General features: G+C 39.9%; 2 protein-coding genes across 9 annotated transcripts in view; one reads left to right on the top strand and one right to left on the bottom strand.

Moving 5' to 3' along the window:
* The window catches only part of CD247 (CD247 molecule), a 59,033-nt gene extending 53,440 nt beyond the window's left edge, over positions 1-5,593 (top strand). For 3 of the 4 annotated variants that reach the window (XM_044442528.1, XM_044442529.1, XM_044442526.1), the window contains 2 exons: positions 315-371; positions 730-5,593. In XM_044442528.1, the coding sequence (XP_044298463.1) occupies positions 315-371; positions 730-867 (195 nt within the window). In that variant the 3' untranslated portion in view covers positions 868-5,593. The remainder of the gene's footprint in view (positions 1-314; positions 372-729) is intronic. The other variant, XM_044442530.1, reaches the window with a different exon arrangement.
* A 15,588-nt stretch (positions 5,594-21,181) lies between these two features.
* Positions 21,182-135,420, bottom strand: POU2F1 (POU class 2 homeobox 1). Of its 5 annotated transcripts, none has more exons than XM_044442355.1 (16): positions 135,345-135,420; positions 76,325-76,393; positions 57,008-57,102; positions 53,365-53,418; positions 51,712-51,831; positions 49,185-49,364; positions 47,399-47,525; positions 46,594-46,688; positions 44,950-45,126; positions 38,531-38,672; positions 37,523-37,668; positions 36,845-37,024; positions 35,466-35,571; positions 33,958-34,303; positions 33,391-33,479; positions 21,182-21,727 (listed from the first exon to the last, which is right to left on the bottom strand). In XM_044442355.1, exons 1-16 carry the CDS (start codon positions 135,400-135,402, stop codon positions 21,414-21,416), a joined length of 2,298 nt encoding a protein of 765 aa, XP_044298290.1. In that variant the 5' UTR covers positions 135,403-135,420; the 3' UTR covers positions 21,182-21,413. The 5 variants fall into 5 exon arrangements, with proteins under 5 accessions (XP_044298290.1, XP_044298291.1, XP_044298293.1 ...); XM_044442356.1 differs by having other exon boundaries at positions 44,950-45,123; XM_044442358.1 differs by lacking the exon at positions 135,345-135,420 and adding an exon at positions 102,716-102,841.
* Positions 135,421-141,702: the final 6,282 nt, after the last annotated feature.

Here is a 141,702-nt window from a genome sequence, read left to right as displayed (position 1 = left end):
GAGAGAGAGAGAGAGAGAGAGAGAGAGAGAGAGAGAGAGAGAGAGAAATCATTTTCTCATGCATAGTGTCATTTAATGTCATCTCAAGTTGGACTGTTATTTTGTTGAAGGGGCTGGGGCCGCTCCTGATGGTTGAAGTTACGTAGATGCTGAGGAAATGTCATGGCTGATAAATTGTGGTACCTCCAGGCACAAACTGGATGGACACAAAGATTCACCAAGGAAATGAGTGAGCATGAAGGAAAGGCTATATATAAAACAGCACATAGTATCTTTCCTTACACTAACACTGTTTTCTGATTTTCCATGGCCAGTCTCTACAGAGGGATAAAATGAGTGAAGCATACAGTGAAATCGGAAATAAAGGAGAGGTGAGCAATAATTATTCCCATTTTGGATACATAGAGATGCCATGGGGCTGCATGTAACCCTTGGTCTGTGCTGCTTCCCTACACTATGATAAACCTAAAGCAGTACTATCAAGTTACACATCAGAGAAGTCAAACTACCTGTTGCCCAATCAGTATTAATCGTTCTGTGAAACTTCAGTGGCTTGTCCTTGTAATTTATTGGCCCTTCAGGAGTAGCATCTGACCATACAGTATCTCCTTAAAAGAGCAAGGAGCCAGTCAAGGGAGGATGGTGCCATGAATGGGTCATAATTTGCACTAAAGAAATAGACCCTTGAAGGATTGAGCATCTGTTAATTCTGTGCTTCTCTTTTTGCAGAGGCGCCGTGGCAAAGGCAATGACGCTGTTTATCAGGTAAGGAACAGCAGTAGCAGCTTGCCTCCCTATACCTTACATGACTCTCACCCCATAAAAGTGACCTACCTGAAGAAGGCCCTTCTCCTGCCTTACCTCTGAGCCAATTCTGTGCATGCAGCAGACTGCTTGTCTCTGAGTGCATTCTGCCTCGTCTGATCACATTTGGATGAAAGGTGTGCAAATACCCATTTATTTAGCGAGTTTAACTGTTTTTAGGCCTCTATTTATTATAGAACAAAGCAGTATAAAATGAAAACAAAACCAAACTATGCCAGATCAGATAGAAAAGCCATAGTTATTCAATGGAAAATGCCAATAAAATCTGCTGCCCATAAATTATTGAAAGATCAAGGAAAATAGGGTCCTAGTCCTGAAATTTTTAGGTGCAAAGTTTGCCCTGCTCCTCTCCTGTGCATGCCTCCCACCTCTTCTGATGTGAGGGAGGAAGCAATTACTTGTGAGAAACTGAAGCAGGAAGAAGCAACAGAAGTTAATGCTATATGGGCATTGCACAATGGCAAAATTCCATTTGTCAGGCATGATGTGATCCACTTGATCAATCCGAAATGCATGCAGTTATGAAGATGGCTTGTCACAACCAGACTTTGTGGTAATGGAAGTTGCTGCCATATGTTGAAAAGAGAAAATGCATCCTTTGAGTTTGATACGATACAAAGTCTCCACTCATTTAGATGCTGAAAGGGTTGAAGTTTTTTTCTAAGAGTCCCAGACTGCCCTAAGAAAGGACAGGAAGACTGGTACAAGAACAGGAGTGGCAGCTTCAGCATGGACAGTATCTATCACAAGATAATAAGACATTTCAAAGCCTAGTGATTCAGTCACCCAGAATAATTGCTGTATGTACAGATATTTCTTCTCTATAGGAGATGGAGGAGATTGATTATCCATTCCTTGCTCCAGAGAAGAAGTAAAGGGTTGAACAGACTCCAGTTCAAAGGAATCCATAACCTTTGCATCGGACTGTGTGGGTGCTTCAAACAGTATCTTGTTTCTAGTCATAGTCCAAGGGACTAATGCCAAGGCAGACACTTCTGGGTCCTTTGGTTGTTCCAGTAGCTTCCTTTTCCAGGGTGTGGTTTGAGGGACTGCTGATGAGACAGATACTTGTGGTCAGAGGAAATACCATACGTAGTCCCTGTAGTGAGCTGGTAGAGAATCCCTTCTATGAGGAGATCTTCTGTCTCAGAAGTAAGGCGAGCCTGGGTTGCAGCATTCAAACACACAGACTTTCAAGGATGATTAAATATCTATTATTCCATTCTCTGAAGTCAACCTGGTAACATGAGCCTCCTTTGACACCATAGGGAATGCATACTGTACATCTGACTGAGCAAAGAGTAAAAGGCGGGTTACTAGGTATTGTGGTTAAACCTATTGGAGGGTAAGTCTTATCATGCAGTGTGGAAGGAATTGGCATCAGTTACTGGAATATGAACCTTCCTCCAGCAACTTGGACTTCTTGGGCTCTGTAGCCTGAACTGTAGAAGGATGCTTTATTTATTTATTTATTTATTTATTTATTTATTTATTTATTAAAACATTTTTATGCCGCCCCATTCGCCGAAGCCTCGGGGCGGCTTTGAAGAACATTTCATATTGGGTAGCCAGATGTTGGTGGAAAGTCAACCATTTGTGGATCTTGCTGACCTGATGGGTCTAACTGTGCTACATTTGTGATCGGGACCAGGGATGTGGTTGGATTTGGAACTGAAGGTTAGAATGGAACCAGTGAGGACAGTTCAGAAATAGGTGCTTGGGCCATTGTGAGGGCAGGTTTTGAGTACACGGAGAGCTGACAGTTTCATTGTTTCAGAGTTAGTCACCTGGAAGACTCATGCCCAAAGACTGTAAGAGACATGAGGAACAATTTTCTCATGCTTACTTGTGAAAAGTCTTGACAATATGAACACAACTTTATGACATGGCCACTACCCACACAAAAAGGCACAGATTGTGTCTGTCACTTGATGGTAGTTGCCTCTTGCAGTTGACACATTTAGATAAGGGCTCCTGCAGAGCCTTAGGCTGGCAATAGAAAAGATCACAAAGGCAGTAAACACAGTCATTAAATAAACAGAATAGTGATTTAGTACTAAAACAAACCTAGGGAGAGGGGTAGTTACTGGGTTTCAGTGCTAAAGAAGTAATTCAATACAGAAGACTCTCAACAATGCTGCTGCCATGGTAGTCAAAGAGAAGCTGAGGGGAAGGCTGTGTTCTGGCCATGCAGTGGGGTGGGCTTCCTGCCTAAAATGGGAGCCCTGGAAAATTCTGACTGAGGCTCTGCAGCTGCAGGATCTACATGTGTGATGCATGGAGATCATAAAGAACCAGTTTCCCCTACTTTGGGACAGGTAATAGATCTCCAGATGTTTTGGGCATCAGCTCCCCGCATTCCTATTGGTCAAACTTGCAGTGGTTTCCAGGCCCAAACATCTGGAAATCAAACTTTTGCCCTTAACATAAAAGAAGGCCAACTGTTAACCTGTTCTTTCCTGCATTTTGTAGACCAGAAGGTGGGCGACCTTTTTTTCTGTCAAGGGCTGTATTCCTTTGTAGGTGATTTTTGGGAGCCACGTATCCATCTGTTGTGAGCAGGGCTGAAGGTAGCTGTGGACAGGTCTACAGTAAAAAATGGATGAACCAGAACTTTTTCCTTTTTGCCACCCTTTTCTCATTCTCTTTCATCCCACTCAGTAGCTGCTAGGCGGATTAGTTTACTTCTGCCCAAAGTCTGAAGCAATTGCATTCAGGGGCTTCTGAATTAGGCTGAGGACCAATTGAAGGGCCACGTAGAGCTCCAGGACTAGAGCTTGCCCTCCTATTTTTATGGCCAAGACCTCAGACTGTAAATAGGAGGCAAAACATAACTTTACATGTAAGGTATTCATAACTGACCAGCAGCATTGTTCACAGAGGAGGACACTGGCTACATGCGTTACCCTTGCACACAGCATTCCGCTTTACATCCCCTTCTGACCCAATTAAGAGAAAAATAAAAGTCAGGGAGTATTCACATTCTCTTCTTCCTCCTCTTTCCGTTTTTGCTAATCATAACATATATTTTGCTCTGATTGTTAGTCACTCACCTGGTGCATTTTAGGCATGAACAAAGCCATCAAATATAGTGTTTGCGATTATTGACTGCCAGGTGCCTCAGTGGCAGAGCTACAGTGATGCATGTGGAATTGTTCTAGTCACAACACCTTTCTTTATCAGGGACTGAGTACAGCAACAAAGGACACATATGATGCCCTTCAAATGCAGCCAGTGCATACTCCTTACTAGCCATGGATGAAGACAGAAGCGGAACGATCCACAGGGAATGCTGGAAATATTGCCATTGTAGGTGATCCTTTAAGGAAGCCATTTCATTGCACAATTAATGCCATGGGCAGGAGCATAAAAACTAAGTTTCCTTTTTCCCACTAAATTCAAATTGTAGTTTAAAGTATATACATATCTGTAAAAAATTAGTCATTTGCTCAGATAAATTTGAAGAGCAGAAATTGTAATTGCCTTTTTTTTGGGGGGGGGGTGTTTGAGGAGTATTCAAAAATACGTAGAGTATGTTGCTCCTCTGTGGAAGGTGTCCCCTAATTGCAACTTTAGAGTCCCAGCAGGATAACTACCATCCTGAGTTAGATCCAGATATCATCCTACAGGAGCAGAAGCCACAATGCTCAGTTATCTTTTTTCTCATTATGTCGTTATGCCTCCAATGCTAGGATTCTGATCCAATATATTGAATTCTGAGAGTGTCAGGCTCTTCCATGACATATTGTTATTGTTTTTACTTGAAAGCCAGATTTCAATCCATCCGTGGTATGCTACTGCTTGCTCAAGTTTTTATAGAACTGCCCAAGCACTTCAACTGTTCTGCAAGCACATATGTGAATTCAACTCTTTGTTTTTACTGTGGATTTGGCAACATTACTGTAGAATATTTTTATTTGTAGGAGTTGTTGGGAAAATAATTATACTATCCTTGCATTTAAGAACATTCCACAGACAAGCCAGGAATAAATCCCCTGCAACGTAATTCAGCAACTGCTGTTCTCCAAATGTTTTGGGTTATAGCTCTCATCAGCACCAAACAGCACAGCCAGTTTATGTAGAGGCAACTCTTCCTGTACCTACTGCAAGTTACCCCTTAGTGTGTTTAGGAGAGCAGCCTGAAAGACTAGAAAATAAAATCTGCATCAGTTGTAAGAATGCTTCTGCCAGACAAACTCCTATGAGAATTATATTCCACTAATGCCTTCAATCTGTTTCCATCACCTATGAATACTTATGTGGGAGATCACTGGAAGATCTTTTATTCTTCTATGGAAGGCTGATAGACCCACAAGTGGTTCTTGTACAAGATGCAAGATTATTCTGACATGACTGTTGAGCTATTAATACAGTACAAAAGCAGAGATATTCTAGCCTTTGAGCTTCCGTAAGAATTCTCCTTACCGTGACTGTGTTTATTGTGTCAGCTTGTTGATGGACCATTTTCTTGTAAAGATAACTGACCGCTGTAGATATATTCTGAAAATAGTCATGCTTGGAAATACCACAGTGGAAATCAGGGGTTGCATGCCTGACTTGATGCTTAACCAAATCTATCTTTTCAAAATGCAACTCTGGATTTAAAACTGTGATACCCAGGATATTATGGAGAAATGTATTATTTGTATATTAAATGTATTATTTCTCCATCATAATGTATTATTGTTACCAAGAAATGTATTGTTGTTGTTTCTCTCTAAATGACTGAAACATGTTCTGTCTATTTTAAATAAAAGCTTCAAAAGTATACCTGACTTTCGGCCTCTTCTGCTCTTACACTAGATATGCGTTGTGCCTCCAAATCATGTACTGCAAAGTAAGATAGATAGATAATAAAAGGAGTTTGGTAGGAGCCCAGCCAGATGGCAGGATTTAACATTGAATATGGGGATACAGAACCCTCACCAGCTGGAACACTTGGTCCCATGACATCGTTATCCTTTATTCCCAAACCGGTTATTTAATAGTAACATTACATATGTGCCTGTGGGAGTAAATGCAATATTTTGACAAGGACCAAAAAAAAACAAACCAAAATGGGGAAACTGTTGAAGAAATAGATACTGTTATGCACATTTTTAAAGGGCCTGACCTGAAAATGTCAGTGTAAAAGTATTAATGTTATTATACTGCATCTTTCCTTCAGCCTGACTTCAAGAGTCCAAAAATGGGGAAAGCTGCAATGAGAAGCACTGAGATTTTCTTTACCAAGGTAACATAGAAGATGGTTGGCATATCAAGCTAAGTAGTTATGTGCTCGCTCACCCACTCACACCCACTCACACACACACACCACTAAACCATGCTACATGGAAACTACATGCTGTGGTAACTTACCTTGCGGTCTGGGTTCATACAGGCATGTGGTTTCCAGCCTCTGCTGTCTTCTGAATGATGGCATGTATGCCAACAGCCATCACAGCTGGATCAATCCCAAGGTACACTGCTCCTGCCTCTTTCTCATTGGCCCACATACTCCCATGGGCATGTCCTCAAGTCAGCTGCCTTTTTTTTTTTTTTTGGCTGCTCAGTGAAGCAACTGCTTATTCATCAGAGTAGCACTGTTGCTCAAGAGCAGCACTCCCCATTGCTGTGCTGCTTTGAGCCAACATACAAGCATACCCCTCGCCCACCTGTGCTGCACACATGTCCTTGTTCCTCCGTGCACAGTACTTGCACACATGGTTAGGGCACCTTCCTGCTCTGCAGCCAGGCACACAGAGGGCATCACCCCAGGGAGCCATGCCAGGGATGGAGGAAGTGTGTCTCAAACAATGAGGCGCCTGGGAACCAGAATTTTCAGACATTACAAAGGGAGACGTATAGGGGCTTATTTATTTCAAGGGCATTCTTCTCAGGTGTTCAGGCAAACAGCGAGATTAGTTCAGCTTTACAAGTGCAGGGAGGGGGTGGGGGAGAAGTCCTGCAGCCAGCTGTGATTTGGCATGGCTTTTGACTCTATGATGTGATGGCAGCAGAGATGGGCTGTTCAACTAGAGGGGTGATAGACAAAGAGACTTGTCCATCTCCAAGAAGTATAATTCAGAGGGAGGGCCCCAGGGGTACTCAAACGGAGAATGCTGAGAAGTAGTTGTTAGATTGGGTTCAACAAACCACTCTGTACATGCTCAGAGACTCTGTTGGCTGTGCTTACTGGAAGTGCATTGGAGAATAAAGAGCTTCTGCCAAAGAACAGTCTGTATCTTGAAAGTGCAGAGCGGATGGGCGGTGGGATGGGGGACCTGGCTTGTGACAGTGCAGCAACCAGGCAGGAGTGCCAGGCATGGCAATCCCACTGTTACTGCTGCTGGAGGTGGTGCAGTGTGATTTCCACTGCCAGTGCGAATCTGGTGGCAGCTGGGCATCTGAACAAAGCATGCAGACTGGGAAGAAAAAGAGCGTGCAGCAGCCGGAGTGTTGCTGCCTGCAAATAAGTAATGCAACAACTGTAGGCAGGGGCCTCTTGTAGCCATAGCCAGTCTTTCCATAAGCCTCTAGGACACAAATCGCAGGCAAGCATGCAAGCAAGCAAGCGATGGTGAAGCATGGAAACCATTCAGCAAGCCATTTTGTCTCTCCACACTTCCACAGAGGCCAAATGTACCACACTTCGCCATTGTTGCTGGCTCACACATAACAAGCCACATCCCCATGGCTTCCACCATGGCTTATCATTATGCATGAATCCACGTATGTGTATGAAAGAATTTCTGTACAAACATATGAAATGCATTTCCACATGTTTTAGACTTAAAGCAACTTCGGAGCTGGTGCTTTCAACATGTTTTGGTGTATAACTCTAAATATCTCCAAGCAGCATGGAATGATGGGAATTATATTCCAACATATTCAGAGGGCACCAGCTTGGGGAAGGCTGCTTTAAAGAAAGAAAATGTTCATGTGAAGATGGCGATAACGAAACTGAAAGGTTTTATATGTTTTGCTCAATGTGAAAATTGTATTCATGATCAACCAGGAAAAGGAAAGTATGATTTAAAAATAAGAAGAACCACCTTTCAGCCCTAAAGCGTTGACCTGAAGGTCATAAAAAGGCAAGGCATGCCATTTTCTTCTATCCATGGCTAGTTTTTGTTTAAAAACCACAAACAAGTGCCTACATGTTAAAACACTTGGAAAAATGGTTTAATGATGTTTACAACAGAAATGAACTGTACAATTACAGTAAGTTTTATATATATATATAAAAATTACAGCAGACAAATGCATCTACACAAAATCTACCATTTTCATCCTGATTCACTGTAATCTACACAGTCTCTCAATGCCCACAGCTACCTGCAGGTAGCCACCAGGAGGGGAAAAGTAGGTTTCTTTAAAGAGACAGCATCCCTTAGCGCTCCACTGTAGTGACACACCAAGTTCCAACTAGGGCCTTACAATTCTCAGATTCAAAGTTAGGCAAGAATGCTTCTTATGTGAATATATGTACCACAAGTACACATCAAAGTGCGCAAGGGACTTTTACCTGTACAAATGATTATGTAAGGAGAGTCTCAGCAAGAAAGATGCTAATTTGGAGACCAATGACAATAAAGCACAACAATCAATGCCCCAAGCACAGATTAATTTTTGGAAGAGAAAGGGCTTAAGGACTTTCTCCCACCACTCCAAATTGTTGCTTTGCTGGCAAGTTGCCTTTATTTTAAAAACAAAGAGCAGAAATTCATAGTTTAAGAACATACACAGCTTCTTTTAGTAAATAGCTATATTTTGCTTCTTGCCTCACCTTTGGATATGAATAGAAAATTGCTTCAGGAAAGGGCAAACTACAAGTTCACCCTTAGAAGCGTGCGGTCTCTTTAAAAAAAGAAAGAAAGAAAGAAAGAAAAGAATAAACATTTCCCTGTTGGGAATGGCAATCAGAGAAAATGCAATCTAAATTGACAATCTGGTGGAAATTACAGATTATGTACACTTTTTTCCCTCAATTATGAACACCTAGGCAGTGAAAACTGTTGTGTTAATACATACAGAGACACACCCAAAACATACAAAAATACTATTATTTCAAACTACTAAGAATAAGACAATTCAGTTATCTCCATGCTATGACTTTAAGAGCATTACACTGAAACAAACAAGAATTTAAACAACATTTTTAATATCCCAGAAATATACCAAAATATACATCTAAGCTTTGGAATTACTGAGGTTAGACTAATGCAAGTGCTGGGTAATTGTACTTAATACACAAGTCTAAGGTTCTGCAGGAAAGAAATTATCTTTGGTATCTGCATCAGGCTAATATTATTAACATTTGGATTTTGCTTTGGGATAGAGCTTGTATGACCCTAGAACCAAACACCCCCTAATCAACTGAGATTTAAAAGATCCATGTAAAAAGTTCCTTCATTGGCAACCCCCCTCCCCAAAGTTTAAAAAGTCATAGGCATCTACCTAGCACAAAAGGTTGAGAAATACAATGCATAGTTGCACAGTGGTGCTGCAAAAATAATGACCAAAAGAAAAGGAGAAAAGGAGAAACAAAACATTTTTTCAGAGATTTTTCACAACAGGACAGCCTCTTCCAAGCAGTGGCAGGGGGAAAAGCTAAGAAGTGCACCTCAGCATGTATTAATATCACCCAGCTCCCAAAGGGTTAAAAGCACCCATCAGAGCAGCCAATCATGCGCCAATGTCTTCAGCTTCACAATCAATCTGTGGAGTCCCATCATTTCTCCCATCCAACTCCCCTCCTCCCAATGGCAATGTGCCCTTTGGATTTATGGGGGTCAAAGAGATTTAGGTCCACAACAAATTAACACAGGATGAGATGAGATGTTGCTTGCTGGACAAATCCACATGGTCATGGTGCAGGACTGGGGAGGCAGAAACACAAGGGAGGCTTTTCTTCCACAACCTCAAGGGCTGGTTTCCCAGATATGATTGGTGCTGAAGACGCCCCTTTGTCTTTGGTTTGTTTGTTTGTTTTGAGTTTATACAATCATTAGGAAATCTTTGGTTTTGGCTGGAAAATTTTAAAAAGAACAAAACAAAACAAAGAAACCGCCCTCCTTAGCATATAGCAGTGCACTGTGACCTGGCAAAGCTTCTCTTTCCGAAAAAATGGGAGGAAACTACATTCAAAGAAAAACAGTGGAAGGAGTTGAACCGCAGATTCTGGTTAGCCTAAGAGGAGGAGTGGGAGGAATAAGATTGTCAAATAATAAAAGATGGACATTAAATAGAAGATGAGCAAGGCAAAAAGAAAAATAGCAGTGAGCAATATTTATGCATCACTTGGCTGAGATGAGCCTTTCTGGTCCTGCCTTGATCCTGGAATACATTGTAGCCGATATTTCAGCAGAGGGTTGAGGAAGGAGGAAGGCAGAGAATAGTTTCATGCACAGATGAGGGACCAGAGATGGAATTTGCAGACTACAAGAGGACCCCCGGTAACCAAAAGAAATAAAAGATTGCAATTTGCCCTCAGTTTGCAGTAGCCTTTAAGCAGCGACATTCAGAGGCTTTAGGGGGTCTCTCCCCAGGTTTCAGGTCACAGGATGCTATAGGCTAGAGTTCAACATTAACTAAGTGAGGGAGGGCAGACTTGACAACTCTGTAGGGTTTGGAAAAAGTTAAAGCAAGTTACTCAATTACGAGTTAGAAATGAGGTATACAACAGCTCCTGTACCTGTGGCGGATAAACATCCAACTCACACTACTCACACCTAGCCTTAGATTCTACCACAGAAGGAGGAAATGGAACAGCAAGATGGTAATCAGGAGAGCAGCAAAGTCCCATGATGCTCTTGGGTGCATTTGCACCTGACCTCTGTCCTCCTGGATCTTAGAGAAAGATCAAATCTTCCAATGAGTTTTGAATAATTGGAACTGACCTATGTATGAATCAGCATATAGGCATCTGCTCTGGTTTCTATTTTGAATTCAGATTCAAAAACTGGACTGTAAATGACAATATTCTAACATGGATTATGTGGGATGGCTGATAGCTCCTCCTGATCCAAAGTGCCTTTGGCAATGTCCATTGCCAAGTTTGCTTTATGTAGATCTTAATTTGATACAAGTGTGTACTCCTCAATTTCCTGTAATACTTAACACCAGCACCATTCATCATGCACCCTAAAAACTTTCTTGTTGTTTGGAGACATTTCTGCTGTAAAATATTCAGGAAATCTCTCATTTTAGAGAGTCTACATAGCGAAAGGTTTAGCAAATTTTTGGTGAGAATGAAGGACATGGTGGTGGATCAGAATTTATAAACATCTGGAGGAAGAACCACAAGAGACGGTTGTTTTTTGGCCTGAGCAAGGTGAAGAGGAGAAATAAGGCAGAACAGGGGAGGAATTTCAGCTCTCCTCACAGCACAATGAGCCTTTCTTTCACAATCCTACCTACCAGCTGGTTGTTTCATTTCCTTCTTCAGATTTGTTTTCTTTAAAAGCACACCTTGTTTTCCACATCTTTTGTTCCAAGTGCTCTTATCTTCGAGAAGTCATTTTCCATTTTCTCTATTACCTACTTATAAATCTACCTAGCTCTTAGAAAAGTCACACAATATTAATACCACTTTACATAATGTCAGAACAACAAGTCTATTAGTAAAGCTTTCAGTGAAGTTCTGCAATCCAGCAGATTTCAAGAAGAAGAGTAGCTGGACAACTAACATATATTTACCCTTGCCCTTTCTTCGCACATGAACATGCCAGACCTGACTGATGCAGTTCACCAAGCCAACAGCATGTTATGCAACAATACCCAAAGCTATTCTAGGGAGTAAAGAAAGATGTCTCTAAGATTTCTCACCATAAGAATTGAAAGACATCAGATAAGACATCTGAACTTATTTGAAACAGATGTCAATGCCCTTTTCGTATTAAGAGCAGAACCCCACTTCCAAGCAGTAGTCTGTGACCTTGGATGTAGTTCTGAACAGTACTTGGCTCTAATATGTCCTCAATAAAAAAGTATCCAAACCAACCCTGTGCATAAAGAAGGCAGGAAAACCAACATGAGACAAGATCCTCAAAATAAAGACTCACCAATCCAAAGCTCTAAGACCATCCAGCTTTTCCTCTTAAGACATGCTGAAAACAGCAGAGTTGATGAAGTCTTATCAATGCCTTTGGTTACGTATCAAAGCTATTGGAAATTCTCCCCTCTAGTTGAAGCTCTGATCCCAACACTCCCAGAAATGCAACCCCTACACAAACACACTCACTATAATGCTCGTATGTAAACTCAGAAGGGTTAATTTTTAGAGTCAGGATGGAAGCCAGTTAAGTCTCCTAAGAATTCCATCCCAAATCCAAAGCATGTGCCATGAGAAAATAATGACCCAACTTCCCACCAAAATGGAAACAACAAACCACCAAATAACATATTCTCTTTTCTCCAGAAGTCTTACAGGAGCTTCATGTCTTTTCAGGTATACTATATTCAGGTCCTAAGAGCGGGTTAGTGTTCAGTTTGGTTTCTGCAATTTTTGGTCTAGATAGGATTAGCATTGCTATTAGAAACATGAAGTATTTAAAAAAAGATTTCCCACCTATTATCAAGCATTACATTCAGCAACAAGACAAGTGGCAATAAAAGGAACCATTTCACTTTGTTCTCCCAGTTCATTTAAGATGCAAATATCCTCCTCTCTCCAAAATTAAATGCCTTGGCCCAACTGCAGCCTTAGTGCAACTACATCGACTGAAATGGGTTGCTAAGGTATCACCTTGTATGCATGCCTCCAAGCATACAACCATTGCTCAATATTTACAGTCCTACCAAGGTTCCCATTTGCAAAGGGAGACAGGAAGGCAGAGTTCATGCACACACAAAAAGACTTGGAAGCAATAAAGCAACTCAGATCTGCATGCTATTTTGTAGAATGGTGGCAAGGAATGACAACCAGATTTAGGAGTAACAGGTTGCTTCCTTTTGGCTAGACAGTGAAAAAAGGAAAATAAAAGAGATGTCATGAGCAACATCTGCCTTCTGGCACAGCCAACTCCCTCTGCTTCCCATCAACCCACCCCACCCCACCCCTATAAAGTTGTAATCTAAACAAAAACTTGCAAATATATATAATTGGGATTTCAAACAGTTCAACTAAATTCTACAGCTAGAATTACCTCCACTAATTATAAAGTTTCTCTCTCCTGATTTTCCATTCTGCAAACAATACTAAAGCTATGCTGAGGTATTTTTTTAAAAGGTGCCAGAAAGCCAGCTGCTACCCAAAGGCATTGTTCCTACAACTCTGTAGCATTGCCCACTTACAAGGGACAAATGATCAGAAGTGATGGATATGACTCCAAATTATTTCAGTTGAGAAACCTCCAATTTGCTTCTAAGGTTCCAAAAAGGTAGGGCACACTTCTTACCGACATTCAGCCTAACAATGTGTACTCCACAGGTTTGGACAAAGGTCAGAAAAACATGTCAGGAACAGAGATTTACCAGTAAAGCAATGCCTGGCAGCTTGAATATGGCCTTTCCTTCTCTCAAAGAATAAAGCTACTTCAGTTCCAGTGTGACTTAAGGGTCAGTTCACCCACTGCAATTTGCTTTCATAGAGAGTATCTATGCATGCAGCAAATATAAACTTGCACTGCACCTTATGATATCCTATCCAAAATAGGAGATTTTTCTATCTAGGAAAATTGTAATGTGTGAAGTGGCTGTCCTTTCTTCCTGTGTACTATTCTAGGGGCAATGAAAGCCTAGTCCATTGACAATGAAGGGAATTAAATTCTGTGCAACCTATTCAGTAATTGAGCTGCAACAGACAGAGACTGGGAAACCAATCAGTGTTAGGTCTGTCCAATATAAATCCCAAATTGTGTTTAGCAATTGATTTAGCTGTCTTCCTGTGATATAAACCAACATTGTTTAGCATTACATTGTGAACTTTTATATGACTCTAGGTAAGCAGATGTAGACTGCAGATTTAATTTCTTCATTGATCTTTAGACTCAAATGGATTTTAATTAAATTTGTGTAATCTGAAAATATTTTAGACATGTAACATACAGAATTATGTTTGTATTATCATGGAGGGAAGTGGTTTCCTTCCCTCACTGTGTATGCTAGCCACATGCCAGGAGGATTTGCACAGCTACCATTTCTAGGGCTGCTGGCCATATCATTCCAGCTTAATAAAGGTGGCTTGATGTTGTGGTTTCCAAGCCACCACAGAATCACAAGGACCCATGGATTCTTGCAACAGTTACTGTTGGGTTCCCACAACATAGCAAGCTGCTCCAAGCAAATCCCCTCAGGACGTGACTGGCATGTGTGGCAGAGGGACCAAGCTTATTTCTCACTCCATGTGATTGTATGAAAAGTCAGTAGGGTCAGTGTGGGAATTAAAAGGATGGACTGGCACTAGCTCCAAGTATATTATTTTTTCTAAACTCTAAATACTAGCACATAGTATGGACTTCATCATCAGGTCCATCCAAGGATCTGATCTGACTTTCACTATGTAAGTAATAGCTCTGTATTGACAAGTTAGATTTGGCCTAATCATTGCATGGAGCAAGAACAATGCAGGAAAATTTCTTCAAGAGTGCAGTGCTTTAAAAACAATAGAATGCTAACTTTGTAAAACTTGGCTAACAAATCCTGAGAAGTTTGGTTAGGGATGGATAACCATAATCAGCCAGCCAGATTTCTCCTTTGGTAGTGTTTCTATAACCACTTACATCTATATACAATTGTGAACCTTTAGAATGCCTTTAGAATTTATATTCTAAAAAGTGCATGTAGGCACATACAGAATAAGCATAAACATACTCTTATTGTCCAAGGTAAAAGGATTAACCATTCAAGGCAAAAAGAGTCTGTTAGTATTTCTATATGAGATGCTCTTTCATGGAAATTCTGTTTAGACCATCACTAGTATGAATCTGATTAAGCAACACATTTGCTCAAATTCTGCAAATCCAAACAACTATGATATTATGGAAAATAGTTACTAAAAGGAATTGTTAATGATTTTACACATCAAAATGCAGAGACATCTCTATGGTTAATAAAGAAATGTATAAGCTAAAAACAGCTGCTACATTTGTGTGGCTCTAAAAACAGAAGGTCCATATCAAATGTTTTCATTTTGCCAAATGCTAATGAAGTCAAGAAATAGTTTTACATCCTTGTGATGCTAAGTGCCTCCTCTGAGCCTCAAATTGTAAGAGTAATTGCATTGTTCCACAGCAGAACCATCACTATTTTACATTTAAACTAGAGAAACTGTTCATTAGCAAGACTTTCAGGATATTTCTCTATAGCTCACCATTCACCAGCAAAACCAAAACTACGCTTTCTGTTCAATGTTTGCACTAATGGCTCCTTTCTAATTGGTGTTAACAGGTTGGATTTTAATGTGGACGCAATGCATTCAAGTGAGAAACTTACTAAATTCCTCCTGTATCCTGCTAATCAATTCCTCTTAGAAAAATTTTGTGAACCCACACTCCCAACTACTTGATAATGCATCAGGGCAAGTCTTAGCTTAGGCTGGAATACAGCCCAACATTCACTTACATCAAATAAGACTTTAGTCTACAATTCTGTGTTGTACTAAAAATCACGAGAACATTTCTGAGAGCATTAAATATGTTTTTGAGACAAATACCTTATTGCCAATAAATCAACATGGTAGTGAGGGAAATACAGGCTGTTTTTTATAACAGGCAGTCTACATTCTTCTAGTTTTTTTAAATATAACTGAAAAAGGCATAATTTAGAAGAACCCAGTTAAAGAATGATACTACTATATCAACTAACCTTTCCTCATACAGTATATAAGGGAAATAGGGAATGTAAGGAGGATAAGGCAACAATGAGCTCTTAAGCCTGGATTTCACCATTGGAAATTCAGCAATATATTTTCCTCTGTTCTTCCTTATAATTTAAATCAACAGATGCCATCTTTGGTTGAACTGCTCAGTATCTTAGATGAATCTCAACCTAAAATTCAAACTTATTTTAAGAAACCTATCCAATCTGGGCACAAGTGTCTTTTCCTTGGCAACTGATGTGCAAACTTATTTATAAAAAAAGAAAGTAGATTCAACATTGAGGACTGCTTCCTATCTTACAACAGAGACATGGTCTCTTTCTTTTCACTCTAACTCATCTGAGCAACCCACATTAAAAACACCAAAATCTGTGTTTCTAGGCATTCTATCATATGCCTGTCACTGTAACAGGCTTATACATGAAGATTACAGTAATTATGCCATCATAGAACAGTCCTTGCTGTATTGCAGGATTGCTACTAATATGTTCCCAACCCCTTAACTTACTTATAGGATTGGGAACAGGCAGTGGGACTGTACACTCTAGCCTCCTGGTAGAAATTCTTCTTGTCAACCTTTAACATGTTTAATGTTTATGCTGGAATTCATCTTAATCATGGGTTATGTAATATAAACCTGGGGATCCCACAGCTCATATCCTTAATCTATGTTAACTAAGAATATTCTACTGGTTCCAGTCCTAAATGTGTGTCATGGAAATGACTATTGTCAAATATACCTGCCTATGTGCTAGGTGGAGAAATGGCAAACACTGCTGCAGACATGTGTAAATCTACCCATTTTTTTTAAAAAAGTGATATTCATCTCATTGCTATCATGTTAGAATCCACTGCAAAAGCACTCCTGCATGCCCTGAGATTAAGGACAGTACACATTTTAGCTCCATTCTTCCTCTTCTTCTTTTCTTTTTTTGGAACATGCCTAAATCTCTGCATCTCAAGTCTCTAATACTCAATCCTTGGTCTCAACATCCTTAAATCAAACTAATTCAGGGTCCAGCCATCATATCCTCTATGGCACTGCGGCAGTTTGCAGGCAGAGTGAACTGCTTACCTGAGCTCTGCTGTTCCACAGCATCACAACTACAAATGGACATCAACTTTCTGGCCCAGCTGCAGGTGACCCAAGGAGCCAATAAGGTAGAATTTGGTCTTATACCACTGCTACTTGAGGCCCAATTCTTCAATCTGAGCAACTGGCCATTCAGTGCAGGTTGAGCTACCATATGTTACTCGGAAGACCTGCTCAAACCTGCAGCACTTCTGACTGGTCTATCAGCACCAACAGATGTGGATGTGTATAATTAAGATGCTATACACATATAAAGCAGTTATTCATTTAGTAACACCACATAAACTGAAGCCTTGCAAAGAAAAGGGGTCAAATTATGTATGTGCACATTATCTGAAGATAATGTTAAATATTCTGCTCCACTAAATGAAGTGTAAACTAAGGGCACATTCCAATACTGTTTGTTGAACATGTGATGTGAAAAATGGCAAAAGATGGTCAGACTAAGAAAAGATTGTGAAATAGTAGGCCTGTTTTTGAAACACTGTCATCAGTATGTCCATGTGTATGTACTGAGTGTTACCAAATTCTGCACTAAAATTACCCATGTTTCTATTTGGAATATGGATTCCCTTACTAAAGAAAGTATGCATGGTATTGCTAAGTCTGTACATGTCACTCATTTCTACTTCTCCGAACAGTCCCAGTTCAGTTCCTTATGTGTCTTTCAAACTTCTGGCACTACACTTTATTAAAAGCAATAGAAACTTTCCCACCAATTTAAAAGGGATAAATGAAATGTATCCAGTGTGATTTTCTTAAGTAAGCTAAAACCATGTAGACTTCAGATATGGGGATAAATCTACTTATTTTCCTGTGGATCTGTAATAAATAAGATTTAACATAATGAACCTGTCTTGTCATGCAAGGAAATATTTCAGTCTTTTGCCCTATGAAGCCAGATCTAAGAAAGCATACAAAACAAATCTGTATGTATTCAAATCTGACAGTTGAATACCCATCCCTGAAAGATGGAAATAACATTAATTCAAAATTTTCTAGAATGTTGGGATACTGAACCACAAATTTGATCTAGTAATGGGAAAAGAGAGTGGCCAATTCTGGATATTAGGACACACACATCATACTGTGTTTTGGATTACAGAAATTGCACTTTATTGTGAGTACCAAAACATTGTAGCTACTGTGATAAAGTCCAGGAGTGCCACCTAAATTTATAATTTTGTGATAATAGCTATTTATTACAACTCTCACATTCTCCAATTGTCCAGATCTGATTTTCTACTCAAGTTATAATTTAATCTTAAATGCTATCACTATATTTTAGAAGCTGCACTATATCTCTAGAATGTGCAATAATATTTATATGTCTATTTGTGTGTGTGCCTATTAATGTATACAGCTAATTAAATGGGCGTGGTCAACAAGAAAAATTGATAGCCATTAAGATCCTGTTATCTCTGAGCTGCTGCATTTGATACCTATTTAGTCGCATGAATAGGCATCAGATGCATTAGATTTGAGCCACAGGTGGAATGAAACATGTAACACAGGAATACAATTCAACCAAGGCATTCTAGTTGCAGTTTCTTTGTGGCTTTTTTCGGCACCCAATTTCTTTCATAAAGAGCTTGCTATGGAATCTCCCATGATTCTGATAATATTTGTATGTGGCAGGGTGACAGAAGGATTAATAGGATCCACACCAACATTATGTGAATACTGCAATAGAAGAGAAAGCTTTTTACAGCCACCAACTGAGCTACATTAGTGTTCTAGATATCTATTATATCTTATTTTTATATTATTTCTATTTATTTTACCCTCTAACCACAGTGATATTGAGAAACTTTAGCCAGTCAAGAGAACACACAACATCTCTGGATCTTGGAGAGATGATTTATGATGGTTTAAAGGGTCATTTTTTATTTTTGTACATAAAGCATCTCTTCCTTGTAGTCCAAAATCGATAAGCAAACACCATGAAGTCACCACCATCCCCTCTGCCTGTCAAAGAGTGTGCTGCACCTCTGTATGTTGGTGCATATGTGCACTGAAGAACACAAACTAATGTCTTATATGACTGGACAAAATTTTTAAAAATCCATGGAACTGATATCTCCTTTGGTAGAAACTATTCAAGACTATGGCCCCTGCCTAGACCAATATAGTGGGTACTTGTCTCTCTTTTGCCATCCTTTTATAAAAGCAACTGCTCCAAACTGTTGCTATGGGCCACTTACATTGTTAACATACAGTATTATTCATAGCCCTATAATTTTACACTGAGACTGAAATCATGAAGCCAGTCATGACACAGTATTTTGATTGTGCCAAACTGCTAAGGAGAATGTGGGATCACTTGGATATGTAACCATCCGCCATTGCCATTCTATTATACACCAACCATGGAAATTAGATAATAATCAAGTTAAGAGTTGTCTGCCCCAAGGATATACAAAAGACCAACCCCTCCCCCCAAAAGATTAAAACAAGCAGCAATTTTATATAAAATAAAAAAATGAAAAGAAATTGTCAGTAGCATCTATCACCTCTCTGCATCTGAACTGCACTTATACAGACTAGTCCATTAGTACAGCAGCTTGCTAGAAATTGACTTTGGTTCAAGCTTAGTTTTAAAAAAATAAAACATTAAAAAAAATAAACACATGAAAGACGGTGGACGGACATTTGCTCATTTCCCTGCTTGCAGTTCACACATTTTTAAATTTTTAGGAAGAAGTCATTATTTTAAATAGCTGTTAAAACAAGAAGTTGGAGATTTAGAGATGAACAGAGAGCAAACAAAATACATTATGTAGCGAGGAGACAAAGATTTTTGCCAGTTGACGATTAATGTGAAGCCTTTGAATTGGAGTCACCATCCAGAGAAAGGCTGTGAGAAGAAAGTTTTTGCCTTTCGGATGTCAGGTGGTAAGGAGGATTACGTCAGGCAGGAAATTGATAGAGTTGCATTAGCTTTAGATTTCTTCCCATGAAACCCTGCCTTGGTGAAAAGTTAACTGTGGGCAGCTCTACCTCCGATTATTGTCTAATTCAGCTCAAAGGGACAGGAACGTTCCAAATATATTGCAATGATCAAATCTCTTCTTAGCTGAGGAGATTTAGGGTTCAAACTAGTATAATATTTAAATCAATCTCCATCTCCTCTGCCTCTCTCATGTCCATTGTCAGCAGCTGTTTGCACATACCACTTGTTATGTTGCTTGAAAACGTTTTTCCTCCTCCATAACAGAAGTGTTTTCTGACATTAATAATCTAGCTAGCAAGCAGCAGCAGCTGCCACCAGAAGAGCACAAAGTATTGCAAAATACATGCAACATGCCAGTGTTTACCATATCCTTCAGCAGGCTGGCCAGTTTTCTAATAATTCCTTATCACCTTTTTCCAGAGCAGTGAACAGTATCAAACAACACTACAAACTGTTTAGAATGGAGCAAGAACACAAGGCTACTTTTTCTTATGGCTGTGTTGGTATAAAACAGTACTTCCTGTTTAAATGACCCAGTTTTCTTCTGGAGCAAGTAATGTTTTAAGCTTAAAACATTTTCAATACAATCATACTGGAGACACCAGGAAAAAATGCTCTTAGAAATGAGCCAATGCAGCTTTTAGAAATCCTATGCCAAACAGCTGGTAGGAAGCGTCAATGGATACATATAAGTTTTCACCAACACAGGCAGCCTCCTGAGAACATAAATAAGAGAAATATTCCCAAAGTTGTAAAGTGGCAATTTCCATGCAATTATGAGTAAGAGAGCCACTAGCTCAGGTGCTGAAGACAGACTTTACAGGCTAAATCCTTACCCCCTTGGCATCAGCAGGAGCCAAAGACGTGCAAATGAGAGCTAGATTTAGCCTAGAGTACACTGAGCAAACTGCTGTCCAAACTAAACTCTCATCTCACAAGCATGGACTATCTTTGCACATTACCCTTTGCTTGTTCACTTAGCCATCAACACCTCTGAGAGAATAACAAAAAACATACCGCCAAGGAAAAGGAAACGGTAAAGAACATTCGCAATTCATGTGCTCCCCTCTCTCCTCTCTTCCCTCTGTGTGGCATGGAAACTCACTGAAACAGTTCCAGGAACAAAGACAAATGTGTCCGAACTATATATATATATATATATATATATATAAAAATAATAATAATAATCATAAAGAGATACATCAGTAATACAGGCCTGCCTAAATTGTACCAGTTAAGAAAGGAACCCCCAACACGATTGATAAGATTATAAACACCTTGTATGACATTATGGCCTGTACAACAGACCAATAAATGATAATTAAAAAAAAGATATTTAGATCAAAAAGAAAGAAGAAATCCCATTCCTATGTTTGAGTTGATAACCCACCTTAACTTGTCATTGAGACTGCTGGAAATGATAAGTAGTCCTTTTTTGTTTTTTGTTTTTTTTTGTTTTTTGTTTTTTTACATTTTTGGTTAGAAAGTTCTCCAATCAATGAAGCAATCCTGAAAAGACAGTGTTTATTATAAAATTAGGCAAATACTTGTCCCAGTTTTAAATCCTTCTTCTTGTAGTTTTTTACTTCTTTTCCCCCTTTTTGTATTTTTCCTTCTCTCCCTTGTCCCCAGCAACATGGCAAGAAGAAGCCAATCACATTTTGCAGTTTATAAACCCAGCTGGCGGCCAAAATCACCACAGAGTGAAATGGGCTAGGGGGAGCACAGCTCAGCTCAACTCATCACTGTGCCTTGGAGGCAGTAGTGGTGGTGGAGGTAGCCCCACTGGCTGAGGCCACTGTGAAGAGTGAGTTCTGGATAGACTCTGCTGAGGTGGAGGTGGCATGAAGGCTGGCGACTGTCGGTCCAGAGGCCCCTGCGGAAGCTGCAGCTGCAGAGACCAAGCTAACCGGGTTGCTGGTGAGCAGTGAAAGGTTCTGAGGGTTCAGGAACAGTGGGGCAGTTACGATGTTAGGCGTACCTCCAGCATTGGCAAATACCAAGTTCCCAGTTGCATCCAGTGATGTTATTGGAAGCGAGCCACCAGATGCAAGAGCTAAAATGGGGAAGGAGAAAATGTCAGTATTCGCATCTCAGAAGCAATCATACTGTGCTAGCTTTTTCTTTGTAAGAAATTGACATTGCCCTTCCTCCAGCTCAAGACCAAACCTCCAAAAGGTGCCCAGCAGAAGAAGTTGGATAGCCACTTAAGAGAGAAGATCAGGTCTCCTAAAAGATTTAATGGTTTATTTTGCACATAATGAAATGAAGTTTTACCAAATAGGAAAAAAGAGATTATGTGAAGACTCATGAAAGTATAACAACAGTTCAGGGATAAAATCCGTAAAGTTGTATTTTTTTAAACCGTGTTAAAATGAGGGAGTACGAGGAAAACCAGGAACTGCTCTTCTTCTTCTTGTTCACCTTTGAGCCTCTATGATATGATCATACAATCATGTAATACTTGTTTACTTTGAACAATCACTAGATACTGGGAACAGATGTGTTTGTCACTAGGCTTTTTTGTTTTGTTTTGCAAAACCTGGCTAGCAGCTGCTTAATTTGGCAGGGAAAGCATATACAAATAAATTAAATTCTCAGTTATGAACATTAATAAAAGGTTTTTCTGTGCACAAAAATACTTTGCATGTTCAGTAGATCAATTCCAGAATATCTACATTACCCCAAAATAGGCTGCGCCTAGTTGCTGGGAGAAGTCACTGAAATTATTTTGTAGTAGTAGAAGCTAGGAGATTTCATTATGACTTCTCAAATAAAACATTAGGACAAAAAGTGGGTTACTCCTTAGGCAAAATATTGGCGTACTGAGGGAAACCAATATCTCTCAAAAGACTTTCCATTTCTATTAGGAATCAGCTTTACTCAAATGAAAAATCTGGTTGCTTACCTGTATCCGTTTTCTTCAAGTGGTCATCTGTGCATTCACACATATAGGCTGTGTATCTGCATTGAGCCTATTGTTGGGAAGATTCTACAGCTAAGTGTTATTTTGGGTGGGAGATATTTCCTTCCTATTACCTACGTCTGTGGGAGGGTATCTCATCCATTCCCCTCAGTTAAGACCACCAATCAGTCACATGACTGAGGGAAGAATGTTATATCACCCCAGTCTGGCTCCTGTGTCCCGGCAGAGTGAGGGCAGCTGTCTTTGGTTCAACACCAAGTGGGGCTGGAGGGCAGGTTGTTGGAATGCACAGACAATCACTGGAAGAACGACGGTTACAGGTAAGCAACCTGACTTTCTATTTTGTGGTCCATGTGTATCACACATATGGGCAACAACAAGCTCACCCTGGAGAGGATGACAGGATGGTGTCATTGCTGGAGGATTATGAAGAGGACTCCTCTGCTGAAGGAACAGTCTGCCCTTGCATGGATGTCTAGCCTGTAGTACTTGACAAACACTGAAGGTGTGGACCATGTAGCTGCTCTGCAAAGGTATTCCTGTGAAGAAGCCTGTGGAGATTGCCACTGCTTGTTTGGAGTCAGCTCTTGAAAGTGCCAAGAGTTGTAGACCAGCCAGCTTGTAGGCCAGGAAGATGTTCGTGATATAGGCTGCTAGTCTTTGAGAGGAGGACTTTCGGAAGAGTGTCTGTAGAAATCAGAGAATGTGCTCAGTTGTGCTGGCCCATGGGTCAAGGACTTCTTGTCACATGAAGCTAGTACATGCCTGGAATTTGGATAGGTGAGACTTTCTCGTTGATGGTTTCAGGGCAGCACTGAGGATGGTACTGATGCCCTGGCAGAGTATCAGCTGTATGGTTTGTGGCGTAATGTGCAATGCCAGGATGCACAGAGTGTTGATGTTGTGGTGGAGGATTTTGCTCCAGTCTCATCATATCAGTTCTGGGCTGTGAGGGAAATGTAGCAATGTCCCATTACAGAGCCACAGAAGTCAAGTGAAGCATGTTGCCTCAGCCACCAGGAGGTGATAAGGATGCAGTCTATCTTGGCCCTCCTGCTCAGTGGGGGTGGGGGGAAAGAGGTAGAACAATGCCTCTGATCAGCGGAGGAGAAATGTATCTCCCAGACAGCAGACCCTTTATCCTGCCTGGAAGCAGAGGTTCAGGCAGACCATGTTGCGGGCTGTGGCAAACAAGTTGACTGTCAGCTTACCCTATGTGTCTTTGATCTCTTAGAGGGCTCTGGTGCTCAGTTGTCACTCATGCATAATGAGGCTCATGTGGCTGAGACTGTCTGCCAGCATGTTGCTTGTGCCTGCCATGTGGAAGGCCATGAGGGTTATGTCTCTGTTGATGCACCAGTCCCAGATCCTGATGGCTGGTTTTGTCAGTGGAATTGATTGTGTTTTGCCCTGTTGAAAGAGAAAACTTCTTTAGTGTTGTCCTTGACCATCTGGATTTGGCATCTGTGTGGGCATGTCCAGAGGCAGTGAAGGTTTTGTGTACAGCTAGCATCTTGAGGAAGTTGATGTGTCTGCTGACCTTTTGTCAATTCCAAGTCCCCTGCTTCTCAGGTCTCCATCCTGACAGTAATGCATCTGTGGTGATGATTAATGGATATGGGGGTAATAAGCTGACACCTGTTGTCTTGCATAGGATGTCAAATACGTGGACAAACTATAGTTATAAGGGTCTCATTCAGAGTCTTGTGAAAGGGATTACTACCATTGTTGCAGTCCTAAGTCCAAGCAGCTTTTTTTTAATTCTGTGGGCTGTAACAGTTGCTCTCCTACTGAGTTTGGTGGCCATCTTGATCAGTACAGATGCTCTGGATGATGCAAAGGCTTTCTTTGAAGATGAATTGAGGTAGGCCCCTACAAAGAAGATGGACTGGGAAGGGGAGGGAAAGAATTTCTCATGGTTAATGCAGAGTCCCAGAGTCTGTAGGAGAAAGCAGGTGGTGGAGATGGAGTGCAATAGCTTCACCTTAGATGGTGCAAGTAGGATCCAGTCATCAGGGTCCAGAACCATTTGTACTCCTTGGAGGTGCAAGTGTGAGCACACTATTCCTATTTGTTTGGTGAAGGCCTGGAGGCAGTTAAGAATCCAAAGGGGAGTGGGTGACCATCCTGAACTTCCTGTTTGATAAGCAATTGATGCCTCTGAGGTCTAGAATCAGTCTGAGTCCTCCATCTCATTTCAGTGCCGTGTAATAGTGAGAATCAAAACCTTGGGCAAAGTCTTTCCATGGTCATCTTGGAAATAGTGAATTGACCTCCAACATCAGCAGCTGGGAGGGAGCTGTGCTCCTTATGGGCCCAAGAGGTGGCAGGGTGTTAAACTCCATTTGAAAGCATCTCTCCACAATGGATAGGACTCAGGAGTCAGATGCTATCATTTCCCATGTGGGAAGGAATAGAGAGAGATGTCTGGCAGAGGGGAGGGGCTGGCTGGCGAAGGCAATCAGTGATGCCACTTGCCTCCTCTGGGTGCTTTCATGTTTGCTTGAAGCAGACTGTGGTGTCATGCCTTCTGGCCTGAGAGACTGCCAGGAACCAGGATGCACTCTTAGCATAGGCCAATTGGAGAACTAGAGGCCAAACAATGAGGCCAAACAGACCCACATAGCCAAACTGTCCAGCATCAGCCCTCTTGATCAACCAATGTTGTTCCCATTGTGATTGGCCCTGTGCAGACTCAGCAATGACTGAGTTGGGCTGTGGTTGCTGGAAGAGGAATGGGATGTCTCTTTCCAGGATGCAGTACTGGAATCAGTGGCACCAGAGAGTGCTGTTGGTGTTGTCCCATTGGTACTGAGTCCATGTAGAGGCACTGGTGGGATGGGTGTAACTGGTGGTTGCTGAATCTCTGTCATGTACACCTGGATGACCTCTCAAGATTGAGAGTCATGATTTAGGGTTGAGAGTCCAGAGGGCCCTGGAGCCCCTTCAGAATAGATGGAAGGGGTATTGGTGAGTTGTTTGGGAGTGCTGGTAACAAGTTGCAGCATGGTCCTATTCCAGCAGTGGGGAGTGGGAGCAGTCACAGTGCTCCTCTGGTTCCAGCAGTGGTGTCTGTCTGGGTAAGATTATTGGTGGAATGCCTGGGTACAGAAGCCTGTGCAGGTGGTGATGTGTATTGGCTCAATACTGAAGCTTCCTAGGGTGGTTGGGTTGGTGTCTTGGGCAGGGTGTCCTATAATTTCCTTTTTGATACTGATGCTGCTGAGCATAGATCTTCATTTGGTCCTAAATGCTCTGACTACTCTGGGGTTGGAACTGAGCATTATGTCAGAACCAACTGAGCCCTCAGTGCTAATGGTAGACAAGGGCTCCCTCTCAGGGTTGAACTGTCTTGTGCCTAATCAGTCCCAAGTGCTCTCTTGGGACTGACTAGGCACCATCAGTGCCTAGTCAGTCCCTAGTCAGTTGATAGTAGATAGACCATCAACACTGATTGTCTATTTACCATCAGTGTTGATGGTAGATAGACTAATAGAATCATAGAATAGTAGAACTGAAAGGGGGCAGAAAGGTCATCAGGTTCAACTGGAGAGCCAGTGCGGTGTAGTGGTTAAAAGCATGGGACTGGGACTCAGGTGATCTGGATTCTAGTCCCCGCTCAGCCATGAAGCCAAGTGGGTGACTTTGGGCCAGTCACAGACTCTCAGCCCAACCTACCTCACAGGGTTGTTGCTGTGGGGATAAGATGGAGATGGAGAATGATGTAAGCTGCCTTGAGCCCTTTGTAGGAAAAAGGCAGGGTATAAATCGAAAAATAAATTAAATAAATAAACCCCTTGCTGTTACAGGTCACCAGTTTACACCATCCCACTCAGGTGGCTGTAAAGTCTCTCTTTGAATGTCTCCAGTGTGGGAGAGCCCACAACTTCTCTGGGCAATGGGTTCCACTGTCGTATTGCTCTGACAGTGACAAAACATTTCTTGATATCAAGCCTGACTCTGGGTTTTCACTGCATGAATTGATTATTCCATGTCCTATACTCTGGTAAGAGCGATAAGAAATCTTGATCTCCCCTTTGTGATAGCCTTTGAGGTACTCATAGAGTGATATCATGACCCCCTCAATCTTTTCTTCTCAAGGCTGAACATGCCCAGTACTGTCAGTCTTTTGGGCAGCATACAAATGTTATAAATAAATAAATAAAAATTTGCTATAGAATGTTTTCAGGGACTAATGTCAGACTAACAGGTCTGTAGTTTCCAGGTTTGGGGTTTTTTTTGCCCTTTTTGAAGATGGGGACAATGCTAATTAGCTCTTCTTCAGTCATCTGGCACTTTTCCTGTTTTCCAGGATTTATTGAAGGTAATAGGCAGTGGTTCTTAGAATTCTTTCACTAACTCTTTTACGACTCTGGGATGGAGTTCACCAGGTCCCGGAGAACTGAATGTGTATATTCCATCTATATATCCCTTGACCATTTGTCTGTCAATCTTGGGTTGCCATCTCTCACTTTCAGCTTGTACTTCTTCTTTGTTGTAGATTTACTTGTGGGAGAAAACTGAGGCAAAAGTAGGAATTGAGCACTTCCACCTTTTCACTATCACTTTGTCATCTACTTTAAGTAGCTAGACACCTTTCTCTTTCACGTCTTTTGTTTTGGATGTATTTGAAGAAGACTTTCTAGTTGTTCTTAGCATCCTAGTCTTAGTTCATTTCATATTTTAGCCTTTCTGACATCATCCCTGCAATTCCTGGCTATTTGAATATATTCTCCCTTTGTGGCCTGCTTCCACCTCTTGTACATGCCCTTTTTCTTTCAGGTTGTCACTTAATTTCTTGTGGAGCCATATGGGCTTCCTTAGACTCCTTTTCCTTTAAGAGTGAGTTGCCATGGCACCTCACTTAGCTTTGTTCTAAGTTCCTTAAAGTTGGCTTTCTTCAAGTCCAAAGTATGTGTTTGGCTGCAGTTAATCTTTATCTCCTTTATAATCGAGAATTCAAGTATCACATGGCTGCCATTTTGTCTGCTAGGTCATTCTTGTTAGTATTAAATCGAGGACAGCTGTTCCTCTTGTTCCTTCCTTTACCTTCTGCTGGAGAAAGTTGTTGGCAATGCATGTCAGGAAATCTCTAGGAGGAGCCATGTTTGGCAGAAATTGTCTCTCAGCATGTATCAGGGAAACTGAAGTCCTCCATGACTACTACATCCTTCTTCTTGGAAATGCTAGCAAGTTGCTTTTTAAAGGTTGCATCTGTGTCCTGTTTTTGACTCAGAAGTTGGTAATAGACACCAGTAAGTATGTTTTCCTTTTTTCTTTTTTGTCCCCTTTACATTAAGCCAGATACTTTCAGTGGAGCTACTAAGTTCTTCTTGTATTTCTATGCAGATGCATGTGTCTCCTACATATAACTCCACCTCCCTTTCTATTTTAATTAAACAGGTTATAGTCATCAATTGCAAAGTTCCAGTCATGTGAGTTGTCCCAATAAGTTTCAGTGATTCCTATAAAGCTGTAACTGCTCTCAAGTACTACTGGAGCTCCATAGATGGGAGCTTCCTCTCAGGATTGAACCTTCTTGATTTGGCTAGTCAAGTAGGAGCAAAACTACTTCAATGCAGTGGCTCCTAGTCGTAGCCCAGCCAGCCCAGTCAGAAGAATGCCATGGTTGATGGTAAGGAAAGCTGCTGAGAGGTCTAGCAGAATCAACAAGGTTGTACTTCCTGTATCTTTCTCCTGGCAAAGGACATCCTACAGGGTGGCCAAAGCAGTTTCCATCCACAACCATGCCTAAAGTTATTAACATCCTCTGGGTCCATGTTCAGCCATTTCAGGAGTGGCACAATTACAGCCACTTTTAGAGTGTCTGGCACCACTCCCTCACTCAAAAGGGTGTTTACAGTCTCCTGGACCCATATAGAAATCCCTTCTCTAATTGCTGTAATAAGGCGGGGGACAGGGTCTATATTTTATTTCATTGCATTTCACTGCATTTCATTTCATAGAGTGAAAACCAAGTCTATGGAAAGATGGGGGAAAAGAAGGCTGAGTAGGGAGCCAAGGAGGAGAAAGTAGTAGAGAGAAAAAGGAAATAAACACTGAAAAACTGAAGTTGAAGAGAGAAGCACTTCCCAATCTAGGCATGGTGGTGGTAAATAGGAACTGAGGAAATGTGTAGGTGCCCCTCCCACAGATGCAGGGAACAGGAAGGGGAGGGGCTCCACCCAAACTAATACTCAACTGTATAATCTTCCAGACAACATCATCTATTCAGGAGCAAAGTCCATATGTTTGATGCACAGAGACCACAAGGAAGGACACTAATTTTACAAAGCTTACTTGTTCCACAATTATTCACAACCGTTTGCCTAGAAATAAGCATTTCCATTGTCTTTCTATGGAGACAGGCAACTTTACTCACTTATTGTGGATGTGCCTTAAAAATACTGAAAAGAGAACACTGCATTAATGAACAAACAGAAGGGTATGAGGCTGTTTTGTTTGTTGATTTTTACCAAAATCATCATCACACAGCAAAGAGAACTAATGGCCTAAATGATCAGCAGGTAAAATACTTTATGCTAAATACTGGAAATAAGATAATCTATCAACAATGAATTATTGATAAGATTGTAGAACAGCATCAAGCACAACATACCTCTGCAAAAATTAAGGCAAACCAATAGTTTTTAAAAATAAAAAAGTTATGTGCAGATTAATTATGTAAAATAACTACATGTTTTTGTATGGATAAAACAAATGTGAAAATGTGAAAATATCATTTATGTTTGCATTTTAGTCTTTGCAGAAATGTATGGCAATTTCTAAAAAATATTTCGTACAACTCATTTTGAAGTTTCTACATGTTGTCAAAGAACTCTAAGAGGTGGACACAGCCTTCTAGAATCATGTCAATATACTCTAACACAGAAGTCAATGAGATAATCTGGCCAACTATTCAAACAGTCCAAATGGCTTCTAAGGATTATTGGTCTCAGAAGAGTTTTGGATTTCCCCCATAATCTCCACATCACTGGATGTTATTAGAAATTCTGTTATAGACAGCCCAGAAATACAGATCTATCTCCCTAATGAAGCACTGGATTAATTACTCTCAGAGATTTGGAAAGGTAATGAAATTCCAGAATAAAATTCTCCAAGCTGAAAAACCTTCATTCTGGATCTGAAAGTCTCCTTTTGGGGAACAGTATCTCCTTGCCATGGAGATCATGGTGGCAGATTTCTCAACTAATTCCTCCTAGAAATGGACTGGAACAACAGTAATGATACCCTGGACGTACAGGTTTCTTACCAACTCATATGGAATTGTAAGCATTTGTGGATTGCCTTCAAATTTGTACACCCATCTGTAGAAGAAGGTCTTAGTGGCCAATGATAAAGTAGCACAGCATTTTCCTGGGGTCTTCCTTGTCATATCCTTGCAGGGTTATTTCATACAGCGGTTTTAGTCTGCTTAAATTTTAGTTTTGAAAAAGCGTATAGCCTTTGAGGTTGTTATTATAAAAAGAGCTGGGAATAAATAATGTAATCTTTCTTTTTCAGATGTCCTCTCCTGCTACCCCAGCTGTTCATTATGTATGGAGCTATAAAGCAAGACTGTATAGATCTATGCCATCAATACACCGGATACTGTAATTTAGTGATGTGTAATAATGGGTGACTTAACTCAGTACTGTAATAATGGCTAATTTTAACTACTCACACATGGACTGGATAAACTTATGTTCCAGTTCTGACAGAGAGGTTAAATTTCTTGATATCACAAATGAGTGTGCTGTAGAGCAAATGGTTATGCAACCAACCAGACAGGAGACAATCCTAGATTTAGTCCTAAGTGAGGTTGCCCAGGACACAGTAAAGCAATTAAATGTTGTTGAGCCAATAGGAAACAGTGAACACAGTGGTATCAAATTTAATATACAGTTAGTGGGAGACAACTAAAGAGATTGAACACAGTTACGTTTGACTTCAAAAGAGGTAACTTCTCAAAAATAAGGAAACTAGTAAAAAAGAAGCTGAAGAAGGGGATCAATAATTTTAAATAGCTTCAAATCATTTGGAGATTACTCAAAAACATTATAAAGATGCATACCACGAGTGAGGAAAGATAGCACAAAGTCCAGGAAATCACCAACATGGTTAACACATAGAATCAAGGAAGCTATTAGGGAGAAGAAAGCTTCCTTCAAAAAATGGAAATCTTGCCCAATGGGAAAAAAACAGAAGGGACCACAAGCTTGCACAAGGGGAATGCAAGCAGATAATCAGAGAAGCAGGGAAACAGTTTGAGGAACACATTGCTAACAACATCAAGGCCAACAATAATTATTTCAATATATCAAAAGAAAGCATGCAGCTAAAAAAGCAGTTAAACCATTGGATGATAATGGAATTAAAGCAGCACTGTGGGGGGGGTGGGAATGAGGAGTTTGCAGAGATGCTGAATATTCTTTATTTGTTTTCACAGCAGAAGGTGTAGAGCATACATACATAAACTTATGTATTCTGGAAGGCAGCCTGAAGATTAGGGCAGATAGTAGTGACAAAAGGAGAAAGTCTCAACCTTACTGACAAACTGAAAGTCAGCAAATCACCCAGTCTAGATGGTGTCAATCCTAGGGTTCTCAGAAATCCCTGACCTTCTTATCAAAATATTTAGTATGTCCCTAAAAACAGCCCTTGGGACAGAAGATTAGAGAATGGCCAATGTAACACAATGTTTAAAAAGGTATACAAGGTGGGGGGAAAACTGGGAAATTACAGGCCAGTTAGTTTAACATCTGTTAAACTCTTCTGGGTAAACTGAAAATAAGTAACTATGCAGTAAAAACACATAGAGGGATAGGCCCTGCTGGAAAAAAATCAGCACAGCTTCTGCACAGGAAGCCCCTTTTCACTAACCTATTGGAGTTCTTTGAGAGTGTCAATATGTCCAAAAAGCATTTGCCAAAGGCTCTTGAGTCTGAGTCGTCATGCAACAAAAGTTAAAAGGGGGTGGGTCCTCTTATGGATAACTAACTGGTTAAAGAACAGAAGACAAAGGGTGGGAATAAATGACAATTTCTCCCAATGGAGAGATGCAATCAGTGGAGTCACACACAGGATTCTGTATTAGGACTGATGCTTTTCAAGCTATTCATAAATGATCTGGAATTAGGAGTAAGTAGTAAAGTGGCCAAGTTTGCTGATGACTCCAAACTATTTATAATGGTTAAAATCAAAAGGAATCATGAGGTGTTCCAAAGGGACGTCAACAAGCTGGGAGAATGGGCATTAGAATAGCAAACACAGTTCAATATAACGCAAGCATAAAGCAATGTATGCTGGGTCAAAAAATCCCAACTTCAAGTACACACTGATGGGATTTGAGCAAGCAGTGACCAAGCAAGAAAGGGCTCTTGGAGTAGTAGTGAGCAGCTTGTTGAAAATGTTGGCCCAGTGCTGAGCTGCTGTGAAAAAGGCAATCACCATGCTAGGCATAATTAGGAATAGAATAGAAATCTTATCTCCCTTATACTAATCTTTGGTACAACTGCACTTAGAATATTGTGTTCAGTTCTGGTTGCCTTACCTGAAAAAAAAACACATTATTAAGTTGGGAAAAGTACAGAGAAAATGATCAGGGGGCTGGAACAGCTTCCTTCTCAGGAACATCTATAACAACCGGGACTGTTTAGCTTAGAAAAAAGGTGGGTAAGTGGGGACATGGAAGATGTGTTTAAAATAATCCATGGTGGAAAGAAAGTGGAGAGGGAGACATTTTTCTCCCTCTCCCCTAACATCAGAACCCAGGTCATTCCATGAAACTGTTTGGTGGGAGGTTCAGGTCAGATAAAAGGAAGTACTTTTTCATACACCATATAAAGCTATGGAATTCACTGCCATGGGAAGTAGTGATGGCCACCAATCCAGATGGACAGATTCATGGAAGAAGAGGCTATCAGTGGCTACTAGCATTGATGGCTATATGCTACCACCTTCACAGAGGTGGCATGCCTGCACATACAAATTACTGAGGAGTTTGGGCAGGCAAAGATCTTGCATCAATCCTGCTAGAGCAATCCAGTGGTGAGTTGGGTTGCCACCATGTGTACAGAGTGTTAGACTAGGTGGACTTTTGGTCTGATCTAGGATGGTTTTTCTTATTTTCCTATGATATCACACATCCAACTGAGATTTTGCAGTCCTGGTCCTTATTAAGATTCTGCCATTGGACACAGATAGCTGAAGCATAAAGTTGTTAGGTCAAGTAAACCAGCTGGGATGACTATAGTTGCTGGATTAAACTTCCCCTGGTCATATGACCCACAGCTCCAGAATGCTTTTAGCTTCACTAATTTGCCAGAATCCAAATTTTATGAGGGATCCTCCTTCTTCTATCAATGTACCATACTCAAACCAAGACGGGTATCCAGAAAGGAGTCTCTCAGTGACATTTCAATCTACAGGTATGTAACTGCCTCATAAATCACATCAAAGTCCAAATCTGAGAGCATAAAATCAATGTATTAGAACTAGCTTTTGGAAGACAAGCTAAAATGACAGATGGCTAAGACGTTTTCAATGCATTTTAGTATCTGAATTTTTGTTACAAAATATATTTTATTATTTGCCCTTCTTCTAAGGGATGGAGAGGGACTGAGATATATATACATGAAGTAAATGTTTACTTTGAAGTAAGTTCTATTCAATGATTTCAATGGAACTTTTCTCATCAAGTCTGTTAAGAATGTGCAGTTTTGGTGTCCTAGTGTTGAGAAAGAAACAACACAAATGTAACAGAGATGGGAAGTATGGTGCAGTGTACTGACCTTGAATAGTTGCTAGTGTACTGTTGCTCATCAGAGCTGGGCTGAGAGCACCGCCTAGTGTCCCTGGATTGAGACTGAGTAAGGCACCTCTGTAATTTCAAACAGGAAACAAAAACAAGTTAATGTTGGCTCAAGTGGCTTATTTTAGACATGAAGATGGAATGTATGGGCAAAAGGCATATTTTTCCTACAGCTTAATCACAAGGATTGAGGCAGCTTCTGTCAGCAGCCTATATAACTAGGACTGTAATATTCACTGACAATTTTTATATCATTGCACGGAACACAGAAACATTTTTAGAATAAAAAAGAAGTAGGAGAAAGGTCTACAAGAATTGTAAGAACCTGCTTTGAAACATTTTTATGGCTGAAAATTGCTGACATTCTCTTATTAGCATCAATACTGAAAAAAAGAAGAATTAACAAGATCTTTATTTTCTATCAACATCTGAGTTTAAGCTAATGAATGGAAAGTACCTTGCACTGGTATGTGATAGACGATTAGTGTATAAATTTTCACACTACTTTGATTATTTTATAAACAAGTTTAAAATGTAAGATGCTTACCCAGTTGCAAACTGAGAGGATGCCATCAAGCCTGGATTTAGTCCTGCTGCAGCTGCCATGGCAGCAAGACTTGCATTTGCAGGCAACTGGGCAGCTCCTTGTAGTGCAGCAGCTGCTGCTGTCTGTAACCCAGAAGCAGTTACCATCACCTGGCTGGTCCCAATTGCTGATGATAGAGGGGTGGAGGTTGTCTGTGTTGTGCTGGTCTCACTGGCACTTGATGCCTCAGAAATGGAAGCAGAGGCAGAAGGAGAGGGACTTAGAGATGGTGATGTCACTGCTGAGGAAGCTGGGGTTGCCGTAGAAATTACAGCTGCGGTATTGTTGGGGATGGTTTCCGTGGTGCCTGAAACAACCATTTCAATGAGACTAAAAATCTGACATGCCTCACAGGAGACGTATACCCATACAGAACAGAAAAATCAGAGCACAAGAGGAATGGGGAAGATTCTAATAGAACAAAAATGCAAAGTGCATGAATCCTAGTATGCTCTAGTAATTCACTTATTATTAATGCTAGATATGGATGCTGTCATAACACTACTTAAGCAAAGGAACCAGCATATAGTATTTGACATCTGCATCTTTTGTGTGTAGATCAACCCTTAGTTGAGGGGCTGAGTAACTCCTGTTTGGGCAAATGTGCTTCATATTTGTTTTAATTAATTAATTAATTAATTAATTAATATTTGAGGGCTTCAGTGGTCCCAAAATACAGAAAAAGCCCCTTTTATAGTACTGGAGGGTAAGTTTTTACATATCCCAATTTCCCATGTGCTGTTTTATTATAAAGGAGCAAGTGAATAATGGGTGTAGTCATGCATTATTTCCTGAATGCTCTGATGGATTTTTGCTTGTCTTCTGTTTGTAAGCTGTAATGCTGAGGAAAAATAGCCTCACTAAATTTTTGAGTGGCAACATAAGCTGTACTCACACTCTGAAAATGGCTCATGCAATTTTTTTTCCTATTGTGGATAGTTGACTATCTATCTATCTATTTATTAAAAGCATTTCTTAGTCCATCCTTCACCAGAGTCTCAGGACAGGATTTTTGATGAAGAATAGACCATTCCAGTGATTCCTTCAAACATTAGCCATCTATCTGCATTTTCTTACAAAGGCTGCCTGTCAATACTGTCCTGTGAAATGGAGGCCTGCTGCATATGCTAACTCTTATCCTAAATTTTGCAAGTGCATAAACCATTGGGTGAAAAGGAACACATTTGTTCAAGTCAGGGGACATCCCCTTTATTCACCAGTTATTTCAAAATATTCCCATAATCAGAATCAAATTTATACAGAGGAACAGTTTTCAACAGGATATCCTGTGTATACTACATATACTGAACAGAATGGAGAAATCACAATTTACCTTGAACCTTAATGTTTTAAAGCTTGGTGTCCTTTTAAAAAGCCAACCCTGGACACAAGTAACACTAGAAAATTAATAGTTAAGTGTTCTGTCTTAAAAATATTTCTGTGCTGCTACAACTTGAATAATTTCTTACCTGTGACTGCCAAACTCGTTACAGCCGCACTGCTTAGAGGGAGCACAGGGTTGACAGTCAGGGTAGTAGCTGCACTACTTGTCACAAGGCTTGGTGTGGTTGCCACCTATAGGTCAGAACAGCCAAATTCTGATCAGATGTCACTATTCCCCCAGCTCCACCATATTATCAACTGATATAGAAAGTGCCACATAAATTCTGTTGAATAACCTTAAATTTTCAAAAGATGCTTGGCTCCTGTCAATTATTATTTAATTAGCATTGGAACCTTTCCAAACAGGCATGCACACAGAGCCCGCATGTGTGATGCACAGAAACCACGAAGAAGAAATCATAAACCTTGTTTCTCACCTATAACTCATAACTAAAGCAAATATATTTCAGAGAAGAGATTTAAGTACTTAGTGAGATGTGAATTTTTGCTTGATCAAGCTGGATTCTTAAGAAAAGTAAGGACATAATACTATGCAAGTTTAGGCAGAGAAATGCCTACAGGTCCATCATGCCCCTGCCAAATGTAGGTTTTTTCTTGACTAAACTTTTATGGGATTGTGTTTTTTTACTATGTACAAATAGGAGCAATAAATACTGTACTTAATACCCCACTGACCAGTTCTGATAAATTTGACTTTGAAAACAGTTCAGAAACTTCAGCTGGAACAAAACAGGTTAGCAAGATTATTAATGGGGACTGGCCAATGTGATCATACTAGACCAGTGTTTTATCTTCTGCCCTGGCTACCAGTCTACTTCTGAGCTTGATTCAAAGTGCTGGCATTAACAGTAAAAGCTGTAAAAGGCTTGGAACAGGCTATCTGAAGGACTGCCTCCTTTCATGTATACCTTCCCGGACTCTAAGATCATCTTCAGTAGTCCTTCTGAGGGAGTCCCATAAAGGGAAATTAGGTGGGTGGTTATTAGGAAGAGGACATTTTCTGTCCCGGCAATCCAACTATGAATGAACACAGGGAGTACAGGGAGGTTCACTTTACACCTACATTCTACTCCTTTCTGTGCCAGGTGAAAAGCTTCTTATTCTCTTAGGAATTTGCTTCACGCTGTTTTAAATTCGGTACTGTATTTTAAATCTTTCTACTGCTGCAAACTTTTACTCTAGTTTTTACTTTTATATTATACTGTTAGAACTATTTAAGTTTTTATATTGTATTTTATCTTTTAAATTGTTTAAAATTGTTCTGAACTGCCCAGAGAGCTTTGGTAATTGGACAGTATAAAATGTAATAAACAAATTTTGAACTCTATACAGATAAAAATCAATATCAAGCTCATTGTCAAGAGGACATGAGTGATTATAATAATTATAATATAATTATAATCCATCCCAATCTGGTATAATTTATGTGGCTTTTAATTCTTACCAATGAAGTTGGACAAGGGAACATTGCTTTGATGGGTGAGCTGCTGGTTCCACCACTACTGGGTGGATTAATCCTTTTTTCCTTCTGGCGCCGGTTACAGAACCAAACGCGGATCACCTCTTTCTCCATTTTCAGCTGATCAGCTATCATGGTGATCTCTTCCGAGGTAGGCTTTTGGTTCTAAAAGAAAAATAAAGTGATTCACTCACTGTTATCAGGTGATAAAGCATTTCATGATAGTACTTCATGTTATATCCCATTTAATCAAATCAGATTATAGACTCAGTTTGCATGATCAAATAGCTAATGTACATGGACTGTAAATCTGAATATTCAGCACTCAGCAGTGGTTTGTCATGTCATGCAAATCAGGGGTACATGGTTATGCAAGGGTTGGTCAGCATAACAAATGACTGCTTACCATTGTTTTCGCCATAATGGGCTGTTTGTTCCTGTGAGCTGGCCCATACTGTTTTGTTATACCACAAGAGATATAACAGCAGCTTTACCTGACCTTGTGCCCCCCAAATGTTTCTGACTTCAGTTCTCATCAGTCCCAGCCTACATGGTCTGTGAGCAGAAATGCTGGGAGCTGTAGTTCAAAACATCTGGAGGACAGATTGAGGAACGCACGAAAAGCAATACGTTGTAGTAACACTGTGGAATAGATTTACAGACCTCCAGGAAACTCTTCTCTAAGGCCACACGTATGTTGGTCTCTATGCTGGTGCGTTTCTTCCTCCTGCGGTTCAAGCCCTCAATTCCCAGCCCTGGAGAATTCAGGGCACTTGGGCTGGAGAGAGCTGAATCAGATGAGAGGTTTTCTGGGAAGAAATAAATGCAAGTCATGGTAACTAAAAAATTTCAATTAGGTACCATTTACCACAGCAGCCTATGTTACTGCATATACAATCCAAAATTCTATGGCTTGAATCCTGAGTTCTAAAGATCAGAACTATGTTCCTAGGACACTGTCACTGATAGAATGAGGGAATTTGCTTATTGTGCCTCCCTCCTGTAGCCCACTGTGCCCCGCAAGCCTGCCAGAGAGGGCTGAAAAATCCTTTCCTGCCCTTTTATAAGGACCTCTGCTGGACTGAAAGAACTTCTGCAAATAGAATCAACTCTTAGGATCCATACTAGGGATCTATCTGGTAGGAGTATTGCTACTAATAGTGATTGCTGTTAAAAAGCAATGCTATACATCTCCCATTTCCTTTCCATGAAGCCTGCTGGGATATCAAGCTTGATGAAAGCCAACTGCACATACTCATATTAACAGCAAACTAACTTTTGATGTGTCAGCCAACATATTTTGCACATGTAATTTTCTGCACTGCACAGTCTCAAGAAAAAAAGAATATAAGCTTATGATTATGAAGCTGTGTCTCGAAAAAGAGAACTACTTTTAAATACACTATAGCTGTTCAATTGTTTTAATACCAGAGTCACCTTTTCACAAGATCTCTTTTGAAAATGTAACCTAACACCACATTACAGTCCATTAGTACTTACAAATGATGGCCTCATATATTCTTCCTGCATAATAGACTAAATAAATTAAAAATCTTTGTGATAAATACTGCAAGGGCTAATTCCATTTTCAAAGAGCATGTGACTAAAGCTTTTCCACAGAATATCAGACATTTGCTCTGATAGTTTGAGAAAATCTAGCTAATTATTCACCTGCATCATTGAGCCACTTTTCCAGAAGTGGTTTTAACTTGCACATATTCTTAAAGCTGAGGTTCAAGGCTTCGAAGCGAGAGATAGTAGTTTGACTGAAATCATTTCCATAGAGTTTACCCATAGCGAGCCCAACATCACCCTATGGATGGAACATAAATCGTTAAAATATACTTCAAGAGGACAGCTTCTCTTTATTTTATATATATAAAATGAAATTAATTATATTACAAAAGTATTGACAGATACAAATTAGACACATCTTCTATCTTGTATTCTTTAAACTGATTCCACACAGCAAGTTGAATTAATTTCCATTCCAACAGTTATACGTGTGAATAAATACTGTCTTGAAACACTAAATGATCTCCGCTGATTTTCTCACTGTCTGTGCAAGTATGAGTTTTAAAAGTTTCAAGATCTGGTACAAAAATCCATTTAGTTATTCTAGTACAACTCATAACAGATCAAACTGCAATAGCTACCTGATATTTTACAACATAAAAATAGGTATAGCATACCATCAAGTTACATATCAGAAATCCTAAAGCCCCCTTTGACCCCCCCAAAAAACCTTGTCAATTTAAATGCAATAGGTAATTAATCTTCAATATAAACTAGAACCTACCAATTTTCAAAAGACAAAACAACAGATCTATAAGAGTCTAAAAGTAACATACTACGCCACTGACAAATATTTCTCTTAGTTACATGAGTGTGTGTGTGTATGCGCACGCACGCACACACGCAATCTCATTATGAGTATTTAATTTTTATTACTTAGGTCTTCTAATTACTACCCTCTTATATAATTAAGCAATCATTATCATTAAAAACTAATTACGTATATACCTCAAAGAACGGAATGGTTAAGCAAATACTATGATGCCTGGTTTCCTATTACTCAATTTCCTCTTTCAGAAATGAGAAATGAAATATCCAGTATTTGGGGGTACCCCCGCAATGCTGTACTATCAGGTAGGAGAACTGTCCAGGAATATATTGCCTAAGACTGGTATTCTCAACTGTACCTATTTCTGGCACTGGCATGTCCAAATATGCCATAATTACAATTTACCACAACATATTCTATGGTTCCCCTTTGACTTTTCCACATTTTGTTATGTTACAACCTGGAATAGAAAATGATTTAATTGGCATTGTTACCATTTTCATAAAGTACTTCACTGTGAAGGTATAAAGTATTTTATTGCAGCATAAATGTTAAGTAAACAAATGACAAAATGGCATGTATTGGTTACATAAGCATTCACTCCCTGAGTCAAAACTCACTTGAAGCACCTTTAGCAGCAATTACAGCTGTAAGTCCTCTTGGGTAAGTCTCTGTTAGCTTTGTGCATCTGGATTCTGGAGCTGTTTTTCCATTCTTCCTGAAAAATTGCTCCAGCTCTGCCAGGTAGGATGGGGGCCATTAGTGAACAGCAACTTCTAAATCTTGCCACAAATTCTCAATGGGATTGAGCTCCGGACTTCAAGTAGGTTATTTTAAAACATTCAGGTTCTTGTTTTGAAACCACTCTAGAGTTACTGTGACTGTGTGGTTAGGGTCGCAGTCCTGCTGGAAGATGAACCTCATCCACAGTCCTTTGCAGACTGCAACAGATTTTCCTCTAGAACGGTCCTGTGTCTAGCTCCATTCATTTTGCTCTCCATCCTGACCAGTTTTCCAGTCCCTACCTAAGGAAAGCACCCCTACATGATGTTTTCAGGACAATGAGCACCGTTCACTTTATGCCATACTTAGCCTTTTTCAGGAAGCCCAAAAAGTTCAATGATGTTCTCATCAGACCAGATTACCCTTTTTCATAAGTTTGCTGTCTCTCCCAAAAGCCTTTTTGCAAACTCCAAGTGGGCTTTGATATAAGTTTATTTCAGCAGTGGCTTTCTTTTCACCACTCTTCCATAAAGCCCAGCTTTGTAGAGGGCCCAAGTGATAGTTGTCCCATGAACTGTTTCTCTACCAATATCTACAGATCTCTCCAGTTCCTTCATAACTAACAATAACCACTTCTTACCTGATCACTGAGGTTTGGCGGATGGCCTTCTGTAGCTGGAGTTGTGGTTGAGCCATATTCTTTCCATTTTGTAATAATGAATTTAATGATGCTTCAGGGAATCTTCATAGATTGGAATTTTTTAACAATATAAATCAACCCTGATTAGCACTACTTTATTCTAGACTTGCTTTTGATAGCACCTTAGTCTTCATAATGCTGTTTTATTTAGATATATTCTACAACAAAGTCTGGGAAATCCAGAAACAGATGCTTTGCATCTGATATCATATTATACAGAAATTGCACATAGATTCCATTCAACTATTCGTAGTATATGACTTCTGGAGTCAGTGGCTTGCACCTAGTGATGTGTGTGAAATCTAGTTTGGGAGTGGGAATCCACTAGAGTTCCTTGGCATAGCTCCCTGAACTTTGGCCCACTTTCTCTGTACTCTCAGTCTCAGTCACACTTTGTGAAAGTGTGTGTGTGTATGTTCTGTAGGAAATGTGTCCAAGCGAGTCTAAGAGGCTGGTGTGCACACATGCTTGCTACTCATGCCCACTGTGCAAGGGAGGTTCTTCTTTCACAAATGTGACAAAGAATGGGTTCATGAACATTCCCAAGCATTTTTGGATTTGATCTTGGCTTGGCTCACTCCCTAGCCTCGTGCAGGAAAGAAATCTAGCAAGTGCAGGAGAGCAAAATTCTAGTCAGATCTCGCATATATTTAGGCATGCTGCAGCAAAGGGGGTGAATACTTGTGCAACTGACAAATGCCAGCTTGTTTTTGATTTTTTACCATAATAAAATATATTATAAATAAATATATCAAGTAGTAACAATGCCAATGAAAGCTATTGCAGTTCCAGGTTGTACAATGTAAACTGCCCCTCAAGGCTGTTTAGAAACTTCTACTGGTACAAAACACAAGTAAGATTTATTTTATCAGAACCAGGTCTTCCCTCCCTCCCCTTCCTTTTTGCAGCACATTATGCCTGCTTTCTATCCACTTCACTGGCTGTTGTTCAGCACAGTAAAAGTGCTGTGTATTCCCTTTAAAACCCTAAAAAGCTTGTGACTAGGATTCTTAAACAATCATCACTTCCTGTACAATCCTGTCCTTCCGCTGAATTCAGAAAAGAGGCTCTTTTTATGCTTTGTTGTCACTTGCAGTAGGACACAAACTTTATAAGTATAAATAACATATGCAATCCCAGGTGTCCCTAGGTAGGGCTGGAAAAGTTCATGCCTGAAATGCTGAAGAGCTACTACCAATTAGAGCAGAATAAGGATGGGCTGTTTCCAGATGTATGGAGCCATTTTCAATCCCCAAGGGGGGGGGTCTCCATGGCTCTGCAGAGCACTACGCATTTTAACTCTGCAACAGCTATGAATACCATTTTCCTGGACATTGATTTTTTAAAATCTGGGGTGTAGTAGAGGACAGAGCTCAGGCCATAAGATAGCAAATGGGGGGCAACATGTGGCCTGTAGGCTGTGTGTTGCTCACCCCGATGTAGACAGTATTGAGCTAGATGGACAATGATCTGACTTGGAGGCACTAAAAGTAAGGGCATAATCCTGGCAAGATTTTCTTTATTGGCTCTTTACAGCCAGTTGAAAGTCTACCTGTTACAGCCAACCTTTCTGATTTTTTTTTTTTTTCATCTTCTTCTGCATCTTCCAGCATGGAAGGACTTAAACATACTGATTTTTCTTGTTCTGTATAATGCAATTCAAATTTCTTTCTCAATTGGTTGCTTTTTAAACAGTGGAATTAGCCACTGAACACATTGCAATACAGTGCAGTGAAAAGACAGGAAAGGTATCTTGAAAATATATGAAGATGATCTTCTGGGTCCCATGTTTCTTTAGGTGATCTCCACCTCTTAACAAACCATTAGTTATTTTATCTATCCACTTGGACACCCTGCTTTTTTAATAAAGCAGAACAAAGTTTGAGCAAACAATTGGTGAACTAGACCCTTCTTAGAATCTTGTCCAGATCCTCAGGCTATACTGGAATTCAACCATATCAAGAGGATGAAATGGTTCTATAGATACATTTTGCGACTGCACTATTGTTAACTCCTATGTCCAAGCTGAGGCAATTATGAACAAATGTTGTTCTTGAAGTACCTAGCAAAGAAATCACATGTGAATTCTAATGATCCTACAGAAAACCAACTTGAAGGCCACTAGATAATGACAGAAAAATAATCCCTCTTTGTCACCATCATGGACTCCACAATGGTTATTCATGACTTGATTACAGTTGTATTTTTTGTGGAATTTCCTACAAGTTTTCAAACCAAAACCTCAATTCAAGGCCTTGAGCTCCTGGACATACCAATGGGCCAAATGAGCTTTATGCAGTAGGTAAGGACACTTAGGATCTATAATGGACATTAGAGGAGACATTCTGAATCAGGTTAAAAGTTCATCCAGTCAAGCATTCCATTCACACAGTGACCAACCAGCTGCCTGTTAGAAACAAACATGACACATAATAGCACCCTCCCACTAATGCTACCAAGGAACTGATATACATTCACATACTTCTATGATAAACAATATCTACAGCAAAGGTTACGTTTGTTTTTCAAAGAATGATCAAGTGTTATATGGGTTTTCAAGCATTTACCGTATTTTTTGCTCTATAAGACACACTTTTTCCCCCCCTCAAAAGTAAGGGGAAATGTCTGTGCATCTTATAGAGTGAATATGTATGTGCAGTAAGTCTGTCAGATGTGCAGCCCAAGGGGAAGTGATGGGGAATGTGCCTATGATTATGTGCCCATTTGATTCAGAATATTTTTTTCTTGTTTTTCTCCTCTAAAAACTAGGTGCGTCTTATGGTCAGACGCGTCTTATTGAGTGAAAAATATGGTATTTCTTTATTTACATCCTACCTATTCTTTAGTGGAGACTAGACCTGTGCCAATCCAAGGCTCTTACTGCTATGCCACACTGACTTTTTTTAGAAATTGAGAGCTTGTAAAGGAAGGGACAGAGGAATGAAAGAGTGCAAGCATGAGAGAGATCTCAGTCCCTGAATTAAGCCTGAATGTGCCTAAGACACTGAAATCAATGGTTTAAGTGTACAGTCCTAAATATCCAGCTGTTTGAACTTTAGCCAAAGTCAACAAACCCACTTTTAAAAAGAAAAAAAACAAGTTTCATTCTTTGAAGTTAATTCCACAGAATCAAAATTAGGGATGAGCTAGGCTGGTGCCAGAGGTCAGACTAGATGGCCCGGGAGACCCTTTCTGACTCGCTCTGTTTCTGTTTCTATGAATGCATCTACCAGCTAGGGTTGTTTGCTGTGTGCTCTTTTTAATCAGCCCCATTTCAGAGTCCATGTGGAGGCTGAACACACACTGAAACGTGTCCAAAAAAGCTTTCATAGTCCCAACACTGCTTCTACTAAGGTCAGATATCTCTGGTAACACTCCTCACTCCCCTCCAGAAATAAGCTCAAAGAAGGGAAAGAGGAAAAAAGTTACCATGGATATGAAGCATTTGAAACATTATAATTTTATCACATATATTTTATTTATATTTTATATTTTTGTACAAATATTGACTCCAAAAGCAGTTCACATCAATAACCAGAATCATGCTCACAAACAAAAGACACAGTGAAATCGCAATGGAGATAGAAAGAGAGAAAGGAGTTGAGTTTGATAATGCCAGAACAGGTGTACAAAAAATAAACAGTTGGGGCTAGGTGGGCCTCTTCTCATTTGTGGCCTTCTTTGGACAGCAATGTAGCAGGATAAAATCCGCTAACCAGTGGCAGGGGTTAATGTGTACTTACCACTCCCTTTTGCTGTCTAAAAGAAACTGGCAATAAAATTTGAATGTTATTTCTGACTTGGAGTGGAAAAACATCTTCTCAGAATGGCTCTTTCTCTAGTGGGGCTAGGATGTTTTTTTCCTGGCTATGACATTCTTCCTGGAAGGCAACCTTCCAGTGGTCCTTGGTCCCTTGACCAATGGAAAAGGTCAGGATGCACTTTCCTTCTCATCTTCAGCTCCACAGCACATTTAGAGTACTTGGACATTCATCAAAGGAACTTCATCATTGGGAGTGTCCACAGCCCACCTGAGGACAATCCAGAATGGGTCCTCTTCAAAACATGATTAACTATGAAAATTAAGCAGCTATGCTTTGAATCCAGCAATTTCAGAGGAACGAAAGCAACTGGATTCTGCCAGTATATTTGTGTCTATGTGTTCATGTGCAGGCATCCATGCACATATGGATACTTGCAAATTCTTCTGCAGATATTAATAAAAACTAAACAAGGAGATTCTTTTTTGGGACCAAAGACAGAGCTCCTTTCAATTCTGGTGAGAGTAACCCTGCTAGAGAGATCCTAAGCCTTTAATCTTACCTGAGTGAATCCAAGTTTGATGCGTCTTTGTTTGAAAGTCTTGGCAAACTGCTCAAGCTCCTCAAGATCACTGGGCTCTTCCAAGCTGGGAGTATCAATTCGCTTTGGTGTTGACTGGCTCTGCGGAAGTGGCTGAATAGGGGTCGCTGCTATTGTGCGTGTTGGGGTTGCTGGCTGCTAAGAAATGTGAGAAAGCAAAGGAAGAATAGGAAGACAAATGTAAATCTAACTCATGGTTTTATTTCATGAAAATAATGATGCTTCTAAAACATTCATAGTTTATAACGTCTGCAATAGATGCTTAATATTAATAATGGCTATGTACTGTATTTTATTTATAAACATTTCCAAAATAACCACCTACAATATAGAATATTATCAAATGGAATTTGCTATAATGGGATTTTACTCAACAGGGCAATTCCTAAATAGCAGTTTCTTGACACTCTCACTTTTCTGTTCAGGAACAAAGTTTACTTTCTCCCTGCTTGCTCATTATGCTAAGAATGTAATGAATGAATCAAGAAATGTCATGTTTAAATAATCATAAGCTCTCCTAGTTTGGCTGACTTGCACCTAAATGGGTTGGGAGAGAAAGTCTGAAGAATGGCAAGAGGTGACACCAACCTAGTTCACAATCAAAACAGCTCAGTGGGACTTAATTAAACCTCAGTAGATTACAGCATACTTAGGATTACAAATTCAATACCCATCCACAACTTGCTGTGTTATGCAAACCCAGGACTCATGAGTTATGTGGGATTAAATAACCCAAAGCTGGGCAATGAATATTCAAAATGGCTGCCTGCATGTACCATATACCACAATCATTGCTTCATTATATGAACTGATCTATTATGAAGTGGAACATGATTCTAGAACATACAGATTTGGGACAACAGCTGTAACTAATCTCTCTGAATGTGAACAGCCTTCTATTGAAAAGCACTGTTTGAGATATTGATCTGGTTTGCACATAATGAGAAGCTACCATGGATGAATTTCCTTCAAGGGCTATTTGTTGCTGCACCAGTTTGAATATGTGAACCAAAGTGGTTTTTTTATTATGTGTGGATCTGAAAAGGGATGGTTGTTGGGAGGGTTAATCCCAACACAGCCTATGGGTTGGGTTCTGGGAAGCTTGTTAATCACTCTAACAATGCACCCACACCAAAATTGCACTTAATGACAAGCTCCAATATATCTCCGCTGTAGCTCCAATACTAAAAATGCCTGCTGTCACTGCAACAAGTAACCCCATGGAGAAATTCACCCATGATGGCCTCTTGTTACATGCAAACTTGGCCAATGCAAAAAACCTCTACTAATTATTTAACACATGCAAATCAGTATGTGTGAATGTATGATATGAATTCTAACAATATCTGGAACTTATTTTATCATAGCTTTTTAAATGTGAGTTAATACATTTTCCATTAGCTTCATAGTAATATAAAATGTAGTCTGTGAATAACCTGCAACAGAGAAACTGCACATTTATTTAGAAACTGCCACTGATCTCTCAAGAGAGAGGAATATCCACTTTTGCTCTAGAAGAACCAGATCCACAACTTTTGCCACACACCATAGCCTGAATCCTTCCAACCTACTTCTCCTAAGTAGCTAAAAAGAAATAAGACTGACCTGAGAGGTGAAAGTGATGCTTGGCTGAGACTGCAGGAGGTTGGCTTGGCTTTGCTGAGGTAGTTGTGTTAAGAGATTCTGCGCTTGCAAGAGACCTGAAAGAGAGAAAATAAGAAGGAAATTGACTTAAAGGTTATTGATTAGTATGATTTACTGCAATATAGCACCTTGTAGGCATACTGTGTACATTTCCTTAGATGTACTATACATACAACCTCTCCCAGCATGGATTAAAATTTATTTCAGGCATGTGATTTCCCCAAAAAGCAACTGAACTTGAGTAGGGAAAGGAATTTTAGCATAGTTATGGGAGATCATTAAGCCAAACTCAAATAGGCCAAAACTGAAATAGGTGATGCTCCTGTAAAGCTACTGACCAGTAGAAAGGAAATTAAGCTTTGTACTGCCCAGAAAAATGCAGCTGCCACAAGACTGCTTGGAAGTGCTTTCCTCATCCTCCAAATATGAACCTACCAATAATACCAACTGTATTATATCAATAATAATCAATAATTGATATAATTATATCAATAATAGCAATTGTGTTGTTACAACAACAACAAATTGATAATACCATTATTCTGTCCAGCCCCCTTCCTCAAACAGAAGGGTTTCTGGAATTGCACAGCAACATATTTATCATCTAATCCCAACAAAATTATCATACTTGTTTCCTCCTAAAATATGCATATCTGAGTACTGAAAACCTCTGACATGTGCATCCCTGCAATGATTTTTTTTTCTTGAAAAAAGAGAAGTTTGATATAAAAATCTTTCTAGGTCCTTTTAGAAATGTCTTGCTCACCCTGCTGCCCCTGCGGTGTCTGTGAGATGATGAACTGTGCTGGTTGCAAATTGGTTGTTGGATGCACCAACACAAACTGTTGCAGGTTGAGATTCTGTTGTTGGAGCTGCTGCAGGTGCTGCAAATCCTTCAAGAAGCAAAATGAATTAAGGCATGTCCAAGTAAACATTCACTTCCTCTCCTTCAAAAACAAAACACAACTTTTTGAAAAAGAAGGAAGATCCAAAATCCTTATTTCCTAAATACAGTACATCTCTATAAGACAATGAACAATAACTCAGTACATGGGGCAGAAAAATCTTAGTAACTCTGAATAAAAGGGAAAGTCTAGATAGGAGATTATGGGGTCTCACCATTTCTGTTGTAAAATCCTTGAGGCTTATAGCTATAGCATCATGCTCCTGATGCTACCTATAAGGGGGTATTTATAATGGGGGAGAGGAAGTAAATGCAAGCACATGGTGTTTGAGCAGTGGCCAAACTCTTACAATGGTCATATTTACCTACATATCACAGAATTAACCCTGGAAGTCATACTGATGGGCCATCTTGATGAACCATGTAGGCCTGGCAAGGGAACCTTAAGATGCAACAAAAGCAGCCCACTGGAGCTTCCCTCCCACAATCCATAATTCCATTATCCATAAAAATTCCCCTAATTCCTCACCATTAGCCACTGTGGCTGGAGCTGATAGAATTGGTAGTCCAAAACAGCTGGAGGGTTTTAGGTGGCCTACCCCCACATTGCTGTGTTCTGCAAACTATGTAAAACTCTTTGATATAACAGTTCAAAAACTAACAACTTTTCAATGGTCCCTATGATTCCCACACAAGTTTACTTGGGACAGCTACAGTTCAGGTAAATTGTGTACATAAAATCAGTTAATTAAAATATAGTAATGCCTCTTATGCAGAAAGCTGGTCAGTTCAATTACTCATGAACACCTCTACTAAAACAATCATTTATTTATTGCTTACATAAACAATTCAAATACGCAAAGTGGGACTCTGTTTAACAAACAAATGATTAAGAAAATACCTCAAGAAAACTAATTTATAGATTGCAGTTTTTAATAACACCCTTCTCCAAGGATGCCAGAGGAGCCTACATGGTTCTTCTTCATTTTTATCAGCAATCCCATGAAGTTGGGCCAGTTATCCATTGAGCAGGTCCTCCTAGATGAATTCCAATACTATACCAGTTCTTAATTTTCAACTGGCTTGAATCTAGAATCTCCCAGAAAAGCAAGCCTAATTCAGTCTCATTGTAAATCGCCGTTGATAATCGGCATCTTGCTTGTACTGTCCCTTTGCACACTCTGATTGCCTTTCTCACTCCTGGGTTTGCATTCACTACAGTTTTATACCACACCAAAATTAGAAACCACTTCAAACCATGGTTCCCAATTATGGTTTACAGGCACAAAATAGCATGTCTAAATCACTGTTTCCCCAGTTTGGATGTTGCAGCAGATTGCTCACTGCACAAGTTAAGAAGTAAGGAAACTAAGCAGTGTGTGTGAGCAGAAGTGGAGGAAGCATGTTCAAACACCAAATCCATTCATGAACTATTTGAACTAAGTGTGAATGTTATGTCTATATTTGATAAAAGGAAAGTTATCACTTTCCATAGGAAGGATGTGTAGCCTTTGAAAGTCAAACAATCAAACAGACTGTGTAGCGAAGGCACTTAAAACACAATGCTTAGTGGACCCTCATTCAGTTGTTCTGTGGGCAGACAGAAAGAAAATACATCAAAGCTATTAACAATTTGGATAATACTTACCTGTGCAATTTGTATCGGCTGAGATAGAGGGATTTGTGTCATGGGCGTTGCAGCAGAAGCTGAGATGGTGGCGCCTGCAGCATTGTGCTGCTGACTAGCTGAATGTTGCACTGCAGCTGCCAGCAACTGTGCCTGTGCCTGTTGTAGCAATAATTGCTGCTGGGCTGGTGTTAACGTGAGCTAGAAGCAAGTTTTAAGACAAACTTAATGGCATGAAGAATAAACCCTTTTTGCAAACATTACTTTTATTCCTGAGCAGCTTCTCTCAAACAAGCCTTCCTATATAAAAGGAGCAGCTCTATATACCAGGTAAGAAAGAAATCAACCTATACAGCTAATTTTACATAATCAAAACTATACTGACACAAGCATTGTGACCATCAGTACCACTGGGCTTACAGAAGCTTCTCTATGGTTCTGTTTCAAGACTAATGCAAAAAAAAATTAAGCAAGCAATGGAAAGCAGCAGCACTGACAGGAAAAAGCAAGCAAAAAGAACAAGCCATCACTGACAGGCTTTGAAAGGAAATTTACACCCACCAGAAGCACAAGCGATTAGCCAGATGAATGAGAAATAGCAATACTGGCTGTGGTTACCAAACAAACTGATAATACTCCAGCTGCATCACATTAGCATGAATCCCTGCCATGTTCCATCATCTCCATTATGCCTTAAGATATAGCTGAGGAACATGTGCACCATTTGTTCCCCTCCAAGTCACCCCCACTCTTTCCGTCTGCCTTTTTGTTTTGATAGGATTGAACTGGTAGGTGAACATCTCTGCCAGTTGCCAAACACACATTATCTCTGTGAAACAGGTGGTATCAGACTCTTTCTGATACATGAGTATTCTTCCCATTCTCTGTATTGAGAGAACCCCTAGCTTGGATATAGTCTTAATGAAGCAAGGAGCAGTTCAACAAAATGATACAGAATAAATTTGGATAGATTTTTAATAATTTCCCTGTATACCCACACTTATTTATTTGAAGTAAAATCCGTGGAGAATGATAGTAAGATTACAGTAAATTGCCAGTACATATGGAAATCAATAACTATTTTTTATATAAGGAATCTACCATTAGTACAGACACATGGCCATTGAACATAGCTGGTGCATGGAACTTGGATAAAACTTTGTACAGCAGCTTCCTCTGAATAGGACTAAATTCAAAATATGTCATTTAATTTACAGCTGACATCCTACTTAGATAGATCAAACTAAACAGAAAAGACTACAATTTCCCTCTTCGTGTCCCAAACCTTTAAAATGGCAGAAGTGACACATTAGTTTACTTTCCAAATAGTTCTAAACATATTTTTTTGCAACTGAACAAACACTGATAGATTACATAAAGAGTTCTCCATTGTGAATCTGAAACCACATTTTTTTGCATATGAAAAACACAATTTGGGCGAACCAAAGAGTCCAATCACATTAACAATTACACTTTGCTAAACTTGTTTAACTGTTTGGTCTGAGATTCATATATAAGATCAAGGTTTTATCTACACAAAGACACTACCTTCTCTTCAATGTAAGAAAAAAAGTTTCCATATCATTCACTTCAGCAAAAATGTATCAATACTGAAACTCTGACAGGTCACAGCAGAACACAACTATGAAGCAAGACAGACCTTATTTTCACAGCAAATAGCATGTAAGAAAAAAATTTGCTTTAATTTATCAACAGCTTCAATCAATATGCCGTATTAAAACTCCTGTTTCTATTGTCATCCTTCTACTCATTTGCAGGGAAGAGCCACTGTCTGACAGAATAGGACATACTTATTTATCACTATATTTATATGCCATCTTTCTTGAGGCAAGCCTCCACTCAAGACAAGTCACTCAATATTACCACATTGGAAAGAAAGACTAAAAGAACCCTGGCCTATAATTGAAACATATTAAATCCAGTGACAAGAAATATAAGGAAAGGTGTCCTAACCCATAAGATGTTTACCTTACTTCTAAAAGACAGCACTGTCAGGATTAACAGCACTTTCCCAGGCAGATTTCCATGAAGCTGCACTACAAAAGGAAAAGTGGCATCTTTGCCACAGATGAAACCTTTTCTCATAGTGTAGGGATAAGGCCCTCTGCTACAGTCTCAAGGTTTGTGGCAATTCATACAGGGAGAAGCATTCTTCCAAACAGGCTAGAATCAAGAAGTATAGGTTTTTAAGATACCACGGTCAGGACTCTGAATTAGGCCTAGAAGTAAATTGAACCAAACTACAGTATATCTAAATTTACATAACTGAATAAGAGAGCCTAGGAAAAGAAAAAGGAGACTTGCTCTGTTCTCTGTTCAAATACGAATTATCAGAGCACCCAAAGTGGTCTCTGCTCCACACCTTGGTTAGAGATTGACAAGAATAAATCAAAGATATAATAGTTCAATCCACATTTGCTTGAAAGTTATGTTGCAACAATCCACTTTATCACCGTTTAACTGGTTGACTGGCTAATACAACACCATGAGATGGTGACTCATTACAATTCACCTGGGCTCATCTTACCCCAGTGATCTGTCCTCCGGCCAGCATGAGCTGGGTCTGGGGTATGGCTGCCTGTATTGAAGGCTGCTGCGAAGGCTGAGTTGGCTGCTGACTGTCTCCCGATTCTTCATTAGATTTAGACTAGGAAAGGAATATATATATAGTTTTGAGGGGAAAAACAGATATTAATGAGATATAGCCATTGTGTATTTGTAAACAGCTTCCCTCCACTTTTTGAATAAGTTAAATCAGTAAAACAGGAAAGCCCCAGCATACCTTAAGACACTGTTTCCAAATGTAACTATAAGCTATGGAAAGGAGATTGATTTATTACCATCTCAATTAAAGCAATACTACGACATATCAAAATAAAAGGAAAAAAGCCACAATCACATTAAAAAGGCCACTCAATTGGCGAAACTTTCTGAACATACAGAACCTCTGGTTTCTCCTATCCCCCAGGCATATTAAGCAACTCCCAATTTAGTGTTAAAGAAGAATCCATTTCTACAATCTAAGGCTTCCTCACTTATCACAAGTGGCACTTCCCAATACTACTTTTAACAGGAAAGCCTATCATCCTCAGGTGCATGGAAACTGTGAATCAGGGAAGTTCATTTTCCCTGTATATATCTAGCCACCATAGAACTTTCAACTTAAACTACTTGCTAGGGAAAGCTTATATACTGAATTGCAACAGGGGCAAAAGAAACCCTCACTGTATTTGGTATCTTAACTAATACGAAGTTGATATTTATATAGGCAAGAACAGTTCATTTATTTAAAACTATTGTTTAAAAGGACAAATTGGTGTAGCCATGAGGGAGGAAATGCAAGCAAGAGAACACATGAAAAGGAAAAACAAGAAGAGGGGGTTTGTGCTAATTAAAACTGCTTATGCAGAACATTAAAATTCTGCATAGATTTGCATATTTTTCACCACCTGTTTTGGGGACTGCAGAGCTGGCTAATTAACATAGAGGCTCTGATTAATTCTGCCAGTCATTGAGAGATAATTACAGCACAGGACTGTAAACATTCTGCACTGGAGATATAGCCTGTTTGCCAACATCTCTCTCAGGGATTGAAAGTTTACCATGGCAACCAAAGCAATTTTCAGCCTCTCTCTTTTAGAGAGGAAGGTCACTATATCTCCTCCTTTCATAATTATCATATGTAACTAGGTGCATGTTCTAGGGGCCTCAAGAATGCTCTATTCTAGTTACTTAACACTCATACAGGATGAAGCCACTTCACAATAATACTATATTCTTTCCCTCTTAGATGCACTGCTTGAATGTTTTAATGAAGGGAAGTAATCAGGAGATTGTAATGCTACAGGGCATCATGTAACATACAAAGCTTAAACAGTCAGCTGTTTCTTAGAAAGAGCTACAACCAGTTTAGATTTTAACTATATTTGCTATTAAATGATTTAAAAACCATAAATAAGGAATGAATTATAACACTGTTGACAATTTTTAATTATCTCCTGCTCTAGGCAGCTTCCACAGTAGTGCTCTATAGGACTAGGCTGTGAAACACAACATGAGAACTACTGTAATAGATCAACAGTACTAATGTATAGAAAATATTAATAAATGACTGCTGAATCACCACTAGTATTGCAAATAATCAGTCTGATGCAGATGCAAAAAGCACAGAAACCCTTACCTGTACATTTAAGGACTGGGCAGCAGCCTGTAAACTTGATCCAGGGAGCTGAACCTATAAAAATGAAATAAAATGATTGTGTGTGTGTGTGTGTGTGTGTGTGTATAAATGGACTGTAAAGAAATAAAACAACTGCTAACAAAATGTTTCTAGCTTTCTAAATAAACAAGACATCTTAAAAGTAAGTTTTAAAAATAATTTAGGATATTTATTGGATTGATTCATACCAAATGCTCAAGTACGGTTTGTTCTGATCATAGCTTACACTCCAAGCCTTTCTTAGTATTCCAAAGACATAGGGAAATATTGGCTGTGGGACTTTCTTTTCCTGCTTTTCTGAGAATCACTGAATACTGATCCAGTGATCTCCAAGGACAGAGCAAGAACCCAAACCATTATTTGTCAGCTTACATACAATACTGAAATGTGCCTTGCAAACCAATTTCAAGCTGTGGCTTCAGATCCTGGTTCAAATCCCTTCAGATCCACTCATAAGTTTTTTCAAATGGGTATTGGTTAGTCATAAAGATTTGGTATTCTGAAATTTTTGCTCTGTATAAGACTTCCAGTTTATATTTTAACTTTGATTGAAGATGGAGTATTGTGGGGAGGGGGCATACAAACTTTTTAGTTTATAAGGAACAGTCTCAGCTTAGGCAGATTTTCACTTTTTATTTACTATACATAATAGAAATACCACAGAATACACACAAGTTAAAGTCAGTTCTTCCTCTCCACACAAGTTTAAGGCTACACAGAGGCTCTGCAAATTTAAACAATAGCAAGGTTGTCAATTATGTTTCTCATCGTTTTTGCAATACTTAATGGTGAAATCCTACTGCTTTTGCCCTTGATACATAGAACACTCCAAACTTGGAAGGTTTATGTGCATCTAAGGGTCAGTGTGAGGTGCTGCAGTAGGTCTCTCTATACCTCCCCTGAACATTTTATCTAGATTGCATTATTTGGCTGTCTAAAGCCCCTGAGAAGTGGAGGAATGAAGGCTAGGGTTCTGATAAGAATTGGCATTGGTAGACATCCCAGCTCTTCCTCTCCCTGACCTCCAGCATGCCCTTTCACCCTCTCTCTGAAGCACATTTCTGCTCTTGGAGAGGCAGCTGGCACAGTTCTTTTCACAATGGCTATAAGTACAGGCAGGGTAGAAGCTCAGCCATCAGAGTCCAAGAGAACATCAGTACTAGAACTCTGAAGAATCCTATATCCCACACAAAAATGTAGGGAGGCCAAAAGTTTGCACCCTAAATCTTGTATCTAAGCCACAACCTGATGTTGCTTTACATGCTTTTTCTTAACAGAAAGATTTTTTTAAATACAGCTGCTTCTCCACAACCTGGGGAGAGACAAATCCTCAACCACCTATATACGTATTATAAGGTACACATTTTTTATACCTTGTTGATTGTTGCATTGTTGATTATACAGACTTTTCTGCATGTCAAGAAAAGTAACTTCTGAAGTGGCCCTAACTGCCACGCTCCCACAAAACATGAAATAAAAAGCACCCTAGACCTTATTTCATATTGAAGGACCATTATCAGCCAGAAATGGCAGCAGCTCTTTATAACACTTAATGTAAAAAATCAACACTCAAACATGTACAAATAAAAACAACATGTAAAAGTAAACTCCTCCACAGCTTACAGTGATAACCTCTAACAGGAATTATGTAAGAGCCATGTCTGTTGCTCAAAATGAGATTAACAGATGAGAACCATGTCAAGTGTGACACGATTACCACACCTTTTATGAAAATATATTACAAAACAGATGCATCATATATTCTGTACCATGTGAGCTGCAACATAATGCTAAGAATAAAACAATATATCCCACACAGGAACACTAACTTAGAGGTACAAATCAAGGAAATATTTTGTTGCCTCTTCAAATGTTTCCTACATTTCTGGTTTGGATTCTATAAGATTATGAACATGCCATCTGTCACTAAGCAGGCAATTTGTCTCTAAAAGTGTTCGCATTTCCAGTGCCAAAATCCAGTTTAATCTGCCTGCCCAGTAGAATTCTGAGATAGCAACCATATTAATTAGAGAAAGGCTTCCAAGGCAGTACCATGCACAGCTGTCTTAGAGAATTGGATAGGTTAATAAAGTACATTTTTGGCTATTTCAGCTCTTTTTGTAGCATGAGCTTATGATCAAATGTCTCTTAGGTATAGGTTACAAATGCATAAAGCCCATTTAAATCAAGGCCTGAATTCAATGAACTCCAAAGCAAAAGCTTTCTGATTACAGAGTTAAAACAATGCCTTGTGAAATCAATCTGAAGTAAAAATGCCACACATGTATGGTAACGTAACATGTTCCTGTTACCATTCAGAACTGCAAATTCAAACAAAACTGGTAAAACAACAATAATCACTTCAAAAGTTCGTAATTCAACATTTTTTCACACTAGAGATTTCTCCCATTAACAAAACCTACACCCATACTGGAGCTGATATTCACAGCACCACTTGGCCTCCCTTTCCCAATCTATATACCTCTTTTAACTTTTGAAGGTATTTTCTATTATGGCAAAGATATTGGCCATAATAGAAGATATCTATTATGGCAAAGAACACTTAGTTTTGCAAAAAGAAAAGAAAAAAGAAAAGAACCGGCTTTGCCATTTCATCCTCCAGATCAAGAACTTGAGAGATTGAGCTAATTGTGGGCTGCTGTCTTTGAAAATTCTGTATCCTGAGGTTGTGAGCACATCTGGCTTCAGTTGATATGCAACCTCCATTCATTGCTTCAGCTACCGGGGTTTTATGTAACTCACATGAACATCTCTATACTAAATAAATATCCTAGCCAGTTGTTTCAGTGGCTAAGTGCAACCTCAGCATCATTGCTTACTAACCAGCTTACTACAGCCCTCTCTGTTTATCCACATAAACACACTCAATATTTCATTGCATTCTGGCATTACAGGACCAAAAGCAAATGTTGGCAGATGAGAGGATAAGACTATACAAATATTTTAATTATTAAAATATTTTTATCCTGCATATTTCATCAGGAATTTCCAAGGCTTCTAAAAGCAATATTAATAAAGCTATAAAACAATTGAGCTCCGAGCCTAATTTAGGATGTTAAGATCAGTGTTTGAAGCCCCAAACAGCTTGGGGCCAGAGTATCTAAAGCAGCACCTCCTATATGAACCTATCTGACTCCTTAAATCAGCTTCTGGGGTCCTTCTGAGGGATCCCCCTCCTCAGGAAATAAGGAGGTGGCAACAAGTAGGGACTTTTGGGGAATGGCAACTTGGCTTTGAATGAGCTCCTCATTAAGATGAGATTGGGTGCACTTTTATTTACCTTATGGCATCAGATGATAAGAGCAGCCATTAATGCCCAAACACATACTGTGCAATACAGGGTTAGAGACAAAGCCAGAAGACTCTAAATCTAGGGACAGAAGACTATTTTTTCATTGCTTTGACTGCTTCTATTTTCTTCTGCACCCTGATTTCAAGTACATGGCACATTTTATATGTGTTACTTGAATAACACATCAACCATACTGTGCCTGTTCATACTGTAGGCTTGCTTTTCCATTATACAGAGAAAGGATCCTTCCAGAGAGTTCCTTAAACAGGCAAGTTCAGAATGCATACTTACCTGATGAAGGTGTCCAAGAAAGGCCTGGGCTGTAGAGATTGCCCCTGTGGCAGGCACAGTCTGTTTTTGAAAGTCCAGGCCATTTGTCTGTGTGCCTGAAGAGGAAAGAAAAGTTGCAACCTATTAAAAATTCCTAACTTTGCTGCTGATTCGTTAATGTGATACATTCAGTTCAGAGTCTATAAACAAAACTGTGCCTTTTCACCCGATGCTGTGTTCCCCTCCACTGGCTTAGCAATACTCTTGAGAGAATCCTCGTAATACTATGCATGCATGGGTCAATATAGACAGGACACAAAAATACCTTCCTTCCTTGAGTAGTAACAAATTTAGGGTTGATATGGGATATTGAAAGGAAGCATGTGACACAGCCAAAGCAATGAGAGTAAAATGTAAGACATGCAGCTGTGTTTATTATTTAAATTTGTTAAATCACTATAAAACGATTTTCATAAGTGCCATACAACAGAAATTAAAAAGAATAATACAATTAAAACTGCAAAATGCCAACCCACCATAAAAAATCCAACCACACGCATAGCAATACAACACAATACAAATTACATTTGTATTAGAGATTAGAAACAACCAGGAAATACAGAAATTAATACCAACATCATTCTAAGAGACTAAAATATGTTTAATACCTAAAATGCCAAGTTCTTAAAAGGCCTGCTAATAATCCTATACCTATTTATTTTATTATTTATTTAGTTGAGAATAAGCCCTATTCAACTCAATAGGCTTACTTCTAAGCAGACAAATAAAGGATTGTGCTGTTAGCCTGGAACTGAAACGACAGTAGTATATAGGCTGGGCAGGCTTCCTTAGTTTACGCATCCCATAACTTGGCAGGGGAGGGGTGGCATTGAAAAGGTTCTTTCAAGGCCATCCATCAAAATTCAGACTGAGGGGCTCTCAGAAGAAGGTCTTAAGGAATAGACAAATATATTATTTTCTTAAGTACTGAGATCCATGTAGGACTTTATATCTCAAAACCAGCACATTAATAGCAGAACCAGATGATGAGAATGAAAGAAAGACATGCAGGGAAAATGTAACAATCAAGATGTGCTCTAATAGAGTCAAGAAAAATGAAAATAGCTGATTCAACAAAGTAAATTAAGGCAGAAGGATAAACCATGATTTAATACTACCTTATACATTGGTACCTTGGCTCACAAACTTAATCTGTTCCAGGACTCTGGTCATGACCCAAATTGGTCATGAGCCAAGTTAAATTTCCCCATAAGGTTCAATGTAAATAAGGTTAATCCGTTCTGTAACCAGTTTTTAAATCAGAAAAATGTGAAGCAAAGTGACAACAACAAAGATCCCAGCCATCTCCCCCCACGCACCCTGAGCACAAGTGCGGCCATCTCTCCGCCCCTCCCCAGCACGACCGAGATAGCGCCTGTCATCCCTGCAGGCACCCTTCATCCTGGCGTGCTGTGGGGTGGGGGGGAGAGATGGGCGTGATCACAGGAGAACTTGGGAAGTCAGAGACAAGCGCAAACAGCACGCTGGGGGAGGGAGAGATGGGCGTGATCTCGGCCATCTCCCCCCACCCCCAGCACGATCGCAACCATCTCCCCACTCAGGGGTGGGGTGGGAAGATGGCCGTGATCGTGCTGGTGGGGGGGGGGGATGGCCGAGATTGCGCCCGTCTTTCGTGCAGCAGTGTGCCTCTGATCATGCACACCTTCCCTGCATGAACGGAACTGCAATCGTGGCCATCTCCCCACTGGGGGGGGGGGGGGAGGGGGCTGCAATCTTGGTCGCCCCCCAATGAGGAATTCGTGACCCACGTCAAAATTTTAATGAAATTTTTGTTCATGACCCAATTTGTTCATGAACCAAGGCATTCGTGAGCTGAGGTACCAATGTTTATTTGATGTGGACACTGGATAAGATATGAATGAGGCACTAAAATTAAAGGAAAAAAGAACACAGGGATGTACAAGAACTATGAGTACAGTTAAGTTCTAGTTTGTGCTGGGTCATTCCACATATGACAGAGGACTAGGCTACCATCCTTGCAATTTTTCTAATGGCGTAAGTGGAAGATAGCATGACAGCAGACCAATGAAGTTGAAATGATAGGAAAGATCACAGGTGCAAGTGACCTAGTGTGGAAGTATGGAGGCCCCTCAACAGAAACCTGAGGAACAAAATAAAAATTCCTGCACTTCATTTCATTTAAAATATCTGATCGTGTTTTCATATTTTTCATCAAATAAATTTGTTCAATCATACAATAACTTTCATCTCCAAGAATTAGCCTGATTCAGTGGACAAGTTCCAAAACTTTTCTAAAATATTTGAACACTGAACAAGACTGAATATTACTAACTACTATACTTTGGAACCATGTTCCAGAAAAGAGGCCTGGGATATTTCTGCAACACTTCCTTGATATCATTATAAATTAATACTTTGCTAGGTAACAAGACACTGAATACTCAAATAGACTTGGATGTAATGTTAAATCACTATGTAAATGACCCTAACCCTCACCTCTTTTTTGCATGCAGAAGAGTACAATGAAAGTGCCTTCTTCCTGGTTTTAAATAACTCTGAATTATTGTCATGTTACCTAGCAAAGTAAGGTTATTTTAAATTATGGTTTAAAAAAACAAGTCAAGATTGAATGGTGGTTTCTGATCTTGACCTATTAAAACCATACTTTCCAGTTTGGCTGCAACAATAAACTATACTTAGTTTAAATCAGAAGTAGATGCTTTCACTGTCTTCCTGGTGGTAAGAGAAAAGCAGAGTACTCAAGCCTATTGCTAAAGCAGGCTCATTCATTTACTGCTAAATAATGTTTTAATGCTATGTTCAAACTACACCACTGGCTATTTCTGGTACTATCTATGCCCTTTGGCTGAAACATTCCGAAGAATTTAATACAATTCAATTGTGATTGTTTTGTTTACACATCAGTTGCTACCATGGAATATCAGTTTTCATCTAAATGGTAAATTATAATCAAATCTAAAACAAAACAATCCTTACTGGTCCTGTACAATTGCCTCAAAATGATACTTTTTATAAGCTGGGGAAATTCTGAGAATATCCGGGGTGTAGAGGGATGCATACATACATTCATACATACAAACATAATGTACTGTATTTTTTGCTCTATAAGATGCACTTTTTTCCCCCTCAAAAGTAAGGGGAAATGTCTGTGCGTCTTATAGAGCGAATGTGTGTGTGCCTGACACCCGGGTCTTATACTGTATTATTCAGCGTCATATTAGGTTTTAACAAATATTCCTCTTCCTGGATGTCATTATACCTTGAACATAGAGTGTTGATAACATACCTTTTAAGAAGATAATTACTTAATTAATTCTTAACATACAACTATCATTAGGGAATTTCTCAGTTGAACCATGTGCAGGGTATTTATCCATGAGCAACTGATCATAGTCTATAAAAGCTGTAATAAATGGAAGTATTAGTATAATCTAGCATTCTGTTTAGCAACTAAGAAATAAGGTATAGCCTGAAATACTTCTTACAGACAATGGATAGTGATACACCCTTAAAAAAATTAGGTGAGGGACACACACCAGATAAAATATAAGTGGAGCTATCATTTCCACACCATTTTTCTAAAATTTTGGCACTCCATAATGCATCCTAGCCCCAAACACCCACAAAGCAAAACATTACTTTTCCGATAGATTTAAGCAGTATACTTTAACTTGTTTTCTCTTTTCAAAGTTCTGAGTTAATGGATTTTTGTGGTACTAGAAATTTATACACTGGAACATATTATGTTTTATTTTCTGATTTACAACACTAAGTTCTATGTTCTGATTTAACAGGGGCAACTGTGTAAGTATTCCTTTCAAACAGAGAAGACTAGAAGTTGAAATCCGTCTTGCATTTGTACGGAGTATGGACAGTGCCATTTAACACATTAAAAGACCCTTCTTTCAGCAGAACGCTGACATCAGCATCTGAAAACATGAGACAAATCTATGGGCAGTGGATATTCTTAAATGGAACAAGTTAGGTATGCGTATATTGTATAAATGATCTCTGTTCCACTAAGAAGTAACAACACAATTTTCTATAAATTGGCCAACATTGGGAGGCAAAAGCAACAAGACAAATAGATTTTTTCTTCTGGAATCCTGCATGTCTTGACAAGTCAGGAACAATGTAGCCAGAGAAAGGAAACCTGATCCTATCCAAAACCTTTGGATTATGACATAAGAGATTGTAAGAGGTGCAGTCCATAACATCTGGAACACATCATGTTGCTCACCCGATGCAGGTGGTAGTGGTACAATTGTATGGAAACTTTTGTGCCATTGGTAGCATTTTCTATTAGAAGACGAAGAGAGTCAACTACAGAAGGCTCCTAGCTACTTTAGGAGTTGCTATGTTAATGCTCCTGTTCCCATTATGATTGCTATTTTAAATCAAAGTATTATGGCACAACTATATAACTTCCCACCCAGGGTCATGCTAACCAGGCTAGTAAAAGTTAAATTGGAAATGGAAAGGAAGAAGAGCCAGTGTGCGCTATTAAGGAAAAACATTATGGGATGCTTGCATGGTTTCACAGAAGCATTCTCCTTCCTTTCATTTTCAGCTGAAGTTTTACTAGCCCAGTCTCTATAAACCAGGTAAGAAAGTTATGGGGCTACTATCCCTTAAAACAGTGATCACAACAAGATGGAAACAACAGCATCAACCACAGCTTTTCTACCAACAGGTAACTATCATCATCTATTACACTTCTAATACCAACCATAGCCAAAGTTCTCTGGGTGGTTTACAACAAAGTAGTAAAAACAATAAAATACAATAGAAAAAAAATTAACATGAATTAAAGATGAATATAAAGTAACAAAAAAATTAAAAGACAATAAAATATAATTTAAAAACCAGGGCAGAAATAAAAGGCACCTGGCTAATTGTGTCAGACTCCTGAATGACCAGGGAGGTCTTTAAAGGCCTTTTCAAAGAGAGCTGTCTTAACCTGGCACCAAAAAGATGGCAAATTTGGTGTCAGGCATGCCTCAGCATGGAGGTTATCCCAAAGATGGGGGGCCAGCTAGAAAAGGATAGTCACATATATAGGATCTATATTTACACAGACCAACATTTCAGAAACTTCCAGAACTTAGAACTCTGTGGCCTCAGCCACTGACTAGAGAAACTCCATACTTCTTTATGGTGTTGGGCCAGGACCAGTGATGTGACCCCTCAGTTATGGAATACGCTCCCCAGGGAAGCTCATCTGGTGCCTACATTGAAGTCTCTTCTGTGCCAAGTAGCGATCTTATTCTCCTAGACATTTCATTTTTTCTTTTAAAATGCTATTGTATTTTTAATTTTTTACACCACTATTGCTTTTTAATTTGCTTTTATGCTGCAGTTTTAAACTTCTAAATGTTTAACCTTGAGCGCAATGGATAGGAAAGGAGATTGCCAGTACTTGGGCTTAGTCTATGTTCATACATATGCACTTTTCCTTGGTGATTTGGCTGCCATATGTGTTAATAATAGTCCATAATAAGTTGTTGCAGATATGGAGGGTCTTCGGACTAGTATAGCAGAATATAAGTTGAATGAATAAATAAAGAGCATACAGCAAAAAAGAGCATGAAAGATGGTCTATAGCTTGATTGAATAATAAATAAATAATACATCCACAGAAAAAATCAGTGGTAGGATAAAGGATTTTGGGTATGGATCAAATGAAGTCTCATGAAGAAACACATTTAGGAAAGGAAGTTACAAAAACAGAGAGTCCTAGACAATTCTCTGGAGAGGATTCTCCTAGAGTGCCCTTGGAGATTCAAGAAGAGCACCAAAAAATTATGGATTAAAATGGTTCAGAACACAGCAGGGAAATCTTAAAGACTAAAAAAGCAGACAACTGCTCCATAACAGAATTGATATAATGAAGAAGTAAAGCTGTCAGTCCTGTTTGTGTATAAGTGTAATGTTTGTCCCAGCCTACTAAAAGTAGGAGTAGGGATACTACTAAGATGAAAGAACCAATGTACCATCAGGGGCAAGTCTTGTTAATTTTGCCAGTCTTAACAACCACAGGTGGGGATGTTAATAAAAGCTGAATTTGAAACCCTAATTTAAAGAGAATTTGAATATGAACTTATTGAAAATTACTACCAAAATAAGATAGTGGAAGCCACAGTAACTGAGGCTATAGTTAAAACACTTTGTTTCCAGTTCCACTCTAGTGACTCAGCAAGACACACAATATGGAGTGGCACTAATAAGGCAATTACTGTTTTTCATCTATATAAGGAAAACAGCAAGGAACACACCAAGCAGATGCTTATCCTTGACCATTTGACATGCTGACTGGGGCTGATAAAGAGTTGTCTTGCAAATGTCTAGAGGGCACCATGTAGGAGAAGGCAGGCATACAGGATTGGCAAAAAAATGGCTCCAACCCATAGAGAATCAGGGATAGGATGTGAAGAAAAAAGCTATAGCCCTCAGATTATATGTGATGTATAAACATTCTTCTATCTCCTGAAGTACTGAGGAAATAGAAATACTAAACCTGTGCATCCTTATGAATTTGAAACCAAACTGGTAGAATTTAAAGCCTCTACTAAGATATGCTAGAGTACAAGATCATGAGAAAAATCATAGTCAGGTACAAAAAAATGCCCCAAACTAAACAATGCCTGGTATCTGCCTGATCCTGATCAAGATACAAAGTTTAGGAACAGAGACATAACATATACCAAGCAAATAACATGTTTGTATTGATTGTTTCACAGCCATATGTGCTAAGTAGCACGTTTTGCCAAAACTGTCAATGTTGACAATTTGGCTGAAACCATCTTTGCAAAGGGCACCAGGCACCAAGGTAAAGGCTGGGTTTAGGGAACTTCAGTATGGAGGACTAGGCTAGGCAATACAGTTGTCATTAGAAATAAAAAATTCTGGGTAATCAGCCTACATATAAGTACAGAAACAGTCAATACCATAAATGCTGAGGCTTCAACTACATACCATCACTGTAAATATAGAAACTGAGGCTGGAGCAGGATAATCTGGCTGTTAGTATTGAATAGTACTAGGTGCCAAGGCCAGTGTAGCGGAACTGTTAGCTTTAAGGGACATTAGGCAGTGGTGGTTGGTCTGGAGAATGTTAGTACAGAAAAATGCTAGATGCCAAGTATCACACCTGCTGGTACTAGGAAACACTAAACATTTGTCATTAACAAGAAACTGTAGGTACCTATTATCTGAGTTCTCCTTCATGGATCACTGCCTTGTCGTGGCGAAGGGGCTTGCGTAGCTCAATGAAGTTATGAGCTATGCCGTGCAGGGCCACCCAAGATGGATAGGTCATAGCAGAGAGCTCTGACAAAACGTGATCCACTGGAGAAGGAAATGGCTACCCACTCCAGTATCTTTGCCATGAAAACCCCATGGACAGTACCAAAAGGCAAAAAGATATGATGCCGGAAGATGAGCCCCTCAGGTCGGAAGGTGTCCAATATGCTTCTGGGGAAGAGCGGAGGGCTAGTACTAGTAGCGCTAGAAAGAATGAAGCGACTGGGTCAAAGCCAAAAGGACACTCAGTTGCAGATGTATCTGGTGGTGAAAGGACAGTCCGATGCTGTAAAGATCTATACTCCATAGGAACCTGGAATGTAAGGTCCATGAATCAAGGCAAGCTGGATGTGGTCAAACAAGAGATGACAAGACTGAACATCGACATCTTAGGAATCAGTGAACTAAAATGGACAGGAATGGGTGAATTTAATTCAGATGACCATCAGGTATACTACTGTGGGCAAGAAGCCCTCAGAAGAAATGGAGTAGCCTTCATAGTCAATAAAAGAATAGGAAAAACAGTACTGGGATACAATCTCCAAAATGACAGAATGATCTCAGTTCGAATCCAAGGAAAACCATTCAACATCACAATAGTCCAAGTCTATGCCCCAATCACTGGTGCTGAAGAGGCTGAAGTTGACCAGTGCTATGAAGGCCTACAACACCTTCTAGAATTAACACCAAAAAATGATGTCCTTATCATCATGGAGGATTGGAATGCTAAAGTAGGAAGCCAAAAGATAACTGGAATAACAGGCAAGTTTGGCCTTGGAGTACAAAATGAAGCAGGGCACAGGCTCGTAGAATTTTGTCAAGAGAATATGATGGTCATAGCAAACACTCTTTTCCAACAACCCAAGAGACAACTCTACACATGGACATCACCAGACGGTCAACACAGAAATCAGATTGACTATGTGCTCTGCAGCCAAAGATGGAGAAGCTCTATACAGTCAGTAAAAACTAGACCAGGAGCTGACTGTGGCTCAGATCATGAGCTTCTGGTGGCAAAATTTAGGCTTAAATTGAAGAAAGTAGGGAAAAGCACTAGGCCACTCAGGTATGACTTAAATCATATCCCTGATGAATATACAGTAGAGGTGACAAATAGATTTAAGGAATTAGATCTGAAGAACTATGGACGGAGGTTCGCAACATTGTACAAGAGGTAGCAACTAAAACCATCCCAAAGAAAAAGAAATGCAAGAAAGTAAAATGGCTGTCTGAGGAAACTTTACAAATAGCTGAGGAAAAAATGGAAGTGAAAGGCAAGGGAGAAGGAGAAAGATACACCCAATTGAATGCAGAATTCCAGAGAATAGCTAGAAGAGATAAGAATGCCTTCTTAAATGAACAGTGCAAAGAAATAGAAGAAAACAATAGAATAGGGAGGACCAGAGATCTCTTCAAGAAAATTGGAGATATGAAGGGAACGTTTCATGCAAATATGGGCATGAAAAAGGACCAAAATGGCAGGGACCTAATAGAGGCAGAAGAGATTAAGAAGAGGTGGCAAGATTACACAGACGAACTATACAAGAAAGAGCTTAATAACCACGATGGGGTGGTCACTGACCTCGAGCCAGGCATCCTGGAATGTGAAGTCAAATGGGCCTTAGGAAGTCGGAGCAACAACAAACCTAGTGGAGGTGACAGTATTCCAGCTGAACTATTCAAAATCCTAAAAGACGATGCAGTAAAAGTGCTACACTCAATATGCCAGCAAATTTGGAAAACTCAACAGTGGCCACAGGATTGGAAAAGGTCAGTTTACATTCCCATCCCAAAGAAGGGCAATGCCAAAGAATGTTCAAACTACCGCACCACTGCACTCATTTCACATGCTAGCAAAGTTATGCTCAAAATCCTACAAGCTAGGCTCCAGCAGTATGTGGCCCCAGAAGTACAGGCAGGATTTCGAAGAGGGAGAGGAACTAGAGATCAAATTGCCAACATATGCTGGATCATGGAGAAAGCAAGAGAGTTCCAGAAAAACATCTATTTCTGCTTCACTGACTATACTAAAGCTTTTGATTGTGTGGATCACAACAAATTGTGGCAAGTTCTTAAAGACATGGGAGTACCAGACCATCTTATTTGTCTCTTGAGAAACCTATACGCGGGTCAAGAAGCAACAGTGAGAACTGGACACAGAACCACTGATTGGTTCAAAATTGAGAAAGGAGTTCAGCAAGGCTGTATACTGTCGCCCTGCCTATTTAACTTATATGCAGAGCACATCATGAGAAAGGCAGGGCTAGATGAATCACCAGTTGGAATTAAGATTGCTGGGAGAAATATCAACAACCTCAGATATGCAGATGATACCACTCCCATGGTAGAAAGTGAAGAGGAACTAAAGAGCCTCTTGATGCGGGTGGAGGAGAGCACAAAAGTTGGCTTGAAACTCAACATTAAGAAAACTAAGATCAAGGCATCCGGTCCTCTCACTTCCTGGCAAATAGATGGGGAAGAAATGGAGGTAGTGACAGATTTTATTTTCCTGGGCTCCAAGATTACCGCAGATGGGGACTGCAGCCAAGAGATTAAAAGACGCTTGCTCCTGGGGAGGAAAGCTATGGCAAATCTAGACAGCATACTAAAAAGTAGAGACATCACCCTGCCAACAAAAGTGCGTATAGTCAAGGCTATGGTCTTCCCAGTTGCAAGGTATGGCTGTGAAAGCTGGACCATAAGGAAGGCTGAGCACCGAAGGATTAATGCCTTTGAATTGTGCTGCTGGAAGAGACTCCTGCGAGTCCCCTGGACCGCAAGGTGATCAAACCAGTCAGTCCTAGAGGAGATCAACCCTGACTGCTCTTCAGAAGGCCAGATAGTGAAGATGAAACTCAAATACTTTGGCCACCTAATGAGAAGGAAGGACTTCCTGGAGAAGAGCCTAATGCTGGGAACAATAGATGGCAAAAGAAGAAGGGGACGGCAGAGGATGAGGTGGCTGGATGGAGTCAGTGAAACAGTTGGTGTGAGCTTAGGTGGACTCCAGGGGATGGTGGAAGACAGGAAGGCCTGAAGGAATGTTGTCCATGGGGCCGCGATGGATCAGACACGACTTCACAACTAACAACAACAAATTATCTGAGTTAGGTACCACGACTGTTATTTCCAAGAAATGCTCTAGGAAGTAAGTGCCAAGACTAGGTAGGAATGTGTGAGGAATCTGCATTGGGGATGAGAGAATAGAGAATTCCTGCTTCGCCCCAGTCTTCTCCCACAAAAAAAATCTACAACCTAGAGGAATACAAGCTGAAAGTGAGAGATGGCAGTCCAAGATTGACAGACAAATGATCAAGGGATATCTAGATGGAATACACATGTTCAAATATCCAGGGCCCAAAGAACTCCATCCCAGAGTCATAAAAGGCTAATTTAGACTAATGTCAGACTAATTTAATCTCATTTTTTGACTGAGTAACCTCACAAATGGACAGAGGGAACACTGTGGACATAATCTACCTAGACTTTAGCAAAGCTTTTGACATAGTGCAACATTCACGCACAACATTCTGATAGGCAAAATGGGACTAAATAGAAAATGGGACTATTAGGCGGATTCAAAATTGGCTGCTAAATCAGACACAAAGAGTGCTCATATATGGCACCTTCTCAAATTGAATGGAGGTAACTAGTGGGGTGTCACAGGGTTCAGTTCTGGGCCCAATGCTCTTCAACATCTGTATTAATGATTTGGATGAAGAAGTACAAGGAAAGATAATAAAATCTGTAGACGATACAAAATTGGGTGGAATGGTGAATATCAACAGAATGAGATTCAATAAGGACAAGTGCCAAATCCTCCACCTAGGAAAAAGAAAGCAAATGCATCGATCCAAGATGGGGAGTACATGGTTCAACAGAACTGAAAAAGAAAAATATCTCCAAGCAATTGAGAACAATAGGCTAAATATGAGCCAACAATGTGATGCAGCTGACAAAAGGACATATGCTATTTCAGGATGCATTAACAGAAGTATTACTTCCAAATCACGAAAACTAGTAGTTCCCCTGTACTCCTCAATAGTCAGACCTCCTCTGTAATACTGCATCCAGTTCTGAACATCAACATTTAAGAAAGATGTAGAAAAATTAGACAGGATCCAGAGGAGGGCAACAAAAATGATCCAGAGTTTGGAAGCAGTGCACAAAGAGGACGGTCAAGATCTCTTCTTGCTGATACCAGAGTGTAGGACATGGAATAATGAGGCTGAGACAACCCAGATTGAGGCTAGATATCAGGAAAAGCTTCCTCATTGTCAGAGCTATACAGCAATGGAACCAGTTGCCTAGAGAGGTAGTGGCCTCTCTTACAGATGTTCAAAAAGAAACTGGACAGCCACCCAGATGGGATGGTGTAACTTGGTGTCCTGCAACAGCAGGAGGTTGGACCCAATGGCATTCATGGCCCCTTCCAACTCTACTATTCTATGAACACATCAGATCTCCATGGTTCGCCTCCCTGGATTCCAGCCTGTTTTCTTGTGGTCCTGAGTCTGACTTAGTACCAAATGTTCATGTGAATGCCCACAAAGAATCGCGCCCACATGACGCTGTGCAAGTGGTGCCCCTCTTTTGCGCACATGACATGTGGGCTTTATATGTGCTGCACACACTGCAGAAGAAGGCTTGACTCACTTCCTAAATAAGATCCAGCACAAGAGAGGACCAGGAGATGACCAGATTCCCAGAATCATTGCAACTCTAACTCCAGGTAGCAAGACCTGAATTAGGTAACCAGAAGTTCCATGTACTCAAGAATTTAACTAGGTACCAAGACCATCTGAGCCACAGAATTCTAGTTGTCTGTCAATGTATTTATTTACAGCTTTGGAGACACAACAGCTCTCAGTATCTGTCTCATCTCTCCCTGGATTCCAACAATGTCAACCTCAGCTGATTATCACTGATGGAACTGGTTGTTCATAAAGCTAGCAGCACTGGATTCTTAGGATCAGATGGTCTACAAAAAATAGATGAGACCTTTGGGTGAAAAGATCAATTGACTACAGTCAAGATTAATATGACAATCAAGGCAGGAGAAGCAAAGGCATGGCCAAAGCTGTTTTGTACTAGTACCTAAGTTGTAAGATGCTCTGAAACCATACCTTTACAGGCTATCACAATAACACTAGGGTCAAACTGGGCAAAGGCATGAGCTTGAAGGTAATTAACGTCCTTACTGAGGTAGGCACTTACTCTGAGATCTAGTCATCTACAAACCTGACTAAGAAGACAAGCACCATAGGCAGATTGGAATTGTAAAACCCCAATAGATTAGTGGAGGGTGGATACCAATGAAGAGAAGTAAAGGAAGGTAGAAGTCAGGGCAGAAATCTTGTGACAAATATTCACAAGGACAAAGGTCTGATTCAATCCATCTATTTTTCTCCTCTGTTCTGAAAAAAAGACAAAACTAGATGAATTCTGAGGTAAAATATTTGTTGCTTAAGAAAAAATATTTCTGAGACTTTAAAGAGTTCCCTATTGTGCAGTGCAGGTGACAGCTGAAAAGAACTGGAAAAGAAGCTTGGCCCTGACCATGTGCCATGCAAGGACACATGGTTTCTCAGGGCAGAGTCCAAGCACTCTTCTGAGAGCTACAAGTTTCCCGAATGCAGTTTTGAATGTGTGAAAATCTTGTATATGGGACTGCACAAAGTCCCTGAACAAAAACAACTTCAGAGTTGATTTGATCTATGTTCCATCTGGTTGCTACACATTTCAGAAGTACTGCATGCACCATAAGTAGGCTATTCAACAACAGAGGATTAAATGCCCTCAAAATAGGATTATTAACTTGAATGTATTTTTAATTTTTTTAAAAACCCAAGGAATCTGTTTAATTCCTGTGCTTCTACCTGCAAGTGGAGCAGACTGGCAACTATATGACTTCTAAAATACTAACAACACTTCTTATAGTACTTTAAGCACTGCACTTTTTACAATCAGCGTATTTGCATTATATTTGTAGGCAGTTATGCACACTTGCAACAGTACAGATAAACAGTATTGGGTATTCAGGGGTAGGCAACTTGATGCCTCCATTTGTGAGGCAAATAGCTGAAGAATTCCAAGCACTGCATTCCAAAATATTTGTAAGATATGATGCCATCCATCTCTTAGTTATATTAACTGATTAATGAGGAATGACAGCTCAACTTGGTATAGAAATGCAAAAAAGTAGCATGATAAATTGGAAAGTTAATCAGGAAAGCTCAAGAGTAACTGAAAGCAGGGTTATGATGGAAGTTTTTAAAAAGTCTGAAATCATATTGATAAACCAATTACATATACAATTTACAATGCAGGATGCCACTTGCAAAGATGACAAGAACAAAAAGAATATTGTTTTCCCTCAAAGGTATCTGCATAAACAGATAGCTGTGAAAGAAGTGGCAGCACTGAGGGTGCAGCTGAAAAAAATTATACAGAACACAGGGCTGCGGCCAAAGCTGCAGCCCTACATTGAACCATTTATCCTGATTTTTAGAATTTATACAACAATTTCTCTTGTTCTGACATCACTGCTATGTGAATTTTTGCATCCTTGTTCCACCTGGCAGGAGTAGGACATGCACAGTGTGATTACTCTAGGACAAGAAGAAAGCCACACTAAATCATAATAGGACAGGAATCACAACACCCCCATGAATATTCTGACATATAGTTCTACCTGAAAACAATTCACCACAATTTGTGGATTAGAATAGCAATAAACTGGATAGTGAATATTTGTACAGTTCCAAATCTAGTTAGGCAGCATTACCTCCATGCCTGTTTCAATAACTTTATAATAATTGCTTGAATTGTTTGTTCTATGTGGTATTCTTTTATTCAGATCTGGAAAGTATTCCTAGAAATTTACTGTATTATTTCATACATTTTTTACACTGCAGTATAAATATCTCGAAAAGGATGCAACTTTGAATTAAAGAGGGCAAATTTGGCCTCCCTGACTTTTCCATATAACCTCAGATCTATTGGGTCTCTTCCACTTAGATTAGATTCTTCTCCCTTGTCAGTTTTGGAATCTTCATTTTTGGATCCTCTGCCCAAGTGAATTGCACTGGGGTCTCATCATATCAAAATAGTGTGCTTCCTCTAATTGCAGCAGCTAGATAGCTCTGGTATACATTTTCACATCAAGTGCAGTTTGATGTATTTTCACAAGCAAAATTAACTTTATGGGGAAATCTGAATTTTAAAATTGGCAAGAAAAATGCTAGTTCGGCAGGCTTGAGCAAAGAGGCTGATTTTTACTTTGGATGAACTCGTCAGTCCTGATGATAATTTTGTTACCATTTTCCACCTATATAAACTGCCAGCTATGACTGCATGGCAACATATGCAACAGAAATATTTGTTAGAGTCCTGGGTTGGTCCTGCTGGTTTTATAGAGTCAGGGCTGACTGCGTTGTTGAAAGTACTGACTGAGGCTGAACAGCTACATGGATTTACAATTCACATATATCAATATTGTTTACTGTTGAATAAATAGGATATACAAGGTTTCAACGAAGAATGCAATAATAAACCAGAGCACTCCATTTTGCCCAATCAATGGAGAGATTTATTATTATCTATTTTGCAAGGGGTCGTGGATCTTAGGCTATGCTTATTTCAGCAAGAATTGATATTTTAAGTATACTGTATGCCACCGTTATCCCTGATAATGGCTTAATTAAACTGGCCAATTGTTGCAGGTGCAATGCTGCTTCTCGGCAGTACCAAACAGCACCTTCCTTTGCGAAGGGGGTAATAATTCAGATAAATCTTGTGGTGAACAATCCTTTAGTACTTAAGGATACACATGTTCTTTTGAATTACCTAGCCACCTGTAAGAATTTAACACAAGGTCAATGTAATGGATTCTTTTGACTGTTAGAAGACTAATATTGCTACTTCAGAATGATGACCATACAACAGGTGGAGGATTTAATGAAACTTCTGATCTTTGAGTGGGTGGCCTTTAGACAATCTACAAATGGTTAAATATATGGATATTTGGGGTGCTTTTGCTTAAGTATATGCATAATTATTTTAATAATAGTAGCATGTTCTGTTATATACTAATACATAATGATATATACTATGCATGTAACTCACATTTTCAAAAATTGTATTTTTGTTATCTTTTTTCCTTCTCTAATAGTGCAGTTTCAATTTGTTTTTGCACAATACAATTAAAAAAAATTAAATTAGTACAATAAATTGAAAAAAATCAAGTTTTAACCATAGTCCTGTTTTAATACCTAGCCAATATTTTTTTACCTCTTATTCTGTGTTCAAAAACAAAGGGAAATGTCCACTGCAACTTCTGATGGAGATAATATCCTAACATGATTCAAATGCTGCCCAAAATATGGACTGTGATTATTTGGAGCATCATAAAAGGTTTTCCTCCAGAACTTATATAATCTTTGTAAAAATGTCCAAGTTGGCTAATGGGAAAACTAGCCTCTTATGGCCAACCGGCAGTGTCAATTAACTTTAAAAAAACTCTAGATAATAGGGGGAAAATTTTAAAAAGCAATGTTAGGCTGCCTTAAAAAGAATGGGGAAGCCATGGCTCTCCAGATGTTCGTTCATTCTTTCTTTATTACATTTATATCTCACATTTCTTCCACAAGGTGGCTACATGTGATTCCCAGGCGGTCTCTCTTCCAAGTACTGACTGGACCAAATTTGCTTTTTTTCAGCATGATGGCTGCCTCAAGTGACTTCATACCATGTCCTGGGGTAAGAATTCCAGTAGTCTTTGACCATTCACCCTTCTGACTGGGACAGGTGGAAGTGAGAGTTCATCATCTTTTGGAGGGAAACAGTCCCCTCACCTCTGCCTTAATCATATATGTTAAAAAACAGCAGCGCATTAGAAGATAGATGGCCTATAGTTGCTTTACATTTAAAATAATTCCAGAGAGGTCTTTAAAGCACATTTATTCTTAACTTGGTAGAAATGAGTGGGAAGAACCAAGGAGAAGAAAGAAAACTTGAATGAATCCAACAATTAATGTTTTATGTCACTATCCAATAATGCAGTGCAGAGTATTTCTTCTGTATTAATCTTCACTACCCTATCCTAAATAAATCCAACCTGCAATCCTAAACAAGCCAACCAGCAAGTCTCAACTGTATACAGTGAAATGTACTTCACAGTAAACAAGTTTGAATGAGGTTGTGACCTTGTTCCACTGTTTCTTGTTAATTTTATTAATGTGAGCATAAAAATATTCATAAGAGATGAAAGACTAACACAGATATTAATTGCAGACAAAATCACTGAGAAATATTTGATACAAGGTATGTATTTTTCTCAGAAAGCAACCCACTTTAAATCTTGCTTCCCAGTGTATCATATTGAGATTACACAGTACATATATCCTTTCCAGCTAACCTTTATGGGTACAAAAAAGTAAGATACAAAAATATGAAGGAAACTACTTGAGAAATGTGTTATTGTCAAATGAGAAAATGGCTGAAGCCCAGAAAAAATTAAATGTTACATGCTTGGAGAGCTTTGGTTGTTGGGCACTATAGAAAATGCATGAATGAAACACCATTACAAAGTTGAAAAGAATTGAAAAACAACAGGGAAGACATACAGAACAGATGGCTGTGCAAAAATCAATGAAGGTAACAGATGTGCATGCAAAATCATGGTACCATCCAAATGCATGGAAGTCAAACAGCAGATCCATCCCTTTACTAACCCATATTGGAAACACCACAGCACCTTGTCACTTTCTGTAAAAGATTATCCTTACATTTCAAAGGGCAGTAATGTCTTTGAAAAAACATTCTGGAATGCTCTCATGCCACTGGTAAAAACACTCTACTGTCAAGCTCATAAATGGACAAGAAATTTTATACAGCCATATTGAAAGCACTTTGGGCAAAGATGAATGATACTTTTTCAACTTCAAGGAAGAAGAGAAAAGCACCCTATCCAGGGAAATGGCTGTGTCTACTTTAGTGGAGAGTGTAGTAGTTAGGCTACAAAAGAACAAACGGAGAGGATGTGGCCCTTAAAACTTTAGCATACCAATGGGAAAGTTTGCACAATATGACAATCCACCCCCTGAATAAGCTGAGTGGCACATGCTTTTCATTAAACAACCCACAAGGCATCCAACAAATAACTGGGCTTACTGTGAATTGTTTTCTCTCTCCTTCCCCATCTTAAGGGGCCTGAATGGCCGAATCCATATTGTCTTCCCATTTCTGTTCTCAATGAAACCCAATTTTTGTTGATTTTCTCCATTTGGAGCCCTGGGTGCTTTGGAACAACTGTCACTAGCTTGTTACCCACTTTTTGCAGGTGCAGTGGAAAGTGGGGGCACAACTGTGTGCAAAATTGCTTTTTTATTTGTTTTTCTCTATCTGTTAGAGCTATGCAAGCGTGCACTTATCAAAAATTTGTAGTCTTACCTGGTTTCTGGGTTTTAAGTGTTGCACTGCCACTTCTCAGTGCCCTCCACCTTTGGGACAATTCTCAATTCTCCACCTAATGTCAGTGAGAAGTGTTTGTGCAACAATTAAAACAAAGAAAATTATCTTATTATGGGGGAAATCTACAGCCCACCCCATTTTGGTGTATTTACCTTGGTGGTTTCTTCTTGTTTGCTCATGCATTCCAACTGACAGAGAGACAGCTGACAGTTGTCAAATAGTTGAACTTTAGCCTATGTGCAGACTTGACTCATTATTCTGCTACCATTTTACAGCTGTGACTAATATAGCAGATTAGACAAAAAAAATGACAGCTGTATTTGTGCACTTACACAACTCCAAAAAACTGCCCATTCTATTTTTAAAAAAAGAATTTTGTGCATATCTGTGCTACTTTTCCTCCTTTAAAAATGGCAAACCATCAATGGTTATTCCACAAGGGTATCAGCTAAGCCGTGTTGGTGTGGCATAGGCAAGCTTGCCAAGAGTGGCAAATGATTGATGCCACTCTTGCCAAGCAGCTCCCTGCTTCACAATGAGGTCATTCTCCTGGGTTCAGATGACACATCAATCCATTGTTGGTTCAGCAACTCCTTGAACAAGTCATGGGTTGTCAGGATGGTTTAATGCCCCAACAAGCCACACTGTGAGAAGCAATCTGGGTTCAGATGATATACCACAACCCACTGTGCTTAGTTAACAATGATGGATTGCCATGTTGTGCAAACCCAGTCACTGTCTCTATGTAGCCTGTTATTTCAAAGGAAAGGCTTCTGGTGGTGCTTTCACATATGCCAACAACATGAACATGTCAGAAACAGGCAAAGTAGTATTTCAGAGTATCAACTTCTTAGATATAACAACTTCCCTAGAACAAAAAGAAAACCTGAAGATATAGATTGAATAAGGAAGAATCTGAAAAGATGAGTTAACAAAAAGAACCCTGTTTAATGTCTGCAAGACAGAACTATGTTCATTACTAATACTTATTTATATATGAATATATATAAATATTCATTATTGTTAAGAGAACATGAAGAAAATGACTATATCATGCACTAAACCAGGTAAGCAACTTCATGCCCTCTAGATGTTTTGGACTACTTATTTATTTGGGATATTTCTAGCCCGTCCAATCACTTTAGTCTCTGGACAGTTCACAGCAAAATCTATAAATACAGTGATAAATATAAATAATATACATACCCCAAACAATAATAAACTAGATATCCCATGACTGAAATAAATAAAATTAATTATTAAAATAAGTTAAACAGAACAGACTACAGTTCCTACAATCCTTAAACATTGTTCATGCTGGCTGGTGGTTGTGGGAGTTACAATCTGAACAAATTGGACAGCACCTGCCTGAAACACACATTATTGAAAACCCATCCTTCCAGAGAAGAAAGGTCTTAAGTGAAATAGGAAAATGATCCTCCTGCATAAATCAACACAATCTCTTTAGGATATCTGATCAAAGCACCATCTTATTCTTACCTGTGTCCCCATCCCCACTCTCCATTTTTACAGGTTTACTAGTTTCTGACGGAGTGTTCATTCTTGAGTCTGCATTAGAAACAAAAGATGATAATTAGGGCAGAAAAATTCTACTGACACTATCATTTCTACAAGGGTAAATATGAAATTTCACATTGATTAATGCCAGTGTACCCTCATTTAGCCACCTAAGAAATATAAAAAAGGATCTAGAAAACTACGGTACAGAAATCTCCATGGCATTGTAAAACCCTGTGTAAAAGTTACATTCAAAGAGCTAATGGGAAAAGGGATTTCATGAAGATGCTACATAAAAATGTTTTACTTCTTGCAAGCAATCATGTAAAACTGTGCTGAAAGGATGATTATTGAATTTGGCATCTTTAATGTAAAATTTGTTTTGCTAGAAACTTACCGTATTTTTCGCTCTATAAGACGCACTTTTTCCCCCTCAAAAGTAAGGGGAAATGTCTGTGCGTCTTATAGAGTGAATGTGTGTGTGCCCGACGCTCGGGACACTGCCAGCCCACCTGCACCACGTGGCACCACCTGGCCAGCACGCATTCAGCGCGCACAGCTCCACACTCCCCGGCACAGGTGAGAGCTGTGCCGCCCAGTGGGAGCGGTGCGGAGGAGGAGGAGCCGCGGGCTTTAACCCACCGGCCGCACAGAGAGACGGACTGCTCACCCCCACTGCCTGGGAAGACCTCCCACGGAGGAGGAGGAGCCGCGGGCTTTAACCCGCCGACCGCACGGAGGAACGGACTGCTCACCCCCACCGCCCAGGAAGACCTGCCGCAGCCACGCCACCGGAAGACCACAGCTGGCACACTGCCGGCCCGGCTGCGCCACGTGACACCAGTTGGTCGGCACGCGCTCGGCGCGCCCTGCTCCGCGCTTCCCCCCCCAGCACAGGTGAGAGCTGTGCCGCTCAGGGGAAGCGGTGCGGAGGAGGAGGAGCCACGGGCTTTAACCCGCCGGCCGCATGGAGGAACGGACTGCTCACCCCCACCGCCCAGGAAGACCTGCCGCTGCTGCCGCACCGCCCAGAAGACCACCTCCGGCACGCTGCTGGGCCGGTTGTACCACACCTGGCCAGCTCGCACTCGGCACGCCCTGCTCCGCCCACCTCCTCCGGCGCAGGTGAGAGCTGTTAATCACAGGTCGGTGTGTGTTTTCAAATGGCAACCCGTCTTTGAATGAAGCCCATGGGGAAGTGATGGGGAATGTGCCTGTGATTATCAGGAAGCTTTCCATGGATCCCTCCTCTAAAAACTAGGTGCGTCTTATGGTCAGGTGCATTTTATAGAGCGAAAAATACGGTAGTTCAATTCTTCAAAGTTCTGTTTGGACTTCTCTGCTTCTCCCAATATGATTCACCCTTTTAGTGCTTGCACTAGTGATGCCTAGCCCTTTCAGAACAGGGCTATGACATCTACCTTCTGCCATAGCATGATTTCATCACTATGTCAAGTTGAATACACTGCTGCATGACACTGTTTAGGAAATAATTCTTTACAACACATTCAAAACAGTTTTTTTTTAATTTATTGAAAACTTTTCCATCCCATCCTATACATAAAAGTCTCAGGACGGTCCAACAACAAAACCACAGCAGCACATCCATAATAAAAGTCCGATTAAAAATGGAAATTAGGTCTTAAAATAATGGGAAAACAAAATGGCTTTGGCCGGGCACTGAAAAGAATAAAGTGTCGGTGCCAGGCGCACATCTCTGGGAAACATGTTCCACAACTGGAGTGCTACCGCAAAGAAGGTCCTTCTCCAGGAAGTCACTCTCCTAATCTCCTTCAAAGAGGGCTCCCAAAGAAGGACCTCCGACCCAGTATAGCTACATTATTGACCCAGTTTACACAACATTAATAATCCACTGTCTATGTCAAAAATGCAGTGGGTGCAAGCACATATGCTGCTTTCTATCCACTCCCACTGCACTAAATAACCCAAGGATGCCTGATTCCTGGGATGTTCATCATGATGTCTGAAGCCAGAATTTGGATTGGTGGGAGGACAAAACCTCTAGAGTTTGAATCTACTGCTTATTGTAGCAAGAGCAAGCAAGCTGCTAGGAAATCCATGCACATGGCTTCTAGTCATTCAATGCTACGCATGCTTTAAACAATGGGTAGTCATGTGAACCAGGCCATTTGGCAATGACAAATACAAGGAAATCACCAAGAAAGAGCAATGCACTATTTACAAGATGTAGTGCTGGTAAAAGGGGAGGTAGAACACATCTGCAAAGACTTCTGCAGTTTTGGAACAGACTGAAAAGGAGAAAAAATAATGACAAAAATGTTTCAAGCTGCTGAGAACAATTTTGTCAGAGCCCTACTATTATCATTTATCAAGTGGAACACTATTGTTAAACTGATTCAATCATTTTGGTCATATTAGTATCTAATTTCTTTCTGTAGTGGAAACAATACTTGTTAGTATAGTACTGAAGAATCCCATTGTTACAGCAGATTTATTCTCAAAGCCCTGCATCCTTGCACCTTGTTTCTGTACCTGTTCACAACTACTCCCCTGTATTACTTTTAGAGGATCAGGCGTAAGAAGGAAATCATCCTAATTGCAAAAACAATGGGGGAAACTCCCTCCCATTAAGATATACATACCATCCAAAGTAATGAAATGCGGAACAACATCTCACACACTTTCCCAACCTGTTGATGCCCAAATGTTTTGGTCTTAATTCCCATGATCCCCAGCCAGCAAGGCCAAGAGTCAGGAAAGCTGGAAGTAATTCAAAGCATCTGGAGAGCAGCTTGGAAAGTTACTGTTTAAGTAGATTTTCCCATCATGGATATTCATTAAGGTGATGGCTCCCAATTATGGCACTTTAGTTAACTATCTGCATGAAAGTGGTGGAAAATCTCACAACACACACCCCTCAGCTTATTTGAATATTTGTCTAGTCTTCTCTAAAAGTTACTAAAGGAAACAAGAAACAGCTTTAGAGAAGGTACAAAAAATGTTTCCATTCTAGGTGAACAGATATCCTCAGAAGTAAGGTGGCTGGACACCAATCAGTACTAGAACTACAGTCAATATTTACCAACAAAACATGCAGATCCAAGTATGAAAGATTGGTGAGGTAGCTATGTAGCAGATGAACAACACTTTCCATCCTCGGAGTACACAACGAAAAGGAAAAAAATGGGCAAAGACAGGCTCAAGAATACAGAAGAGCACAATCGGTAAAGAGGAGAAAAGCTGCAGAAGTGAAGTTATTCTTCAGAAAATTGAATAAATTAATTCAATATAGCCAAAATATTTTCTTCTCTATCACATTTATAATACAGCCAGTTCAAGCAACAATGTATTTCATATTCCTAAGAAAGTATTCATGCAGACAGTTATTAGGAAGCTATTAGTTGTTATACTTTGGGCACATCATGAGAAGGGGAAACTGCCTGGAGAAGACAATCATGCTAGGAAAAGTTGAAGGCAGAAGAAGAAAAGACCAAATATAAGATAAATTGAATCCTAAAGGAAGCCACAGCCTTGAATTTACAAGAAAATTGATATTGTGGAGGACTATCATTCATAGCACTACCAAAAGTTGGAGACTTTTTTTTTCCAGCTTTGTTCACAGTTAACCATAAGTTATCCTGGAAGTCATTTGCTTCATTATAGCATGACAAAACCTTTTGTCTAGGTACCCCCAGATTTACAGATCATACTTTTCCCTGTTAAAGCTAACTTATTAGCTTTCAGAAACAAAGCATTTGGAAATGCAAACTGAAAATGAAGAATACTGTTGTATTCTTTAAAATTAAGGTTGGAGTAGAGTTAAAGTATAAGGGGTGCATGTTTGTCAAAGGTAAGGATAACATGTGAGCTATTTAACAGGGAGTCTTAAGAAAGTAATGTATTTGTCACATCCTACTTCTGAAAGTCATTTGCGTCAGTCCAGCCTTTGGCAAGAAGGAGAGATGACTTCAGCAGCTACTGCTCTGCCGACAACACTGAATCTGTTCCTGTTGCATCATGAATGCCGTTATCTACACAATAGAAAGACATATGTCTATGTAACCTCCAGTATACAAAAAATTGTCCAAGGTATTCCCCAACTTTATGAAGCTAATAATTTTTTACACAAGACCACCTTCTTGATGGTTATCATCTTGAAGAGTAATGGAAAGATCAGTACTAGGTTTGTGGTTTTATTTCTTTCCCTAACATGAATACATACATGCTATCAACTCAAATGGAAAATACTTGTAGAATAAATGCTAAAGCTACAAAACAGCCAATGTCTAAGCACATTATTTTAATTTTCAGAAGTCCATCTGATACCTTTTCAAAAAGGTTACACTACAGCTCTTATTATTTAAAAAGTGTTGAATATGTGTGTGCAGTTCGGTCTTCAGAAGCAAGATTGGGGTGACACATCCTCCAATGTATCTTTAACGTTATAAGGAGCTATAGTTGGTGTGCTATCATCTCATAATGATTCTTTAAACTGAGAGGGCAATCTTATTTTCTCACATTATCTATGACTCAGTTGTCAGAAAAACAAATAATACTTAAAGCAGTATGACAGACTGCTGTAGTGATATGTACATCAATATATAATGATAGTCAGAAGCTTAAGGGGACTTTTTTTAAAGAATTGAACAAATTCATGGAAGACAGGTCAAATAATTCCTATGAGCCAAATGGAACTGCCATGTACAGAGGCAGTATACTTCTGAATACCAAGTGCAAGGGTCAAACAACAAGGCTCATGTTCCACTTATGAACACCCAAATATATCTGGCTAACCAATATTGTAAACTAAGTCGAAATCTGATCATGTTCAGCAAGAGAATTCCTGTGATACAGACCCCACTGAAAGGTGAATGCATAAGTACTTGATTTATAATGATAATACATAAGTACTAACAGGCAAAATTCACTTTGTAAAATGTAGGAAGTTATCTACACAGCATATAAGTAACTTGTTTGGCAGATAATAAGATAAATGTTCTCCTTTGCATTTTGTGCCAAAGAACATGTCCCCCACCTCCTTCCCGCTCCCTCTCAAGCAGTATAACACTTGATTTATAATGATAATGCTAAAACACTGCCATAACCTAAAGTACACATATTAAAATGAAGCAAGGGACCGAAAGCCCCAGGTGCAGCACTGAAGTCACATTCGGATGAGCTTCAAGATTCATTCTTATTAGTCTTGTAACAGATCTTCAATGACCCAAAGCCAGATAGTCACTGAACCATCAGCATTTCAAAATAGATAGTAATGGGACAGAGTAGGGGGAATGTATCTGCTGGACTGGACAAACTTATATATCCAACTACTGTTCCTCAAACTCTCAGTTGAAGGTGTGCCATTACAGTCATCAGAAGCATAAAGATGCATTACTATGGGTAAGGTGAAATTCCTCTATACAGCACTGTAACAAAACTGGCCGTTACAAAACTGAAATCAACTATGCAAGGAGAAACTACATATCTTGAAGTTAACCCTTCAGAAAGCATCCAGTTTGCATCCCCTTCATTTAAAATTGCATTATCTAAATCCTTTAATTATCTAAAAATTGAAGAACACAATTTGAACAATGTAAAAAACAACAACAGATTAACTTAAAGTGGATTTTAAAAGAGCAAAAAATATAAACAGAGCTTGCTGTTTGCAGGGGCTCAACTAGATGGACATACTAGTAGCCAGAACACACACTATTTGGACTGGTATCAGAAGTAGTGGTTGCTAGTAGGGCTTGCTTGCCCTTAAACATTGAACAGTGTGTCTTTTTATCAGCTACACCCACACAAACACGCTAAACATACTACACAGGATAAATTAAATCCGTCTCCCACCTCCCCAATGCTATATGATATAAAAACAGACAACAGTGCAAGCCTTCCCGTCTGTCAAAGTCAATGCTTTTAAGATTAAAATCCTAAAAGCTTCCACATCAAATATCATTGAAGCTGAAGAACAACTCCATTTTTTCCAAAGCTGAGCAGCAAGATTTCCTTCAACACAGAAAAAATGAAGAACAGAGGAGGCACTTGCTATTGAATTACTGATGCTCCTCAGCCTTTCAAATGCCTCCCTCAGTACTGCATATGGATCATGCGTCTATGCATAGTCAATTTCAACAACCACTATTTCCATATTAAACGCTTGTAAGAGTCAGTTGAACTGGTACCCACCTAGAACGTAGTCACTACAGTCCAGCATTGCTGTGCAATCCTCTGCAGATTCAGGTACTCCAAGGAAGTGGTGGGGAAGAAGGCTTTCTAAAATAAAAACCTACGCTACTATTCTTAACAGAACAAGAAAAGGAGGGGGCAGGGATAGGAGAGAAATGCAACTTCAGTTATACCATAGCAATCTTCAACTGAACAGAGAAACTTCAGTTGCTGTGTAGAGTTTTAGTCTCTCCTACTAGCTGTGTCTGACATTGTCAAGGCGACTGAAGCATGAAAAGTTCCCCTTTTTTTTAATAAAATAGAAACAAAGATTGCAGCTGGCAGTTTCCATAATGAAGCTTAATCAGTATGCGCCTGATTAGGGCCTTATGCAAATCTCCCCTCGTTAGCACAGCAGCCAGCACTTTGAAGTCCATGAACAATTCATTTGCAGAGTACACTGAAAGCGCTCCCTGCATAATTTAAATCATGATATAAATATTTATCAGCTCATTTGCATATTAATTGGCAGTGCATGAAGGGAAAAATTATCTCCCAAGTGCCAGCATAATAATTAGGGAACAAAATGAAATTTCTTCCAATAGCTTTGCTTCTCAGACCTAACTTGAGCACAGTACCATGGGGAAGCAGGGAGGGGAACAAGGCAAGACAAAATTCTGTTAAAATGCCACTGAAATGACACGTACAAATTAGAAACAACTCTACAGACTTAAGCACCTTTAATCTTATTCCTGCTGGCAACAATGACTTTAGTAATAAAGGAGATTTGGAAAAGCTTTCTACACAATCCAAATAATCCCAAGAAAACAATTAGCAAGGTAGGAGCTGAACACAGACCTGTCTAACTTCTACTTGTATATTACTGTGAATTTTTCCAAATGTGTTGTATCTGACAGTTTAGGATTCCACAAAAAGAAAATTTCATAGAGGGAGAAGTAAGAAAACATTTAGGTAGTGCAAAACAGGGATGCATGTTGGTTGGTACTCTAGTAAATAAAATATGAATAATTCTCGCTGCCCTAATGGTTTCAAATGAAGTTGCTTTTATGTAGAAATATTGACACCTTTTATAAGCATCTGCATAGGTAAACAATATTTATTTCTAAATGTTCTCAAGCAGACTAACTTTTCTTGGGTTATCAGGGCTCCTCAGAAGGCCTTGTGTGTGTGTGTGTACACACAATACACACACACACACAATACAATATATATATTGTATAACAGTGTAAATTGAGACCAATCAGTTAGAAGGCAACTACTATAAAGGAAAGTGATGACCATTTGAGGACCTCTTTCTCACAAAATGAATTTATACATTGCTGAAATATATGCATCTATAAATTAGCCTTTATAAAAACCCATTTAAAGTATGCATCCCCCCAAACAGATGAACAGAACAAGAAACTGGACTACATCCTGTGTTATATGAGAGGAATTCCCTTTCTGTTCCCCTTACACACACCCCATCTGCTTTGGATGTGATTTTGGGGGAATTCAGAGCACTGAAGTAGGAAGGAGAATCTATCCCTCCAGTGGATGATGGGTGACCATCATAGGGTAAAATTTATATTGTACATTCTAGTCACTCTTCAGAAACCAAGAGTGCTGTCAGCTGCTGGGCTCAGCACTCTCTGATGTGAAGGAGTATTATGAGAGCAATCCTATAGGCCTTAGGCAAGTGTCCAAGGTTCCATAGGATTGTTCAGTTTCCCCTTCCAAGGTCAGAAACAGCCCCCAAGCCCCAGAAAGCTGAATCAGAAACCCACCTGCCTCACCTACTCCCTCAATCCTGGAGAATAAGAAATGGAGGTTTTCTAGTGGAAGCGAGAAGAGATCAGAGGCCTAGTTATGAGTCATTCTGAGCTCTTCTTCCCTTCCCTCTGAAGTTTCCTTGGGCTAACAAGCTAACAACCTTACCAAGCGAAGTCTGCAGGGTGGGAGGACTTGGAAGCAAAGATCACCTCTGTTGCAGCCTTCATTGGGAGACTTAATACTTCAGAGTTAGGAAGTCAATGATCACAGAAGAATACAATCAGTAGGATCATGTCCACAACGCTAATAGGAGGTGCGGGGAGTTTCCTTAAACCACTGAAATCAGTTCTTTCATCAAAAAATGAAGTTGCTACAGTTGTGTTTTGCAGATTCCTAAATTTATTTTAACTGGAAGTCTGCAGCCAAATAATTGGCTGATTAATTCAAATTATTCTGAAAGTCAACACACACATACACACCAAGGTTGTTTTTAACCTTTATTGCTCCCTTACAATTGCCAGATCATAATACTAGAGTGATCACAAAAAGCATAGCTATAGCAAAATCCCACAAATCATAGGAAATACACCAGTCCTGTCAGGCACAGATGCTCCCTTGGCTCCATAGCGCACAATCCCCAAACTTCCCATATCTTGTTATCAGGCTGTTTTGCACAGTCAATTAAGTGGGACCACCTTTTGCATGAATTAAAACATTTTAATCAAAATAGACACCACACATATCAACACAAGCGCTTACAAATGCCATAGATGTCAGGCACCATCCAAGAAAAGCAGCAGCACTGCCTCTCTTCTCTCACCAGGAAAAAATGCACCATGAAGATAGTGCCTGATAAACAGATGTGTATCACCTGAAAATAAAGTATACTGTTTTCTTCAAAACATTTCACTTTTATGCAAATATATGCATATTTAATCTATTAAAACTCATATAATTGGACGGTATACAAATTTTATAAATAAATATAGTTAAGATTTATTTAATCAGGTAACAAAACTACTTTCTAGTACTCGTGTCCTACATTAGATTTTCACCCAGTTCTACTGCCTTGTCTTCTCTCTACTCTCACTTTTTCTTATTTTAGATCCCTATTTTTCAGCCTCTGCTCCATGTTTTTACTTGTCTAGCATTTTGGCCAATTTAGCTACCATGCCTGTCTTTCATTAGCATACGGCACTTTGTGCTGAGCTCCCAATCACCTGCATTTATTTATATTATTTATTAAAAGCTTTTCTATACTGTCCTTCACTGAGACCCAGGACAGTAAGACAATAAAAGCACAGCATCAACCATCAATTGACAACAAATAAAACCCATCTTTAAAACAACGTCAACACATTTGTGACTCACACCCCTCTCTGGCAGTTTCCCAGTTCACTACCTAATCTGCATCTTTCCTTCGGCCACCTCGCCTGAGTTCTGTTGTTCAGCTTTCCTTCCAAGCTGGCTCCTCTTCTCTCTACATGGAGCCTTATTTCTAGTCAACCCAATGATTTCTTCTTCCTTTGATAACTGCAAACTATGAATGAAATATTGGTAAATATATTGTGCCCTGACATCCATTCTGCCTAGTGAGTGAAAAAGTTTCATTCCCACACATGCAGTATTATGTATTCATTCTACTATTTGTTTTTAAAATGCAGGTTGTACTGTGGACAAAAAATAGAGACATTTTAGCACATATCTCTGGCCATCTTCCATCTTTAAAAAACCAAGCAAGAAGTGTAATGTCTGAAGTACTCCTATCTTCTTCAAGCGATTTTGGCAGAAATCTACTTTTGAGCTAATCACCTTATCAATTTCCAACAATTTTTTTCTGTCTTTGAAATCTGAATCTTCTTCACTCAAGAACCCTTGCTTTAAAATGTTAAGCAGCCTTTTTTCCCCATGCAAAATGCCTATTATAAATGAAGGGGAGCAATCATGCATCTCCATAATTCCCAAAATTGTGGCTACTTTGTCACTGTTGCAGTGCTGGGGACACTCTCCAAAAGCAACTAGGTGAGTCATTATATGTACTTTACACAGGTCTGCAAAGAATCAGTGCAGTATAAATGATTAGCAGTGGCAGCAAACATTGCCTATTGTTTTTCTCTCATTTAGAAAACTGGCTAACGTTTCGAAAAGGATACTGGCTGCCAAATGTTCCATTACATACATGCTTCCTCATCTTCAATTATTCTGTCTGTCTGTCTGTCTGTCTGTCTGTCTGTCTGCCTGCCTGCCTGCCTGCCTGCTTGCTTGCTTGCTTGCTTGCTTGCTTGCTTGCTTGCTTGCTTGCTTTAAGGACTTTCCCAGCAAGTTAGCTAAGGCAGATAAAGCTTTTTCTTCAGCCTCATGTACACTGTCTTCCAGATTCAGACTCCAGTGATTTACTTCTTTCTTTCCTGCCTCAGTTGTTTAGTGCCATCTTTCCAGCAGTATTTTATCTCATTCTCATTTCTTTCTACTTGCCATCACTTCATCAAACACAGCATTTCTTGGGATATGGAGCAGACTGACAACTTGAAGACATTTATCTCTATCAAAAACAGCTAAGGCCCTACCAAAATGGGTATCTTAACACAGAGACTGCTTTGGAATGTTGTGATTGAAATATTTCTTGTTCTTAGCTTTATCTTTTGTGTTGTGCCTTGATAATGTAGAATGTAATAATAATCCAAGCAAACATTAGGTTTAACCAGCTTAGAAATTTATCAAGCAATTACTGTTAAAGTCTGAAGCACACGGACCATGTGAGAAATCTTTTCCAGAACTTCCAACAAGCAGGAAGGTAAGTGGGGAAAGGCCAGAGGGGTAGGGAAAAGAATTGCAATCTTTAGCATACTCACTTGGGAACAGTTCCTATTAGCTTTCAAAATACTAGGCAGTGAACCCAAAAGGACATTACAGCACATTCCCTGAGAAAAGCAGCACCCCAGGCAGCCTTTATTAGATTTGTACACCAGCCACATGGGCATGAGAATGTATTAGGATCCCCAGTCTTCTATAGGTGCTACTTTTGGAAACTGGGCACTGCACAGTATCCCAAGACTTATATTTTTTTAAAAAGGGTTGAAGTTACATCTCACTTGGGATAGAACTGTTTGTTCTTGAACAATGTAACTGGCGGCCCAAAGGCAAATGGGGAGAAATGGTTTTTCATGTCCACAAATTCTGTTCTTGCTGGTGGTTGTAGAGCAACTAGCCCACTTTATGTGGTATGTCACTCTCTTTTGCCTGATTCATGGGTGAAATTAGACAAGTATATCAAGGGAAGTCCCTCTGTCCTGTTCTCTTAGTTGCTCGGTCTTTGGATACCTGGCTATATATTCATGTACTACTTATTTAACAGGGTTGCTGGAAGGATAAAATGGAGAGAAAACAGAAGAATCTGGTATGCTGCCCAGTGCTCCATAAAGAAAATACTAGATACAAATGAAATAAATAAATAGTAAAGAATCATGCAAGTTCACCTCTAGAAATAGGCAGCTGGAAAAAAGCCTAATTTTCAGATGTCATCACAGGTAGGAATGTTAACCTTCAAGGTTAATACTTAGAAATTATTTATTAAATTTCTGTCTTGCACTTGGGCTCACAATAAAAGTAAAATACAAAATATAATTTAACACAAAGCAATAAAAGCCAGCATTACAATTATAAGTTTAAAATCGCAGTATAGTGTTTTGATTATCATACTGCATAGCATGTAATAAAAATAATTTTATATAAAACCAGGTATTAAAGGTATAAAATCATTACATACCAGGTATGCTCTCTATCTTTTTTAAAATATTCAACTATGTGACATCAGATCCTAGACATTATACTTAATTGTGGATTACACAACAGTTAAGATAACTACTAATTTTAAGTTTACAGGGTTGTTTAACCCACGATTAATCAAGGTATCTAGAGCTGAATATATACTAACATGTTTAGAGTTGAATATATACTAACGCTGGATATCCAAAATGGCCACAGTTAATTAATCCACAATTTGTCAGTTAGTTAAACCACAATATCCTGCCTTTATGTGTTTACCAGGTAACATAAAATGTGTGAAATGTCCCTCAATAAAACCAAGTTCATCAACTCTCCCCTATCATCAGATTGTCATAGGGCTTAGTTTAACTACTACTCTTTAAGAACACAAGACTAGATAAGACTTTGGCCTGATATCTTATCTGTAGAAGCTACTAAGCCTCCTATACTCTTCATTTTTTCATAGTTTTAAACTATGTCCCCAACAACAACGGATGTTTTTAGGTAGTATAGAAACAAGTAATTTTCAGAGGTTCCCCCTCCCTCTGCAGCCCTCTACTTGCCCTATCTGTTCTGGAAGCTTTGGAAACCCTGGAACAGCATAAGAGGTCCATGGCAGATGAGGGAGATTTGCAGAAAAACCATTCCCCTGCCTGTCCCCTGTCTTCTGTCAGTGGGGGGACACTAGTTGGTTGTCAGTGCTCTTCTTATTACATGTTTTGAAAAGTCATAGAAAAGGGGGAAATTACTATTATTTAATGTTACTCACAGCTACTTAACTTTAAGCTGAATAGTCACTGGGAGTAAAACAAACATTCTCTGTGGTTTCCACATAAGCCTCATATTATACAGTATAACTTAACTGCATAGAACTATGTTTAGACCAAATCATAATCTCTGGTTAGACCAAATCATCTTTCCCTAGTTCCACAGAATCCAACATAGTTCTTTAATCAGAATTCTTTCCTTGCTCTTCTCCTCCCTTTCTTGCTGCTGTGAATATATGGCTATCACATCCCAACTCCCTCAAAGTCAGGCAAGGAATTTGCATATTATGCAAAACAGCTGTGCTAATCATGCAAATAAGGTATGCTAAATTAGCATGTCTAGTTTGCATAATTCCCATCTGGTATTTTATCTTTGCTTTCACCAAATTCTAGAGGCAGCGAGGGAAGCTGCAATATAGGTCTTACCTGACCATTTGCAGCTGTCAGGAGCAAGGGACATCATGCCTCTCCAAGGCACAGCAGTGGTAAAAAGTGAGACTGTTGCTTCATTGCTTAAACAATGCAAGGGCAGGGCTACATGATGTTTAAGATCCTCCTCTTATTAATATTAACATTCAGTATGAGATATCACCTAAAAAGGTTGTGTTTTTTTCACCCTCAGGAAAGAATTTTGCCCTCAGTCAGCAACCACTTTTAATAGGAAGCCTCCTTTGAGGGTGTAAGGGTTGGAGAACAATGAATCACAGTGTCACCAGCAATGCCCCAAGTGAACAGCTTGCAAACCCCACATCTGCATTCACCATGGTCTAATATACACTTCTTCTGTCTTTCAGTTGAAAGGCTGGTATGTGGCTCAGAAATTAATGCAGAATTAGATTGCAGTATCTGCTCAGCAGAGGCAGAAGAACACATACATCCTCTATATATTGTAACCTCTATATAGATTACAATAAAGAAAAAAGTAACCCAAAATAGTATTTAACTCAAGGATTCCTTTGAACTGAATGAACTTTTATTGCATAGCAGGTCACAAGATCCTATTATGACTGAACACCTGTGATACTGAGATGTACAAGGTTATTTTTAAAAGGAACATTTAGTACTCAATGATAGTCCTAAACTGGACCCTTGTTCTTCTTAAGCATCTTTCACAAAGTATTTGATTTGTTCTACAGAAGCAATTCCTTACAGTATCTCTTGGCTAATGGATTTCAGTAACTTTTTTAAAGAAGACAGACATGGTAGACAACAGCAGCACAGTTACTCAACAGTACAGCTATCATGTCAAATCATGTAACAGCCCTTTCAATGTCTTCCTGAGATTTGAATGGGGAAGTTAACAAAATAATGTGCAGAAAAAGTCTTAGCTTATTTAAACAGCTATCCTTCTTGCAAATATTGAAACTGAACTGATCTGAGAAATGCTTCACCTGAAAGAGGGAAATGGTCAGGTGAATGGACACAGCATTGTCCCTTTTTAGACTGTCATTGGTATGCTGGAAGAGATGAAGAACACCTGCTAGAAATTTTACAGATTAAATGCTTTCACAATAAATTACATTTGCATTGTCAGATCATGATATCGTAATATAAAATTGAACTACTGAGAATTCAGAGCCCTGCATGTGGCAACCCTAGCAATGTAGTTCTGATTATAGATTAAAAATATTTCCCATTTATATCTAACATTCTGAATAACTCAATATATGTGTAGCATGTGTAAAAATATCCCATAGCATTGCTGCTAAAAATGGAGAACCAGTGTAGTGGTTAGAGTGTTGGTCTAGAACTCAAAAAAACTGAGTCCTTGTTCCCATTCATCCATGAAACTCACTGGGTGACTTTGGGCCAGTCACCATAGAGTTGTTGTGAGGATAAAATGCAGTAGAAAAGGAAGTACTTTGAGTTCCTTGCAGGAAAAAAAAGGTGAGATGCAAATGTAATCATAGAATCATAGAAATTAGTATTGGAAGGGGCCACTGGCTCCAACCCTGCTCAGTGCAAGACTCCCTCTCAGATGGATGTCCAGTTGCCTTTTGAATGCCTCCAGTGTGAGAGCCCACAACCTCCCTAGGGAATTGGTTTCATTGTTGTTCTGCTCTAACAGTCAGGAAAAATTTCCTGATGTCTCTCCAGAATCTGGCTTCCTGTAACTTGAATCTATCATTCCTTGTCATTCAGTTTGGGATGATCAAGAAGAGCTCCTTGCCTCCTTCATTGCAACAGCCTTTCAAGTACTTGAAGAGTGCCATCATATTACCCCTTAGTCTTCTCTTCTCAAGGCTAAACATGCCCAGTTCTTTCAATCTCTCCTTACAGGGCTTTGTTTCCAGTCCCTGGATCATCCTTGTTGCCCTCCTCTGAAACATTTCCAGCTCATGCTTCTTAAACTGTGATGCCCAGAATTTCTTGCAGGGGCCATTAAAATTGAAGCCCCCCCCCCCCGCCCCATAATGACAATATTGTGGCTCCCTAAAGCACTGACAATTTGCTTTTCAAACATTTCATCCTTGTCTCCTCAACTGGGTGGTCAGTAACAGAGTCTGTAATAATAACACAGAACCACTGTGTTTCTTTTATTTCTTGCTCCATTTGGACTAATCTAGATGTTCTTGATGTGGCTACTAAATCCATTCCCCTGCATATCTGGGCAAAAATATGAATCTTTAACATATAGTGTGGCTCTACCTCCCTTTCTGTTCTTCTTGAACAGGTTATATCCTTCTATTGTTGATTTCCAGTCATGAGCATCATCCTACAAAGTTTCAATTATACTCAGGTTGTATTAGCACTCCTGATTTAAAAGTTCAAGTACATGTTTGTTTCCCATACTCCAGGCATTAGAATATAGACATCAAAGATCATATGCTTTATACTCTAGCTTGCTTCCTGCATTTTTGGAAGACCATTCTTGGGCACTGTTAAAACAGCTCCCATCTGTTGTGGTGCATAAAACCTTTGTCTGTTGTTATGCCCTGACATACTTCTCCCTCCCCTAATAGGATTCAGTTTAAACCCCTACTGACAAACTTCATGCTGTGGCCAAACATATTCTTTCCATTCCTGTTAGGTGCAAACCATCCCTTTGCCTAATAAATAAATAAATGACTATGTTCAAACAATTTCATCTCAGTTTATCAAATTTAGATATGCATGAGCATTCTGTTCATGGGTGCAGCTATTTTGTTCCTTCTTTCACATGAGCTGCAATTAAATCAGGAACCACATACTATGGTAAACTATGGTTACCAGTTTAGGGCAAGCTAGGATCTCAGATACAAGTGCTCAATACATGTTGAAGGTTGGTCCAGGTTACAGCATTGCTCAACTGGAGAATCAGCTAAAACTACATTTTGGGGAGCTTGGAGACATGGGAGCTGATAGGTGAACAGGAAGGCAGACAGCAAACTGATGTGAAATTATGGAGCATCCTTTCTTTAGACCTGGATAACAAGCAAATGAGGAGGCCAATCATGAGGCCGTATGCAGTAAGTAAAATGTGAGAACCCTTCCAACAACCAGGGAATGAAGCTTAACATGCAACAGGAAAGTAGGAAGGTAAAATGTAGGCGACACAAGGTACTGGAATAAATGGAATTCCAACTTTATCTTTGGGATAAAAGTGAAGTCCAATTATAAAACAACTCTGTGGAAAGTCAAATAAGGTAGGCTATAATGAGGACTGCAAAGCTCCTCTGCTGTACATGCTAAGGTGACAGCAGTAAGGAAAGCCCCTTTCATTGTGAAAAGAAAAAAGATCAGTTGCAGCCATGTGTTTGAATGTCCTGGTAGTTAACTTTACAGAACTACCAACAGGTCTCATGCCAGAAATGGGAAAATGGCTGGCATGTAGAGGCTGAGTGTAGTAGAGAGAAGAACTATTAATCTTGGTGTAGCTGGCTGAGATTGCTGTCAGATATACTACCAGGTATATTCAAAGGGGTAACAGTGCTGGCCCTTTGTCCCTGAGAGAGAACTGTTGGTGCAGTAGTCAAACAGAAAAGGAGAACCTTGAGCTGAAAAAAAATCTGTTGCTCAGGGCAAAGCAGAGGAAACAGCAAGAGGTTCAATAAATGGAAAAGTGAAAATAGGCACTGCAGAGGTCTATCGTTGTGAATCAGTCTCTTCAGCAAGGAATGAGAGAACAGTGAACAAAAATTTCCTGGGTTGAATACAGCAACTGATTTCTCAGAGGCTGAGCATGGGGCATAGGCCACTTCTTTTTGGGGATAGTTAAGTGTTGGAGAAAAAGCTGGTATGCTTGTGGCAAGAGACAATTGCTTTGATTGCATCTTTTACTAAACATGTGCTTTCTAGAGTGCTTAGTTCAGGCAGGTGCTATAAAGGGTTCACACTGGAGGAGTTTTCTCAAATTCAGTAGTATGCACATTTCTGATAACTGAATGTACTCATACATGCATTGCGATGGACTGATAAAATTGGGCCTTGTATGCTTAGATAAGATAGAGGCCAACTCACTCTGTGAGAATTAAGGTGATGTTTACAACTGTCAGGGTGTTTGCCCCAAGTTGACAGATAGCTTTTGTTTTTGAAAGGGTTCTCTACAGATACAGATAGTGTTACAAATGCTTCCAGTTGTTATGATGGACAAAAAGGAACTGAGTAGAATATGGGAGGTATGTCCTGGAATGTAAGCAAGGGACTCCTGTCTAAAACTCTGCCCAGCTACAGAATGCTCCAGAAGAGTGTTCTACAAAGGCATATAACCTATATGCATGAGGCACAGAGACCATGAAGAAGAAATTTATTTATTTCAAAGCTGATAACTAGTTTCCAAGTTCAGATGAAACAGGAAACTGTAGCTAAGTGAAGAGCTCCTAGCATAACTGTGGCTCACACAAAAGGAGGAGAAAACTGTCTCTGTGAACAAAACATTTGTTTTGGCTTAATAAGCAAAAATATGATTGTCCAAACTAGGTCATTCCCTCATAAACCTTCTATTATAGGATTTATATGAGGTTAAATAGGAAAGGTCTCATTATATTCTCAATCTTTAATGCAACACATACTTTCTCAGAAAAAAATATGTTCAGTCTGCTCACTTTGCAGCATCTCACTTTAATCAGCCAATGTATTATAGATGTAGTACTGTACAATGAAATATGTTGGACTTAAGCAATAAAAGGAAATGATGCAGGGAAATGTGAAGCAGCATCAAGACTGCACCAACACCCCCACATCCAAAATATCTACAAAATTCCAAACGAGGACGTGTGGGTCTGCCAAATAGTCTGATGAATAAGAAAACAGCTTTTGTCATCCAAACTGGCAGTCTCAAAATGACAAGCCTTTTCTGGCTGCCCACTGGCTAATCTAAGCTCCCCTTTTCTTCTTTTGAAATTTCCTCAACTTAAATTGAATGCAAATAAGCCAGGTGTGGTCCTTAGAACAGTAATCAGCAGCTAGTCCCTACTGAGTTCCCATAGCAACATACACAGCTGGCAATGAAGCAGAGGTTGTATTAGCCTCAGATTGGTTAGAAAGTTTAAACACTTAGTGAATGAAATGCCAATTATGGCATCTTGCAAGGAAAATTATTTCTTTATTTTTTTATTTTTTTAAAGAAATCTGTACCTCTTTGACTAACAGAAAATAAAACATGGGGCATGCCACTAGGCCCACTGCAGTTCAGAACCTTATGATGAAAGGCAATAATGTTATTTGGAGAAGAAACACTCCCCTAGCAAGACAGTTCATACTACCTTTTGCAGAAATACAGGGACAAAAGACACAGGTTATGTTTCACAATAACTATGTGAACAGGTCCAAAATAAGAAATCAATAAGTAGCCAAGTTTTTTAAAAAGTAATTTCTGCTTATTTTTAAATCCTTACTCAGTGCTTATTTTTTAGTTTCTGATTCTAATGATGTAAACCAAACTTCAGAGTAAAATGTGGTCTTCGAAATCAGAGAATGAGATTAAGAAATGAAGGCTGCTTAGCCCATTTTCATGAGTGATGTTCAAATTAGTTTTGGCCAGATATTACAGTGAAAGAGCTACATTAGCTGAAATGTACATTCAATTTTCAAATGAAAATTGGAAAATCTCTCCTGCTTTTATACTATAATAATATTCACAAGTGATGGTATTAAAGGTATTTGTGAAAATTCTTCAGACACACTTGTGTCTTATTATAGAGAACCGTACACAGATCACCAGCAATGTTTTAACTAGATTCAGAAATGCTTACTTTAAAAAGTGCCTTAATGTCACAGGCAGAACAAGACTTGCATATTCCTTAGGGACAACCCTCTTTTTTGTATAGACTGAAAAAACCCACAAAATTAAATCAATTGTTGGCATACACAAACCACCATGAACTTCTTGCAATCTGATCCTTACGTAGTTTCTCAGAAGTACATTCTATTTATTTCAGTAACATTTACTTTTAAAGTTAATTGTGTTTAAATTAATGCAATATAAATCAATAGTGAAAAAGAATAATTCAAATCATGCATTAAAGTTACATTCAGAATGTTAGAATTCATATGTCTCCCAAACTAACATTAATGTTAACTTTGACTACAGCAAATCATTAGCCTTATTTTAGCATCAAATAGCATAATCCAAAAACTTTGATCATACAACTCCCCTACCTTTTTCACTGCAGAATTATATCTTCTTTAAAGTTTTGAGGTGCAAGAGGATTTTTTAAAGCCTCACTATATGGAAAAGTATCTGAGCAAAACCACTGGATTTTATGGTGTTCTTGGCTGGCTCATATTCATCTCAGTAGGATTTGAACAGGAGAAAGTTATTGTGTTCAAAAGGGAAGTAGTGAAATTAATGTATTTCTGCTTGATTCTCGGTAAAGGATGCAAGTATATAAAAGAAGACAGTTAGGTAGTAGTTACTGCACAGAGAAGAGCTTCTTTATGTAAGAGAAAATAAATGTCCATGCTGGTTGGTTGACAGAATATATAAATGAAGAATTAACCACAATTTTATTTATATTTATTTATTATATTTTTTATCCCACATCATTACCCAGAAGGCTCCCTAGCTGGAGTCAGACTTTGTCTTTATGTGCTGTCAAGTTGTCCCTAACTTATGTCAATCCACTGAATAAAAACTCTCCAAAATGCCCTCTCCATGACAGCCTTATTCAGCTTTTGTAAATTCAAGGAAATCATTTCCATTATAGAGACAATTCATCTCCTATTTGGTCTTCTTTTTCTTTTTCTGCCTTCTACTTTCCCTAGCATGATTATCTCCTCCAGGGAGTTTTGCCATCTCATGTTTTGCCTAAAGTGTGACATACTCAGGTTTCTCATTTTTTGCTCCTATGGAAAGCCCTGACTTGATTTCATCTAGGACTCCTTGTTTGCCTTGCTGTCAGTCTAGGTTATTCACAAAGCTCTCCTCAGCAACCAATTTTGAATGCATCTATTTTCTTCCTATTAGCTTTCTTCACTGTCCAGCTTTCACACCTATACATGATGATCAGGAATTCAATAGTATGGATGATACATTCTTACTCTTTCCTAGTTCCTTCCTTCCTATCCTTCCAAATCTGTCTTTTCCATTTTTTATTTTTTATATTTTTTGGCTGCCTTCTCCATTTGAGTTGATGACTGAGCAGAGGTCTGTAAAATCTTTCAGTGTCTTCATTGTGAACAGTAGTCATGATTTTTGTTTGTTAAATATTCAGTTGCAGTCCTGCTGTTGGACTTTCTTCTTTTGACTTTAATCAGAAGTTGTTTCAATGAATTGCTGCTTTCTGCCAGTAACATGGTGTCATCTGCATATCTTAAATAGTGATGTTCCTTCGACCAATTTCACTCCTCCTTCTGATTCTAATCCAGCTTTTCTTATATGTTCAGTGCACAGACTTAACAGATAGGAAGATAAACTGCACCCTTATCTGACACCTTTGCCTATTGGAAACCATTCTGTTTCTCCATAGTCTGTCCTCACAGTAGCTTCCTGTCCATGATACAGTTTATGCATCAGGATGATCAAGTGCTGAGGCACCTGCATTTCTCTCAGGACCATCCACAGCTTCATGAGGTCCACACAAAGGCTGTGCTATAGTCTATAAAGCACAAACTGATCTTCTTCTGTGGTCCACTCCAGTAGCCAAAGAATATTTACAACATGATCTCTAGCACCTCTTCCTTTTTTAGAATTCACCTTGAACGCCAGGCATTTCTCACTCCATACAGAGTAATATTCTTTGTTGAAATACTCTAAGCATTGCTTTGTCTGCATGGAATATTATTGTAATAGTCTTATGGTTGCTTTACTCTTTTGCATCTCCTTCCCTGTGGATTGAAATGTATATTGAACATTTCCAGTCTGTGGGCCATTGTTTTGTTTTTCATATTTGTTGACATATTCTTGTTAGGATTTGGACTGCAGCTTTGAATAGCTCTATTAGTATCCTCTCTACTCCTGTTTTGTTACTTCCAAGTGCTTTCAGAGTACCTTTCATTTCACTTTACAATAGTGCAATACTCCTCTCCTTTGAAGGAGTCTGCCATCCTTGCATATCTTCTGCAAGGTTTTCTGTATATTCTTTCCACCTTCTCTTTATTTTCTGCTGGTCAGACATTGTAGCTCCCTATCTTTTAGCATGCCTAATTACGTTTGAATTTTCCTTTGATTTCTTGCATCTTCTGGAAGAGGTATTTTTTCCTCCTTTGTTGCTTTCTTCTATTTCTTTCCACTGTTTATTATAATAGTTATTTTTGTCTCCACATGATAGTTGCTGAAAAGTTGCTTTCAGGATTCTGATCTTATTTCTGTCACTTTTGCATTTGCTTCTCACCTGTCTTTGGCAACTGTATTTCCTCTGTCATCCATACAGGCTTTTTCTTTTTTCTTTTTTGCTAAAAGAATTGCTTGCAGCATTCTTCCCTAATGTTTCTAGTTTCAGTCCACTTCTATTCTGGATCATGGTCAATTAAGTTGAGTAATGCAAATCTGTTCTTAATGTGAAATTTACATTCCTCAGGGAAGTTATTTAAGCCGTAATTTGGTATTGTTTCTGTTAGTGATCTGTTTTAGCTTGACTCTGATTTTTCATATTAAGAGTTCGTGGTCACTACACTATCTACTCCTGCTCTAGGTCTGGCAATAAGAATACAGTCCCTCCATCTTCTGCTTCTAATGACATAGTCTAATTGATTTTTTTATTAGCCATATGGTCATGTCCATGCAATACACTAATCTGGTCCCCAAATATTTTTTCAGCTGCTGCCCCCTTTCCTCTTGGGTAACAAGCCTAGTGCCCCCACATAGCTTTCTTTGTATTAGGACTATTGCTCTACTGCAAATTTAGAACAACCAATCTGGCTCTATAAAGTTAAAGAAGAATATGTATTGCACAAAGCATAACTTTGTAAAACAAATTATTTAGTGTTTTTTCCATTAAAAAAATTGTTTCATCTGCACCAGCTATGAGGGTCCAGGAAAGGGAATGAAACTCCTATTCATTCATAATTGTTGGCCCTTCAGATGCTGTCAACAGTCACAGGACTGCTCCTCCAAGATTTACAATCTTTTTCCGGCAAAAAAATTTATGGAGGTTGTGCACTTCAGATGTATCAAGTGTTAACCAAAAAGTGGGAGATTTATATATACATGCTAAGGGAAGGGGCACAGAGGACAATATAAACTGTGTTGCCAGAGGAAAATGAAATGAAGAAAGTATAAACAGAGTTAACTATGTTAGCTGTAGGGTGATAACACAGACAGAATTGCAAGGATGATTAACAAAAGCAGCAGCAACAAAAAACTTTGGCTTTATTCAAACCACAGGAAATAGAACTGAATTTCTGGTGAACCGTACTCTAGCAATTTTGCTTTGATATCAGTCTTCGAAATTCCTTTTTTCAGGAACAGTCACATTAAAATTATTTACAAGACTGTTCTGCAAACTGAAAGTTTCTCCACTGCTTTCTGAACATTTCTTGTGTTAGATTTATGACCGTTTATTCTTTTGTGCTGAGATGGCCTGTTTGTTGTATGTAAATGACACATGATAGCGTATATCACTTTTTAAGATGAACTTAAAACTTTCAATCAAACTGTATTAATCCCTGATGTAGATGCCATTTTAGGTCATGCAATATTGTTGCCAAAGTAGATAAGACAAACATAGCTGGCAGCTGAGTCTGCTATAGGGTCTGGTTCCATCTTAATGTAAGAATAGGCAACCTGATGTCCTCCAGCTGCTCTGACCTACAACTCCCATAAACTCCAAGCATGGCAAATGGTCAGAGACTATAGTCCAAAGCATCTGGAAGACAGTGGTTGCATTAATTCTTATGCTTAGCACTGGCTGAGAAAGGACAGCTTCTGGTAAAGTGTGTGTGTGTAGTACGGGGAGGTGACAACATGAATAGCAACCACAACAGCAAATCCTTTCCTGGAATGGTATGCAGTGGCTGCTATACTGATCCTACCATGTATCTGTACAGGCATTCACAGTACTTTTGCCAATAAGCAACAAATATCAAGCCAGATCTACTTCTATACAATCTGCTGTAAACAGAATTTTCACTAATTATCTCAACTTTAATGTCAATGAATTAGTACAATTCCAAAGGAGGTGTTGTAAGTGTATTGTAGCACTTCATATAGCTATTCAGAAAAATTTCTTGCAAAGCAGGTGTTGCTGTTTGAGGTTACATCTAGTGATGTCTGGCATGAACAAATGCCTTCTACATTCATTAGCCAACACCCAAAATGTGACTGCAACTTTCAATCAAACTCTGGAACAGACCAGGTGTAACAAGAGAAAGCCAAATGGAACAAAGATCAGGTGGACCTAAAAGGACAATAAAGTACTGGGCCAGGGCCTCCAGGCATAATACAGGGTGGAAGTCAGCCAGCAGATAATTAAACAAGGAACTTGCTAACAGAGAACTGAACAGCAGATGGCTGGGGCCTTTAGGCTCAAAGCCAGAAGTGGTTGGTACACTCAAGAACAGACCTGTTATGGATGATAAGCGGCATATGACCAACTGGGGAAGGCTAGCCTAGCCAAGAATTCATTCTAATGGATGGTCTAGCCATCTAGCCATGGATACAATCCTTTTTAATTTTATTATTCTCTACTCTTCCTTCTTCACAGATGGGATATGTTTTCAAAAAGCCAAATATTGTCATAGGGCAAATACTGCTGTGCTTCATATTTATACTATTCATATCTTCAAAAATTCCTGGGATGATGCATGCAATGAGCAGATGTTAGGTGAAACATCTTAAATACTTGAGATGTTTTAGGATCACAGTCACTCACTCTTAAGATTACTGAACTTGGTTCTCTGATCTTGCTCAATCATGGACATTCAAGTTCATAATCTGGAAGTCTATATTACACTTGTTTTCTAACCCAAGTTTCCTTTAAATTCTTATTAGGTCCTTTCTTATTATGTTTCCATGAAAATTACTTTTTTACAGTATTCTGTTACTTGTAACTGTATTTCATTTAATAGAACTAGTTCCTTCTGGATGATGTGCATCCTCTTTAAAACATATTTACAGTTCTGTACAGATAATTGCACAAGTTTAATTAGAAGCTCTATACTTTTAACAGCCAGCATTTTTGAGAAGAACATACCTTCAACATTTCCAAACCACTCAGCTGCATCTATCAGAATATGCTAAATTATCTTAGTATAGCAGGACCCCTGTGCCCACTGGCTCAGTACTACCTTTTCAACTTAACCATGGTCAACCTCAGTCCAAAAGAGACGTTGTAAAGTACCATAAAATGCCAAAGAGAAGCCTTGAAGTGCCATAAAGTGCTTCCTCTAAATGAAAATTCTCAATTTAATAGGTAAAGAAAAAATCATATGCTGAGGTTGTATGGTAAGAACAAATCTATCCAAGAAATTGTGAAGTGTGTGTGTGTGTGTGTGTGTATTCACAGTTGTTCAAGTGCAGTTCTAAGGTATGCAGTCTTGCCTGATTAATGCCCTTGTCAGTTTCTGTCATCAAATACTAACAGATTAAGGAGGTGAGGGTGTATATAGTCTAAATTGCAAACAGTTGTCCAGCAGAGAGGGAACACTAGCAGAGAGGGAAAAGTGGTACAGCAGGTGCACCAAAAGGGGATGGGCTTATCATTGTATTCATGTAAGGGTAATCCTCTTGTTTTCTAGTGTTGAACTGATGCTTCTCAGTGCCCTCCACCTTTTTGATACTTCTCCCCAAGTATTCAACTAGTCCAGAAAGGTGAGATCTTAAGCCCATCCCCTTTCATGGTTCCTTTTCAAGCTGTTCCATGACAGCTGCCAAAAACACTGATAGGGTGGCTGAATGGGACAGCATGAATGGGGCCACATTGAGGGCGGCATCTCATTTGAACCGTTCTATTCTGCCCCCATAAAGTTTTTTAAAGCAATTCCCTAAGGAATTTGTACACTGTTTGATTTCAAGGCTTGGAAGTTGAAGGAAAAAGTAATGCAAATATCCTTTAAAATCAGTGCTTATTTCCCAGTCTGAAAGGGGGGAGGGGGTGGCCAATATGGCAACGCTCCATAGGTAGATACCTACAATGGGTTGCCATGTCATGGGAATCCACTCAGGTATGGTGATTACACTTCAAAAAAGATAATGTAGCACTAAGCAAGATGTAGAAAAAAGAAAACCAAATAATTGGGATTACAGCAACTTCCCTACAAGGAAACTTTACAGTGTTTAGGGTCTTTTAAAGAGAAAAGACAAGACCTGCATGACATTACGCACTCATTCATAAAGGATGAGGCAATGGCCACTAGTCATGGTGACAATATATTATCTCCAATATCAGAAGCAGTGTACTTGGGAATATCAGTGGGGTGGTACTGCTTGCTGACTAAGCAAATGGTTGGCCACTTAGTGCAGCACGCTGAACTAGATGGGCATTTGGTCTGAGGCAACAAGATTCCAATTCCCTTTATTTTCATGAAACTCTTCATGATGCTAAAAAGAAAGTATCAACATTTCAAGAATCTATAGCTGAATTTATAATGCTGATTTTACTGTTTGTTTTTGTTTTTACTGTTAAGTGCTTTGACACTTTTACTGGTTGATTTTACTCTTTGAGCCTCTGCTATTTGTTATTATAAAAGTAAGTGGGTAACCGGAAGGGGACAGAAAGGCAGGGAGAAAAATACTTTGATAAATTATATTATTATCAATTATAAATTATAAATCAACTGATACATTTACAATGGAATAAGCTACTTGTTAACCTCTTAACATGACACTTGCATTTTACCTAGCATTCACAAAACAGTATGACAGAGCAGTAATAACCTAGATAAACCTATTCCAAATTAGGAGTGGCGAGTGTGGTGCTCTCCTGATGTTTTGAACTAAGAATCCCATCAATCTCAGCCACCATGACCAACAGTCTTGAATTATTGAAAATGTTGTCCAAAATGTTTGAAAAGAACTGGTTTGCCTACCTCTGATCTAAAACATTGTCTAATAGAAGTTGTTTAATCTATCAATTAAATTTTAGACATTCACCTTTTTGTTTTTAACAAAAAAGTATTCTGTAGATTTCATTTCAATACAACAGCATATCAGAAAGAGAGTAGGCACACTAAGGAAAGCATTTATAAATGTGATTATCATTATAATCTAACATTCTGGCTGGTTTCAGTGACCACAGGAGTGAATATTTCTAACAGACAGATTAGGAATAAATGGGCAGCTTTAGGTGAGCTCAAGAGTTTAGGTATACACAGTGAGATGTAACTTCCTTATTTCCCTCCCCCCACCCCCACTTTTTAACAGCTAACTTACATGCCCTAGCAAACACTACTTTTCAAGATCCCTCAGGTTTAAAGGGTGTGTGTGTGCTCTAAACATTAACCATTAATTTCTTTTTGAACTTACACCTTGTCTGTTATGTGACATATAAGAAGATCTGCCCTCTCTCATATTTCTTTTCCATCCTATAATATATTGGGCATTTATTTCACAGCAGCTGACCTTCAACTTGAAGGGCAGGCCAATGTTTCTGAAATCCAGCTTATTAACTTCCACAAATGCAGTGTCAATCAAGGTCAGCACAATGAAAAAGAAGTTCTAGCGCTGCAAAGAAAGAACAAAGGGTAGAAAGACTTAACACACTGGCTCAAATAATATGCACTAGCAGGGTACACTTCAAAGAAACCTACTTATACAACAGAGAAGGAAAAGCAGAAGGAAAAGTACATTCAAAGTCTATTGGACATCATGATTGACTCTGTGGCCTTTCTGAACTGAAAAGCAATTTTATTGCTTTGAGAGGGAAAGCTTGGTTTTGAAATTCAACTTCCACAGAAAAGATTTTTTTCAGTGCACAGGAGAATAAAACTCAAGAAAAAAATTATCTCAAAGGAGCATTTTAAAAATCACTCTAAACAGGACTGTTCACTTGTCTTTTTAGAGAAAATAATCTGTAAACATTGTTGGTTTAAATCTTAATTTTCCTACACAAAAATATCCCTTCTTCAGTATTTCCCATTCACAAAGACACCATTTTCTATAGCTACAGAGGCTACCAGATGATTAACTAGAAAGTTGCAAGACTTAACACCAGTGATATTGTGTCCAAATTAGACAGATGCAGAAACCTAGGGTATCTGCTACTGCTGAAGTGAAGTTCTTTCCAAACCTAGGATAAGCTAATGCACTCCTAAAAGCAACCACTCTCACAGAAAAAAATAAGAGGAAGAGAAAAATATCCTAACTACAGAGGAATGATCTTGGTAGAAGCAGGATTTAGAAAAAACTAGCCAGATCACTGGTTGAATAAAGTGTATAAGATCTTATATATACATTTTAATGGCTTTTCATATAAACAATTTTTAAATATCTGAACACCAAAAGAAAAGTGAACACTTAAAACAAAAGATAATATAGCTCAAACCATGATGGAAAATAAATGAAAGTTATCTACCAGAATAGGAAACAATTTCAACTGATCTGAAGAAAAAGCTATTGAAAGCTAATTTAACTGGGGAAGACTCTTTTTGCCTGTTAAAACCAATTTTAAAAATTTCAGCATTCTCAAGCTATCATTTAAGGAATGGCACTTTATTCTTCTTTTGTAAATAATTTTTCATAGCAAACATCATAATTTTTGTTCATTTTGGAATACTGTCTCTAGCAGTGGTGCAAATTCATAAAAGTCAGACTACTGAGTTTCTTTCAAGCAGAGAGAGTTTATTTTGGTAGCAGCAAAGGGTTTATTGTTGAGATAGCATACCCTAACAGCAGGGTTGGAAACTTGTGGTTGTTTTGACCTATAACGTCCATTATTCTCCCCTCCCTCCATAAAATGTAGCAAAAGGATCCCAAGCAAACACTTTTTCAAATAATACAGAATTTCGAGTACTTTTAGCAGTGAAAAAAAGTCAAAAAGACACTAAAACAGAGTGTGAGGCATAATGCTATTACAAATCATACTTGTGTGTTAACTATGCAATTTGTTAGTTGAAACAGACCATTCAAGCAATAGAATAGCACTGGAGAACGCGGGTGAATAAGGAAGTTACCCCCCACACACATATACACACAGAGACTGCCAATATTAAAACATCTCATGGAGTTAATTCACAGCAGCCAGAGAAAAACATACACAGTTTACCAATCTGTCCTTTAGTGCAAGGATATTTTTTCCTGAAGACAGATGCCACCCAGAGGAACAAAAACATAAGAACACTCCTTCACCTGACTAGAAGCTGAAAACGAAAGATTAGAGGTGGCAAACTTTCTTGCTTCAATCCACTACCTTCCCATTTGCCAAGACTGCATTCCTCAACTCCTCAACAATCAATGTGTAATATAAAAGCAAGAAGCTGCTATTGGTGCTGCTCTTGTAGGACGAACAGCTCTTTAGCAATGAACCAAAAAGGGAAATAATGCTCCTTTTGAAGAAAGGGGCAGATTCAGACATGAAGGTCCTCAAATTACGGCCATGGGACGGATCCGGCCCACCATTGCCATCCATCCGGCCTGTGCCGCTGTTCACCGCCCGCATGAGGAGGTGGTGGCTTGCTCTCTCGGAGATGGTCTCCGAGCGAGCAAGCAAGCCGCCGCTGCCGCCTGCCTCCCATTCGCACGTGCTCGCAGCTGCCTCACTGGCCTGCATGTGTACCTGCCGCCTTTTAACTGGCCCCCTTTCGAAAAAGTTTGAGGACCCCTGTACTATAGCGTAGGCCTTGTGCAAAATCACAGGGTCAATACATCTCCAGAAGAATAACCAAGCTTACTTATTTGCTTAGAGTAGACCAAGAGAATTCTCATCTGGAAGGCCATCTTCTAAGGAAGGTCACAGGTGACCCAAATTCCAAATGTGGCCCCCAAGTCTTTCCCTCAGTCCCTAACAGAGCTGTTATTTATTTATCATAGGTGCTATTTGCAATAATCTATGTATGTTAATCATAAATACAGTGTTTTGTTATTACACTATAAACTAGTTTTAAGTGCTGATAAGATCTATCCATAAAGCTACTGTTCTCTCTCTTGGTCAGGTAAGTCACAGACACAAGCTGTCTGTGCTTAGAAACAAGCTTATGGGACAAAGCGCGAATGAGTCTCCCATCTCAGCCATATTAGGGCCATTGGTAGTGGGCGAGGTGGCAAATCAGTGACTGTCACTCCAAAGTGCAGTTTGGGCATTGGTGGACAGGCTGCTGACTGTCACTGGTAGAAACACAGGCAAAAGTGCCAGAAACAATGAGGAATTTTCTCCATACCACTTCTACAAGGCATGATGGAATCTGCCCCTCAAGTTTATTTATTGTATTTATATCCCACTTTTTTTTTCTTAAAACAAACTCAAAATGGCTTACATCATTCTCCTCCTGCTGCTTTCAATATTATCCCCACAATTCTGTGAGGCAGGTTAGGCTGAGAGCCATGACTGGCCTAAAGTCACTCAGTTGGTTCCATGGCCGAATGGAAAATAGAACCCAGATCACCTGAGTCCCAATCCCACGCTCTTAACCACTACACCACACTGGCTGGGTTCAACAACCCCTACAACAAATAATGGTTCAACAGGGTAGCCTGTTGCCCCCAAACAAGCCATCCTGCAAGAAACAGTTCAACGTACATCATGACACTCCACCATCCACATTGGGTTCTGGTGTTATGCAAACCTAGTTATTGGCTCAGATGCTAAGGTTCAGTGTTATGGGGAGGAGATGCTTAGAAGATGCTTAAGGGAAGAGATGCTGCCACATCCCTATTCCAAAGTCTCCCCAACCCTCAAGAGTGGATTTCAAAGGACATAAGTAACAGTTGAGAATGCAAGTTAGGATCCAAACCCATGCATGTATACATGGGGTGGGGGGAGGGGTTAGCACAAGGACCAATTCCATTTTCAAATAACCTCTTGGTGTTTACATTCCTGTGCTGTGCAGGACCAAAGGCAAACAGGATAGTGCCAATATAAAAGAAATACCCCAAATAAATAATTCCAAGCACGGGATTGGGACCTGGATCTTGGAAGTGGTTAACGCTTCTCTGAGGGAGGGTCGGGTGCCTGCCCCTTTAAAGGAGGTGGTAGTCTGACCGGTCCTGAAGAAAGCGTCACTGGATCCAGAGATGGCCACTAACTATAGACCTGTGGCCAACATCCCGTTTCTGGGCAAGGTGTTAGAGTGGGTGGTGGCGGGACAACTCCAAGCACTCTTGGATGAAACTGATTATCTGGACCCATTTCAGTCCAGCTTCAGACTCGGGTACGGTACTGAATCTGCCTTGGTCGCCCTGTATGATGACCTGTGCAGGGAGAAGGACAGGGGGAGTGCGTCCCTGTTGGTTCTTCTGGACCTCTCAGCGGCTTTCGATACCATCGACCATGGTATCCTTCTGGATAGGCTAGCGGGATTGGGGGTCGGAGGCACTGCTTTGCAGTGGTTCCGCTCCTATCTCAACGGCCGATTCCAGAAGGTAGTGCTGGGGGACTATGGCTCTGTGCCATGGCAGCTATGCCATGGAGTACCACAGGGCTCCATTTTGTCCCCTTTGCTGTTTAACATCTACATGAAACCGCTGGGAGAGGTCATCAGGAGGTGTGGGCTGCGGAATCATCAGTACGCTGATGATACCCAGCTCTACCTCTCGTTTTCCACTAATCCAGGTGAGGCAGTGGCTGTGCTGAACTGGTGCTTGGCCGAGCTAATGGGCTGGATGAGGGCCAATAAACTGAAGCTCAATCCAGACAAGACGGAGGTCCTGTTGGTTGACGGATCGGGCTTCGGAGAGGGTGGATTTGACCTGGTCCTGAATGGGGTTGCACTCCCTCTTAGGGACAAGGTCCGCAGCTTAGGAGTGCTCCTCGACCCGGAGCTTTCATTGGAAGCTCAGGTGACAGCGGTGGCGAGGAGCGCTTTCCTTCAGCTTCGGCTGATTAATCAGCTGCGCCCCTACCTGGAGTACAACTGCCTGGCGACGGTGACACACGTGCTGGTGACTTCCCGCCTTGACTTCTGTAACGCGCTTTACGTGGGGCTTCCCTTGAAGACGGTCTGGATACTTCAATTGGTTCAAAATATTGCTGCCAGGTTGCTGACATGGACGAGGCGTTATGTTCACATGACTCCAGTCCTCCGTCAGCTTCACTGGCTTCCCATTGAAGTCCGGGCCCAATTCAAGGTGTTGGTTATGACCTATAAAGCCCTAAACGGCTTGGGTCCTGGTTACCTGAAGGAGCGCTTACTTCCATATATGCCTGACCGCCCCTTGAGATCTGCAGGAGAGGCCCTTCTCCGGGAACCCTCCATGAAAGAAATTAGGAGGGTAGGTACTCGGAAGAGGGCTTTCTCTGCGGTGGCGCCCAATCTATGGAATGCACTCCCCAGAGAGGTCCGCCTGGCGCCATCGTTATTTGTTTTTCGGCGCCAGGTGAAGACCTTTTTATTTAAACGTCATTTTAATTGTTAACAATAGTTGCTTATTTATCTGGCCAGGGCGACTTCTTTTATATTTATTTATTTTATATTGTTAATTTTAATTTTATATTGTTATTTTTGTATTTTATTGTGTTGTAAGCCGCCCTGAGGCTTCGGCAAGGGGCGGCATAGAAATGTTTTAATAAATAAATAAAATAAATAAAATACCAGTATATTGTCAAAGAAAGCTTTTACAGCCCATAATGAAGCCCTAAAAGAGACATTTCAATGTTTTACAAAAGGGAAGAAATTGCACAGAAACTGGGAAACCATAAAAAATTGACATTAGGGAAAGAGAGTATAATTATCTGGAAAACCCCTGCAGGCCAGACTGTGATCCCAGTTTGGTTGGATTTGGTTCTTGGCTCTGAGGTTCCTCAATCCTAACAGTCACTAGGGCTGTCTATTTACAATTCATTCACTAAACCAAAGTGGGCAGAAAATAAATCTCTAGGTGCAGACTCTAAGTGTTCCACATCACTGGCCATGCTGGCAGGGTTTTGGGATATGGAGCCCAAAGCACTTAGAAAACTACCCTCTGCACAAGAAGGTTTAATGTTTTCATTCTAATATTGTAACACTTGAAGGCCCAGATCCTTTGCTCATCAGTTACCACAACCCAGTATCAGCACTGCTGAGGTACTTACAGAGTGATATCATGTCCCCTATCACTCTTCTCTTCTCAAGGGCAGTGTTTCCAAACCCTGGATTATTTTTGTTGCCCTCCTCTGGAAAATTTAGATTTTTTTTCCTTTAAATTATTATCTATTTAAATGGAGAAAGTGACCGTGCCATTCTTGAATACTAAATTATAAAGATGCCAAAAGTCAACTGTAGCCAAAGAGTACCCTTGAGTTCAAGAGGGCCAGCTTAAATCTTAAAAACAAATTCTCAAAGCACAACAACTAATTCCAACAAAAAGGGGGAAAACGACAACAGAGGAAGCCCTCTCCATAAAAACTTAAGTGACAACTTGAAAGGAAAAAAGGACATGTATAGAAAGTAGAACAGAGGTCAGGTCACAAAAATGAGTATAAACGAACAGCGAAGGAGAAGACTTGCAAGGACAATTCAGGAAGACTAAAGCAGTACAAACTGAGGCTAGCAAGGGTTGCTAAAAACAACAACAACAACAAAAACCTTCTTCAGTTACTTCCAAAACAAAAGACAAACAAAAGAGAGGGGTGTTAACAACTCAAAAAGATAACAGCAAAAAGATAACAGAGGACAAGGGAAAGTCAGAGGTGCTTCACTGGTACTTTGCTTCAGTCTTCTGCCACAAGAGAAAATAGGACCTTCCTACCCAAGAGGAAGCACAAGATGAAAGGGCAAGGATGGCAGCCTAAGATCAATGGACAAATGGCCAAGAAACAGCTTGATGAGTTCCATGTTTTCTGATCCCTAGGACCTGATGAACTCCAGTCTAGAGTCATAAAAGAGCTGGAGAAAGAACTCTCTGAACCACTATCCATTATCTCTGAGAAATCTTGGCAATCAGGGGTAGTGCCAGATGGCTGGAAGAGAGCTGATGTTGTCCCCCATCTTCAAGAGAGGTAAAATAGACAAACCAGGGAATTATAAACCTGTCAGTCTAACATCAATCCCTGGGAAAATACCAGAACAAACTATTTCAAAAAAATCAGTATGCAAGCACCTTGAAGAAAATGCAATGATGAACAGAAGCCAAAATGGATTTCTTAAATCATGCCAAACTAACCTCTATTTTTGACTGGGTAACCTCCCAAATGGACAGTGGAAATGCTGCAGGCATAATTTACGTAGACTTCAGCAAAGTATTTGACAGAGTGCCCCACAACATCCTGATAAACAAACTAGCAAAAAATGGGCTTGGCAGAACTACTATTAGGTGGACCCACAACTGGCTATAAAACCTTCTCAAGCTGAAGTGAGGTTTGCATCAATACAAAATGAGGAATACTTGGCTCAACTTTGGAGCCATTGTAAACAAGCTACATATGAACCAGCAATGTGATACAGCCACAAAAAGGACAAATGCAATTTTGGAATGCATAAACAGAAGTATCACTTCCAGAACCCTTTACTCTGTACTAGTCAGTACCCACCTAGAATATTGTATACAGTTCTGGGCACCCAAGATGCAGAAAAACTATAAAGGGTTCAGAGAAGAGTTACAAAGATGATCCAGGGTCTGGAAACCAAGCCCTACAATGAAAGACTGATACAGCTGGACATGTTCAGCCTTGAGAACACTGGGGGGGATATGATAGCACTCTAGAAGCACTTCAAAGGCTGTCACAAAGAGGAAGGAAAAGATCTCTGAGTGTAGGACATAGAGCAACGAACTTCAACCACAGCACACCAGATTCAGCTAGACATCAGGAAAAACTTCGTAATTGTCGGAGCAATGTGACAATTGAACCAGTTGCCTGAGAGGTTGTGGGCTTTCCCACACTGGGGACACTCAAGGCAAAACTGGACAGTTATCGAAGTCAAATGGTGCAAACTGGCATCCTGCACCAGCAGGGGGTTTGACACAATGGCCTACTTGGCCCTTTCCAACCCTACTATTCTATGAATTTATGAATATTAATGTTCTTTAAGTAAGCTGTACTCAATTACATCAGGCTAGAATTGATCTAACAAAATCTGGGATGTGAAGTCATTCTGTTCCAGTAATAAAATTCCTCCACCAAAAGGAGGGTGTCCGCTCTTGCTTTCAAAAGCTTCCTTTTGAAAGTTTCTGGTTGCAGTATCACTGGTGGGACAAGCACTCTGGTCTGTAAAGCCAGTTGGTCAGTCTAATGGATGTTAGAGCTTGCTCCAGTCTGCATATGAACATTAATGCCCCACTATGAAACTTAATTTTTTTGTCTTCTGCAACATTGATAATTACTCCAGGATTCTCACTGGCAAACTACTCATTTATCAATTCATTCAACATGCATCATACTTGATACTTGTTTTCATCCTGATGTTGTTGGATTCCAACTCCAATCGTCACCATTCTCCATGCTGGCTGGCACTCAGAAAGTTTAAGTCCATTGCCTGGACAGGTACAAATTTCTGCACTATTTGGTTACAGCAGACAACAAATCTGGGGAAGGTTTCCTTGCCAGACTGTAAAAATGAGTTCCCAAACTTTGCCTTCCACTTTCCCAACTCCCACTGGTGAAGCACCAGCTGAAAATTAAACAGATTAGGTATGCTAATGTAACAACTCACCTGAGTAATTATCTCATCCGATTTCCATAATATGTAAATTATGCCACTCACATTTGAGCATCATGGATATGGCACCCTCCTCCTTAGCAGGTAAAGAAATGAGAAACTTCAGTGCTTGGACTGGATTTTTCCCATTTTGCAACTTAAGGGCTGTTAAGGAAACATTTACTGATATAACACACTATCACAAGCACCAGATGATGTAATGGGCCTGTTTGCTTGTCACATCAGCTAACTGTGGCTTAATTTACCAGGGGGGAAGTTATTCTGAACCCTTGTGGGCTGAATGGCACTCACAGGTACCCAACTCGGTCTGTATTTTATTGTTGTTCGCGCCACTTAGAGAGCCCAGTAGGGTTATTCAGTGGCCTATAAATTTAAAACTAAATTAAATAAATAAACTAGTGTCTTGTCATGTCATGTGAACTAAGTTGACAGGGGATGTTTGACAGCCAACCATCAAATAACTCTAAAAGAAACCATGCACATTTTGAGGGTTTTCCAACTCTCAAAATACTCCTGGGTTCAAGCAAAACAACAAGCCATGGCAAAATGGGCACCTACAAGTACCATACAAAATTGTGCCTTCAGAAGTTTAGCACATCTGTTTTTGGTAAATTAAACCATGGTGGGCTGTTGCTTCATATGAAGTAGGTCACTGCCTGCATCTGGAATATGACATCCAGTAGGAACCAGTGGATGGGTTACAGGAACCAACAACTGAGCTGCAGGAGCCAGCAGCAGAGTTGTAGGAACTGGAGTCCACAGTTGCTCTAGATGACAGACCTAAGGGCCCACTGGTAATAAACATAAAAACAGAGTGAGTCAGAAGGGGCCTCCCAGACCATCTAGTCTGACCCCTGGCTCTAGCCGGCTCCACTCACAAGATCCCTACCATGTTTATGTCTAGCCTATCCTTGAACACCCACACCAATGGGGCCTCAACCACTTCCTGTGGAAGCCCATTCCATACCCTCAGGGTCCTAACTGTCAAGAAGTACTTCCTGACATCCAAATTGAACCTTGGTTCCCTGAGCTTCGCTCTGTTGGAGCACATCCTGCCCTCTAGGTCTCTACCTGTAATATCGTTGGTCTATGGGCCTCTGCTCCCAAGGATGACCATGACAATATGTGTCCACTGGTGGTGGTGGCACCCAGTTCCAGGTCAGCAGTAGAGACCTGGACCATCCCTTCAGCCAACAGCTGGATTCACATGATGGCCCTGGCAAGAAGGAGAAAACCTGGTGGTGGTGGGCTGGCCAGAATACAGGGTGGTGTGTCTGTATCTCTCCTTCAGTTTGGCCAGTACCATGGAGTCCAATGGAGGTGCTGCCAGAGGAACCATCACAGAAACCAGTGCAGGAAGTGGTGGAGGAACCAGTGGAGGAACTGCAACTGACACCATTGGTAGGACGGTATGCTGATGTTGAATGGCACTGAGCCCATTTCTTGGGCTTGTCCTTGCCCTTCTTTGCCACCATTGGTGTTGGTGTCCAACTTTATTTATTTATTTAAGCCACTGAGTAGTTCAAATAGACTCTCTAGGCAGCATGCAACAGTAAAATTACATGACAATTAAAACCATCATTAAAATATATAGTATATCACAGAAGTGAGTACACCCTTCACATTTTGTAACTATTTTATTATATTTTTTCATGTGACAACCCTGAAGAAATGACACTTTGCTACAATGTAAAGTAGTGAGTATACAGCTTGTGTAACAGTGTAAATTTGCTGTCCCCTCAAAATAACTCAACACACAGCCATTAATGTTTAAACCACTGGCAACAAGAGTGAGTACACCCCTAAGTGAAACTGTCCAAATTGGGCATTATTAGCCATTTTCCCTCCCTGGTGTCATATGACATGTTATAAGGTCTCAGGTGTGAATGGGGAGCAGGTGTGTTAAATTTGGTGTTATCACTCTCACTCTCTCATACTGGTCACTGGAAGTTCAACATGGCACCTCATGGCAAAGAACTCTCTGAGGATCTAAAAAAATAATTGTTGCTCTACATAAAGATGGCCTAGGCTATAAGGAGATTGCCAAGACCCTAAAACTGAGCTGCAGCATGGTGGCCAAGACCATACAGCAGTTTAACAGGACAGGTTTCACTCAGAACAGGCTTCGCCATGGTCAACCAAAGAAGTTGAGGGCACGTGCTCAGCGTCATATCCAGAGGTTGGCTTTGGGAAATAGACGTATGAATGCTGCCAGCATTGCTGCAGAGGTTGAAGGGGTGGTAGGTCAGCCTGTCAGTGCTCAGAACATATGCTGCACACTGCATCAAATTGGTCTGTAGTGCTGTCGTCCCAGAAGGAAGCCTCTTCTAAAGATGATGCACAAGAAAGCCCACAGTTTGCTGAAGACAAGCAGACTAAGGACATGAATTAGTGGAACCATGTCCTGTGGTCTGATGAGACCAAGATAAACTTACTTGGTTCAGATGGTGTCAAGAGTGTGTGGAGACAACCAGGTGAGGAGTACAAAGACAAGTGTGTCTTGCCTACAGTCAAGCATGGTGGTGGGAGTGTCATGGTCTGGGGCTGCATGAGTGCTGCCGGCACTGGGGAGCTACAGTTCATTGAGGGAACCATGAATGCCAACATGTACTGTGACATACTGAAGCAGAGCATGATCCCCTCCCTTCAGAGACTGGGCCGCAGGGCAGTATTCCAACATGATAACGACCCCAAACACACCTCCAAGACGAGCACTGCCTTGCTAAAGAAGCTGAGGGTAAAGGTAATGGACTGGCCAAGCATGTCTCCAGACCTAAACCCTATCGAGCATCTGTGGGGCATCCTGAAACAGAAGGTGGAGATCTGCACAAGGTCTCTAACATCCACCAGCTCCATGATGTCATCATGGAGGAGTAGAAGAGGACTCCAGTGGCAACCTGTGAAGCTCTGGTGAACTCCATGCCCAAGAGGGTTAAGGCAGTGCTGGAAAGTTATGGTGGCCACACAAAATATTGACACTTTGGGCCCAATTTGGAAAGTTTCACTTAGGGGTGTACTCACTTTTGTTGCCAGCGGTTTAGACATTGATGGCTGTGTGCTGAGTTATTTTGAGGGGACAGCAAATTTACACTGTTATACAAGCTGTATACTTACTACTTTTCATTGTAGCAAAGTGTCATTTCTTCAGGGTTGTCACATGAAAAGATATAATATTTACAAAATGTGAGGGGTGTACTCACTTCTGTGATATACTGTAAATAACAGATTAATAATACGCATAATAATGTAGCCAAGATCATTCAAACACATGTCCAGTTGATATAGACAAATTTGCTAAACCTATAATGAAATTAATCAACATCTAAAAATCCATTATTGAAGTCAATTATTATAAGTCTTCTTGGCCCACTTTCTTCACCCTTTCTTTCTTGGGTGCATGCCCAGGCTTGGAATGGCTGTTGGAGCCCCAGTAGCCGCCAACAGAGGACAAGAAGCAGGAATCACCTGTGAGGTTGAAAGTCAATCTGGTGGCACTGCTGTGACTGAGTTAACAGCCATAAGGGCATGGTTCCACATCCCCAATTTGAGTTGGCCTGCTCAGTTTTTCTGAGCCTGCCATGTGAATGCCTGATAATGAAGACAGGGTCCCACATGGTGGTCCTTGCCTAAACAGAATAGGCATAAAGAATGCTTGTCACTTGAGGTCATTTGTGTGCCACACCACACACATTTCCTAAACACCTCCTTGTGTGCCATTGAGGAGAGAGAGAGGATGATAGTGGAGGGTGTTGTTTTTTGTTCTGGGGTGCTTTGGATAAGAGTATGGAAAAAGGCTGGGCTTCAAAAACAAGTAAGCAGAATAAGAGAATAGAATGAGATAAAGAATGAAGAGATCAATAAAAGATTCTGGAAGGTAGTTGGAAGTAACAATAGAAAAAGACCTGAGGCACCCTAAACAGTGGTTGGAAAGAAATTGGGGGAAATGGCAGGAGCCCCTCCTATATAAACTAGGGGGAGGGAGAGGCAGGGCTCCTGCCAAAAGTAGTATAGCTAGGAAAATCTTCCTGACAACAGGCTCCATGCAAACACAGAGCCCATATATGTGATGCACAGAGACTACGAATCAGAACATAAAACATCCTACAATTAATACAGAAGCATTAATGAGATTTTTAGAGTTGCAATAGAACTCATGGGAATAAACAACAATGCTTAAGCTGCAAAGAATTGGACCCTGAATGCCCCCCCCCCCCCCCCCGCTGACAGCATCTATTCCTGGAAAATTGGTCTTGGGGCCTGACTTTCAAGCTCATATTTATTCAGGGTCAGTTGTCTTTCTGTTGTTTTTGTTTAAATATGAAGGTTGCCAAATAGAAATACAGAAGGAAGAAGCAGTCAATCTTCTATCACAGCTGTCCATCTTGAGACAGCAATCCCCAAAGCTATCCTGTATAGAAACTGCAATTTCCACAATGATTACAATTCTCAGTTTTAACACAGCTTTGTACAAAAATGCACAGAAGGAAAAATAAGGAAAATGCTGTGTACTATTGTACAGACAGCAAGAGAATCCACACACAAAGATTTCTGGTGATATTGGGGAAAAAAGACTAGCACTGATTTATTGGGGGTAGAAGAACCTTTGTTCCTTTTTCCCATAGTTTGAACTACTTGACCTTAATAGACTGTGAAAAAAATAAGAAGACAAAGATTTTCTCTAAAAATTAAGTTGTACTATATGCTCCACTGACCTCTAGGGTTCCAAAATAGGTTCAAATCCCATTTGATCCTACACTGGGATTCCATGAATCATATATTAGATAAAATAGAGGGCAGAGATGAAACCCAAATTGATTATCCTGGTATTATATTCATTGTAGTTCTTAGTTAAATTCAAAGTATTAGTTATTTTAAGATTGCCAAGAAGGCCTCTGGCTTCTAATTGTTTCCTGCAATGCTTACATTTTAGGTACACTTGGTTGGCATCAGATTTAGTCATGTTTAGATTAAATTAGGTAAAGACAAAATAGGTGAAAGCATTGATTTCAGTAGGTCTACTTGAAGCATGACTGTTGAAATTGAACCTGTTCCATTTAATTAGTCTGAGAAAAAATGTTTTGATAATATTCACTGGAAACTTTTTAAAAGTGCCACCTGAAGGACACACAGATACAACAAAAGCAAAGTGGAAAGATTTGATGACAGTGCATTTTATATTTATTCCACATATTAACTGGTTAAATATGTTACACCTAGGGGAAAAAGGCTTCAAATTTTCCCTCAATTAATTAAAAGTGCTTTTCATGAGACCATCTTACTACCCCCTCCCAAGATATCGTTATCTTACTACCCCAATACTATTATAGAATTATGCCAAACTGGAGCCAGAAGAAGGGGACTCCACAAATTCTTTTATAGAATGAAGTACAACCAGCCAAATTAACCAATTACTGCCAACATTGAAGTTGCAGTTAATAGTTCTTATATTTTACTCCTTACTTGAAATAAGTGAGATGCATAGCTTAAGGAACTATTTGAAAACTTAAAGGGTCATGAAGCAGAGAATACAGTTAAATAAACACACCTAGTTTTAATAAATCCTCAGTAAGAAAATAGTAGCTGATCTCAGATTTATCTTTTTCTATAAATATTTAATGTCCCATTAACTTAGAAAGCAGCTACTATGTCTTTCTGAAATTTATTTAGTTGCTTATCTCAACTGAATGATCTGTTCGTGGAAGAGCAAAATGAAAGTTAATCCAAACAAAGCAGAAGTACTGTTGAAGGATCAATTATATAGAGATGCAGACACCATGGAACGAAGATCTATGTTTGTAATACCAGGTCTTCCTTGATTAGACACCTCGTTTCTCAGTTGTTTCAAGATGTCCAAATCTGGAAGCTCTAAATCATTTAGGGAGTAAGCAGCCTCAGCCCTAGCAATTTCTCAATTATGTTGCTGTTAGTCGCAAAGTTGTGCCTGACCCATCATGACCCCATGGACAGCATTCCTCCAGGCTCTTCATGCAAGCCATGGTCCTCCATCATCCCTTGGAGTCCACCCAAGCTCACACCCACTGCCCCAGTGACTTCATCTAGCATCTCATCCTCTGCCATCCCCTTCTCCATGTGCCATCAATCATTCCCAGCATCAGTATCAACCTAGAAATACCACCATGATGTATGAACTGGATCAGAGAGAGAGGACCATTTTGTACAACTACAGTGGTACCTCGGCTCACAAACTTAATCCATTCCATAACTCTGGTTGCGACTCCAATTGGTTGCGAACCAAGTCAAATTTCCCCTTAAGATTCCATGTAAATAAGGTTAATCCGTTCTGTAAATATTTTTTTAATCACAAAAACTTGAAACAAAAATAACAAAGTACAGTACAGTAGAGAACACTAACCTAGGTGCGGGGGGGGGAGGTCCTTGTTTGGAGGGAGAGTCCAAACCATAATCATGTGATAGTGATTGTGCTCAGGGGTGGGGGGAGATGGCCACAATCGTGCTCGTGGGAGGAGATGGCCACAATTGTGCTTGTGCAGGGAGGATGGCCACGAGCGTGGTCATCACCCAATGCTGAGTTTGTGAACTGAGGCAAAGTTTTTTCTGAAATTTCTGTTTGTGACCCAATTTGGTCGTGAGCTGAGGTGTTCGTGAGCTGAGGTACCACTGTACTACAGACCTTTGTGGCTTTTTAAAGCTATGGTGGATAGCAGTGTATGCCAGCAGCCCTTTTTAATATTCAGTCTCCTGGGGGAGGTTGCCATGGTTTGTTGCATTGCCCGAACCTAAAAGGCACATGTTGTCTGGGGGTTACACTAACAGTGTTAATTTTTCTTCCAAAAGCCTCAAACAACCCCTGCTATCCTGGTATGGACAACATAACAGACCATGACAACCCATCTCCCAGCTATGGCTGTGATGACCATGCAAGCCATGCCAATGTGTGTGTGTAGGGAAGGGTACATACACATGGACAGTTATTCCCATCCTTCCCAAAATATAATTCTGGAGTGAAACTGGTTAAAATAAACTGGAAATCCATTCATCTGTCATTTGTATCATACTGCACAGTCATAAAGAGCTTGAATCCCATAGACTCCTTGTCACTGGTAATTTCAGCACACTGTGGGACTTCTCAGAGCAACCTCAGATCCTTTTGGCCACTTGACAGCTATAAACTATATAAACATATCAGAAGGAGGTAATAAGACTGACAAGTGCTAGAGCTTCCAGAAATCAAAATTAGGGATAGAATTTTAGGGTTTAGACTTATTGAGGGAAGTCTAGGAAAATATAGAGGCTAACTGCAGTTTTCACTAGAGAAGAGATCTCAGATATACATACTTAAGCTAGGGAACCTGAAAAATAGACAGATTGGCAATAACTTAGAACTAATTGACAAGTCAACTAACTGAATTTTCATAGCCTTGCATGGCATTTACCTGATACAATCTTAAGAGAGCCCAAAGAAGGAATTATTACTCTTATTTGTATATATAGTGTCTTGCTAAAATCAATGGCAGCTGTTTCAACAGAGTGCTGGATCATAACCAATGAAGCATCAATTTTAAAGATTTCAAAGGTAGATCCAGAAAAGTAGCGACAGCCTACTTTCTATCCTAGATAATTTGGTACAGAATATTTTTAAGGCTAGAGAAGTTAAATATATCCAAGAATAAGGCTTGCTAAAAAGCATAGGCCTGACATCTGCAAAAGGAGTTCTTTATCAGCCTTCTAGAATTTTTTGAGGTTTTTTGATGAACACATAGACAAGATAATCTGGTAAACAACTGATTCCTCAGGGTGGTAAAACATATAAGCACACTGTGAAGAATTCCAAAGTACGTGAAGATTGCTAATATGTTTATCAGTAGCTTTGACTGAGTTTCCATGTTCAGAGAAGGGATGAAGGGAAACTTTGTTCACCTTATTTACATCATTTCATTTCTGTTTTGTTATTATTTCTATTTCTATGCAGCTATATTAGCCCACACTTGGAGCTTTTGTATTATTGAACCAATATGTGAACTGCAACCCAACTATCACACTTCCCAAATTTTACAATGGAGTTCTCCAATCAAAACATGCTTACAACAATGTGTGCATTAAAGAAATATGCATACACAATTCATATATTTGTGAAAAGAGTGTTCAAAATGCATTGTGTCAGAATAATTACTGCAAACATGTTTATTAGGCAGAATCATGTACAAAATGCATGTAAAAATGCACAAAACAATACATATCATTTTGATATTAACTTTTTTAAAAGAATATCTAAATTTAGGACAAACCAAACTTACTATTGGGAAAATTTTCAAAGTTTATGAACAACCAAACTTAAGGTTGGAAAAAATGAAAAACTAGAACTGGCAAATTCAAATTTTACCATACAAGGAAGCATAGTAAGTTGTTCAGTTGTTTCTAATCGAATTGGAGATTGATTTCCAAAAGTTTCATCAAGCATGTACATTCTATACAGTTGCTCCATTACAAAGGCTAGTGTATTGAATCCTATTTTCAAAGATGGTCCACCTTATCTGCATAACATGGGATGATTCCAACCCGAGTCTGTTGTGCCTTCTTAGAAGCCTCTTACTTGGATAAACTCTGTCAAAGGAGCATCCGCAGTGCTGAAGGGGTTTGCCCTTTGTAATCACTTTGGGAAAAAATGTACAGGCAAGGACAACCTCCAAACTACTTATTCATTGGTTTGTTCAGAATCTTTGGTGAGAGAATCAATTTTTTCCTTTCCCCTGGTCTGAACACATGGCCTAATATGGGGCCAAGTGGGCAGATCTATGGAGGCCCTGATTGGTGCACAGATGGCCAGAAGTAGGTAATGGAGTTGGAAGAAGGACTAGCCAAGTAAGGGGAATGTTGCCCAGTTAACAATAGTGTTGTTTTCCAGTTTCTTCACATCCACACCAAGGGCTCCATATCTGAGGTGCTTCAGGATTTCATGGACTCCATGAGAACCATAGGACTGTCTCACAACATATTACTGGCACATTCTAGATTTGTTATTTTCAGCAGGCCATGAGAATAGTAATCTGAAAATAAAGGACTCTGAATTGGTCCCTTTTGTCATGGTCAGATCTCTACCTCCCAGATCCAGACAACAGCAATTCCCCTCTGCAAGAGTGGGAAACCTGTTATGATGTTCTGCCTCAGGAGGCTAAGGGAACCAGAAGATAATAGCAGAAGTAGCAACAGTGGCAGTAGCTATATATCAATTATGTGCCCAGATTTAGGGACCATGGACATAAAAACCTTAGATACACCCAGTAAAATTCTGTAGCATCTTTTACAAAATCTTGCTTTCCCATATCTTCACTTCAAAATATTCCAGAATATTTATTCATACTTTAATACACTCATTTTGTATAAAGACAGCAGTCATCATACTCTTGTGCTCTTGACCCATTTCTCTTACACTGACTTAAAATGTGAGCTTAAGTTACAGCAGGCTTTTCATTTGCAATTACAGCTTTATATTAATGCTGCAAGTTAGACCTCATGCCATTTATTATATATTGAAGTTTCAAGATCATTTCATAAGGAAAAAGTGCATTTTATCAGCAAAATTAGCCATTTTTCTTTTTCCTTATACAAATTCAGCACTGGATTTGTATAAAAAATAATTTAAAAAACTTCTGTTTGTATCAAGCTGCAGCAATTTTCTACTAGTAGCTAATGCTGTGACATGTTTGATCACCCATTACAGTTTCATACATCTGCAGAACAGCAGACAGCAATAGCCAAAATGGTTTCCATGCCATTCTTAAACAGAATATGATACAGTGGTATAAAGGGAAATATAAACAGTGTGCTGCTGCCATACAACTTATTAAACAGCTGAAGTGAATGTTCATTGTACACGAAAATTAAGAATGCTGAAGTCAACTGTTTGATTTTCCAAACCAGAGAAGCTATTTTGTATTATCGACAATGATTTTTCCTTTAAAAAACAAACAAACAAACAACCCCCCAAGGTGTTTGTTGCTCTACTGAAAACCTCTCCTTAATCAAAGAAGAGAGCCCTAAGTCTTTTCTGATGTTTTTGAACATCAGATTCTCCTACCCCAATGTCACATCACAAACTTCTTTTGAAAATCTTCTGAGTTGTGAAGGAGATCTCCTGTATTAATGTTCAAGAAACAGAAGCCCAAAACAGCACTAACATTGCAATTCCTTGGATCACAGCCTAAGCTTCCAAAGTCTGTTGTCCTGATCCAGCTCACATAAAAAGATGGCACTGTGGGGATGACACCTGGAAGGAATGTGGGGATGTACAAGTAAAAATTGCATTTAAAAATGCAGCACAGACACACATCAGCCACATTTGAACAGTCAATCCAAAATTCACTAGATGCACCTACAATTAATACCTGTGGCTCCCCATCTGGGAAATTATATGTGCATGTTATTTCCCTGAGGTGGACTACAGAATAGATATTCCATTTACAAAAATTATGCTTGAGATGGGAAAGGGAGACAAAAGTAGTCACTTGGGAAACGTAAATTCAAATTTATGTTTGGATGTGGGAAACATAAATTCAAATTTCTCCTTAATCAAGTCGCTAACCAGCTCATAGAATGGTTATGAGTACAATGAAGGTAACCAATTTTGAACCTTCAGAAAGCGCATGAAAAAATGGATTTTTAATGAAGTTTTTCAAACATCTCTGCCCCCTGCAACAATTAAAGAAAGTTAAACAGGGCCAAGATCCCCTTGTGCATGAAACTCTTAAGGTAGAATAGGACATATTGTCATCAAACTCAAGTTCTTCTGCTTCCAGTTGACATAAAGCAATCTAAATTATACATGTCCTCAACTCAAACTTGATATAATACAGATAAAGCTTGCAAAATTTTCAGCATCTTCTTTCATTTCCAAGAAGTTACATGAGACACAATGCATCATTACAGAATATTATTTTTAATTAAAGTCTGGTGTGTGTGTCCATGGTTGATATAAAAACCAGGTAATTTCTACTAATTTCAACAGTGCAAAGGCCTCAAAAATGCATTTACAAATGTTAACACCACAATTTACTCTGACATAGGAACCACCATCATGAATGCAATTAACCTAACAACTACTTACTAAAGAGAACATGTGTACAAAATTGACTGAATCTTGTGAACAAAATGCACATCTAAGTTCGTTCAGGACTATGCCTGTGGCCCTTTTTTTAGATTTGCTAATAACTGGTTCCATTTTCTTCCTCATTAAAAGCACCACACAAAAGGACTAAAAAGGATAATTCCAACTTGTTTTAAATTGTGGGGGTTAAAGAAAAAAAAAACACAGGTAGCAAATATTGTACAAGGCATCTCATTACCTCAGTATTTATGCTGAGCAATATATCCTATTATTGTGTGTGATTTTACTTCATTTTAAAGCTATCTGTATAGACAAAATTAAATTGAACATGTTTACTAACGACTGATATTTACAATGAACAAAAGCTTGTAGTAAATTCAGACAATAAAATAGACAACAGGAGAGGAAGGGAGGGAGACTCAGCAAACATTTGGTGATGCCCCTCAAGGATCCCCTCCTTCTGGGTGGCCAAATAAGTTATTAAAAGCCTGAGAAAAGAAGGCTATCTTAACCTGGTGCCAAGAATATGACATATTCACCACCAGCCAGGTCACAGTGGGGAGAGTATTCCGTAGATGGGAAGCTGCCATCAAGAAAGCCCTTCCTTTAATTGCCACCATCTTCCCTCAGAGTTGGCACGTGGAGGAATGTCCAAGAAGTTCAGTGTGGTGCCCAGATAGATTGTGGTTGAGAGAAACACTCCAATAGGTCGTAAGACATGTAAGGCTTTATATGTTAAAACCAACACCTTGAGTTGCAATTGGAAACATACAGACAGTCAATGCAAATAGGCCAGAACTAGTCTTATATGTTCAGACATGCAGGTCCTAATTATTAATCTGGCTGTGGTATTCCACACCAGCTGCAAACTGTCTTCAAAGGCAGCCCCATGTAGAGTGCATTGCAGTAATTCAGTTTAGAGATTACCAGAGCACAGGCTACTGAAGCCAGGCTACCCCGGTTCAAATAAGAGCACAGCTGGGCTACCAGCCAAAGCTGGTATAAGGTACTCCAAGCCACTGCCACCCAAGCCTCAAGTGACAAAGATGGATCAAAGAACACCCCACGCTATGAACCTGCTCCTATTTTATGTATATTCCTATTTAGTGGAAATAAACTATCAGAAACATTTAACTGTATCTCAGATATACATAGAAGTCCACTGCCCACGAAAAAAATAATGTAGTGTATCCTTCCACAAAAATAGAAGAATTCATTGCGAGGAAACACCACAAATTCAATCCAGATGCTTGCAGGCACTATATTTACATGGAAGTTCCTGAAAAGTGTGAACTTCCCCATTCACTGTTAGACCAGGGCAGTTTCATCCATGCAGTAGGGGCACATGCACAACTGCCTTCATCAGGAAAGTAAAAGTCAACAGAATATTCCTGAATGTGCAGGAACATCCAGAAAGTTGGACTGCAATAAGAACTTACAGTGCAATTGTATAAATGTTTACTCCAAATAAGCTTCTTTGTGTTTAATGGCACTCTCAGGTAAGTATGCACAGGATTACAGCCACAAATTGGTCTTAATACATGTAATTTCTTTCAATAAAAATTTCATATATTTGCAATTTACTCAGTTTAGTTTTCACTGGGGCAGTAGGTGTGAGCTTGGGTGTACTCCGAGGGATGGTGGAGGACAGGAGAGCCTGGAGGAATGTTGTCCATGGGGTCATGATGGGTCGGGCACAACTTTGCGACTAACAACAACAGTTCAGTTTCATGTATATTCAAACTCTGTAGTTGAAGCAACAATGTTAATTACAGTCCAAATTTCCTATTGGCTTTAAGCATAGGCCACCCTTAGGAAGATCAGTATAATCTAGAAAAAACTCTTCAATGCTTGGATGTTTCAACATACCACCAAACTATGCAAAGGTTCAACTTCCTGCAGTGAAACCCCCAGTATAGTATACAGGCAGTACCTAGGTAACAAACAAGTTCAGTTCCTGAGAAAACAGAAATTTGTCTTTAACTTGAATTTGTATGTAAGTCAGATCACATATAGCCAACCACCGCCCCCAGGACTCCCAAAGTGGAAAAACTGTGTAAGTGGAAAAATTACACCCCCCCCCCCCAAACTCACCAGTGCCTCTTCTTTGCAGCAAGGAAATGCCAGAGAGATATGCCTCTTTGGATGGGTGGGGCAGGAAGACATGCTTCGGAGGCCTCCCTCTCTACCCTTTCACTTCCTCTCTCTCTATGGTGATGACAATTTTCTGCAGTAGGGTTTTAACTCAATTTTTTTAAATTAATAGGCTTTATGGCAGTTTCTAAGTACAAGTTGTTCATAACTTGAATGTTTGTTACCTGGGGACTGGCTGTATTTTTGATTTGGAGCAAACAACTGTCTCTTTTCTTGTGAATACTCCCACAATGATTTATTTTGATCATGCAGGTCAGGTCAATGAAGAACAAAGAACTCAAGTTATTACCTAAACTACTGAGGATTATTTAAATTATGATGCATGCTGGGCACAACTTCCATAATCACAGTCCAGGCACAGCTTGTCTTGTCATCCATAGCAAGGCAACAAAGCTTGTCAGAGGAAGAACAATCCTCCAATAACCCATATGTTTTTGTAGGTTTAAAGGAGGGTGGCTTTCTCCTCTAAGAAGCTATGTCATTTGGGTTCAGATGATATGATACACTGCAATTTAAATAAGCTTAACTATTCCAAATATGCAAACAACCCCAGTGTGTTGTGCGCTACACGTCCCCTCCCCAACAAAACAGTCACTTCAGCAATTCTTGTCTTTTATCCTACACAGGAAATCTATACATTCACAAGTCTCTGAGCATACACAAGGAGAATTGTTGACCCCTCTCTGCCCCTCTTTACCCAAAGCTTTGCTTATAAACCCTTCAGGGCCAGTCTCTGGAAGGTGGGGCACTGTGAAAACAGGTCTGCCACCATTCTGAACTCTGAGCCTCTAATTGGTCCAGCCTGCAGCTGTGACAATGGGCCCTAGGGTCCACATCTCCAGGAGGCTCGTGTTCTCCATCTGAGAACTCTCCTTGCTCCCATCCTTCATCTGCCTCAGTCCCGTAGGCAGGACGGAGACTGGGCCCCATGGCCTTCCTTGAGCTACTTTCATCCAGAGCAGGCAGAGAATGGCACTGCGGGGGAGAGTGAGCAGGTGCAGGCCTTTCGGGTACAACTAAAATTCTGTTATCAGTGTGAGTTTTGGGTTTGGTCTGGTTCAGCCATCCCCACATCATCCTCATAGTCTGAGCTATCAGTCTCACCAAAACAGGCCATCTCTCATGCGCGCCTGGGAATCTCATTCAAACGCACGTGCACGACATAGTGTCTTCCTGACAGTGTATTCCAGTGTTAATGTACATATAGAAACATAGAAACAGAGTGAGATGCAACAATTTATCTTAAAATGAGAACAAACCTGAAACAGGGAATGAATCCATGTATTTATCGGCAAATATACCAGGAATATTTCCATTAACAGTATACTGTTGCTAGGAAATAATTACCAAAAAAAAAAAAAAACCTTTTCTGCTTCAGAAAAGTGATCCTGAACTTCAAATAATTTTTAAAATGTGTGGACATACATCATATTCCATGGCTGGAATTGTTTTGAATTTGACTAGGTTGCTACCTGTATCAGCCCTTTTGCCCTCCCCTACAACTGTGTCTTAGTTCTATACCTTGATAATTCAAAAGGCTGCCTATAGAGCATATCAACTTTTCCCTTGCAAGCTATAAACTTAAAAATGGTACTTCTAGGATTGTGAACAATGGCAGGAATGGTATTGAAAGAGTTCTGCTGATGCCTAGAATATCAGTAAGAAAGACTTTAAAGTGCTTCACAATAACATAACGGCTTTTTTGAAAATGAAGTAGGTTAACATTGTTAAACACACATATGGGAAAGTCTGCTTTAAAGGGATGAGGAAAGCAATAGCATAAAAAGGATTACAAGGAACAAAGGAACAGTGGAAGAGGAATGAGGTTGTAGGATGTGAAATAGCAACAGAATGAGATTCAGTAAAGACTGAAATGTGAACCATAGGTAGACTTTACCTCATCTTCACATTGGCTGTATCACACATAATGACAAATCATCCTGAGGACTGCCTGTCATTTTGTGTGAATACTGGAAGCATTGTGAAATTTGGCACGTTTGGTTACTGTGAATCTCCATGGAGGACCGATGGTTTATTCTAAGGTTTCCACATTTCAGCATTGTTTCTCATTATGTGTGAAGCTGGTTATAATGTTTTTCTGTGGTTTCCGCCAGTGAGTTTGGCAGCAAGAATGGTTGTCATGGCTTCTCCAGCCATCATTTTTTGCTGCCCTGTTCACTTAGCAACAGCTGAGTTGCTGGCAGACGGTGCTAACTGGCAGCTGCTGTGCTCTCTGTCCTCACTCCTGGTGCATGCCCCTCAATGCCGGCTGCTGCATGACCGCCATATCCACTGCGTGGCTGATCACCCATCTCATGTGCCATCTGGCCCATCACCCACTTACTTGCCTTTTGAGCAGGTTGTCCACCTCATGTGCTGCCTAATTGCCAAGATGTCCACCTTATGTACCTTTGCCATGCTATCACAAGTACCTGCCCCTTGTGCTAAGTTTGCAGGATGAGAACATGTCCTTGCCTTCATGCAAACTCTTGCATACTATCCTTATGTCCTCACCACTCACATGAGCCTCTCATGAGGTCCCCACATCCTGCACAAGAGGCAGGGACATGTTCCCATCCTGCAAGCCTTGCACAACATATGAGCAGTCATGAAGCAGACATCTCGGATAGGTGACACAAGGTGGGCAATCCACTAGGAAGTGGGTAGGCAGGTGATTGGCCATGAAGCAGACACTGTTGCAGTGGCTAGGCATCAGGGAGTGCACACCAGAAGGGAGAACAGGGATTGCTACCAGCAGCAGTGATTGTGGGGAGTACCCATGCATGGTGTTCCTGCTTGGTTGCTGCTCTGTTCTGCCTGCAGATCCATCATACTAACCTAATGAGTAGACAAGGGCTCTGTGGAGCAGCAAAAAGAAAAAAAGTAGTGGCCGGCTGAGAACAAAACACACCCGGGGAGCATGAGGAACAATGGGGGAGAGGCAGGCAACACAGGCAGAAGCAGTGTGGGATTAGTCACAAGGACTAATGGGATGTATGCTAACATTTGATGGAAGATGGAGGCATAGTTACTTGATGGATGTGTAAACACTGGACACATGGTAAGAAAAGTAACTTTGTGGTATTCCATAGCCCCACTATGAAGATACAGATTAATGTCCCCAATCCCCAAACTCAGTAAGACTCAGAACACAGTGAAGCCTCAGATGCTCCTCCTCCCTTGGTTGTCATACAAATTTCCTCTCTTTTACCCTTCTTTGGAGTTGATGCCACTTAAAATGCAGTTTGAAAGCAACCAGTGATTGTAGTGGGCCTCAAGCAGTTCTCTCTCAGCAGTGCTGGAGAACTGTTTGGGGTCAAGATTCCCCACCCCCCAGATCACCCTTCTGTAAGGGTCACAGATGATGTCAGGGTGTAGGGATGTGTCACTATGTGGAGGCAAAGCCTGGACTTCAAGACAAAAAACAAGCAGGCTCTTCAACATTAGAAGTCTATTCAAGAGCAAGGATCTTCTCAGAAGAATGAAGATACCAAAGCTGATATTAACAACAGTTTGCAGCAGTACCTGCATGTTGGCTGGGAGATCTGACTATACAGGCTTTTGGTTAAGATATACTTCCTTGACTTTGCTATTTCTTTGACTGTCTTCTTATTCTGCTGACAACTACCTTCCTGATATGCATCTGCTTTTGAACTGGTAATACCATGCTCCTGACCTTTTGTTTAGCCACTAGCTTCTCTTGTTTTGCACTGTCTTTCTGCTGGACTAATAAAACTGCTTTAACTTACAGCCTCCCTGATGCCTTTACTAAACTGATTTGCCCCACAGTTGTCCCCTAGACGGAGTCTGGTCAGCCACAAGAGAACAGAATGATGCTTTTCTAGAGCAGAACCATCTACCAAAAATCAAAAAGGAAGACTCTGATTCTCACCTACTTGTCCTACCTGCCTGGAATGTTGGCAGCTGTTGTTCACTTATTTGATATAGGCTTCTTGCCTATGTGATGATTGGCATGGCTCAAATTTGTCATCCCAAATCCCTTCTCTGCCATTAAGTACCAACTCATCTAACCAAATAATGCTCATGCCTGTTAGCTCTTTTTTCTGGATGAAAATAGTGTTGTTGTTGTGAGGATAAGACTGGGAGGGGGAAGGGAATTATCTAAGCTGCCCTAAGTACCTTGAAAGGAAAAAAAGGCACAATATAAAATAAACAAGCAAGCAAGAAAATAGTGAGCCTACTCCTAGCTGCAGTGATGAAATTGTCTTGAACTGCAAAGTCCCCTAGTAAGCCAGCTGATACACTGAAGGAAAAGCAGTGTGGATGACACCCCACAGGGAGCCCAATCATCTATTGAAAGCAGCATGGGTTATTCCTGCAACGAACAACCCACCTTGGCTCATTGCCAGGATAGGCTGGCATGATGTGTGAACTTGCCCAGTTTTCTCTATTCTAGCTCCTGCACTTGTGCTACCTCCTTAGTCAGAGATTTTTAAATTGTGTTATACAACAAATACTTAAGAAATGAATTAGTCACAAGATAGACAGTATTTATACAAGGGCTCTCAGAACAAGCTAGTCTATGGATGAAACATCTTGGCTAATGGAAGTAGATCAGACATATTTTAACCTGAAGAACATTCTACTCCAGAGTAATTACAATCAGCACATCCCAGACTCCGACAAAAAGACACAAGACAACAAAAAGATTAACCCACCTACTAACACAAACCCATGCTTGTACATCATTTGGAGGAGATAAGGATCCAAGACTAATAAAGCTAGATAACCAAATATAATCATTTACAAAAACTACCATAAATATACAGGGAAAGATACAAATTAAGTACTACAATACAAAATCCACTAGGAAATACAAATGATGTTAACAGAAGAACTACATGGAGGCTCTGAGCAAATCTTTTAGTGGTACTGCCTTGTTAACAGCCACCTGCCTGCTCAACTATGACATGAAGGTTGCAACCAGGTAGGTAAGCAGTATAAAGTTGATTTATAGACTACAAATGAATAGCATAGGTACAGTGAACTATTGCAGAGCGAAACTTTGAGGACAACCAGCAAAGGTCAGCTTACAACAAAACTAGTGACCACAAACTTTAGAATGGAGTGAAAATGTACCTCCCAATTTCAACATGGTTGCATTAACAAGTCATGTTTGTTAATTACAAACAATCCATTAAGAGAACCTATACTTTGTTGTTAGGTTCTTAACTTTGTCTGTTCCCCATGGTTTTTTAAAATCTTGGCTGAGTTCAGACAAAATCCTAACGCAGGGTTCAACCCTTATTCAAACATTGAGTGTCTGAACTCAGTCTAATACAGGTTTCCAGCCAAAGTTACATTATTTAGCCATATTGTTTGCAAGTATATTAAAACTGTTAACATTTAAAATGTCAAGGATTTTTGTCTGTATGTTTCTATGGATTATGTACAGACCAAATCATGGAAGATACTGTATTCACATAAGATGATAAGCTATATGTTATATGTATGGAACTTTGTATAAATACTCAAAAATTATTGAAAAAAGAATTACAAATGTTCAGAGTGTTAGGAATGTAGCAAAAAACTTTTACATGCTAAGGTACCTAATATATTAGTTTGTTTCCAGTTGGAAAGATAGGCATTAAAAACTGAGAAAAAAACTCCAGGGAACTTTGCAACTAGTTTCTACTATCAAAGAGGGCTTGATTGTCTTGAAGAGCATCCTACTTATGCCAAAGTAAGCTTTTTTTGAAACTGAAAGGAGCTTTTGAAGCATTTTGTGATATGGTATTGGATTCTGCCTTCAGAAGTTTAAAAAACACCACTGGGCTTTGGTCACGCTTAAGCCGTATTTGGAATCCTGGTCAGTAGACAACCTTCCATGTTGTTATATGGCAAAAATAAATATTTTAAAAGAAACAGGATCACACAATAAACATCAGTAACAAACTGAGTAACAAGAACATTGGATATTTTGTTAAAACTATTTCTTAAAAGCAGAGCTCTTCGAAAACTTTTTATTATTTTGACATTTAAAAGATACAAAAGATGACAGAAATATATAGTTACAGATAACATAGAAAAATGAAACAGCAAATATTTCCAAACAAGAAGCTGAATCGCCAAATAAATTACAAACAAAAACTCCTGCAACAATTACAAGATAGACCAGGGCAAGAGTTCAAATATATGCACACTTACCTGAGAGTTGGTCCTATTAAATATACCACCCAAAACTATTTTCCCAGTTTCTTTCCAGGCCTTCATGTATCATCACAGAGATCTGTTATGCCATATACAGGATGCACTTTAAAAATAACCATTACAAGGAAACTGAATTAAGAAGTATGTACAGATTAGTTTTAGAGGACACACACTGAATTGGCTTACCAAGGAAAGGAGCACTTCTAGCAGAGGTACAGGATTAAACATAAAAAGAGAAAGCCACAGAGAATAGAATGAAGGAGGCCACCAGACAAGGTAAAGTGGTTACATTGAAAAGATAACAACATGGGAAATGGGTATAAGAACTGTCACAGAAAAAATAAAAATTCAGAGGGAAGCAACTGTCCCCACAGTGAAGTTCAAGCGAGATGGGTGGAAGAATGGGCTGATTGTCATTGTGTTCTTCATGAAATACCCATGGGATAATCCTATGCTATTTCACACTGGACAATGTCAGTCTTCTGTAGAAGACTGTCATCCAACTCTGTAATGTGTCATTTTACCTTCTCCACTTTGATCACACTGTTATTGTATTCCAAACACTGTTCCGATGCTATTTCAAAAATGCACACCATCATCTTACTGATTTTCATTCTAGGCATGCTGCATGCCCATCTATCTGGGGGCTGTCATTTTGTTCTTTAAACTATGTTTCTACTACTACTCCCCTCTTGATACTACTGTCATTTCACTCTAGGGGCAATTATTCTACTCTGAATAATAAAGCCTACCCACAAACTCGCAGCATCCTTCATTCACCACCATCCCAAAGCCTCCTCCAAGCTTAAACATGATCTTTCTCTAGCTAAGCTACCTCTGCATCATTTGATTTCTTCTCCTTTCTCACTTTTACACCCCGTCGTCCTCCACTATCTTCAGAGCCCACTGAAAACCAAATTAGGCTGACCACAAATAACACTGAAAAAAGCCAGGCTTCTTGGGATCACTTCTGGGACCACTAGTGCCACACCAGTCAGATATTCCCTATATTGTAGAAACACTGCAATAGCTGGGCTTCAGTTTCCCAGAAGTCAAATAGGAAATGATATAAGCCACTGCTAGGCCAGACACCTCCATCCTCTGTAACTCAACAAGGGTTTTGCAGCAAGAAATGTCTCTATTTCAAGTTCATTTGCACAGATTAAAGATTCTTGGGAGGAACTATTAGTGTAGAAAGTTTCAAAAGTAGCTTAAAATGCTCCAGAACAGCCTTCCTCAACCTGTAATCCTTTGGATAGCTTCCACTGCAAATTCTGCAGCTAGTGGGAATTGGACACCAACATTACTTTGAGGACACCAAGCTGAAGAAAGCTACTCTAGGCAAAGCTATACGTACATAACCATTTTGATCAATAATGTTTAAAAGCCAGGAAGGAGGTGGGCCATGGTAGTTTGACTGTTCTCCCACACTACTTAATATATCTGTATCACAAAGGTGTACTTCCACTCAAACAACTAGACTTTGCCCTTCCTCTCCTGCCCACCTGCACCTCTACACTCCGGAATCTGCTCTAGAAGGTTCCTCTCAGAAGTGGATTCGGGGCTGCACGTGGAGTGGGGAATCCATTCCACCAGCTGGATCACAGTAAACTAAACACAGTCCAACAGCACTGCATACCTTTTGTGAAACTTTAACCCTATGCATGTAGTTTCTTTTCGGGATAATATGGGTAAGCCCAAAGGCCTTTAAAATACATATGGTAATTCAAGCAGAGATCACCCTCCAGATACTTTGGATTACAATTCCTATCCAACCCAACCAGTAGGAGATTATAGGAACATCTGAAGAGCACCTGTTATACAGAAAGAATGTTTCAGGTTGATATCATAAGGGCTTTAAGTCCTGATAGCCAATGGTGTTCAGTAAATTGTGTTTGATACTGCATAGTAATAGCATAAGTACATTTTCTTTTTACTCAGACAAGCAAAATTAAAAAGCTGCCCATTAAAATCACAAGCCCTACCAAGAGCCCTATTAATGCCACAGCTATAACAGCAGTAATATGAGAGTGCAAAACTTTTGGTACATTTTGAGTTAAAGACCAGGGAAAGCCAGAATGGCCCAAAACAGCCAAGTTTCTTTCAAGCAGCCCAGGAGCCATAAGAAAGGACAGAATAATAAATGTACTATTCTGGGCTGAGGTAGGGATGGTTTCCTTTTCTTTCCACAAGCTACATACAACAATCAAATGAAATTTTAGTTTAGACAGATATCAGAATCAATGGATGATGAGGCATAAAACTTGCAAGATGATAAAACAGCAATATTAAGTTTGCAATTTATTCCAGATAAATTGTTATGTGCCTCAGCATAAAACTTAAATAAAACTATGGCATACAAAATTATCACATATGGAATGAAATACAGAAAATATTTCTCAAATATCTCAGCTCTTTTTTAACAGACCCAAATCTCAGCTCATTCTTAACAGACCCAAATCAGCATCTAACAATCCAGACTTGAAACATTACTAAATTGTCAGTTACAGTGACATTTTGTTTGTAAGATGTGATGTACATTTTTATACTCTAGAATAAAATATCTACCACCTCAGCAGTGGTTAAATTGCAGCTATAAAGGAAATTGTCCTCGGATAAATGGCTTTTCTATGAGAAACCTTCACCACTACACCTAACTCCAGGTCAATAAATCAAATTAACTGCACCTTCTCTTCTGGCCAGTGACATCATCAGCTTGATGATGTCTTAGAAAGTGGGTGTACGAGTATATGCTTTTCAAGCATAAAATCATACTTTGTTTTTCAACAGCCATCTCATGCTGAAGGGGGCAACCAAACTGTCTTGGTTACAGCTTGTATAGACCCATCTTGTGATGTTTTACCTTTATATTTTCTAAGACCTCAAGAGCTCATGAAACCAATTATTTTATAATTTTAATGAACTTTACAGAAATAATTATTGTTCTTGTATAGACCATAGTCATACTTCAGGGGATGTTTAATGTTAATCAGGCATAGATACTACAAAATATCCTGCTGTCAGTTTATTTAGCTATATAGACTGAATGGTTGCTAATAAGAGCTACATAAATTTGTCAAGTGTGCCAACAATATTTTTAAAGCTACCTTTAAAATAATAATAAAAAAATAGAATTGTTCTGATTTATTAGAGACTATGTCCTGATTAAAGTGTTTTTGAACACACACCACATTAGTACTGCTGGTTTCATCAACTGTAACAAACTTAAGATTTATAAAATAAGGATGTCTACATCAGGCCCTAAAGAAAGATGCACATTGTTTTTTCTATTATCTCTGGTTACTATGCAGAATATGTAGTGCAGACTTAAACTGTTGTTCTTCCTACTATTGCTTCACAATATATTCTGCATTTATCTCATTAGAATACACTGCACCGTTAATTTTAAGTGTACTGCAGATTTCACTGACTCAAAAAATGTGAGAAAACATTTTCCCCATAAAAATCAATCAGGACAAAGGGAGAAAAAAGGCCACCTCACACACTGATCTGGAAGGAGCAGCTTTATAGAAAGTCCTCTTGTCCATAAATTAAAAATAAGCCCCTTATTTGAAGCATAAAGAAAGAGAGAAAGCAATGCTGTGAGAGCTGATGCTGCTCCTGCTCCAGGAGGTTTTTGCTTTTTCGGTCGGGGTGGGGAGGGCATTTTGGTTATTAGTAAATAAATCAAGCAGAGGAGAGTGAGGCCTAAGCGCCTGCCAAAGGAGACGGGGCCTAGCTTTCCTCCCTCCCCTCCTTACAGCCTGGGTTTGATCTCAGGACCTTGCTCGTTGCCAAGAAAATGTAAAAAGGCAAGAGAGCGAGAAAGAAGAATCATATTGAACCACAAAAGCACATGGGGCGAATGTAAAATATAAACACGGCATTGGGCTCTGAGTGGCTGTTATTAAAGGCCCGAATTACTAAACATGAGAGGCGGGGAAAGCCGGGCGGCCATTTCAATAATATAAACCTCCCCGAATTAGACATTATTCAAATGAGAGAAAGAGAAAAGAGAGGTGGTGAGAGGAAGAGAATCTGAAAGCAGGCAGTGCGCTTGCGGGCGGGCGGCCAGCCACCCCAGAACCCTGACCTTGCCACCCAATATATGGGGAAGGGGGTCAAGGTATTGTTAAACGCCCTCTCCCTCCTCCTTCACCCCACACCCCCACTATGACCCGGCACAAACCACTGAAAGAAATCTCCATCTCACAGAGGGAAGGGGAAGACTGGCAGGGCAAGCCCAAGCTCTCTCTGGGTGGCGGGCCATCCGTTTCAATCAATTTCGTATAGGGCACCCCATAGACTCACAGGCGAGCCACAGATAATTTGTATTGGCGCGCGCGCGCTCTCTCACACACACACACACACACACACGACTTAGGGAAAGAGCAAATCTTTTTAGAGCAGCCTGGCCCGTCCTTTTCCTTAGGCCAGACATCGCCACCCTGAGTGTAACCCCAAACACCCCTTGGCGCGCAGGCCTCGGCCTCTGGGGACATAAGGCTGGTTCGGTGAGGTGGCTGCCGAAGGGAGGGCGCCGAGACTCTAAAAATGCACTTCTCTTCTCCCCCCCGCCCCGTCCAGTCCATTGCGACACCAGAGGGTCCGGAGGTGCGGTTCCGCTAGGGGACCAAAAGAGAGGTTATGTGGGGGACGTCGTGCGCCCGCCAGTGGGTCTGTCCTCTCCACAAGCGCGCCCCACCTTACCATTGCTGCGCCGCCCCCCTTTTTCTGCGATTGCTATTATTATAGAGCATATGAATATGTAAAGCAGCTTCATGGCGGCGGCGCTTGGCCTAGTTGCCCGAGCCGGGCTCTGAGGGCGAGGGTGGGGGATCCTGCCCGTTGCCCCCCGTCGCCCCCGTGCCTGCGCGTGTGTGTGTCTGCGTGCCTTGCGCTTTCCCCCGCACAGCGGCTACCCCCCAGCTCCCTCCTGTGCCGTTAATTATAATAATCCTGAGTACTAATAAATTATGCTAAGCGGGGAAGGCGGGCGGCGGGGGGGCGCGTGTGCGAGTATGAATATGAATATGTAAAATGCAGTAATGATTACCTGCCGCCACCGCCGCCGCCGAACTCTCATCTTGACTCGCTGCTCCTCCGTCCGCCATTTTGAATATTTTAATCAAAATCGGCCGCCCGATAAACCCTCCCTTGCTCGTTCGCTCCTCGGCTGCCCCCTCCCCACTCGCGTGGCTTTTTGCGCAGGCGCCAGCTAGACGGCTACCTCCCTCTCCCTTCTAGCTTTCCGAAGCCGGTGCGCATGAGCGCGTCTTCCACTCCTTCCTTACTGGCCGAGGGGCCTCCGCTATGCGGGTGAGAGAGTGCGGGATGGGATGTGGGACGGCCTTGGGTGCCAGGCAGCTACTGAGCGGCCTTCTCGTTCTTCGCTGTCTGCTTTGGGAACGCTGGCCAACAAGCAGGTTGCACGAATAGGAGGTGTCTCCAAAGGCACTGCTGCAAGTGGAAGTGCGCACAATCCTTACTAAGCAGGGGCGACCTGTAGCCTCCTCGCACCGGTTTTACACTCCTTTCTTTACCAAGCACGCCAGACCGCCCACCCCTTGAGACCTGAGGGCTTAACTATAGAGACAGCTGAATGTTTAGGTTTTGCTGTTGCTTCTTTGTTTTGCCTCTGCCTGTGAGTTTTCTTCTACCTCTCTTGTTCTGATATTTGAATGGGCGCAGCCCGATCCTGTCCGTGTTTATTCAGGTTGCGTTCCCTGTTCTTCTGTCCCATTGTAAGTTTTGCTGTGTTCCACGAATCTTGCTATTAAACTGCTTCTATTTAGCGATATTATGTATAAAAGGTTTTATACATACATGTATAAAGTCCCTAGTGTAGTTTACAAAGAAGATGGAATAAAATACCCACTTTTCCAACCACAAGGATCTACCAGACTTTATGGTAAAATCATATAAATTGCGGTAAAACAAAGTGAAGCATTAAAAGATCACAATAAAATAACAAAAACCTACTGATGGTATGCAATGTAGAACCTAGTTGTCCCAAGTATGCTCTGAAAAAGCAATTTTACCTAAAAGGAATGATGATGCTCAAACTGGGAACAGAATTCAGTTACCTGGAGGGTCCTATAATCAGTTTCCACCTCTTTTGTGGTGGGAATATGGTTTCCATTATTACTTGATTACCTGCAAAGGGTAAGTTCATTTGGGAGAGGGTAATTATTAATACAGCCTTCCCCAGGCTGGTGCTTTCTGGATGTTTAGGACTACATCTTTCCACATTTCTGACTATCAGCTATGATAGTCGGGATTCACAGGAACTGAAATCCAAAGCATCCAGAGGCATCCGGTTTGGCAGGGCTGCAGTAAGAACACCCACCCATCCCCACACACATGCACATAGACAGTGCATTTGTAAAGAGGAAATAACAGAGCTAAAGTACAAGATTGTTGTACCCTTCTGTTTCAGCTTCAAGGTTTCATCCAAACTCTGTAATTGATAATACAAACTCACAGTAAGCTGCTTTCTCTCACCCTCAATGTTATTTTTATTTATTACAAATATTTCTGGACCACCCCTCCACTCAATGATATCTCAGGATGATGTACAAATAAAAACAATAAAATACAAAATACAATACAAACAGAAATTAATGATAAAGAGAACCCATCTCTCCCACGTACGCATGCCTGGAATATGGGAATAACAATGCAAGATTACATTCAAAGTCATTGCAATCTATATCAACCACAGCCGGCTTCCCAGACCCTATCTAGAATATGGGAGTGATGATAAAAGCCAACCTACAATACAAGGATGTTTTGAAATACTGTCTCTAAGATTCTAAAATGTGATGCTAATGATTTTGGTTTGCGAATTCATAAACCAACTTCACACACGCACACAATGTCTACAATTAAGACACAGTTTATTTGATGGTTTATATCATTCTAACCCAGGAAGCTTTTGCAAGGCTCTTTTTAGAAAAACTAGCACAATGTAGATTTTTCCTGCAGAAAGACTTGGGTTGGAATCTGAGTGAACTTCAGCTAATGAGTCTGATGGATATGGGATGAGGATGTCAAACTACTCCTGTGATACAGCATTGCATGCCTTTAGACATCTCCCATGTACAGCTGTCACTGTTGCTACTGTAACAGGAGATATTAAAGGAATAAACAATATCCTGGAAGTTGTGTCTGCAATGGAAAAACAAAACCCCATACCTGGTTTCCCCCTCTAGGGGAATAAAATTTAATGATATTAGATGAAGAAATCCCCGAGCTGCTCTTGCTGTACTTGCTAGAGATTAAATAGCCCCACACTTTTGGTGGGTAGCAGCTATTCAGGAAGGAGAGGAGAACACCTTGTTTCTGTGATGGAGAATTGCACAATCAGAATTTTTGAAAGACAGCAAACTATTTATGAAGGGGAAAGCCCAAACATGCTCCAAAATGATCTTGCAAGACTGAGTAAATGAGTAGGAAAATGCCAAGTAAAGTCTAGTGTACATTCCTGAAAGTAATGAACATTCCCCAACCTGGTGCCCTCCAGGTGTTTTGGACTTCCAGCCTTCAACCGCAGCCAGTCTGACCACTGTTGAGGAATTATGGGAGTTGCAGTTCAAAACCTCAAGAAGGAACCAGGGTGGGGAAGGTTGCCATCATGGGCTGTGCTGGGAGCCGGCCCACTAGAGCTGCATCCCCAAACATTTCATTTGCAGTCCTGAATTTCTTACAAGCCGTCTGCACCAGCACCACCCTGATGTCCAGTACAGGGGCCCTAATGATCTCTGTTGCATCTGGCCTCCCTGGATTCACTGGCCTTTTGACTAGACCTGCTTCTGCTCTTGCTGACCCCATCTTGAATCTTTACCCCTGATTTAAAAAAAAAAAATCAAATTCCCTCCTCTCTGCTGTCCATCTGTTTTTACAAATAGGGGTGTCCTTAAGAGACAGGGTCCTTTAAACACACACACAAACACAGAGAGCGAGCGAGCAAGTGAAAGAGAGACTTTAGAGCATACATAACAGCAAATTTGTGCTTTTTTTCCTTATTGGCCTGAGCCCTGGATCTTTTGTTACCTAGTACTGCCCCTTGACTGTGAGCTATCTTTTAATGGTCTCTTACTGTTGTTCTGTTATTTATAAACTGCCTTGGAAGTATTTTATCTTGAAAAGAACATTATGGATTAATTAACTACATAGATCTTTGAGCAATACCATAATGCATAAATCCATGGTGTGCCATATTTGGAATGCTGTCTACAGTTCTGGTTGCCACAACATCAAAATGACATTGTCACACAGGGAAAGATGCAGGAAAGGTCAGTACAAATGATAGAGTTGTAAGAACTGTGAAGTCTTTTTCATTTGGGGAAAAAAGCAAACTAAAGAGAAGGCAAAATGAGAGAGGTTTATAAAATTAAGAAATTTCTCCCTCCAAATACTAGAACCTGCAGTATAGAATTGATTGATTGACTGATTGATCATCACTGAGTGGCATTTACTTCTGAGAAGACATGCACAGGATTAAAGTGTTCAGTACAGAGCCTAACAGCCACAAGCAGAAAACAGTTTGAGAAATGTGACTTTCCTGTTTCCTTTTAGCTACAGACTCCTATAGCCCCTGAGAGTTGAACTAGTCCTTGGAACATTGCAGGATATGTCACAGTGGACTGCAGCTGGACAAGAAATCTACAGAAACTGGGAATTTCCACTGTGTGAATAGAAGCCCGTAACATTATTGCTAGTACACTGTTGGATCCAAGTCATGGCACTTAGATAAGATGTAGCAGTACTTTAGAGTGATTTTATATATGTGATTTCAGTAATGGATGTAATGAACCTTAAGGTAAACTTACTATTATTCCCATGCTGAAAATGGGAGACTACGGCTGAGAGATGGTAGATTTTTAATGGTACAAGTGAAAGTGACTAATGGAAGGACTGATTAATAAACAAACCTGCTCAGCCCTCCATCTCTTGCAGAGGCTCTCATAATAATGGAACAAAATAATTAAAACAATAATATTTGGCTAAATTAAATGTTGGAAAAAAAACTGTGACTTGTTTAAAGGAGCTTTCTCCTCATTTCCACTGAATTTCAGTGGCACACATGCAGTGACAGGATACTGGAGACCATGTGCTGCTCAGAGATTGTCCATCTCTGAGTTAATAGTGAGCAATGAAAAGGGAGTCAGTCTCTAAAAGATTTAAAAACTGTAGATGACTGCATTTCTCACCAAAGACCTTTCTAAAGGGAAGGATATGACTAATGGAGTTTCCTCATTAACAGCCCTGCTAGAGGCAATATGCCTGTGTACACCAAGTGTTAGAGAAAGTGAGTGTGAGAAAGCAAGCATGTCCTGCTTGAGGGTTTCCCATGAGCATTGTTTGGCCTCTGCGTGAACACAGTGCTGAACTAGATGGACTCCTGGTCTGATCCAAGATGTTCCTTCCCCCTGCATTTTGTTCCAGACACCCTTGATGCACTACAGCATATGCAGCAATATATGCAGCACTCATCCAGCTCCATACCTTCCTTTGGACCTGAAAGTTGCCCATCAGCGGCATCTAGACAAGAGACTGAGCATGCTACATGCTTCCCCTGGTCGCAGTCTTCCATACTACAACAAGACGTACTGCATTTTATCTAGGGTACAATACATATTTATGTCCTATTTAATTACATATGCACTGTGTGGGAATACAGACGTTTATATGACACTGTGTGAGCATGGTGAGATTCTTATTTATTAGTTCCAAGAAAAAGAAGAAAGATGTGCACCCCTTTCCATTCATCATTGTCAGAATGGGACATACTACATTCTAGCAGCAAATTCTTATGTACCCAAAGTAGCACCATCCATGCGTAAGAGGCAGATAGCCTTGTGGGACCCCCAACATTGCAAAAGTACAAAAATCTTCAGGGAAAAAAAACTATAAGGGAAGCCCTAAAAAAATTCAGTGAGGACTGAGCATGCTCAGTGACCACATACACTGACTATTATAGTGTGATGTAGTGGTTAAGACCATGGGACTGGGACTCAGAGGATCTGGGTTCTAGTCCCCGCTCAGCCATGGAGCCAACTGGGTGACTTTGAGCCAATCACAGACTCTCAGCCCAACCTACCTCACAGGGTTGTTCTTGTGGGGATAAGATTGAGAGCAGGAGGAGGAGAATGATGTAAGCTGTTTTGAGTTCAGTGTACAAAAAAAGCAGAATAGAAATCTAATAAACAAACAATTACAGAATAGGGAAGATGAAAGTTGGGAAGAGATGGAGTATTCCAGAAAAGGACATGACACCCTGAATAGGAGCACTCTGTACTGCAACATTTCATTGGAAGTCTCACTTATTATTTATAATTATATTTTGCTTTTGCTCCAAGGATGCCAGAATAGTGTTTTTTCTAAACCCCACTTTGTTGTAGTTGCTACACCATACTGGCTGTAAATGTCTGTATGTAAGCAACTTTAAACAGAGCATTAAAATGCATCTTTAAATGCAACTGTGAACCAGAAATAGCTCTTCAGAAAGCAGCAGCTGATAAGACTGGCCTGTAAAAATACAAGCCATAATATGTGCAAGACAAGTACTCCCCGAGTACAATGTGAAATTAATCCCCTATGAATAGAAAACGAATAGGAAAGTGAAATAATAGAACACTCAATACTGTATGGGGGTGATAGCATGAATGGTCGGCCTATTATATCTTTAGAGAAAAACTCTTACCAGAAATAAATTGTCTCTTCTCTAAAGATACTCATCACAGTGTATCTATACTCTAGGGATGTTTGCATCAAATATATATTCTCCTTTTCCTTACTGCAAATTAAACTTGACTGACATAAAATAAAAAAGGAAGAAATTAGATGGGCATCTCAGTTCATAAATCAGTGAGGCTAAGAGACTATATTGAATTCAATTCAAGTGCAACTGAAGTCAGTGGAAATGCATGAGTTTAAATCCAGTCCTGGATTTACATTGAGTAGTAGATCAGGCTATTAACACCATATTAACCCAAAGGGATCAACATTCCTGCCATAAACCAATTACGATGCATTTCCAATGAAACAATAGGACTAATTAGCAAGTAATGTAGTTGGATTAAGGATGCCTTCTCTTACAGTGAGATGTGGCCTATAAATAATTTTAATAAATAATATATTTGAATCCACCTTTTAAAATCTTGCGGCACTTCAGTTGCTATAATTGGAACAAATCAGGTGGCAACTTTTTGCTGGCTGCTGGAAGCTCAGTATGTATTAATTTTATTAAGGAGCCCTAGGCTCCTATTTCACTGAGGGATACATATACTGCAATAATATTGGTGGGTATGATATGCCAGGGTGTTGAACCTCTTTCAGCCCAAGGGCCACATTTAGATGTGGGTGTCTGAGGAATTGTCCTCAGGGCTCAGGGTTTATTCTATATGTTC

The sequence above is a fragment of the Varanus komodoensis genome, unplaced genomic scaffold (genome assembly GCF_004798865.1).
Source record: "Varanus komodoensis strain SLA01 unplaced genomic scaffold, ASM479886v1 scaffold4, whole genome shotgun sequence".
Classification (NCBI taxonomy): domain Eukaryota; kingdom Metazoa; phylum Chordata; class Lepidosauria; order Squamata; family Varanidae; genus Varanus; species Varanus komodoensis.
This window is presented reverse-complemented; position numbering and strand designations above follow the sequence as displayed.

Bases quoted from the DNA above. Each gene is read 5' to 3' on its own strand.
- POU2F1 (XM_044442355.1), bottom strand. From the start codon at position 135,402: ATGGCGGACGGAGGAGCAGCGAGTCAAGATGAGAGTTCGGCGGCGGCG. The intron at 76,394-135,344 runs GTAATCATTACT...TTTCTAATGCAG, and splicing joins GGCGGCGGCGGTGGCGGCAG to ACTCAAGAATGAACACTCCG. The intron at 57,103-76,324 runs GTAAGAATAAGA...TTTCCTCTTCAG, and splicing joins GAGTGGGGATGGGGACACAG to GCACACAGACAAATGGCCTG.